This window comes from Crinia signifera, chromosome 2, assembly GCF_055691185.1.
Source record: "Crinia signifera chromosome 2, ASM5569118v1, whole genome shotgun sequence".
In the NCBI taxonomy this organism is placed as follows: Eukaryota; Metazoa; Chordata; class Amphibia; order Anura; family Myobatrachidae; genus Crinia; species Crinia signifera.
In genome coordinates, this window is record NC_139218.1 from 313,672,065 (window position 1) to 313,784,611 (window position 112,547).

Genomic DNA, 112,547 nt, shown 5'->3' on the forward strand with positions numbered 1-112,547 from the left:
CATAAAATATGGCCTAATATCTCAAAATCATGCTGGAGAAATTGTGGGGGAATAGGTACCATTTTTCATATATTCTGGGACTGCCCTGTACTGAAGCCACTATGGTCGTCAATATTCGGCTTGATTAGTAAAATAATTGGTGTACCAATTGAACCTAACCCCGAAACGGCTCTCCTTCACCTCTATGGAGGCCACCTAACCAAAGGCGAAACTTATATTCTGGGACACATTCTGATCGCTACAAAAGCAGCTATCGCTCAATTGTGGAGATCAGAGAGGATCCCTAGTGTTGACTCGATATGTGACAAAATCCAGAAACACTACAGTTTTGAGACAGCGGGAGCACAGTATTCCTCCTCCTCTAACTCTATACATCTGTGGTGGCTGGGGTGGTCTACGTTTAGAGAAGAGACGGGACATATAACTAAGGATACTACCCCTGTTGATACTAACCTTCTAAATTCCCCAGACTCTGAGTGTTAAGGAAGGGGACCGGCATGATTACTCTCAATATACTTCATATAGAAGACATAGGCAAAGTTAATATCTAGGATACTCCTCCTGCTACGCGCGCTACCACTATTTATACGTCTAAAACCAGTTGTTTGAGCAGCATCTAAGTACGCGCCTGGCTCTCTAAATGAGTAAATGAGTGACGAGTTAACGTTTACTTTATACTATTTACCATTTGTGATCCATGTATGTAACTACTATGTATAACGCCCCCCTTCCTTTTATTTTCTTTTCTGTAATCCCCCCCTGTTTGTTTGTTTGTTTGTTTGCTGATAAAACTCAATAAACAGATTGTTAAAAAAAAGAAGGCCTTAGAGGCATTAGCTTTTAAAGGAAAGCTGTTGTTTGGTTCAGAACTGGAAGAGATTATTAAGCAAGCCACGGGAGGCAAAAGTACCTTTCTGCCGGCTCCTGCAGCCAAGCAGACATCAAGGTTTTCTGCTTTTAGGCCGTCCTTTCGGCCCTCCCCTAGAGGAGGTGCGTCCTTTCGAGAACAGTCCTTTAGGGGAAAGTTTCAGTCCTCCAGGGGCAAGGCCCCAAAGTCTAAATTCGGTTCCTTTCATAAGAAACCAAACACCAAAGGAGAGGACAAACCCGCCGCATGACTACCAGGGGATTTGCCCGGCGGTGGTCAAGGTGGGGGGGCGTCTGTCACAGTTCAGGGACGCATGGGTATTGTTAGACCAGGATTCCTGGGTATTAGACATTATATCCCAGGGTTACAGAATTCCCTTCAAAGGTCTTCCTCCGAGAAGATTCATTCCCACACCACTACCAAAGGAGGCTCGGCTCCGTACAGCTCTCTTGGGAGCGGCTCACTCTCTTTTAGAGAAGGGTGTGGTGATCCCGGTCCCCAGAGCGGAGTGGAAAAAAGGCTTTTATTCCACTCTGTTTCTGGTGCCCAAACCAGACGGGTCTTTCAGAACGATTCTCAATTTAAAGTCATTAAATATCCATCTGTGGGTAGACCATTTCAAAATGGAGTCTCTTCGGTCAGTGCTGCTAAGCATGGACCAGGGAGAATTTTTGGCGTCCATGGATGTCCAGGACGCATACCTTCATGTTCCTATCCATCCAGAACATCAGACTCTATTGAAGTTTGCGATAGGAGACCTGCATTTGCAATTCCAGGCGTTACCCTTCGGTCTGGCTACAGCGCCAAGGGTATTCACCAAGATAATGTCAGTAATGGCGGCAGTGCTTCAACTGAGGGGAATCACTGTGATTCCATATTTGGACGACCTGCTGTTCAAAGCAGAAACAGCGGAAAAGTTAAAGAGTCACTTGGCAGAAGCCATCGGGTTTTTGCAGGCTCACGGTTGGCTTTTAAATTTACAAAAGTCTCAGTTGGTACCGTCACAGAGACTCCAGTTCCTGGGAGTTGTTCTGGATACCCATCTACATCGGGTATTCCTGCCAGAGGCAAAGGCCAGGGACCTGGCTGCTTTGGTCCAGGAGATCCTCGGGTCTCAGAGCACATCAGTTTGGAGGTGTCTCAAGCTTCTGGGGAAGATAGTGGCGTCTTTCGAGACGTTACAGTTCGCCAGGTTCCACTCTCGAGTGTTCCAGTGGAACATTCTGACAGCCTGGTCAGGGAATACTCAGACCATGAAGTCAGAACACATAGTGTTGTCTCCAGAAACTCGGTCTTCCCTGAAATGGTGGATGGAGGTGGATTCCCTTCAGTGGGGTCGGTCTCTGCAGTCCTGGAGCTGGCTGTTAGTCACTACCGACGCCAGTCTCAGGGGCTGGGGGGCAGTAGTCTTGGACCTGCGTCTGCAGGGCTTATGGACCTCGGAGGAGTCTGCCTTGCCGATCAACATCCTGGAACTGAGGGCTGTGTGGAAGGTGATTTTTCTGGCAGGAGAAAGATTACAGGGGCTCCCTTTAAGGATTCAGACCGACAACGCCACAGCTGTGGCGTATCTGAATCACCAGGGAGGCACACGCAGCAAGCTGGCTATGTGGGAGGTATCCCGGATCTTCTTGTGGGCGAAACAGAATGTTCCAGCATTGTCAGCGATATTCATCCCAGGGGTGGAGAATATAGAGGCCGACTTCCTGAGCAGGGAGGAGCTGCTGGAAGGAGAATGGAGTCTGAACCCACAAATACTTCTTCAGATTACACTGAAATGGGGAACTCCGGATGTGGACCTGATGGCATCAAGGTTCAACCATCAGGTGCCCAGGTTCTATGCCAGGACGAGAGATCCACTGGCAGAAGCAGTGGATGCTATGACCATCCCCTGGGAGGGGAATCTACTTTATGTCTTTCCGCCAGTTCCAATGCTGGCAAGAGTTTTGAAAAAGATCCAGGCCCAGGCAATTCCGGTGATTTTAGTGGCCCCAGATTGGCCAAGGAGGTCCTGGTACTCGAGGTTCAGAGATTGTCTGTGGACTCGTGGCGTCTACCTCTGAGGTCAGACCTTCTAAACCAAGGACCGTTCAACCATCTGGATTCAGCTCGGCTAAATTTGACGGCTTGGCTGTTGAAACCGCCATCTTGAAGAACAAAGGGTTCTCAGAGGCTGTGGTTAACACCATGATTAAAGCTAGAAAGTCAGTATCTTCTGCAAATTATTATAGGGTCTGGAAGACCTATATTAGGTGGTGTGAAAGGCAGAAGTCACACACATCGCGATTTAGATTGGCTAAATTGCTGGAGTTTTTGCAGGATGGCTTTTCATCTGGGTTAAGCCTTCAGTCACTCAAAGTGCAGATCTCGGCCTTGTCAATTTATTTCCAAAGAAGGATAGCATTGTTACCGGAAGTACAGACCTTCCTGCAGGGGGTTTCTCGATTGAAACCTCCCTACAAGCAACCAGTAGCGCCATGGGATTTATCTCTGGTTCTGGAGTGTCTTCAAAAGGTGCCTTTTGAGCCGTTAAGGTCGGCTGACCTTAAATTCCTTACATGGAAACTGGTATTTTTGTTGGCGGTGGCGTCAGCAAAAAGAGTATCGGAGTTGGGAGCATTGTCCTGCAAGTCTCCCTTCCTTATATTTCATGATGATAGGGCTGTCCTTCGGACAGTACCCCAATTTTTACCAAAAGTAGGGTGACATTCTATGGATTGAGATAAATGCGCATGTTTTTTGTGCGCACCACATCGCCGCAAATCGCACTTTTTCAAATCGCACTTTTCAGTCCAAATTTGCATATTTAATGTGATGTGCATTGGAGCCTGAAAAGTGCGAAGTGGTGCGATTTGCAGCGAATTGGTGCGCTGTCTTTAGTCCTGAAAATGTGCGATTTTCATGTCTGAAAATCGCACGTTTGCAGGAAAGCGCAAAGTTAAAAAAAAACAATGCGCGCGGGGTCCCCCGCCCGAGCATAACCAGCCCCGGACTCACTGAGCCAGTGCTGGTGACATAAAATCAGGGTCCCCGACAAATCGGGGTCCCCTTGATTTCATGAAACCAGCACCAGGCTCAAGGTCCGGCGCTGGTTCCCAAAATACGGGGGACAAAATGACTAGGGGTCCCCCGTATTTTAAGAACCAGCACCGGACACAACCAGCCAGCAGGGTAATGCCACAGCCGGGGGAAACTTATTATATAAGCTCCCGCGGCCAAAGCATTAACCCCCTGGCTGGTCAGCATGGGCAGGGGTCCTGGGGAAGTGGGGACCCCCCCAATGAAGGGGTCCCCCCCCTCCAGGACTTACCAGCCCATGCTGATAGTCCGGGGCTGTCCCCGATGCCCCTGGGCGGTGGGCATCGGGCTGATGGATTGTGTAAAAAAAATAATAAAAACTATTGTTTTTTACTGGCGAACTATGAGTCCCAACAAGCCTACCCCGCATGCTGGGACTTGGAGAACCACAAGTCCCAGCATGCGGGGCATTAAAGGGCCCGCTGGCACTTGTAGTTCAACAGTAGAAAAAAATAGTTAACAAAAACACACTGACACACTGTAAAATAAAAGTTTAATACACACATAACACACACACACACTGATACTTACCTACCTTGAGCCCGTAGGTCGGTCCCTGGATCCTGGGTCCGGGCTCCGGGGCTCCAGGGCAGAAGAGTCCTGTTCCGGGGCCTTGGTCCTGGTTCCGGGGCTGGTCCTGGGGTTCCGGGGCTCCTGTCCTGAAGAATCCGGGGTCCGGGATCCGAGGTAGTCCCCAGGGGTACCTAAGGAAGCAAATCCTACTCACCTGGTCCCCGGCGACGACCTCGGCATCCTCTCCGGTGACAGCGCTGCTCCCATCTGGTACCCGGCTCGCAGGACTTTGACAGGCGCAGAGATGTTTCCTCCTCGGCGTCTCTGGACAGAATGATTTCTGGCCAATCAGGAGCCGAGAAAGTCGGCTCCTGATTGGCCAGAAATCATTCTGAATACAGACGCCGAGGAAGGAACATCTCTGCGCATCTAGTGTATGTGTGTGTATATTGTGCATATACTATGTGCAGGCATTTGTACTGAGTTAATGTATTCCAGTGGCTTTGAAAGATTGAACTGAGGAGTCTGGGATGCAGAAGGGAGGAGCCTACCCTCCAAAAGTTTTAGGATAGGTGCCTGGCTCCTACGGACCCTCCTACATCCCAATGTTGAGCTGTGTCACCAGGACCATATCAGAGAAAGGGATTTGAACGGTAAGTTCTTACAAAAATACCTTTATTGCAGTGTAAAAATAATGCAGCCAGTATTTACCCTGCACAGAAACAAAATAACTCACCCAAATCTAACTCTCTGCACATGTTACATCAGCCCCACCTGCAATGCACATGGTTTTGTACATTAGAGAGTGATTGTGCCTTTCCGAGTGAATCAGAATAACCCCCAATGTGAATACATACAGATGGTCGCTGTCCGGATGCTGGTGGTCAGAGGACTGACAGTGAGTGGCATCCTGAAGGTCGGAACATCTACAGGAATCCAGTAAGTATACTTACCTTCTTCCTGCCCCCCCCCCCCTCGCTAACCCTCCATACCCTATGCCTAACCCCCTACACACAGTCTAACCCTCCCCATTAGTGACTATCCGTCCCTCACCGAAACTTAACCCTAACCACCCCTCCCCGGACAGCTTAACCTTCCCCCTACTGTCTTAAATCACACACCTCCCAGGCTAACCCACCACAGTATACTTATTATAGGGTTTTTCTGTGCCGTGTTCTATCCGTGAGTCGGAATTATAGCACTAGGATTTCCACTGATGGCACACTGACTGTCAGTATGTTACTTGAAATCCGGACAATGGATGTAAGCATGATGTAAGCATGATTCAACACACTGTAGTCAGTAAAGTAAAGTAACATAGCAGATAAGGATTGAGCAGTAAGTGTGTTTTGTTCACAATAAGTAGCACAGCGCAGCAGACAGACTGGCAACGAGCGGGCCAGACCAAAAAGACATGGATTAACACTAGTCAAGCAACAGAGTGCAGAGCCAGTTTCTTTACATCCAATAAGGAAATAAGGACATCACCAGCATAGAGCATAAGAACATAAGCAAACATAGGGCCTTATTTTGGTTCACTCTTTCTGACAAAATACTTCTTAGATGGACAAAACCATGTGCACTGCAGGGGGGCAGATGTAACATGTGCAGAGAGAATTAGATTTGGGTGAGTAATTTTGTTTCTGTGCAGGGAAAATACTGGCTGCTTTATTTTTACACTTCAATATAGATCTCACTTTGAAGTAAAACCCCACCCAAATCTAACTCTCTCTGCACATTTTGCATATGCTCCCCTGCAGTGCACATGGTTTTGTCCATCTAAGAAGGATTTTGTCAGAAAGAGTGAACCAAAATAAGGCCCATAGTCTGCTGTCTTGCTTTTGGGTAACAAGACTCTGTACGTGTCTTTTGTGACAACAAAACACATACATTCTAGTTGAATACTCTAAGGTAGAAGTAGAGTGAGAGAAGCATAATAGTGGCTATAGCATAATATAGAGAAGCATAATAGCAGTATAGGCAGGGCCAGTGTCACCACTAGGTAGTTTTAGGCAATTGCACTGCAGGCCGCCCACCCCTCTTTCCAGCAGCCCCGTCCCAATCACATCAGCCCACCTGCCCGCCTCTCTCTCCAGCTGCGGTGCCCGCCCGTCCCCCCCTTCTCCAACTGCAGTGATCGCCCATCCCCTCTCCAACAATGGTGCTGTAGAGACAGCAGCAGCAATGGGGAGCACTGCCTCCTCACCTGCAGAAGCAACCTAGCAATGTGGGCGGGCAGCGGCAGCATGACCAGGAGAAGGCAGCAGCTGCTGGAAGCAGTAACCCAACCAACCTGCACACACACAACTACCAGTGGTAAGTTGCGCTTGGTTGTTGTGGTGGTGCAACACTAGTGGTACATTAGTTGTCACAGTGGGCCCAATGGGTATGTATTATGGATGCAGTGTATAATTGTATGTATGTATGTATGTATGTATGTATGTATGTGTAGAGAGGCAGTGTATGTATGTATATATTTGTGTATGTATATTTGAGGGAGGCAGAGTATGTATATGTTCATACGAGGGGGTTGGGGGAGAATGCAAAAGTTTTGCCTAGGGTGCCAAGAAAGCTTGCACCAGCCCTGAGTATAGGGAGGCTATCATATTGACTGGGACCTTGAGTTCAATTACAGCCAGGAGTGGGGCATGTAGGTTCTCCTTGTGCTTTCTACCTGTGGCCTTGGTCCAATCCATAATACACATATAGGTCACCTTCCAACAATGGATTGTAATTCGGATTCATATTTGTGTGGCACAAAATTTAGACTGTAAGCTCCAGACAGAAGAGGACATTGGCCCTTATTCGGGTTCACTTGCATAGGCAAATTCCTTCTGAAATGGACAAAACCATGTGCACTGCAGGTGGGGCAGATGTAACTTGTGCACAGAGAGTTAGATTTGGGTGGGGTTTTACATCAAAGTGAGATCTATATTGCAGTGTAAAAATAAAACAGTCAGTATTTTCCCTGCACAGAAACAAAATAACTCACCCAAATCTAACTCTCTCTGCACCTTACATCTGCCCCCCCCCCCCTGCAGTGCACATGGTTTTGTCCATTTAAGAAGGAATTTGCCTTTGAGGGTGAACCAGAATAAGGGCCATAGTCACTGTACAGCATTGCGTAAAGCCCTGAACACACGGAGAGACTGCAGCCCCATGCGGTGCGAGGTGCTAAAGCATGGATAGCTCAGCACACATCGTTGCACCCAGGGTTTTTTCCTATGCAAAACCCTGCGATCTAAGCAGAATAGACAGTGTACATACCTCCCAACTGTCACGATTACAGCGGGACAGTCCCGATTTTCGGGTCCTGTCCCGCTGTCCCACCCGCGGCAGGCATTGTCCCGCTGCGGGGGGTGGCAGTTGGGAGACCCCCCAATCTAATAGAATAGACGCTGTGCACATGCGCACAGCGTCTATTCTCATATGAAAATGAGGTCGCGGCTAATTAGCATAAGCCGCACCCTCATTTGCATACGCCCGCCCCCTTTTCGGGCGCTTCGCCGCGCGACTGTCCCTATTTCCCCAACACAAAAGTTGGGAGGTATGAGTGTATGCTGGCGAAGGTGACACACTGGACCACGCATCGCTATTGCTGGAGCGATCCATGCTTTATTTCTAAGCAATCTAGTCAGATCTCTATGAGATTGGGGCTTATTTTGTCCCATGTGCATGATCCTTAACACAGTAGCGCTATGTAAATAAACAATAGCAAATAATGATATGCCATAATGTTCTATGCACTGTAACTCCGCTATTGATGCTTCAAGATACAGGACAGTTACTGAGAGAACAGTAGAAGAAAAAAAGTTTTTTTGGAATAGAAATAGAGGCGCTATTGGATAAGAGGTTAATACTCCCCTGAAGCTTCTGGAAACTCCCGATAAGGGTCCCCTTGATACGGTTTCGTAATGAAATATGAAATGAGAAAGAAAGAGAGAGCCAAGCTCCTCGTGTAATCCTGTCTGGTACTTGTTTACCATTACAAGAATCCAGAAATCATTTTATGGGATTAAGAAGAAATCTAGCCATAAGTGAAAGACCTTGATATATGCGCTGTGACATCTATTCTGTCGTGAGTACATAGCAGAGGGGGAAACCCCAATCTATATCATCTCCTGAATCAATACGGAATTCTTATATTGTGATATGCGATTTATACTACCACTTGTGTGAGTGAGATTGTAAGGGGGAGATACCCCAACAAATGAATCCACATTTAACGAACCTGATCACTGTTTATATTTAAGTGTGATTCTTATAACCAGACAGGATTACACGAGGAGCTTGGCTCTCTCTTTCTTTCTCATTTCATATTTCATTACGAAACCGTATCAAGGGGACCCTTATCGGGAGTTTCCAGAAGCTTCAGGGGAGTATTAACCTCTTATCCAATAGCGCCTCTATTTCTATTCCAAAAAAACTTTTTTTCTTCTACTGTCCTTTCTAAAGGAGACGAGGTGGTCTCTTTATTTTTTGGAATTATATTGGCAGCTTTAGAGCGCAGACTAAATTATTCCCTAAATAAACCTATTGCAGTTACTGAGAGAAATATAAAAGTCTTTGAAAATGTTACTTTACTCTAAGCAAACTGCTACTACCATATGGTGCAATATTTTATTATGCTGAATCCATTTCATAATGTTGCAAATCATTTTATTGCAGTAAGGTTTCGTGGACATGTGCAGAGGGTACAAACATTTCATGTACTGAGTTATGTTGCAGCACATTTAGAACACGTTTATTATTAATACGTTGGTATAGCCAGTAACACAAACTAAGTAATTGGCTTTGGAAAGTTTGGGTCAGCATTACAGGTTTTTAACAATGTGGGCAGATATAATTTTGATCCCAGTTAGAGCTTCGCTACATGTTGGCTTTATTAAGGTTGGAGGAAGTAAAAATCCATAGGTCCCTTTATCGCGAAGTTCAAAGGTGAAAGAATACTTGATGCCCAGGTCATACACCCAGTCGTCAGAACCTCCCGGAGCCAGGTCTGCAAAAGTGCGATGAAAAAGATTGGTTCTAGTTAACATTTACTTATATGACAAGTACAGTATAGTTCCAATGTAATAACTAAATAAATATAACTATATTATTTTACCAAACAAAGGCTACAGAGATGGCTGGTAGAACATACTTACAATTCCACTGAGATCCACAGGTGCCTAGTGCCATATGCAGGCTGAAATACTGTTATACCCCTTACACATCGCCACTAAATACCGGGTACAAGCAGGTTTCTTGCTGGCCCGACCTGGTAATTAGTGCAATGTGAAAGGGTTACCGTGTCCGGCAAACGGTAAAACCGGTATAAAAGCAGAGTTCTTACCGGTTCTTTGCCGTGTTGCTGTGTAGTGTGAACGGGTTAAATGAGTCGAGCGACCCGTTTCCCGCTCACACTATGGAGGAGCCAGCTCCTCCATAGTGGAGAGCTGCCTCCTCCCCCGCCGTGCCTCCCGGATGAAGTCAGCGAAACGGCAATAATGCCGGTTTGCTGAGGGGATGTGAACATCCCAAAATGCAGGGTCACGCCGGGACTGAACCGTTTCAAAGTCCCGGTGCGACCCTGCATTTTGCGATGTGAAAGCAGTTTAATGGGTCACATGTCAAGGCGTGAAAGTAGGTGAAAAACCATTTTCTTTATTATGAATCACTTACAAATTGTCTCAGCTCCTGTACCAGATATATATTTAATTCTCGATGTTGATCTGATTCCATCAGTTACTTTTTTTGCTAGCTGCAACTGAAAATAAAAAAAGAAACAGTTTATGTGGAACTGTATTAAAGTGGTGTTTTGTGCCTTAAATGGTAACTAGGGAGTTTATTTAAAGATGAGAGTTCAATTGAAGATGGGATGTTGCTATGGGCAACCAATCACATTCGATCTTTTATCTTCTAGAAGGTGCTAAATAAGACAGAATTTCTGATTGCCCATAGCAACTTCCCACCATTAATAGAACTTCCATCATAGTAAATAAACTCCTAAGAGTGACGCTGAGCTAGACACGTATGCATTCTAAGCATGAAGCTTTAAAAATGTGCAAAATAGTGTATTTATACCATATGGTAAAATGGATGTTAGATTGACAGTTATCATGTCGACATGCATCAGGTTGAAATGTGATATATATGGATGGTATGCTGACACGATGGAATATTGACCTAATGGCCTCTACTGCCTGGTACTCCCTCTACCCCTTTTCATCCCTGCTTGATGCTGCACTGTAATCCACAAAAAATTCCTAGTGTGCGCAAGCATACATGGCCAATAAAGTTGATTCTATTCTATTCTACTGATGGTTTCATCTGCCCCCAGCGTGCTTTTCTGGTCCAGGGGTCATGTGACCATAACTTCCAGCACTGGCCTCTGATGGAGCAGGTTTTTTTTTTTTTTAGCATCTTAACTGTAACCCCTCGTCCTAATCCTATCCTACCCCTTTCTCGATATTTGACTAATTATCTATAAAGTCCTGTTGATACGTGAGCATCTTAAGATACACCAGGTCTACTTATACCTAGTGTTCATTTTAGCACCGGCCATCTTTGAAAACCCATGACGTTCCTCTTCCCTGCCTGGGGTGTTGCTGTCTGCTGTAGTGCTTCTGGTCTGTATATCAGCACTGACCTGTGCTAGAAAAATCACAGCAGACAGCGACACCCCAGGCAGGGAACAGGAACTGCATGGGTTTTCAAAGATGGCTGGTACTAGAATGAACACTATATACCCAACTAGTCCTAAACACTAAAAAAAAAAGTTATGTATTGATATGGCTACTGACAGGTGTATCTGGTCCCATGCACATCTGTATCATTTTTCTATTACACAAATATGCCCTTACTTGGTCTGAGTTTGCATTGGTCAGCTCTACCAGTCCTGCCTCTCTAAGCAAAAGCAATGCAAGTTCCAAATATGCACACCTATTGATCAATATTTGTCTAAACCTGCCACCATTTCTGATCAGAGCATGCCCTTTCGTGCAACAGTATGTTCTTAGAATTTGTTTCATTAAGATAAAAAAACCTTTTATACTAAACCTATTAATTTTACTATCTGAATAGAAAATACAATTCAAAAAAAGTCTGTTTCTTACCAGTTCATCATGATCATTTGATTTCTCTTTAGTGTATGAATAGGGAAATAGCACCATCTGGGAGTAAGAGTGTATTGTTATATAGCCTTTTATAATATCTTTCTGCTTTCTGATAAAATCAGCAACTGCGGCCACCTCAGGTTCAGATTCTGGGAACTGTCCACAGTATGTTTCATAGCAAGGATTACTGGAAGCTCCAGGGCCTAGAAAATAATGTAACCATTTGCATTTTAGGCACAGTGGGCAAGGAACATCCATATCAAGATATATAATACCTATATTCTGGGGGGACCCCCCTTCCGCCCCCCGATCATGGCGTCTTCCCCCCAAGCTCGGCATTTAAATACCGCAATCCGCGGGTCTCAGAGGAGGGGTCAGAGCTAAAAGGTCACAATCGCATCATTTTAGGCACGCCCCCTCCATGGAGATCTGTGAATTATGTTATTTTACACAATGGGGGTGGGGTGTAATGATGTCACAATCAAGCCCCGCCCCTCAAATTGCTGCTGAAAGAGTCCTCTCTGGTCTTCTCCTAGAGAGGAGGCTGGAAAAGTCGGCAATCCTGATATATATACATATGTAAGGCTAAATCCTTTTCAACTTTTTGAAACTCCTCTCCGGGAGAAGCCCGGAGAGGAGTGAAAGGGGGGCGGGAAGAGGCTTCATTTTGGGGGATGGGTGCGGCTGATGTTACCAAGCCCCGCCCCCATGACAGGCTGCAGCATCAATTTGCGGGTCCGTGGATGGGGGTGGGGGCTAAAATTACGCAAAATGACGCAAATTGCGTCATTTAAGCCCCACCCCAATCCCGCGGACCCGCAAAATTCGTAGTTTTAGACCGTGGGGAGAGGAGGAGCAGGGGCTATGGCGAAAATGCGGGAGACTTGCCCACCTTCCCGGGGGGGCGGGAGGGGGACCCGATTTGTGGGACCCTCCCGGCCATTCAGGGAGGGTAGGCAAGTATGCTAAAGATGCATGATCAGAAATGGCAATGGACAAAGGTTCTGGTGATATTTGAGACCAGGTCAGCATTGATTGGCCAATGTCAAGTTAATATGGTATACTGCTAGGATGTCTTAATTATTATTATGACTTTAAGATTATTAATGTCTCATTTTGAAGGTGTTGGAGAAAAGACACAGACATAGGGCCAGATTCTCTAAGCTTCAAAAGTGATAAACAGCCAGCCAATCAGCTCCTGTCTGACATTTTTCAAACACTGTCTGTGACATGGCAGGTAGGAGCTAATTGGCTGGCTGTTTATCACACTCCATTTTATCACTTTTGAAGCTTAGAGAATCTGAACCCTAATGTTGCTATTTGAATGTTGCAAAGTTCACAGGTAGATACGGCAATACTAGGCACCAGCAGAATGATATTATAATAATTATATTACAGTAGGTAGGTACTGGTTGGCAGGGCACCAACAGCCTGGAATTTATTACAGCACTGCAGGACAGGTATTATGTATTAATTAAATATAATAGCCTAGGTAGTAGGTACTACTAGGTAGGTAGGCAGTAGCACTGTCAGTGGCACCAGTGGACTGAGTAGGTACTGGCAGCCTCTATTCAACACCAGTGGACTATATATATAATATTATATTATATACAGCACAGCACCAGAGGTAGGCCCCAGCACAGAGGAGACAGTAGTACTACAAGTACACAGTTAGTTACACACAGCAGAATCAGTTCACTGGTTTACTTTACACTGCAGTAGTTACACAGCTGACTGTCCTCCTTGCTAGGGTGATCCCAGCCTAAGCAGAGAGGACAGAGTACAGAGAAGCACTGAGGGAGCCCCAGCAGACAGCCCCAGCGACAACTTCAGTTAAAGTTCAAGCCCCAGCAGCAGCGCCACCAACACACCCTCTCCCAATGCTCTCCTTCACTGGAGTGAAGATGGCGGGCGTGGGAGCCGCTATTTAAAGCATCGCGAGAATCCAGCGCCGGGCGATGACGTTTTGCCCATGCTGCCGGATCCGAGTCAGACGGGAAGCTCAGAGCGCCGCTCGGATCTGGGCTCGGATTGATGACGTTCGTGCGGGCTCGGATCTCGGAAATCTGAGCCCGCACATCCCTAGTTTTTCAGAATATTTCTGTTTTTTTTTGTTTGTTTTTCTCCCGTCCCTTTTTTTTCATACTTACCTCGTTCCCCGATGACCACCATGGCCTCCGGGATCCTCTTCAACGACATCTCCGGTCCCAGGGGTGCATTGCACGGACGCGCTCACGCAATGCACCTCTGGGACCGGAGATGCCGCTGAAGAGGATCCTGAAGGACACCGCGGACGTCAGGGGACCACCAGGGGATGAGGTGAGTACATAAAAATATATATATTCCAAAATTCAAAAAAATCTCTCATTCAAAATGCTTGTGTTCCTGAGCATTTCGGATAAGGGATATTCAACCTGTAATACAGTTTTATTTCTGCAGATTTAAAATCCCTTACAATAGTAAATACATACCACACCAGCCAGCGTTGAAGTTCCTATTGAGGTCAGTACCATAGCAGTGGCTGTTGGGATGTTTAGAACGGTTCTTTCTCCACATTCGATTCTGTTGAAATAAAGGTAAATGTAGTGTATTACATAATCTATTTCCAGTTTTGTTAATATATATAAATATATACAGTGTGTGTGTGTGTGTGTGTTTGAAAACACTTGTTTTATTATAATTTTGTACTGTATTCTCTATGTGGTTTTCACTAAAGATCATCTATTTTTCTGATAAACTTGATCTCCGCACTGACTCAAGAGCAGGACTCTCCTAAAATAGCATATGCCGCACTCCATGTAAATACTGCACTTTTGCGCATACTGAGGTTAAGTGTTTCATGGAGAAGCAAATTATCTTTAATGATTGTCATTCTAGCTGTGCCCACTTTGCTGCAGCCCTGATGTTTCCATATTCATAGCATGATGCTATACCCACAGAGTGCGGGAGTGACAGGAACAGTTATTATGATGGAGAAATAACTACTGTGCACGGCAGCATCACGCCGGGCAGCTACATCAATTTCATTGCTAATGCTTTAAATGTACTTAATCCTGATTGATTGATTGATTGCTCGCCTGCTCATTGCACATCCAATAGCCATGGCTATACACCTAGAAATAGTATACTTACAGTAGTCCACGTATAGAGATATCCATCTGCATTCATCACCGGTAAGACATAGAAGTCAACGTATTTCAAAAGATTTGTCATGTACTCGTCCTGGTTATAGAAACCCACAGCCTAGACGGTGAACAACATAAGGACATTTATAACTGTTCGGCCACTTACCATGTTGCTTTAATGGGCAGCATAAAATATGCTCTAATGACCACTGAAGAACATGTTTAAATCATAAACAATCATCCACAGGAGCAACTTTTGCATATTGAAATGTTCTATTAATCACAGTTTTACTATTGATGAAAGATTTATTTAAAAAAAAAAATGAAATACAAATGAAAGTGCATCTTAGATCGGCTTTGGATATTTAGGGTCTGATTCTAGGTCACACGTTGCTGTGACCGGTGTAGCGTCTGTTGCCGTACTTGCAACTGTCACTTTGTGGTTATGCCAGTATTGGCCCAACACCTCGTGTACAAGTGCGAGCACTAGGCTCCTATTTGAATCTATAGATGCTGTAATAATGCACCATTTAAATTTGCACCAGGGGCCTTATTCTGGTCCATTCACCTGGACCAGAATATTCGCAGGGGCTCCAATGGTGGGCATATGCTCAGGGTCATTTCTGTTGGGTGCGTGCGGCCATATGTTTTCAGAGGGTGCCGGACGGGGTCCCGACAGTCGGAATCCCGACTGTCAAAACACTGACAGCCGGGTTCCCAACGGCCACCCGCTATTTTCCCTCGTGGGGGTCCACGACCCCCATAGAGGGAGAATAGAATAGGTGGCAAGCGTAGTGAGCCACCGTTCCCACTGCGTGGCGAGCACAGTGAGCCCGCAAGGGGCTTTTTTGCGCTCGCCATGCTGTCTGGGTCCGGCCAGCCAGGATCCCGACGTTGGGATAATGACTGTCGGGATCCCGACTGTCGGACCCCTATACCACACCCGTCTTCAGATCCACTGTGACTAATGCACTGATCCCTTTTACATCAGCCTCTGAATCAGGCCCACAGTCATGAGTATAACATGATTGGAAAGCATCACGTGTACACTAAAGTTGTAACGTGGACACAGTTACACTGCTTTAGGCAATATCACATCTGTGCCAACATATGACATCTGAATTTTCTGCCCTATTGAATGGTTTGTGGATAGCCTCGGACTGGCCTGTGGGGAACCAAGTAATTCACTGGTAGGCACTGGTGATTTTGACTGATCTGGCAGCTGCAAGATGCTTTTGTTATCATTGCCGAGTCTGTCAACAGCTGATGAATGCCCGGCGGTGATAACAAAAGTATCTTGCAGACTCCATATCAGTCATCTGCTAGTGACTGCCTGATGCAGGCTGGGAAAGAAATGGAGCCCTGGACGGGCAGGTTGATGTGATGACATCACACGCCAGACCCACCCTGCATCGTGACGTCATACGCCGGACCCACCCCGCATTTCACATCACATGACCCCTCCCAGTGAGCCCTTCCCCTCCCAGGCCGACACTGTTTGTGGACAAAGAGTACTTCCCCATCCAAAATAATGTTCTTGCTGTTGGACTGTTTCCTAACAGTGATATGCAATATACTGTACTGTATATGCTATTGGCAGGGCAGTAGAGAGTCGGGCCAGGCCCAAGTACTTTTCAGGGGGTGTGGTCATGCACCTTTAGAAAAATACAGAAACAAAATCACTTTGAGCAACTCTCTGGCCACACTAGTGTCTAGCAGCAGCATGTGCTGTGTTGAGAAGAGCTGCTGCAGCTGCCAGGTAATGGCGGCCCCACTGGGCCCTCTCCAATTGTCCTTGGTCTGAGTAATTAGTACCTCCTCCTCCCCTCTCTCAGCGCCACTGATTGTTGGATTACAGGCATCCAATATCAACATTTCCATTAGTGAAAAATACATATTATTACCATAGCAACAAGGTATTTCTGAAAATATTAGAGAAACTTAAAAATCAGTGGGTGTATTGTGGGTTACGGTACTTACATGTCCTACAAACCATAAGCAGAAGGCCGGAGAGACCCACTCCCTCGCATGTATGCCACAGTCAATCCATATAGCATTTCTTGCTGTCTTCATCTTCCCAGACAGCTGACAAATAATTACAAACCAATGTGAATAATGTGTATCAGTGTCACTGCCGTAGAATTACCTGAAATGCACTAAACGGAACCTGTCACCTGGTACAGAACAACAGGTAGTCAAAGATGCAAAGTTAAAAGAGAACAGCACAATTACTGAATCTTTAATGATACTTATTAAGTTACACAATGCTGATTCTGCCTGTTTGCTACACCAACTAGTCCAATGCCTTGCCCACTTACTTGTTATGACTGTGACAGTTTCCGCCTTGTCTTTTGGTGTCTTCTTCTACCATTACATTAGCCCTAGGTACCACCACTGGTCTGCAGCTAGGGATAACATGTAGCTGTGCTTTGTATTGTGTTGGCCTTACCTACAGGAGGTTTGGTTGCACCTATGTGAGTGCCTAGGGCAATTTACATTTCCAAACCCCTGGTGATAACAGAAAGCAGATTCCTAAATTGTTACAAAGATATCAGTGCTTCACATCTACTATACAAGAAGAAAACAACATCCATCCCCTGCACAAGTGGAGATACCTATATTGTGACAACAGATTTGTTATTAATTTAATTGTATATACAATTTAGAAATTGTGAACACACTTACATACCTTCAGTACATAGAGCGGTCTCTTTTCAAATGACTCTCCAATCTTAATCCTTTCTAGCATATCAGGATGTTTCTCTGCCATTTGTTCCATCCAGAAGTATATCTACCAGAGAATAACACATTTACCATCAAGTTTATGGACCAGATGTACTGATGTGTGAGTCCGGTGACTCTGCGGGATGCCACCCAAACTTAAAGAGGCAGTCATTTACATAGCATGGTTTTGCCTGGTAACTGACTGCCCCTTTAAAAAAAACTCAGGGTTCAGCCGGCATCCCGCATGGTCGCCAATCTCGCACTGCTTTACAACCTGCCGTATGTATGTTTTTGCCATCTTTATTTCTAAGTGGTTTCTAAAATGTTATATTTATTTTATTCTTTCTTCAACCCACACAGTATTTATTGCACCACAGCCAGTATCAAAGCATAACAGCCATTCTTGAGCCGAACCGATGCCAAGCTCCTTCATTCAAACAGGCTCCTGTTTTGCTCCAAATGTGTTGTTTGTTGTTGCGGCCAAATAGTGCAAGTTTTGTTTCATTATTCCAAAGCACTTTGTGGCTGGAAGCTTGCCGTGCAAATTACATTTATCCACGCAATGCTGTACTGTGAAACTATAAATCACCACTAAATCTTTCTACAGTGATATGCGTATTCCTGGCCATTTTATTATATCAGATTTTATATAGTTTCTTTATAGAATGCCAAATTCAATATTTTTAAATATGTAATGCTATGGATAGTGAGTATTTAGAATTCATAATTAGCAATTAAGTGTACAGTATATACTGTACAGGCACCCCTGATTGCATTCAGCATTCAGTGAAAGTGTTCTGTGCTACTCCATATCCAATCATTAATAATAAATAACATTGTGAATAAGACATACATCTTCCAGTGAATGGTACTGTTCATAGAAAGAGACAGAGCTGCGTTGACCGGTAGTGTCATTGTATGTTTGCTGATCAATTAGGTGCTGGGCATTTTCAACCAAAACACTAAATAAAAAAATAAATAAAAAAAGTCAAGTCCATTAATAACAATGCACAAGCATAGAGTACATTATTCACTTGGTTTGTCATACAGGTTGAGTATCCCGTATCCGAGTATCCATTATCCAAATTATTCCAAAAGCCATACATTCCAGAAAGTGGGGAAAATTTTTTTTTGATAAAAACTTACTGGGGACAACTGTAACAGCACTACTGGGGACATGATATGTAACTGCCACTAAATATGTGCAAGACAATGATTGCTTGGCATTCAAATTCAGTGCCTGAGATAGTACACAAATTTTGTTTCATGTTTTGAAACCTTGTTTTTTGAACAAATAAAATATATTTATGTGCATTTCATGTAGTTGATATGTTTATACAGCATAAATGCAAGATACTTCAAAATACATAATTGAAATATTAAAATATTCTGAAATACGGAATAATCCGTTATCCAAATTTCTGAGCATTTTGAATAAGGAATACTCAACCTGTATTTCCTAACATATTGGGGAAATTTAATAGGATGAGCGCTTCAGAAAGTGAGAGATTTGGTAGGAAATCTCCAGTTATTTTAAAGCACCAATCATTCACACTGCAAAACCAGTTTGATTTTGCAGTGTAAATGATTGCCACTTTAAAAAAAAACCTGGAGATTTCTTACCAAATCTCTCACTTTCTGAATCTTTCATCCTATTAAATTTCAACCAATGTCTCCTTTCTGCATATGATTTGCTTCTTTCATTCTTTTCATCTGATTCCATTCCCTATTTCTTTCGTGCTACACCTTGTGGAATGTACTTTCTCTCATATCAAGACTCATCTCACTCTGAAACCTTCAACCATTCTTGACAACATACCTCTTCAGACGAGCTAATGAAATTCATAAACCACAGTTAAACTTCATAGGATATTTTAAGTGTTTTTCATTTGTATATTATATTCTACCAGATTACCACACCTCTACACAGTTTACACAAAACTTAAGGTGCATACACACTGTACAATTTTTTTTGACCAATTTCGTAAAAAGACATTTCCCTTGAATCCAGTGTCCTGGATAAAAAATATGGTACTTGTGTATTATCACGGCGCCCCCGATATTGATCGTGCAATGTTTTTATCGCATCACATGCCATACACCCGATGGCATTTAGACCCCTATTCGATTAAAAATTGTATAAGCACCCTAATGGGTTCTTTTAAGCACCCTAATGGGTGCTTACAATGTTAAATGCACCCCCACGCCACCCCCCACTATAAACGTGAACCCGAAGCGTGGCGAGCGCAGCGAGCGTGCGAGGGGCGGCGGTACACGTCCTACGACCTTTTCATACCCCCACTATCCACGTCAGCGTGGAGTTGATTTTATAAAGTGTGCCGAGCGCAGCGAGCCCCGCGAGGGGACGTGTATACCTGTGAAGTTATGCGCGTCCCCTCGCGGTTCTCGCTGCGCTCGCCACGCTTCGGTGGCTTGCTGCGCTCGCCACACTTTATAAAATCAACTCCACGCCGACGTGGATAGTGGGGGTATGAAAAGGTCGTAGGACGCGTACCGCCGCCCCTCTCGCGGGCTCGCTGCGCTCACCACGCTTCGGGTTCGCGTTTATAGTGGAGGGTGGCGTGGGGGTGCATTTAACATTGTAAGCACCCATTAGGGTGCATTTAACATTGTAAGCACCCATTAGGGTGCTTATACAATTTTTAATCGCATCCCATCGCATTGTACGGCATTGTATGCCATATACAATGTCATACAATTTTAAAATTGTACGACATTTTACAACATCGCGCAATATCGCATCGCATTGCATACCATCGCATGGCTTATGGTATGCGATGCGATGGGCGCCGTGATAATACACAAGTACCAAAAATATTGATGACAGATGAAAGACAAAAGATCTAGCTACAGTTTATAGGCTCTTTTTGAAAGATATCCAAATTGAGCTGCATGCACAGTTGACGAACAACCTTGATGAACAACTGGCGGGTATGCGCATCATCATTCGTTGGTCGTCGCAAAAGATATTTTGACCGATTTCGTTCAGAATGGCCGAAATGAACGAAATTGGTCAAAAAAGTTGGTAAAAAAAATTGTACAGTGTGTATGCACCTTAACATGTGTTCTCTTTTTAAACTGAATATCCTCTGAACGCAACCAACATTGCAGTGATTATATCATATCACTTTAATCACATTTTACCCATGTAATCTTGCTGGCCCAGAATGTAGCATGGTGTAACCTCCTATATGAAACTTCTGTGAAATATATGAAGCTTGTGTGCAAGAAACTCATACTGCCAGGGCCGGCGCCACCACTAGACAGCTTTAGGTATTTGCCTAGGGCGCCGGCCACTGAAGGGCGGAAGTTGGAGCACACCCCCCTCCCCGCCTGGGGCGCACCGGAAGCCTCGCACCTTACTGCTTACTGCACCTACCTATTTGTCTGTTAATACCCATTACTATGTTTGTTATTAATTGTAAAGTGCTAACCAATATGTTGGAAGTTTATAAATACATTTAATAGGCTTAAAAATGACAAAATAAGTGCGGCACTAGAAGCTGTGTATAACTTACGTATATGGGATTGTAGAGTCCTTCAGTGTAGCCTTCACCTCGTCCAGCAATGATGCATTTACATAAAGATGAACTTCTTTGTTCTTTACTATATACTCAGGAGAGTCCGGTTTCCACAGGACAATCTAAATATTTTTTTGTAAAGAAAAACAAAACACCTGAAACCATGAAGATATACCTTAAATACTAGAATAAACAAGATCAGCAAAATGTATGGTCACATCCACTTCCACAAACATTTTTTATGTTGCCTCCCAGGCACAGCCTTAGGGGGGTATTCTGGTTGATTTACAAGGCTGCAAGTCCACTAAACCCCGCCTGGCAAAAAGTGGCTTGGCCGCCACCCATTGGCAGCGTGTATTCATACGAACTGGCTGCAAATGGATGTTTTACATAAACATCCATTCGCAGCCTGCGGGGTAACACCACATCATTTGATGGTCAGCAACCATGGAATGATGTGGAACGTGCACACATATGTAAGGTTGCTCAGAGAAGTGGGCGGGCAGCTGACATCCGGTGATGTCAGCTGCCCGCCCCTCGCACCCACGTCATCGGCCCATTAGCATGAGAACACCCATTAAACACTGGGCGTTTCCATATACTAATGTGCCACCACGCCCACCGGCCGAACAGTCTGTTCTCCGTGGCCGCACGCACCAATCACATGCACAGAAATGCGCAAACAACAAACATCATCTCCGTACGAACGAATGCGGCCCTGCGAATGGACCTGAATAAGGTCCTTAATCACTATACTGTAGGTTTGGGGCATGGTATGTTCAAGAGCTCTGCCATACTAGGTGTGCTTGCCCTGCTCTGTAAAGAAGCCATCGCTTTATATTATATAAAGAGATGATTGCTTTATTCTTCTTATCTTTCAAAAATACTCATTGGGATGGTACAATCCACCAGTTCTGCATTATCCTGCCTTAAATTGAAATTGAGAGAATTCCATGCTAGCTACCCTAAAGCCCCAGACACACTAAGCGACCCTAGCTGTGACCGATACAGTTTACAATATCGGCAGCTGGTGGCCAATATTAACTGTATACACTGAATAATATCGGTAAACAATATCGTTCAGTGATGTCACCGGGACCTACTGAACGTGCGGGTTGTTTGACTATATAGCCAAATTGACCTGCATGTTCCGCAGACGGAAGGGCTCTTTAGCGATGAACATTAGTATCAATCCCAGTTTACTTTGCCCAATATATTGTGATGCATTGCAAATAAAACTTGTTGGAAAATTGCCTTGATGGCTAAAAAAGCACAGTAACTAGTACAGTAACTGCTAGTAGAATATCATAGGTTATTTACAAAAGACAGTTCTTGGGCGATACTGTCCTGTCATGCTTGTGTTCTTAAACTGGATATGCACTATGTGATATTACGGACAATTTTTTGTTACAAGGCCTTTCGAAATGATACATCTTTCATATTATGTAACGTGTAAGCACTATCGGCCTGATTCAGAGTGGATTGCATATGTGAAGCTGCTCCATGCATTTGCTTCGAACTGCGATGTGATCACAGTTTAGAGGAACATCGTGACCATCGGTCATGGTGTCCCTCTGTGACTGCAGCCTCAGTTAATCTACTCTTACTCAGTGTCAGGACCCGGGGTGCCGTGGACGCACCCACTGGCAGTACTGTGGTGGTCACACGGACGCCCCAGACCTCCGCTACATACTGGAGTCATAGGACGCGTCAGGGGAACAGCCGCGCGGCAGAGACTTCCTCCGCAGCTTCCGGACGCCGGGCGTCGGGGGTTGCTAGGCAACCAGCCCGGCGCGCTGGTAACAGGTGATAGATTCCTGTTACTTGCGGGTCAGCTGTCTCTGTTACAGGCAGCCATCCCTGGTGTACGATCGGCTGTACCCACGCGGTCCAGACACCCACATCTCTTCCACCCCTGTTGGGTGCCGTGAGTTATCCTGGGCTACCGCCGAGTAGCATTATTTCTATGTTCTGTGCCCTGGTAGGAGGTGGGCCTTGTTCCTCCTTATTGGTTGTTTATGTACGATTAGTTGTGGGGTCACAACTCTCTTTAGTTACATTTTGGTCTCATAGGTATTTGTGGGACTAGGTTCACTTACGTTGCGCGACGGTGTCGCAGTATTACGTTACCTAGGTATTTATGCTATTTGTTTCTTTACTTGGTTATGTGAAAGATACCCCTAGGTATCCAGCCATTTTCCCCGGATTGCTTCATCATCCCGGGTTCCTGGGGACCACTGCCTTAGGGGTAGTTAGCTCATCCCCTTGTTCTCTCCTAACTTTGGTGGTCGCGTTGTCCCCTCTCAAGACCAGGTGGCATCGGGGTTGGAGCCTGACTAACGGGCTCCTTCGAACGCGGCTATTATTGGCGAAGCCTAGTACTAGCACGCGTCCACCAAAGGTATTCAGAAACAAAGGAGGTAGGGTGGCAGGAGAGGTCCCAGGAACCTAACACTCAGGCTGCCTTGCAGGGCGGCTTGTGAAGCCAAGGAAACGGAACCATTGGGCATAATGCGAGTTGGATCCAACCTCAATTAGCACAGTGAGTCAGTGATGGCATCCCCCGTTTTCCATACCTGCAGCTCAATCTGAATATAGTCAGCAACAGCATACTCCTGGACGCGACCACTGACAATATATCATTGGTCATTTGTAAAATTGCACAGTGTGTACACGAAATATCGTTTGACCTTGAGTTCAACGGAATTCGAAGATATCATATGGTTTGCATATCGTATAGTGTGTACCAAGCTCTAGTCTGCAGAGAAGAACAATTTAAGGCAGCGATGGAGTGGCAGAATTTAAAGCCTCCAAGAAGTGCAATAATTCTATATTCTCAATTCCCGATTTAAAACATATAAAAAATATATATCTGATAAAAGAATACATTTCTCATTACCTCGTCAGATGAGGAGGTTATATTCCTCAGAACCTCAGCCTGCCGATCGCTTCGTGGTAATATATATATTACTTGGTCATTGCTAACAAAACAAAGATAAATCAAATGTACTATGTATGCTTCAGCAATCATTTACAAAGTAATTCAAGATTCATTTGGGTATATACTGTATGTAAGAAAATGCTGGGCGTTGCCATGGGAATTCGGGCGGGAGGAGGTATGCTGTTGGCGGGTGGCTGACATCACATGGCATCAGCCGCCACCCTGTCTTCGGCAGAATTGCCGCAAATATAAGTCAGTCTCCACTGACTTATATTTGAGTGCCCTGAAGAAATCATTTGATGGTGCGACCATCGAATGATTTCTCTGCCAGCGTGACATGCGAGGGGATGTATCTTCATGACACATACCCTCGCATTGGTTGCGAGGGGATACGATTGCGAGGGGTGGTGCGGTGTGCCCTCGGGGACTTGGTAAGTTGTGAGAATTGCAGCTTACCGAGTCAACCAGAATCAGGGCGTGGATGTAGACATGGACATGGATGTAGACATGGAGAGGAGAGGAACTCAGCGTAAATGTAAAATCAATAGAATGAATGGTGGGGTGTGCCGACATACAGGAGTACAGAGGTATCTGGAGCAAATATGGTCTGGGAGAAGAGCGACGAACAAACTGCACAAATTAATTTTAAACATGTGACTTGCTGATAACGTCTGACAGAAATCACACAATCGTTTGGTTGAGCATTTTTACCCATCTGGTGTGAGCTCTAAAGTTACATAAAATCAGTTAGGCTACCAATAATAAAAAAATTGTATAGCCCCATACACACAAGGCAACCCTGGCTGCAGATGATATAGATAACAATATTGACTGTGGCAGTGTGAGTACTGAGTCAGGGGCAGAGAGTGGGTGTAGTCAGTGACGTAACTCCCAGGGATTTTGGAGGCACTGGCCTCTGGGCTCCAACGCCTCGAAACTGGGTGCCTGAACGATTACAGATCGCTCTACTCATTTCATAGAGATTTGAAGAGTCTCGAAATGCGAGATAACAGATCAAGTTGTATATATAGGCAAAACCACAATCTGAGGAAGCTGCTGATCCCGTAGAGGAGGCGGGGAAACGCGTCATCACTCAACCGTTTCTGGAATAAAAGGAGGCTCTCCCTGGTACCTACATTAAAGGCACTTTTTTTTTTTTTTTGAAAAACATTTTTATTTTGTTTTGCTAAAGAACAAAAGTGTCGTAAACAGCAGGATACATTTGTACAGATAATTGTTCTGTGTACATTCCACTGTACATCATGTTTACCACAATAAAGGCTTCTGTATATTCAATTACAACTTTGTGCTTACTTTTATGTTTCCCGCTTTTACTTTACACAATACTAATATAACACACCCCAACTCTGATCTAAACTGATTCCCCCCCTCCCCCTCCCCGCCCCCCTCAGGTCTCGGTTGCCAATTATGAAGTACTGAGCGATCTGGTTAGGTACCATGTGGTCCCTTCATATAGCGAATATATTTGTTGTTTTGTGCCTATATCCAATGAGTCAACATATATCCCCCATTTATGCATACATTTTTTGACTCCCTGTTCTACATGTGGGACTGTGGAGCGTCTATCTAGATGAAGCAAGTTTAACAAGGTTATCCTAACTTGGTGTAGGAACGGAGGGGATGACACCGTCCAGTTTCTCAGTATGATTTTCTTTGCCACTGTTACTACAATGGTGAGAAAAGGAGTCAGTGCATTTTTCCGGCCCTGAAGGTTCCAGTTAACAAAATTAGCACACAGCATAGCGAGAGGGTCTTTAGATAGTTTTAGTTGACATACAGTATTTATGAACCCCATGACCTTGTCCCAAAATTTCCTTATGCGTCCACAGTCCCACATGCTATGAAAGAAGTCGGCCCTTGGACCTCTACACTTTAAGCATCTTCCCGACTCCCCTGGTACAAAATATTTCCGTTGTGCTTGGGATATATATGCCCTATGTAGGGTTTTTATATGGACTTCTTGCATCTGGGCTGAGCGAAGTATTTTCAGTATTTTCTCCATAGGTTTAAGAAAGGTTTTAACCTCTAATGTGTCAGGTATGTCTTTGCTCCATTGTGTTATGGCCTCTGTCCAGATTTTTTCTGGTTGGGTCGGAAGAAGGTCCGTATAAATATATCTTAGTCTAAAAGGGCCTGTGGTGCTAAGTATGAATATTGATTTTAATATATCCGATGTTTCTGAGTCTTTCATAGGGGTAGGTAGTGATTGTACATAATGCCTCACTTGGAAGTACATAAACATGTCGCTATTGGGTATCTCATATTTGTCCTTAATAGCTTGAAATGACAACAAGTTCCCCCCTGGATCAAACACATCCTTTATTGACAGAATACCCTTGTCTCTCCATCCTTGATATCTTGATGAACCCAGACCAGCTGGGAAAGCCGGATTACCTATCAAGGGTATAAATCTGGTGACCGTGTGGTTTCTACCTAGTTTCTTATTTGCCTGTACCCATGCCCAAAATGTGTCTGCAAACATTATATTTTTGAGGATTTCTGTTGGGATTTCTTTTCTCTGTAAGTGTAACAGTGCGGCTAGTGAGTAAGGGGCTACCAATTCTCTCTCTAGTGCATTATGTGTGTATGAATGTCCATTATGCAGCCAGTCCAAGATATACCTAAAAAACACCGCCTGGGAGTATGCCATAATATTTGGAATACCCAACCCTCCCTCTGCCTTTTTTATGTATGTTTTGTGTCGGGCTATACGTGGTTTCTTCCCCTGCCATAGAAATTTAAAAAAGCTGGCATTGAGTTTGGTTATATCTTTCTTTGTTATTCTTTTTTTTTCCATCAATAGATTTTTATTGGTACAAATTTATATGAGGGGTACAGAAAAGAAAAAGGGAGGGGGGGGGGGACAATGGGGGGGGGGGGGGGGACTGCAATCGGGGAAAAACAGACAGTATAGGACAATAATAGTTTACATACAGAAAGCTATACATGACCATAGCATACATAATAGGACGCTACGCAGAGCAAACTGCAACAAACATACGAATACAAAATCGGTTTAAACTTGGTCTAGGGTGAAAGAGCCCAATAAAACCTAGGCCAGGGGTGAGGGAGGATTCGAATCTGGGTCAGGGGGTTCATTCAAGCTAAAGAGGGTGGTTTGTCTAGACAGAGTTGGGGCGAGGGGTCTTGTGCCCTCTCTCGCAGACATATATGTGAGCCAGGGTGCCCATTTAGAGTGAGGCGAGGAAGGCCTAGGGGAGTGGGGCTGGAAACCTGTTTCCATAAGGAAATGGTGGTTTATTTTTACTATGACCTGGAGAAAAGGAGGGGGGGCGTGCTGCTTCCAGTGTTGTGCTAGATTTGCTCTTGCTGCTATGAGAATGTGTCCAAGGACATAAGTTTTGCTACTCGGGAGTTCCTGAGGATACACATGGAATAAAGCTAGGAGGGGGTCTGGGACAAGGGTTAGTTGTATCACTTCCGATATGAGTTCAAAAACCTCACTCCAATATGTCTTGAGTTTGTGGCAGGACCAGAAAATGTGATAGATGGAACCTATACTTCCGCATTGACGCCAACACATATTGGAGCACGATGGCCAAAAGGTGTGTAGGCGATCTGGGGTTAGGTAAAGGCGGTTTAACAGTTTAATATGCATCTCCGTGTGATTAAGGCATCTAGACATTGTGTGGGAGGATAGGAATATCTTCCGCCACTGTTGGTCGGAGAGCTGAATGCCCAAATCAGATTCCCATTTTTTATGGGCAGGAGATTTAGTAAATTCTGTGGGGGTTATAAGTATGTTGTACCAGAAGGAAATGTCCCCTCTGGATAATGTCTGGGAGGGGCGGGACAAGATCATCTGGTGGCGGGGGTCTATAGTGGGACAGTTAGCGAAGTGGGAATTCCACCAGTGTGCCACTTGGAGATAGTGGAGGTACTCATGGGGGGGGAGGGAGTATACTTCCTGTAGGTAGGGAAACGGTCGGATTGAATTGGCGTCGACTATGTCTCCCAAAGCTGTAATCCCCCCTTGTTTCCAAAGGGTGAGGTTGAGGTTGGGGATTAGTTTCGCCACAGTCGTGATGGGGAGGGTATTGATAAGGGAGGTGGGGGCACGCATGGTAGACAGTAATAGATCCCATGCATACAGAGTAGCGGACGTTGTAGGGAGAAGGGATGGTGAAGGGGGCCTGATGTGTTTTGGGATTTTGAGAAGGTCACGGAGAGGGATGTCGGGGGAGTGGCGTTGTTCAATGTCTACCCACGCCCTATGAGTTGGGCTTTCAGAGTAGTGTTTGGAAGGGGCAAGAAGGCAGGCTAGTTGGTATTGGGACAGGTCCGGGAGGTCGAGACCCCCATAGGCTCTTGGGAGTGTCATTTTGGAACGGGCTAGAGTGGGGGGCTTGGAAGCCCAGATGTATTTTGTCAGGATGGATGTCGCTTGTTGGAGGAGCTTTTTAGGGAAAACATATGGTATAGTGCGAAATAAATACATTAGTTTGGGCAGGAGGGACATTTTAAATGCCGCCACCCTGCCCATCCAAGAGATCTCAAAAACTGACCAGGATCTGGATAATAATGTAATGGAAGCAAGGAGGGGGGTAAGGTTGACATCGAATACTGATGACATGCTGGGAGGGATGTGGATACCTAGGTACTTTATGGAGGTGGATTGCCAGTTATAGGTATAGGAGGTTTTCAGCTGGGGTAGCTGGTCTGTAAGGTTAATAGGCAATGCATCCGTCTTGGAGGTGTTGAGTTTATAATAGGAGGCGGCGCTGTATGCAGTAAGTGTTTCGTGGACGTGTGGAAGCGTGTGGATGGGGTCTGTCACAAATAATAGTACGTCGTCTGCAAAAAGGCTTAATTTGTGTTTGTTGGGGCCCACCTGGAGACCGGGAATATTGGGGTTATTACGGATGGCCGTGGCCAATGGTTCAATGGAAAGGACAAATATTAGGGGTGAAAGTGGACAACCCTGCCTTGTGCCATTGGTGATAGGGAAGGGGGAGGAGAGAAAACCATTGCTGAACACACGGGCAGAGGGGGAGCTATATAGTGACATAATTGACGATAATATACGGTCTCTGAAACCGAAGCGAGACAGGACTTCTTTCATATAACGCCAGTTAAGGCGGTCGAATGCCTTTTCGGCATCAAGTGAGACTAGGAGAAGGTCCTGGTTGGCTGACAGGGAGTCTATTAGGTTAAAGACTCTCCGGGTGTTGTCCGGGGCCTGGCGTCCCGGGACAAACCCCGTCTGGTCCGGGTGTATCAGCAAAGGTAGGTAGAGGTTGATTCTGGATGCCATTAGTTTGGCGAAGATCTTGATGTCAGTGTTCAGGAGGGCTATTGGGCGATAGTTTTGGCACAGGGCAGGGTTCTTACCGGGTTTTGGGATCGTAACAATTCTGGCTTCTAAGAGTTCAGGGGGGGCGCGTCCAAGCATGGAGAGTTCATTAAACAGATCAGTAAGGTAGGGGGAGAGCAAGTCACTAAAAGTTTTATAGAAATCTGTAATGAACCCGTCCGGTCCCGGGGCTTTATTGCACGGGAGAGTCTTTATAATTGACTGGACCTCTAGACGTGACCAGGGGGCATTTAACGCGTCTAATTGGGCCTGAGAGAGGGTGGGTAAATGTAGGCTCTCAAGAAAACTGTGAATAGATGCTGGGGTAGGCTGCGGCGTGGAAGGGTCTCTGGAAAGGTTGTAAAGGTTAGAATAGTAGTCTGCGAACTGATTGGCTATGTCTTTGGGGTTTAGTATTTTCTCTTTGTTGGGGGCTGTGATAAATTTAATACGGTTTCTGGCATGCTGGGCGCGCAACTTCCTAGCTAACATTCTTCCCGATCTGTTGCTGGCTAGGTAGAACCTGTGTCTTATTCTGTTTAGGGCCGATTGGGTACGGGTAAGGAGTAGTTTCTGTAGTTGGCTCCGTATTGAAGCCAGCTCTACTTTCAGGGAGTTAGATGGGGTGGCTTTGTTTTTGGCGTCCAGTTCCACTAATTTGTCTTCTAAGGCTTTTTGGGTTGCGGCAGCGTTTCTCTTCAGGGTTGCTCCAGCCTGGATAGCGGCCCCTCTTGTGACTGCTTTAAAAGCGCACCAATGGTTGATTACTGAGGTGTCTGATATTTTATTGTTGGACATATATATATCCATAGATTTTTGGATGATGCTTTTGGCTGCAGGATTAGACAGTAAGTGGGGGAACAGGCGCCAGGGTCTGGGGGGGATTCTAGCGGGGTGAAAGTTCCATTGCCACACCACCGGGGCGTGGTCAGACCACGTGATAGGGAGAATGTCAACTCCTGCAGAGTGCTGGAGGGACCACTTGTCACAGAGAATATAGTCGATTCTAGAGTAGGTATTGTGTACTTGGGAGTGGAAGGTATATTCACGTCCTGTGGGGTATGTTGTTCTCCATGTATCATACATGTCGAACTCTGAAAGGAGGTTACGGAAGGCTGTTGATTGATTGTCTGTATGAGATTGGTGGCTGGATGGAAGGTGTGATTTGTCTAGGCGGGGGTCTAATATTAAATTAAAGTCGCCCAATATTATTAAGGAGCCCTTAGTGGTTTTTTGTACCAGAGTGAAGAGTTTACAGAGGAAGGCCACTTGGTTCGTATTGGGTGCATAGATACATACTATTGTCAAAAGTCTATCATCCAGAGAGCCGGTTAAAATCAGGTATCTACCGTTCTTATCGGCAATCTGGGAGTTACAAATAAAGGGGGTATTTTTATTAAACAGAACAGCTACCCCATTACGCTTAAAGGGTCCATTGGCATAGAAGGCCATCGGGAAGTTGGAATCTCTAAATGTAGGAGGTCGGGTGGAGGCGAAGTGGGTCTCCTGGAGGGCCACAATGTCAGCTTTCTGTTTGTGGAAATATGACAGTGCCATTCTGCGCTTGTGAGGGGAGTTTAACCCCTTGACATTTAGTGACAGTAACTTAGGCATAGCAAGAAGTTAGGTAATGCGGAGAGGTAGCTTCTGCATCTGTACCGGGAGAGCGCAGAAGAGGGGGGGATAGGTGGGATTAGTGCAGTCCGGGGGAGGGGGGGGAGGGGCTTGAGAGGGATAGTATATTGACAGAGGGGGGGGGCAGGGATAGGTAAAAGACAAAAGGGTCCAACAACTAGGACCCGCACAACTACTGCAGGGGAAAAGAGAAACATTTTCATGCAGTAGTATATGGAGAGGTTGGGGGTAGCGGCCTGGCGGCTCTAATTATAAAGCGAAGAAAAAGATTGGCCACCCCTCCAGTAACGACATAGTTAACTAAACAAACATTTGATATATGCTTTAAGACTTAACATATAAGTATAACATATAAGTATAACAGTCCACCTGGAAAACTTCAGGGGGGGAAACATACTAAAACAGAAGCTGAGTCCCGTCAAGGCTACTTGAGATAGTGAGGTAGTGGGGCCCCAACCAGTGGGGCACTGTGAACTATTAGAGAAAAGCGAAGCCTTGAACAGGCAAACAAGCTAACAGAGAGCTGCTGTAAAACTATGAGCAACAAAATCCCAGTGCACACAAAAAAAAAAAAAAAAAAAAACCTGCACCTTTGGTAAATAATAAAAGGTAATACTTAGCAAAGTAGCCTCAACCCGCAGTGGGGAGGAGGTGTAGGACCATTGGCATGGGAAGTCCATCTTTAGAGAAAGAAAAATTAGACGGCAGCTGGCCCTCAAGTGTCGGCCCAATCCTGGCGGAGAGGTTGTGGGCGCTTCTGCCCCTGCTGGGCAGTTATGGAAATGTCCCATTCCAGTAGGAGTTTCACCCCCGCATCTAGGGATGATATTGTATAGGTGGTGTCTTCATGTGTGATGATTAGCTTCACCGGGAACCCCCACCTGTACCGGATCTCGTGGTTGCGAAGTGCCATGGTGATGGGAGCAAACGACCGTCTGCTGGCCAGGGTTGCAGGGGAGAGGTCTTGGAACACCTGGAGGCCCCCTAGCGTGTCTAAGAGCTTTGCGTCACGGGCCGCTTTGAGTAGACGTTCTTTAACTGTGTAGAAGTGCACTCGGAGCAGGGTGTCCTTGGGTAGGTCAGTGGAAATCGTTTTGGGTCTAGGCAGGCGGTGGATACGATCAATGAGGAGGTCCTTAGGGTCGGCTGAGGGGAGGAGCCTGCGGAACAGTGCTGTGGCATATCCTTCAAGTTCAGCGTTTGTCACCGATTCAGGGATGCCTCTGATTTTAATATTGTTCCTTCTAGATCTGTCCTCCAAATCCGCTAGCTTAGCTTTGTACTGGTCCATCTCAAGTTGCTGGCGATCATAGGATGATACCAGGGCGTTGTGGGAAGTAACCAGTTCCTCCATCTTCTTCTCCAGGTGATCCGTTCTGTCACCTATTGCCACCAGTTCGGTTTTAACCTCCCGGATGGCTAGTTTGAGATCTCTGGCCAGCTCGGTCTGGAATGCTGAGAAGACTTGGCATAGTGACTTCACCGTCACTGGTTCGTCTGATTCTGCGTCTATGCCAGCTAACCCAGAGGGGAGGCTGGGTTCTGATGGGGCACTTGGGTGGTTGTAAACTTGTTTCAGAGGGCTTGGTAGGTGTTGGGGGGTTTGTGGGGATTTTCTAGCAGGCATGTTGATCTTGGTGGGGGCTACTTCTCTAGGCCTCTTTGGAGGCATGGCGGAATCGGGCACTGCTTAAACGTATGGAGAGGGAGTAGAGATCAGGTACTGTGGGGATCCCTATGGCAGGTGCGTTTTCACATGGAAGTTGCCGGGCTGAAGTCGTCACGGAGGGGTCGCCATGAGGTTACAGTGATCACATTAAGCTCTGGTGGGTGGCTTTAGCAGAGGGGGGGGGGGGAATCTAAGGAGAGGGGATGGGAGCTAGCTGAGCTCTGTAGGGCCTGGTTACAGGAGAGATCCACTAGCCACCAGCTCCGATGGTCGGCTTTGGCAGGGGAGGGTTCGAAGTGGAGGGGTGGGTGCAGAATGGGCTGTATGGGGCCCAGATGGCTGTTGTCCCCAGGGGGGGGAGGAACCTGTCTCAGCACCCGGTGGGAGTAATACAAGGGGTCCAGGTGCCCCAGTGTCGTCAGGAGGTTGTATACTTCTGCACAGGGGAAGCAGGGTGCGATGTGGCACAGTGTGAAGAGAGCTGGTAAGGTTCCTGGGGTGGAAGAGTATTATGATCTGCAGCAAGTGCACTTTTACCAGCGTAGGTAGAGCTCAGGCGTTCTAATAGACCTTATGCGTCCATATATTAGGTTGCCCAGTGCTGGGTGTCTGTGTGGGTACTGGCCTGTGACTGTATCAGAGTGGGCTATAAGAGGGCTCAGTGAGGAGAAGGGTTAACGGTGGGTGCACCCTTAAAGAGCTTTGGCAGGGGGAATGGCTGCGTGCGGGGACTGGTTGCAGCAGGGAAGCTGCTTGACCTGCAGCTAAGATGGCCGCCGCTGGAAGATTCCTTCCTTCACCTCCCTCCAGCGCGACCAATGCGGCAATAGCGGGAGGCCGGGGATGGTGTGTCCGCAGGTGAGCCGGGAGGGGGGGGTGTTACTGTGGCGGTGTCCCCGTCGTGTAGTGCGGTGGTGTCCGGCTGTCAGCGCGCGGCCCTGCTCCGACCTCCTTGCGCCGGGCCGACTGGCCGTCTGATGCGTGGGATCTCCCCTCAACTCACCGGGTCCAGGTGCAGAAGTCGGCTGTTTGAGAGCGCTCCCGCCGGTGCTCCGGAGTTCGTCCCTCGTTCTCCTCAGCCGCTGCGGGGAGCGTGTGGATGCCGAAATTGAGGTCCCGGCTTCAGCCCGGCGAGGAGGCCGCAACCTGCAGGAGCACTTATAAGTGCTCCCCGGCTCCGCGGCAAGATCTCGCCGGCTTCCGGGTACAAGTGGGTGATGTTGGGATCAGGGTGGGCGACGGGTAGGAAGGGGAAAAGGGTATTTAGGATAGGTTTAGGCGTTTGAGCTAGGGAGCTGTCTGTATGTGCGTCCTATCTGCCCGGCTGCCAGGCCACGCCCCCCTTTCTTTGTTATTCTGATGGGTAGCATTTGTATATAATATGATAACTTGGGAAATATTATTGATTGTAAGGCTGCTGCCCTGCCCATTAGGGATAAGGGGAGATTTTTCCAGTTTTCTAGTAAGTTAATGACTTTATTAATTATTGGGGTATAGTTCTCACGGTATAAATTAGACAGATCTCCTGTTACATTAATTCCCAAGTATCTAATAGAATCTCTAGTGGTCTTAAAACTATCAATCACAGGAGATCTCCCCTGGGGTATCTCCTGGCCGTTTAACCTGAGGATCTCGGACTTGCTCACGTTAACTCTATATCCCGCGAATGACCCGAATGATGTTATTATATCTAGTATAGCTGGCATGGAGGTCTCTAGGTCTGAAACAAATAAAAGCATGTCATCAGCGAAAAGACATATTTTCATTGTTGTGTCTCCTATTTTAATCCCTTTGTATGCCTGACTGGCCCGTAGTGCCACCGCCAGCGGCTCCAGTGCCAGTGCAAATAACAAGGGGGACAGGGGGCAGCCCTGTCTAGTTCCCCTCTGTATCTCAAATGGGTTGGAGATATAACCATTGCAGGCTACCTGGGTCCGCGGGTGCCAATATAAATTTTTAAGCATATCAATAAATAGAGGGGGAAATCCATATCTGGACAAGCACTCAAATAAGTGATCCCAGGTGACCAGGTCAAATGCCTTCTCTGCATCTAATGATAAAATTGCCTGGTCCCCTGGGTCACCCTTGTTCCTCGCACTCTGGATCACCGCCAGGACTTTGCGGACGTTTACTACTGAGTGCCTGCCCCAGATAAATCCCGTCTGGTCTGGATCAATTACGTTTGGCAATATATATTTCATCCTTTCCGCTATGATTTTGGTTAGCAACTTATAATCTACGTTAAGTAGTGAGATAGGTCTATAGGCTCCTGGGTCTTCCTTGTCTTTTCCTGGTTTAGGTAGTACCCTCACCACTGCTGAGTTAAAATACAGTGGCACCCGCAAACCCTTCATAATAGCATTAAATACATTTTTCAATGTTTCTCCTAGTCTGGGGCCTAAGATTTTATAGAACTCCCCTGAAAAGCCATCTGGCCCTGGGGCCTTGAGGGGTTTTAGCATCCCTATGGCCTGTGTAATTTCCTCATCTGTGATCGGGGATATTATTCTTTCTTTTTGCAAGTCCGAGATCCCTGGCAGCTCAATTTTATCCCAAAAATCTTCTTTATTTGTCTGGTTAATTCCTTCCTGGCTATATAATTGTGTATAGAACTTATTAAATATGTCCAATATCTCCGCCCCTTTATGTTTCCTTTCCCCTGTTTGGGACTTAATTGCTGTGATTACTGCTGAGGTTCTTGATCCCCTTAGTAAGTTAGATAAGTAGCGACCTGTTTTATTGCCGTGTGTATAGAATTGAAAATTAGAATTTGACATGCTCCTCGCAGCCTCCACTGCTAATATGGAATCGAAGTGGGTCTTGGCTTGGACATATTGATGTTTGGATATCTCAGTGTTGTCTAGCTTATATTTGGCAAAAGTTGTGGTAAGTTCTTCCTGTGCTTTAAGTATAAGTGCTGCTCTCTCTTTACGGTGCTTGCCCACATATGACATTATCTCACCCCTTAAGACTGCTTTGGCTGTCTGCCATAAGTTCAAAGGGTCTATGTCTTGGTCGTTATTGTTATGTATAAAATCCCCCCATTTAGCCTCTAGCATATTGCGGAACCCAATGGATGTGGAAAGATATGCTGGGAATCGCCATTGACGATGGGACCCAGTATCCACCGAGGTGGCTAGATCACACCAAATTAGAGCATGATCTGAAATGCACATTGGTTCCATTCCTGCATCCAAAACGTCCGACAACATGGAGGAGGAGGTCAATAGGTAGTCAATACGTGACATTGTGCCATGGGCGGCCGAGAGGCATGTATAACTCTTTTCCGTAGGGTACAATAATCTCCAATGGTACTTATGTATTATCTGGACTCCCATGTTAAATGCACCCCATTTTTTCATACCCCTACTATCCAAATACGCATGGAGTTGATTTTATATAGTGTGGCGAGCGCAGCGAGCCACCGTGCCCGAAGCGTGGCGAGCGCAGCGAGCCCCGCGAGGGGACACGGTCTCATAAGAAAAACGGGAGCCCAGATATTACATAAGTACCTCTCCAATTATCTATCAAGTGTAATTGTTCTGTGATGAATTTAATGCTCATTGTTGGTGTCGAGGGGGATCTCCTTGGACACGAGGACCTATCTATCATGGGGTTGGACACCATATTAAAATCTCCTCCCAGTATTAAACGGGTGTCTGAATGTGTATATAATTTAGATAGTAACTTTCGAAAAAATTGTTTAGAAGAAGTGTTGGGGGCATAGATGTTACATATAACGTAGTGTTCTTTATGGACCTGTAATTTGAGAATAAGTACCCTGCCTTCAGGATCTATATATATGGGGGTTACTTGAGCGTTTAAGGATGTTTTTACTAAAATGGCTACTCCTCTGGCCTTAGAGCCATACGAGGCCGATGCGGCCACTGTGTATCCCATGGAACCAAGTTTCGCATGTTCTATGTCTGTGAGGTGAGTCTCCTGCAGCAGAGCAATGTCTGCTTTCTGTTTCTTAAGATAGAGCAATATCTTTTTGCGCTTTATAGGAGAGTTCACCCCACCTACATTCCATGAACAGACCCTCAGCACTGTCATTTCAACCTACTTCAAATACAATTTGTTGCATTGCCCCCGGACCTGTTCCCCTCCCTCCCCCTCCTCTCCCCTCCCTCCCAACTTCCCCTCCCCATAAGAAAAACAAAAAAAGAATAATAAAATACAAACTGTAAACCATAAACCATAGTTCTGGGCCAGTGGCCAAGAACCAAACAAAGACAGGAGCCAGGAGCTCGCCTGTCTCCTCAGCAGTGTTCTGCCTGTCTTCTGACTTCCGGGAACAATAGCCCTTGCTAGGGCGCATCTAGTCCTCTGTAGTTGTCCCGGAATGACGACAAGGGTCGGCACCCCATAACATAGTCTAATATAAATCAGCTTTGTCTTAAGTCTCTGCTTTAGAGGACCCAATTTTGAGAGATATAACCCATGTTAATTATTAACTCTCTGTCCTTCCCTGCGGGTTTTCGCACAACTGTAGTTACTGTGACTGTCCTGGCGAATCCCAGAGCCATATAATCACCCCGGCTTTCCTCCATAAAACATAAACAATACCTCCGGGTGTCATATCTCTTTCACTTTACCAATGTCTCTTGAAAAAGGACCAAATTTCGTCTCTCAGCTGAGGGTCACTATTAACTAGCATAGAACCATAACAACAAGTCAAAGCTGCACATTTTGTATCCCCCTTGGGGTTCCCCTTCAATTATTCCTTTTCAGGGCCCTGACCCTCTCCTTCTTCCAGATATGCCAGTGCATCTCCTGGGGTGGAAAATTCTTTAGGGCCTCCTTCTTCAAATAGGCGCAATCTGGCTGGGTATATAAGAGCAAATTTCCTATTCTCTTTTATTAGCTTTGAGCACACCACCGAAAACTCCCTTCTAGCTCGGGTTACTTCTGCCGAGTAATCTTGAAACAGGTGTAATTTATTTGTCTCCCACATTAAGCCTTTTATTTTGCGGGAGGCTGTCCATAGCAGCTCCTTGTGGAGGTAGTTCAATGTCCTAAATATAACCACTCTGGGTCTGTTTCCGGCCCCCTCCTTCTCTGGGCCTATGCGGTGGGCTCTCTCCACAACCATATCGGCACAATCTGTGGCTACTTCCAATAAATCAGGCAGGGTATTTCTTATGAAGTGCTGCAATGCTTGTCCCCTCACCGTCTCAGGCAACCCCACCAGCCTCAAATTGTTCCTTCTTGACCTATTTTCTAGGTCGTCTAGTTTATTAGACATCATGTGGCAGGTCTTTTGTAGTGTTGCATTATGTGTCTTTAACTCCTGCACCTCGTGAAACATAGCTCCTATTTCAGATTCATTATGTGTAACACGTTGGGTAAGCTGTGAGAGATGTCCTTTAAGATCATCTATGGAGACTTTGAATGTGGCAGCTTGCTCCTTGAACATAGGAGTTATAGTATCTTTTATCGCCCTCACCATGTCCTGGTATGAGTCTGGCGCCATGTGCTGGGTCCCCGCTTCATCCCTGTTCCTTTGTGGTGTCCCAGGGGTAGTGGGGGATGATGTGTGTGGGGCGGGGGTCTGGGAGTGTGCGGTGGGTGTCTGCAGGCTTACTGTCTCAGCGCGTCCAGTCTTGTGGGCTTTTGTGCTTGCGGCCGCCATCTTGGCTTTTTGCTGCGTCGTGCCCCGGGTCTGCTGGCGTCCTGGCATGGGCGACAGAAACCTCTCCATACAGCGGGGCTTGTTCAGGGGAGCGTGGGGTAGTCACCCCGCGTGGTGGACCGCTCGGCGGTGATCCTGGGGTGCCGTCCCGATCACCGTCCACGGAGCTGCTTCACCTCGCGGCTGCTCACATGCCCGCCGGAACCGGAACCATTAAAGGCACTTTAACCCCCCCCCCCCCAGCATACGAAGCAGAGTATTGCTGCTGGTACAAACTTAAACCTAAATCAATCTGGAGACGCCACATTGCAGGACCAGGAGAGGTACCCTATTTCTGGCTGGCCAGATATGATCAAGTAAGAGACTGCTTCTCATAGAATTTCAAGACTTAATTTAATATTTTTTCAAGTTTCCATACTAACATATAACCACCAATAACAGTGACTTTTTTACTAACTGGACATAAAGATGGATCCCTAACACCTACATAAGGGCATCTTAGAAAAGCTGCTGATTTAACCAATAATTGTGTCAAATTATGTTAGTCTGTCTGTTGTCTGTCTGTCTACTAAATGTTTGTCTGTGCATTGCTGTTATAATATTTTCACTAGCCAGTGATATATAATGAATTTGATTGCATAAAAACATTCAAGTTGTAATTAGGCTGTCCCCAGCGCAGTTTTTATGTGTTTGTTTGTTATGCTGTTGTTTTAATGGTTGAGCACTCCTTGCTGCAGGGGACCATTATATTGATAGTAAGGTGCCTATGAGCACAAGTTTATTGGTATCATTGTTTATATAGGGGCCCATTTAATATAGCTGACCGTACTGCGTCGCCGGTAGTGCAGTCCATAACCCATAGCCTACAATGGGCTACCACCATCTCAGTATGGCGTTAGCCCAGAGACCCACTGCAATGCTGCCCGATATTGATACATCGGGCAGCATCGCACCCCCCATAGAATCCTATGGGGGATTCGGCTACCTTCCCTCTTAATTTATTATTTCCATCACCTGTGTTAAAACACTTTTGTTATCAATTAAATAATTCAACACATGTGATGCCAATCATATAAAATGTGCACGCTATATAAATAACTGGTAATAAGTAAACTTTCCCTGCGCGCCAACAAATACCTGCAATAAAATATTATGCTCACTCTTTATTAAAGCTTACTTGCTACAGTTAAATAATAAATAAAATAATATTTACGGCTCAACGGGGACAGGGGTTGTTGGGTCCACTGATAATCTGAAATATTAAAGTTATGTTAGAGATCTTAACATTGATTAATCCTTAACAAGTGCTACATAGTTCTGCCATAACCTACCAAAATATATCACAAAACCTTTGTGCTAAAATATGTGAAAAATCAAAATGTCACATATTCTAGGTGTGATTGCATGAAAGGAACCTTATTAATGGATATAACGCAGTATATAATATACCTTGAGACAAAGCAAATATTTTAACAACACATATATATGATGTCTGCGCCTCATTTGCACCATGGGTACAGTATAGTGATTACGCTGTTTACTTGCCCATGAAAAACTTTGATAACTGAAATAATCTGTCATTCTGCCATATCCTTGAGGGTCTACCACACTTATATATTTGTCACATGAGAGCAGGGCTATTTTGGGGCTGGAATGCCATTCCTTGGCCCTCTCCTCTTCTCCCTCTACACCACCTCTCTGGGCACCCTCATCAGCTCCTATGGTTTTCATTACCACCTTTATGCTGATGATACCCTAATCTATCTCTCCTCCCCCGACTTATCCCCATCACTCCTGTCCAAGGTCTCCGAATGCCTCACGGCCATCTCAGCCTGGATGATCCAACGCTTCCTGAAACTAAACATGGCTAAAACTGAACTTCTAATCTTCCATCCCCCGAACATCCCCTCTTCTCCCACTATCTCCATCAGCATTGGTGAAACCGAGATCACGTCCACCGACCAAACGCGCTGCCTCGGTGTCATCATTGACTCCTCCCTCTCTTTCACCCCCCACATTCGTGCTCTCTCACAGTCTTGCCGCTTTCACCTACGCAACATCTCACGCATCAGACCATTCCTCTCCACTGACGCGACCAAAATTCTCATTCACTCTCTTGTCATCTCCCGCCTTGACTACTGCAACATCCTTCTCTCTGGGCTACCTCTCACCCGCCTCGCACCTCTCCAATCCATTCTTAACGCTGCTGCTAGGCTCATCTTCCTCTCCCGCCGCTCTACCTCCACCTCCCCCCTCTGTTTATCTCTTCACTGGCTCCCCATTCCTTTCCGAGTTCTCTTTAAACTCCTCACCACCACCTACAAGGCTCTCTCCTCCTCCACAGCTCCCTACCTCTCTTCACTGATCTCTATCCACACTCCCTCCCGTCCTCTTCGCTCCATCGCTGACCGCCGACTGACCTCTCACCTAATCACCTCCTCCCACTCCCGTGTCCAAGATTTCTCTCGCGCTGCCCCCCTGCACTGGAACAACCTCCCGCCACCCATCAGACTATCTGATTCCCTTACCTCCTTCAAGCGCTCCCTCAAAACCCACTTTTTTCGACTAGCCTATCCCTCCTCCTAACCTCTTTTGATCCTCCTATCCTGCCTCCGTTCCCCTCCGTTCCTACTTATCCTATTGTATTTCGTTCGTCCACCCACCTATTTTTAGTATGTTAACTCTTATGAGCAGGGCCCTCCTTCCTCACGTACTCACCCTACCTCATTACCTCACCTGTTCTCCTGTCCTGTTCTTCCCTTCCTCTACTTCATCTTCAGTCTCCTTGACAATTTTGACACCTACTTCTGAACTGATGCTGATTTTAGTTCTACCAGCTATACCCCTATTTATACTGTATCTTTCAACACACCCTGTACGTTACCTTGTAATTTGTTTTTTTTTGTTTGCTATGTACGGCGCTGCGGACACTTTGCGGCGCCTTATAAATAAACGTACTACTACTACTACTCTTTTGCAAAATGACGTCATCTGGAATGGCGTTCCGGGACCTCTGCGGCCTGCCCTGCTGTCTGTCTCCTCCGCCACCACTGACCCTGCCGCCGCTTTCCTTCTAGAGAGTGTAATACTTTTTAACAGTCCTTTTGAAAGAGTGAGTGAGCTGTTGTTCACTAAAAAGTGAACGGTAGTTCTTCTTGGAGGCCTATTGTGCTATGATATGTTCTTCTGTTTCGTTTTCATACAATGCATTTGCCAGAGCACAGCAGTGCCACACATGGTAGCTTTGAGGACAGACAGCAGGAGGACACCAGACTGGGGTGCGGGCAGGAGAGGCGTGTGCTGCGCTCCCCCCTCCCCCCCCAACAGCAGCAGTTGGTGGTGGTAGCAGCAGCAGCAACAACAACAATGGTGAGTTGCACTGCTGTTGGGAAATACTGGCACTGTGGGGGCATACTGTATGTGTTTCTGGCACTGTGACAGCATACCTGGTGGCACTGTGACGGCATACCTGGTGGCACTGTGGGGGCATACCTGACACTGTGGGGGCATATGTGTATCTGGCACTATTGGGGGCATATGTGTATCTGGCACTATTGGGGGCATATATGTATCTGGCACTATTGGGGGCATATGTGTATCTGACACTGCTCTATTGGGGGCATATGCCCCCATTTTCATTGGCTATACCCCATGTGGCCACACCAGTTTTTGGGGTGCACGCCTTTGGCGCGCGTACAAAGTACTACTAAGGTTTTTTTTAGACTTGCACCACTGACTGGGGGCATTGTTAATCTGGCACTGCTGGAGGGCATTGTGTATCTGGCATTACTGTAGTAATGTATATTAGAATCATCTGATAAACTGCCCACACCAGTGATGTAGTCACAGTAGACAGAGCATAACTGTAATACTTCAGTTTTGACTATAAAAATTATTAGAATTATACAAAAAGCTTGGAAAACCCTCTACTCATCTCGACATGGTCTACATGGCACACAATATGTAATAAAGCTAAACTACATACTCTATACTCATTACATCTCCCCTTTTTAGGCAATTATCATTTCCAACAGGGACAAGCAACACAACCATTCCAGTCATGGAGCTCCCAGGGTTTGCACTCTATTAAACAACTTGCAAACCAAGAAACAAAAAAAACACTCACTTACAGTATATACAGGCAAAATCACTTTATGATTTTCTACCACCATGTAATCTGGCTTTTCTCCAAGCCCAACACTACACCAATAAGGTGATATCATATCTAAGTACAGCGGATTGGGATAATCATCTTGATAAGGCTCTCTTGAACGTAGGTTACTCCAAAAGAGCTATAACTTACTTTTACCAAATATTGAGAGAACCTTGTCATACAGGCCAATTCCAAACAGGTATTACTAAATGGCAGTCACGCTTCCCCAACTTAAATGGAAAAAACTATCTTAAAAACTCTACTGTATTCCACTAAAACAATATCAGCCATGTCCTACAAAGATATATTTTTCAAAATATTTTACAGGGGTTATCTTTCTCCCCATCGCTGCACTTTAATGGGCCTAACCAACTCTTCGGTGTGTCCTAAATGCAATGGCTCTGATGCACATTTATACCATTGTTTATGGGAATGTACAGCTATTCCAAAAATTTGGATGACAGTCAGAAACTTTGCGGTAGACCATTTGGTAAATTATCTATTATTAACACCAGCATGGGCCATCTTGGGATACTTGCCAACCACCCGAAAAATTTCAGTTGGCTGCAGGAAATTGTTATTGTACCTTTCTGCGGTAGCAAGAAAATGCATACTACAACAATGGATATCCGCAACACCTCCCTCATTTCTTATGTTCAAAGAAAAATTGTTCCAGATATTTAAACTTGAATGGACTGAAACAACACTACATAAGGAAACTCAAACAAAACTTTTCTTTGAGATATGGGAGAGTTATATAGACACGTTACCAGTAGACACTAAACAACAAATCCATAAATGTTTCCGCACAACTCTCTGGTATGAGACCAGAATACTATTACAAGACCCACCAATAATCCAATCATAAAAAGGGGAAGGATGGCTTGGACACGCATGGCTCTTTGCCCCCCGCCCCCCCGCACTAAATTCCCCTTTCAATCTGTTCTTAGACTTACTCTACACTAATAATCTTTTATTCATCTGACTAATAATAACAAGATGAAAACATTAATAATCGACAAGACAATTCTTCTAACCCAAGAAAAAACAACCAGTTACGCCAGGAGCTCAATTATAAATCTAATTTACAGTATTGAAGTTTGTATTGAACAGAATGACATTTATATAGGAATTTACCAAAGGAAATTTGTAAAAAAATAGGTGTATTTGTATCCAGAAATACACAAATTTTTGATATTTACTATCCCAAAAATACGGCAATTCGTATTCGTATTGATGTACCATCAATACGAATACGAATTGCCGTATTTTCGTGATAGTAAATGTCAAAAATGAGTGTATTTCTGCATACAAATACACCTATTTTTTTTACAAATTTCCTTTAGTAAATTTCCCCCAATATATCTTGTTGAAATAAATCCTTTGTGTGTTCAAGTATTCTAATATATACAACCGACATTTATACATAATCTTTGTTGTTTGATTTACAAACCCATAGATGTATTCAATAACATTTATGATGAATAAGAAACAATTGAAAAATGTTTGCAATATATATCGTTGCTAATTACGTTTCATATTGTAATGTCTATCTTTTGCAATAAATACAATTTGGAAAAAAAAAGAATTATACAAAAAATACATTTCTAACTTTAAATCTCTGCATCATTCTAATTAGAAGCATATTTTACCTATAGTAAAATTTGCCATGTCGCACAGCCATTTGTATTGGCTTCATTGTGACTTCCTATTGGAAGCCAGTCACGAAAGACAGGCAATCCCATTGGCAGGTTTTTCTTCCACTGGAGCTCAGAGACTTGTGGCTGGCAAAGCTGCTTTGAAAACACTTGCCAACATCACACACAGCCACACAGCAGCAGCAAATGGTAAATGTGCACCAGCGGCAGAGGAGCCTGAGCCTTTGTCATCCATGTGATGTGATGTGTCCTGTTCACACCCGATATTGGTGGCAGGCCTGGCCGTGTCTGCAGGTTGCAGACAAAGAATGTCTGTAGCTCCGCAGCGGCCGGCAGTCAGGACAGTCCGTCTAGTGCCACTGACTGAATTAGCGTGACGTGCGCCGCCCGCTACAGCCAGTTACAAAGGCTCTCAGGCTGAGAGAGTCACTCTCAGCCGGATAACCTCCCCCCTTATGCCTGATGACCCACCGCCACAACGGGGAGCTTGCCCGCAGCAGCCAGCAGGCCAGGCAGCCGCAGTGGGAGGCTGTCCAGGCTTTTCCAGTCACCCGATTCTAGGAGAATCATGGAATCCAGGTGACTAGAAAAGCCACCTGGAGGGTTGCCAACAAATCTGGGAGAATAAGGGAAAGTGGCAACCCTAGCTTCTGCACACGTGCTGGCACACTTGTTCTCTCTGCCTTGGGTAGTGGAAGCTCCCCTCTTACAAGCTGGCAGGAGAAGCTTTTGATTCTAATCATTTATATAGTCAAAACTCAGCACCAAATCATGGATTTCTAATCAGAGATTTCACAAATCGAGCGATTATCAAACGGCTGTGCATGTGCAGCGTTCGCACCAAAAAGCAAAAATAATCTGTGCACATAGAAGTGGCAGAGAAGTGGCAGAGAAGTCGCAGTTTGATTGACAGGAAGCTGGCGTTTAGGGGTGGAACCATGGTGTTTTCTGGGTGTGTTTGTGCAAATGCAGGTGTATCCAGGTGTTTTTGGGGGTGGGTCTCTGATATCAGCGATGACCACTTCCAGCCTGATTCTTCAGCAGATTAGTGAATTCCCTAGACTGGTGCAGATGGAGAAAAAAAACATTTGATGGGTTGATTTTTGCAAATGGATCTGCGTCTGCATCGCTGTTTGTGATGGATTCGCAATTTTAGAAGGGATGTCTTTTCTTTCTGTCGGAAGGCGACTTTTTGGTCGTAGTTTACGGCAAATTCTCTGATTAGCGATCCATGCTGAATTAGACCTCATATACTGTGTGTGTGTGTGTGTGTGTGTGTGTGTGTGTGTGTGTGTGTGTGTGTGTGTGTGTAAATCTTGCTCTGATTCTAGTCAGTGCCTCCCCAGCCATTGATCTCTGGTCCACACAGGTCACAGTAGTTAAAAAATAATAAACATACTGTACAATATACAAAAGTCTAAAAACAATAAATCCCAACTGAGACACAGTATATATAAAAATAAAATACATGCAAAAAATATGATAAATACAATATAATAACGTAGGTGTGTGTGTGTGTGTGTCTAACTAGATCATCATGTGTGCTTGTGGCAGGAACTTTGAAATAATAAGTTTTACGAAAACATAACATGATTAATGCTACATAATATGTTTTATGCTACATAATATGTTGGCACTATAAATGAAGAATGCTAAAATACATGTTACCTGAAAGCAGACACGTAACTCTCCTGAAAGAAAAGGCCCAATATGATTACTAGTAAGTATGTCTTCATCTCCAGCAGCATGTGTGTAAGTTTTCGGTGTGGAAATGGAATGCTGGAAGATTCACCATCACCCAACAGATTCATTGCAGTGTTTACACTTTAGTTAAATTTTAAAGAGCAGTGTCAACATAGCTGCCCTATAACTCGTTTTGGAAAACTTGGCATTTTCATTGCAATTTAGTTTGTTATTCAAACATCACAAACTACATGTATACATTTACATATATTGGGTGATATAAAATAGAAATCAATGTTCTGACTTTTTTGCACGTTTTGTGTAATTCGCACATATAATAGTGTGTGAGTTGTGTTTTAAATTGCACATTTTGCGGTAAACTTACGAATTAAATTGCACATGTCAATTTGCATTCAGATGTTTTCCCATTATAAAGTATACAATTCGCAAATGTAATAGGGTGTGATTTTTGCTAAACATTAACAAAAATTGCAAAACAAATAAACCAGGTTTAGTCTGATGAATTTCACTGAACTATGCACAGACCAGTGAGATCTGAGCATGGTTCTGTCCATAAAACGTGTAAACATTTTTGTCCCCCAAGAATAACTAGACCAAGGCTCATTGAACCAATCCTGGTTTTAGAAATTCAGGGGACAAAAATCATAGGGGTTCACTGTAAATTTTAAAACCAGCACCAGGTTTAAGGGCTGGTCCTGGTTCACAAAATACAGGGGACAAAGGGCAAGATGTACTAAGCCTTGAAAGTGATAAAATGGGGATTGTAAACCACAAGCCAATCTGCTCCTACCTGTCATTTTTCAAACACAGCCTTTGACATGGCAGTTATGAGCTGATTGGCTGGCTGTTTATCACTCTCCATTTTATCACTTTTCAAGCTTAGTACATCTGGCCCAAAATGAGTAGGGGTCTGCGGTACACTTCTTTACTCTCAAGAGTGCACCTCTGCTATACATTTATTGTTCATAAGGATTCTCTTATTGCATTATCCATAATAGTGGATTTCTAATACTACATTATTATGTTCCAGGAATATTTACACCTGTGCACTGGTCTCCCTGTTCCGCTTTTCCCCTTGACTCTAAACATAGGGGATCATTCAGACATGATCAAACGGCTGCTAATTTGCAAACACCTGCTATGCCACCCGCAATAGTGAGATCCTGCCCCGTGCACACCTGATTTTTCCACTGTGATAGAAACAGACTGATCAGGACCAGAACTGATGTCCCACACCCTCCCTGAAAATGCTTGGACGCGCCTGTCTTTTCCCTGACACTCCCAGAAAACGTCCTGTTACCGCTGGCAAACACCACGTTTTTCTGTCAATCAACTTTCGTATGTCCAGCAATCAAAAAAGTAGCAGTATAAAATCTCTAGACTGCCTTGCACATTGGCGGAATCATCCATACACTTGCGCAGTCTATCAATTATTGCTTGCCCTGCGAATTTGCAGACTTGCGGTCAGGTCTGAATAACCCCCATAGCCACTTGCATTGACACTTCTATAAAAAACACCAATGAGATTGCGTTTTTTGCATTTTAAGCTCACCTCCCAGTCACCAGCAAGGAAGGCCCATGGTTTTGTCTTGTGGATCGTAATAATTGCACTCCATTATGTGACAGTGTGCTCAGTGTAACGCCTATGTCATATGGGATTTTCAGGATTCTTTGCACATGTGCAGTAGCAAATAATTGCTCAACTGCACAAACATCTGCAGCATTACCTCAGCAAGCCTACAACAGGTTTTGACTTTACTCTGCACAGACCAGCATGCTATGCCACAGTTTTGGTATTCAGCATTCAAGAGATAAAAAGACACAAAGAAACATTTACAGGCAAGACTTTTAGAGTGATGGTGGGTCCTATAGAGGCTGCCTTCGGCTACTATGGTTATGTCCTCTTTTGGGATTCTATATTACTGGTCCTGTAATATTCTGAAATATTTGTAGAATGTTCCAGTAGTGGAAGTAATAGAAACCAAATGATTGTTATAAAGAAATTAGGTAGTTTAATCCTCTAGGATGGGGGCTGACATGAAGGAACATCACATATGTGGCAGGTCATGTTCTGTGCTGGTCTACTGCAAGCTGGTTGGTAGTCGGGTTAGGAGGCGAGTTGATATCCCTGGTGATGTTATACTGCCTGCAATGCATGTTTTTGGTTGTAACTGTGCATTGTGGACTGCATTTTGGACTGTGCTGATTCTGGCAATCCTTTCTTAGCCACAATATTTCCCCTTAAGTATAAACTTAAATAAATAATAGCTAACAGTTTTTTCTGCCAAATCTATGTTTCTGTGTCTTTATCTATTAGATATTTGACACACCTCATCTGATAGAAGATTTATACCATTGGTCACTTCCACTTTTCAACAAAGGACAACAATGCCCAGTTCTCTACTCCTAATTATTGGCAAATTAGTAGATATCTTACTGTTTAAGTATTCATTTTGGATGTGTTCGCCCCAATTACAATACTTCTGTGCCTGATTCTGCTTTACTTTACACTAGGTTGCAAGTTCTAAAAAAAAAAATGCAATTTCAATTGATCTCAGATGTATATTTAAAGTGGCAATAATAAGTGAAAACTAACCTGGTCTTCATGGAATATTGTCGATTAATACATCTCACAACCGATCCCATATACACCAGAGTGCTGTCCAAAAGAAAAGCAGTATTCAATATTGTACAACAATTTTGGGGGAATTTACCAAGGACTCAAAAGCAATTTAGTCAACTTGTCAAATTGCATTGCATTAGTAAAAAAAAACAACCATGCAAATAGTTTCAAACTTTAATACTATAATACTATTGGGTACTTGTGTACTATCACGGCTCCCATCTCATCCCATCTCATTGCATACCGTAAGGCTTAAGATGGTATGCAATGAGATGAGATGTGCTGCGATGGGACCCGATCTTATACAATTTAAAATTGTATACCATTGTATATTGCATACGATGAGATGAGATTTTAAATTGTATAAGCACACTAATGGGTGCTTTCAAGGTCAATTGGCCCCCCTTTAAGATTTTTAATTGTATAAGCACCCTAATGGGTGCTTACAATGTTAAATGCACCCCCACTATCAACGCCAACCCGAAACGTGGCGAGCGCAGCGAGCCCGCGAGGGGCAGCGGTACGCGTCCTCTGACCTTTTCATACCCCAATATCCATGTCGGCATGGAGTTGATTTTATATAGTGTGGCGAGCGCAGCGTGCCACCGAGCCCGAAGCGTGGCGAGCGGACGCGTAATACATGTAAAGTATTACGCGTAGTAAAGTATTCCACCCTAACAAGGTACGAGGTGAGGCAGCCATCTTAGGCGCACTATTTAGGATTACCCTGGGTAGAATAGGTTACATCTAGAAGAAATTACATCAAAATGAAGTGATTGCTGGGTAGAGCTGAGTCCCAATAAGACAGTCTGGTCCATGTACAGTACTTTTCATCCCATCCACAAGTGTACCAGATCAGGCAGCCATGTTGGGCACACTACAAAGGTTACACTGTTAAAGGTGAGCCATATAAGGAATCAATGCAGAGATGGGAAAGCAGATGCTTGTGTAGTAGTATAATATACAGTATATGGAAAGGTCCATGTGAAGCCCATCCTGCCCACTGAGGAACCATCTGAGCCAACCAGCTGGGGTGCGCTGCGTAGGTCACTGCTGGCAGGGTGTGCAACCTGTGGAGGCACACATTACAGGAATAGCACATGGTGGGGTAGAAGTACACTGGTAGATGGAAAAAAAAGGACAAGATAAAAACACCTTTGCAGGGGATTACGTAAGGGTGATAATTTGGGAATCCTTATTCTGATAAAGTCATACATTTCCTGGTCTCATGGGAACATAATGTGTATGTAATTTTTAATCCATACATTTATACTAACCCCATCAAAACAATAACAGTACCTGGAAAAAAGAAATGTTTCACATTCATAATACAATTTGGTGTACGGAAAATGTGAGCGTGTTCTGTGTCTGGGAAATGATGTTCAGGCCCACGCTTAGGAAAGCTCCGGAAGGTCACATTAAGCAAACGTTTGGCAGAAAATTGATCTTTGCACTTCGCTTTCTCGTTGATTCTATACAAGCTTTTAAATAATGATCACAGTTGACAATTGTTCTGTCTTGCAGTAACTCCGGCCGGTGTGTACCAGCAATATGTGTGTGAATGACGTAGTTCATAGGGATATTGTGTTGGCTGTGCAGCAGATGCCTGATATAGCTAGAAATAGATTGCTGCCTCGTGCTGTGTACAGGTGATCAGTCGACTGCCCGTGGACTTGCTGCACGAGCCATGTTGATTGACAGTGCATGTAAATGCCCACCCAGTTGTAATGCCAGTGATGGCTGTTTGGGCAGCATGTATGCAAAACACTTTGCCCATGTACCTGCAGATCAGTTGTTTGAAGCTGGGTACACACTAGTAGCTATATCTGCAGATCAATTAATCTGCAAATAGATCTCTACAGACGGCTGTGTGCTCTCCATACACGATGCTCTTACCATTGGCATCACAAGTTGGTGAGTGTATTTGCATGCACCCGCCCATTGATCACCGACAGGAGCCATCAGAACGATGTAAACAGTCAACGTGATATATCTGTGAACGACGCTGAATTAGCCCCATTGTATAAGCAACTGCTATATTTAGAACAATATTGGTCCGTGATGTCAGCCGCTGATTCCCCCCCCCCCCCCCCCCCTCTCCCCGGCACTCTGTATTTGACTAGGTCGCTTCGAAATTAAGCATGGATCGCTCTGTGTGTCCCGCACTCTCTATCCAGCTTAGTTCGCCTATCAGCATATGCAAAACACTGCTCCGCAGATTGCTCAGCACACATCGCAGGTGCATCAGTGTGTGCTGAGCAATCTGTGCTAAGGCACCTGTTACCCCTTGTTTGCGGGATTTTAGAGAGAGAGAAAGTGATGGAGATAAAGTACCAGCAAATCAGCTCATAACTGTCATGTTACAGGCAGTGTTTACAGCAGTGGTTCCCAAACTGTGCGCCTAGGCTGGGGTGCCTCGGGACACTTGCAGGGATGCCTCTGGTTGGTCGTCCAGGACCAATTCAAATTATTTATGATCAATTATTTTTGGACAAAACCAGTGCTGGTGGCTGCCAATCATAAAAGGTTTACAATCAGAACCAAATCCTGCCCGTTACCACATAACTGAACCTAAGAAGCACATATAAACACAATCTACTTAATTTGATATATATTTTTTGGGGCCTAGGGGTGCCTTGGAAAAATTCTGATACTCTAGGGTGCCGTGATTACAAAAAGATTGGGAACCCCTGGTTTACAGAGTGCCAGTTAGGAGCAGGGTGGCTGGTCCTTATCTCCAGCCACTTTATCTCTTTCCAAGGCTTAGTAAATTGACCCCTCCATCGCTGAACAGCGATGACCTATTGAATTTCTAAATTGAGCTCACTCCTAACTGGGACATTTGTGTTAAATTTTAAATGTGAAGGTATTGATGCTGAACATATAACTAAGCTGAAGTAACATTACCTCTCCTTTGTGCTATGAGGATTATAGATGGAGTGTTGCACAACAATCTACATCTTCATTAATTATTAATGAGAACCGACTGTTCAACAGGAAGATATTTCAACACTATCTTTTTACCACAAGTAATATTGCTACAGAGACTGGTAAATATAGCGGTTGTTGATTCAATAGGTCTTTTTCAGTATCTGGAATTGAGTGATATATTGTGATTCATTTGCATCTTATGCAATTTTATGTATCTCCTATATTATAGGTTGTCTATACAGGTTGAGTATCCTCTATCCAAAAAAACTCCTGACCAGAGCATTTTGGATAAGGGATTTTTCCGGATGGGAATAATCTTTCTTACATACACACCTGGTCCTCCGGTCGTCCTCCGACATCCTCCGACTGTCCTCCGCACAAAAGATGTGAATCAAACTCACTGATAATTCCTTTTTCTTCCTAGAGATCCCATGGCAGCCATGACACTGGGATATTCCTCTTCCCTCCTAGATCAGACAGGATTTTTTTCTGGGACCACCCACCTCGGTTATAATAGGCCCCTCCTCCTTCTCCCCTGTGTCTATCTCCTGTCTCCATTTAGTCAGGACAAAGTAGGTTTTTTCCCTTATTTTTATCAGGGTTACCTCAATTCCAGCAGGAGCTGGCTAGGGTGGCTCCCCGGGGAGAAGTAAAGGCAATAGAAGTGGTGCCAGAAAGTCAACAGAAAAGGGGCTCTTATTCTAATCTGTTTCTGGTAGAGAAAGCCACTGGAGGGTTCAGAACCATCCTAGACTTAAGAGACTTGAACTCCTTCATAAGACTGATACGATTTTGGATGGAGAGTTTGAGTTCCATAGTAGCTGGAATAAAAAGAAAGGAATATCTAGCATAATATTAGATCTCAGAGATGCATATTGTCATGTGCCGATAAATCTGAAACACAGGAAATTCCTGAGGTTTACAGTGGGAAATCAACATTTCCAGTTTACGTGTCTGCTGTTTGGCCTAAAGACATCACCAAGAGGGTTTACAAAAGTGTTGATTGCCTTGATTGCAGAGCTAAGAAAGCAGAGTGCGCAGATCTGGCCATACATAGACGACTTGCTGACCTCTTCCACTGACTTGCAGGAAAGTCAGTGGAAGAGGTCAATCAGAGTATCAATCTTACGATAAAGGTCTTGCAGCAACACGGTTGGGTCATCAACAAAGAAAAAAGTTAATTACATCTGACCCAAAACATTCAATTGTTTGGGGGTACGGATAGACGCCAAGATATACTCCATTGCCCTTTCTCTAGAAAAAAAAAATCTGACAATTACTTTTACAAAGAAGATGTTTTCCTCTATTACTTGCCCTTCAAATGTTAGGTATGATGGCCTCCTGTAGCCACATAATACCCTGGGCTCAATGGAACATGAGGTCTCTCCAATGGCATCTTCTCCCACTTATACGAAACAGAGGCAGCAATCATCAGTTAATAATATTAAATCACAAAGTAAAGAAGTCACTAGAACGGTGGACAAGCAACCTAGATGTGTGAAAGTCCAGTCTGAAGAATCCGGTCTTCCTAGTGTTAACCACAGATGCCAGTCTGATAGAATGGGGTGCTCATATCGATGGTGCGTCAGTTCAAGGGACATGGTCCTGGGAAGAAGCTCTGAACTCATCAAATGTAAGAGAGCTACAAGCAGTGTGGGAAGCAATATGCCTTCTAGAGGAGAAGATTCTGATGTTCCATTTAAGGATCATATCGGACAACAGAACAATGATCTCCCACATAAATCATCAGGGTGGTACCCGGAGCAGGAAGTTAATGGCTCTGTCAGGGAAGATCATGACTTGGGCAGAGAAGAATCTGCTATCTATTTCAGTGGTGTATATACCAGGGAAGAAGAATGTGGTCGCAGACTTAAGTCGGAAGAAAGTCTCTCTAGGAGAATGGGAACTAAACGCGGATGTTTTCATAGAGATGGTGGATCGGTTTGGGATGCCGGAAGTAGACCTGATGGCTTGTTATTCCAAGAGAAGGGTGAACAACTTCTTCTCAAAATATTATCACCCTCAAGTGTTAACCCTGGACACGTTCTCGGTGCAATGGAGGTTCAACCTAGGCTACATTTTCCACCGATCCCTATGATAAACAAAGTTCTAAAGAAGGTCAGAGAAGATCAGTTGGAAGTGTTGGCAATACTACTGTTTTGGCCAAGAAGAGCCTGGTTCTCAAATGTTCTCAGAATGTTGACTCAGAAACCTTGGACGCTTCCAAACAGTCCAGATCTGCTGTGTCAAGGCCCTAGTCTACATAAAGACCGATCAATGTGGAGATTGAATGGCAGATTCTGAAGCGTCACAGTTTATCTCCTCAAGTATCGGATATGATGCCGAGAGCTAGAAAGAATGTTTCTTCATTAGTTCACACTACTACTTGGAGTAAGTTCATTTCTTGGGGTCAGTTTACAGAAGACATTTCTAATATTTCCACTGACAAGGTGCTGCAATTCCTGTTTGAAGGATTCGAGATGGGTCTTACCACAGCTACCATTAAAGCACAGATCTCAGCCCTCAGTGTTCTACTGGACAGACAATTGGCAGAAGAAAGGATTGTCAAGAGATTTGTAAAGGCTATGAAAAGAATCCAGCCACCGGTAAAATCTATAGCAGCACCATGGGACCTGAATTTGCTAATAACAGTTCTGTCAAAACGTCCCTTTGAGCCGCTAATAAACATTTAATAGTATTCCTTGTGGTGATCACTTCGGCCAGAAGGGTAAGCAAATTACAGGCCTTGTGGATAGAACAACCTCACTTAGTGGTCTTTCCAGACAGGATGGTACTAAGAATGCTCCCAGATCTCTTACCAAAAGTAGTGTCTGCCTTCCATCTCATTCAGGAAATTACCTTTCCCAACTTTTTTCCTGAACCAGAGACTGTGGAGCAAAAAGTGTGGCACTTGCTGGATCTTGTCAGAGCTATATCCATATATCTCGAAAGAACAAACACCTTTTAGGCTACAAAACACCTTTTTGTAATTCCAGAAGGACCAAGGAAACCATATCTCGCTGGATCAGAGATACTATTGTAAAGGCACATTACACTCAGGCAATTTCCACCTCCTGGGCTAATAAGGCGAAAGCTTCTGTGACAGAGATTTGCCGGGCGGTAACATGGTCCTCAGTCCATGCTTTTTCAAATCATTATGCTCTTGATGTTTCTTCTGCCCACTTTGGGAAGCATTTTCTACAATAGGCACTGTCAGGTTGACTATCCTCTCCGTAAATAAATTATTTTAGGTGCATTATTTGGTTCCCTCCCGTCTGTTTTGCTTGGGTATGTCCCAGTGTCATGGCTGCCATGGGGATCGTAGAAGAAAGATGCAAATTATGCTCACCGATAAATCCTTTTTATTCCTAGAGATCCCATGGAAGCCATTGTTTTCCCTCACTTGTGTACAATGTATTGTGCTTTTTCAGGACCATTGGTACGAAGACACTCGAAAGACACAGGGGAGAAGGAGGAGGGGCCTATTATACCCAAGGTGGGCGGTCCCATAAAAATATCCTATCTGATCTAGGAGGGAAGGGGAATATCCCAGTGTCATGGCTGCCATGGGACCTCTAGGAAGAAAAAGGAATTATCAGTGAGTTTAATTCGCATCTTTTGTGAGTCCCCCCAGGGTTGGGATTGGGCATCTAAGTGGCCGTGAACCTAATCTGAACCCAATCAATGCCCTCTACATTATGCAACTTTGCCATTTCTAGCTTACCTGACCCACTTTGTGGCCGGACCACTTTTTTGGGCCCCCAGGACCTTCACGGGGGTGCTAGGGGTGTCTTTACTTTCAGTATTTCTTCCCAGATTGTAAGTCATATGTGTACCAAGTCTGATGTACACTGCTCCAGAAATTCCAGAGGTATGCTGGAACACACACACACACATTTTTCTTTACATATTTAGTTCAACTGATTTCTCAGGTTTGCGTAATGGCACTAATTATCTTATTTGCCTTTAAATTAACAAAGCTTAATTACATATATAACAGATGTACCCACCTACAAGCTAACATGCATGTAAACTGGGATATCATCATTATGCTTCACTGAATCTATTCCAAATGGTTTTGGACTTAGACCAATATTTTCCCCAGAACCAACTTTTACTTGCACCTGCCTCATTTTATGTGCAGAATCTCTGTCAGGAATGGAAAAGATTGGACTTAGGGAAGTGGTTCCCAAACTGTGTGCCTAGGCACCCTGGGGTGCCTCAGGGCACTTGCAGGGGTGCCTTGGGTTGGTGTACCAGGATCAATGCATATTATTTATGGTCAATGTACCAGGCAAAACCAGTGCTTGTGGCTGCCAATAATAATATATGTGGACAAACAGAAGCAAATCCTGTCCCTCACCAGATAACTGTCACATATAAACACAATGCACTTAATTTAATATTTATTTTCAGAATTTCTCGATCAGAAGCATTTGGCCTAGGGCAGGCATGTCCAACAGATTGTTTGCAACTGCGCATATGTGACTATCACATAATGTCACACTGACCCACCCACATTCCCAGAGTCCTACTGTCTGCACTGTGCATCAAAGGGAAGGGTTCACCACCCTACCTCAGCACAGTATCAGCTGCCACTGCCAGCATCCAGTAGCGAGGCATGGAGGGACAGAGGCTGAGTCAGACTGACTGCCTGAGTAAGGAATAAGGTTCTGGGTGACAGTCGCAGACTCACAGTGCACCAGGCAGGGACTATGTAAACCACATACAATATATATTATTAAGTAATTTACTAAGTAATGATTGAATTCTGTAGGATTTTTTTTTTTATGGTACGTGGGTAATGGCCAGGACTGCCTTGACAAAATCTCGTGGAGGGAGGAAACACGTCGGCAGCCATGTGGATTGCGGTGCTCATTTTAACAAAGAGATGGAGCGCAGAAGCATAGGAGAGACTGTTTTCGCTTCCTAAACAGCCTATAACCATCTAGGACGCTATCAGGAAAAAAGCTGGGACAATATTAATTTCACCTTTCCGGCACATCATTTTAGAACAAAGTGCGTATGCCGGGGTGTCCCATACCAGTGGCAGAGACACCTGCACCAAGGAATAACATCTAAAGAGGACGCCGGGTAACAAACGCTGGGACACTGTCCCTGTTCTGGCTGGACATCGGCTTCTGACAGCGGCTGCAGGGAAACCAAGCCAACAAGCGCGAGTGCCACACTGGAGGCGGTTTCTACCTGTGGCAGGGGACAGAGTATACCAGTTAAGGTACTCGGATAAGCGGCTGAGTGGAGTACAATGTGGCTGTTTAGAGGGGAACCCCATATTGGTGGCAGAGTTTTGGAGGATCCCTTTTAAGCCTTGTAACATTAGTTCTCTCCTTAAAAAACCAGAGGCCTGTAATATAGGGTTAGGATAGCAGGAGGTCACCAGCGGTGATTCCCTGGTATTCGATCAGTCCATTTGAGGATATTCAGCTACATAACCCTGAAGGTCCGGTGAGCTCTGTCCATCTCCTTATGTATGTAAATATTTTTCTGGAATAGGGACTGTTTTTTAGACTGTGTTGATTAATTAATAAACAAACAAGCCTATATTTTTTGGATTGACTGAGAAGTGTGCACCCTTTGTGGATTATAATTAAGTATATATATTTGAAAGGAGTTCGGTATTAAGACTTTTTTATGATACATCTGTACAGTTCAGATTGGGATAATCATTCAATATTCTGGAATGTAAAGACTGCATTTATGATAATACAAGGGTTAATTAGATATCCTCATCTAAAGCCAGAAAGCATACGATACAGCGCTGTAGATTATATTCACTTATTTTTGGATATAATGGCCAGGACTGCGTTGTTTCATAGAATATAGTAATATTAGCATATCAATGCATGAACATCGTTCATTTGCCAATTTTTTTTTTTTTAATATTCGATACATGTGCTGTAGTATGAGACAGTCAGGCTCATGTACAGCCACTCGCTACCTCTGCACCCAAACAGAGCTACATTTGAATAGCTCTGTTGGGTGCCCTCCAGTGGCTGTTGGCGGGACAAACATTTCAATACGTCCCTTTGTGTCTACACCAGAGCCCGTGCTGCAGATGCAACCTCACAGTGACCTTCTAATTAACTTCTTTATAGCACTAAGAGGGAAAACTCAAGGTTAGGGATATGGTATTCGGATTGGTGTAACAAATTAAGTTAGGGTATTAGGGTTGGTGTAGGCCAGGTTTAGATTAAAGGCTATGGTTAGGGTGAGGTTTGGGGTCAGGTTGAATTAGGCTAGGGATGCTGTGTTCTTGAATTACCGGACTAAATATCTTTGTGTAGATTCAGGCCCAATCTATCAAATTTTCAACTGCAGTGTAAGGCCAAGTTGCATTCTCCTTTACACACTAGAACCTGTATACTCCAAGAAATACAAGGTTCTGACCCAGTAATCCTGAGAATGAAGTCTATTGACTTACTAGTGATCTATGTCAATGTTCTTAAGGATAAGAAATATTTGGACACAATTGGACACTAATGTGTGCAGTCAGTTTACTTTAAATGAGACCCAGGTATTAAGTCTACTTCCATAATAACTCGGGCCTTATTCAGATTGTACACAATGCCGAGATTCATGCAACCACGTATTTATCGGTAGATTGCACGCGCGTGCACACACACCATTATCTGCAAAACAGGAAAAATAATATAGTTCTATTTATTGTTTGGGGGGATGAAGTCCCAAACTAGCTCCTTGCCTAGGGCCCTATGAGGTCGAAATCTGGCGCTGCCTTATTACATCCAATCCATTGCTGAGGACATTAATCACCATTGCAACTCTGTGTGCGCACACTAAAGAACACATGCACAGTGTGATAAACACTAACCTGCAAACAGGACACGTACATGTGCAGTTATCAAGCACGCTTAACATATACATCAGTATTCATATTAATAATCAAATTCTTGTTCAAGCTTTATTATTCTCCTTACATTTATTATATACAATACATGCAACATTTTCTGTGGACAGGAAAAGATGCAAATGTGGATATCTGCTGGCAGTTTTTTCTGAAAATGTCAATCATTTGATGCCAGATTTCTAGCAAATAAGTAAAATTTTCAGTCATTTTACTGTATGACAGTCAAACATATTGGGAGATGTTGCTGCATCTCACTCACCAGAAATATTGTACAATATATACTGCTCTAGCTAGGTAACTGGAATCTTGTACTTATTTTGGTTTAACGTTCACATGTAACAAGTACATTGAGAAAACATAACATTTAAGGTGTTTCTATTGCATTGTAGGTGCTCTTAGAAACTGCCATTTGCACTTGTCTAATCCATGAATTAGAAGCAGCTCTATATCACATGATACCTCTCTCCGTAATTGTACAGTTGACATTTTGAGATCTCATGCCATGTGTCACTGACCGGTTATTAATTCCACACTCAAATAGATAAAAGACCTTAATGCCAGCATACCAATTCCTCCTAGTGTATCATGCAGGTATGCATATCAACATCACATGTCACAAAACAGCAATAGTTGGTTCTTGAAAAACCGTATTCTAGATATCTGCTCAAGATTCTTGCTAGAGGTTGGCCGGAGGAAGTACTGATATTATTCTGGGGATTACAGCTAAACATATAAACAGCACACCAATATTTACATATGTACAACTCTTACTGCTGAGTAAAAGTAATGTTCCGCCTTTGGCTTCATTTAAGAATGATGGATACAAAATAGGTTTTCTTTGTTGAATAGGGATTTCTTCATGATTAGGACTCTAAAGACAGTGCACAAAAGTGACAAATATTGTAGGTTATCGTGTTATCCTGAGATTAGTGATATCCATAACATTTGCTACTACTCTTAGTGTCCTGGACTTGAACAGCCCTGACCTAAAAGTTGCCATTTCTATAATCGGTGTACAATAAATATCAAAATAGAGTCACAAATCTAGATCAACTGCCTAATGCCCATTTGATCGTTGTACTTTATGCAGCAGTGTGGCGCCCACTTCCACCCTTCTCCATTGCAGGTTCTAACAGATCAGTGCTGTCAACACTCACTAGGGATGGAAGGCACAGAAGTGTAAATATTATGAATGCTGGCTGGTTCCCACATAAAAATTAGGGCCATATTCAATATTGGCCACGTTTTTCACCAGGTGAAAAAAACGGCAAAGATTTGCCTTTCAGTATTCAATTGCAAGCATTTTTGCCTGTTTGAGTACATTTTCACACTTTTCCCAAAACCAATTGAATTCGAGGCAATATCACCGATACACGCGGTTTTCGATGATGCTGGATTTTTCACCCAGGTGGAACAGCACTGGGATTGAATAGGCAAATCGAATTTGCCCCCTCAAAAAATGGCTGAAAACTGATGTTTTTTTCCCACTGGTGAAAATTTTGTCTGGGATTGAATACGGGCCTAATTTTTTTTTTTTTATTAATGTTAGTTGCAGGTTTAATGATTTGTGGTCAATAAAGCTTTAGGATTTACTTTCCCTGGAACACTGATCTAGACAACATATTGCATCACAGTACATGTATTCCCAGTGAGTATTCACAGCACAAACATAATGGGGTACATTTAGAAAAACTGGTGCAAAAGGAAAATAGTGGCGCTCGTAAGATTTAATTTCAGAAACTCAACTGGGAAACGGAGAGCATTTGCTTGGAAGGGCTCCACCAGTTTTATAATGCCTTCAGCCGTGACAGAATCACGATGCATACATTGAATGAGGTAATACAGAACCGTCTTTTCATACCTATAATATATACAGCGAAGTATGCCATATACAGACAGCTCCGCTTTCCTGAACATAAAACAGATTTTTAACTCAACACAGATCTGTAATTTACTCAGAACAATTCATCTGTAATTCCAAAAGTGGAAAAAAATAAATAAAATGCACGAGTATGGAATACAACATTCACAGATTAGGCAGAAACATAAAACCCCCTTCTTAGTTTTTGGCACAAATGAATCCAATCTGAGTCCCAAAGCTCTCGCCATCGCGTGTATTTGAGAAAAAAAGGTCTGGATTACAGGAGGTGCACAGCACTAGCTCATCCTGAATGTTTTTAGGCAGGATCCCGCCACGTTCCAAGAGGATCCTGTGAAAACAAAAACAGATTGTCGTAATGGCCATGTCTTTTTTTATTCATGCTTTAATTAATTATATGTATATTATCATTATTTATCAGCCATAAACACAGTACCTGTGTGTTTCTGGGCTGTGAGAGGATAGCAGATCGCCAGAGAAAACCCACAAGTGCCCTGCTCAGAAACTAATGGCCCAGTTACCATCGGAGGCGCTATAGGAGGGGCTGCAGCACAGTTCAAAATTCAAATAGGGGAGGCACAGCAACTGACACTCCAAACTGACAGTTGGTGTTTCTCCCCTATTTGAACTGTCCCGCCCACCTCTGGAGCCTCCACTGCCAGGTACCATTAATGGCAACGGACTGGTCCAGTTTTCAAATGATGTATGACTGGTGTCAATAACCTGACTTCCCCAGCATGCTGCAATCTGATATAGCTCCACATTAAGCTAGGGAGTAAGTGTCTTACTAGTTCCCACAGCTGAATATGTCTTATAGTGGAGACTCTCTCTCTCCTCTGCTAAATCTATACATCTCAGCTAGAAGATCCCATACTTGCACAATGTGCTTGTTCCAATCCTCTATCGCAGGAGCCAAAATTAACCCCCTGTGCCTAACCACCTCCCCCCACATCATAACTTTATCCATAACCCCTAACCCCCTCACAGCCTAATCATACCCCCTTAGTGCCCAACTCCCCACAGCCTAACCCTCCCCCCAGCAACCTAATCCCTCCTGGTCATACTTCTGATCGGGAAGCCAACAGTCAGCACTGGGAGCGATGTTGGGATTCCCACATCTTTATTCCAACTGTTGGCATCCTGACCACCAGTATGCTAACTTGATTCCCTTAAAGGAATTATCTGCTCTAATTAACTATATTGTACCAATTTATATTTATTGAACTTGCACCTAATTTTATAATTATTTGGTTTGGTTAAAATGTTTGCTTATATCCCTAACAAGAGAACACTTTGCATATAATATGGGTCACCTAAAACAAAGCTTGGAGAGATAAGAGGCAAAAAGATAAAGTACCATCCAATCAGCTCCTGACATTTTTCAAACAGCCTATCAAATTATAGAAGCTTTTTGGCTGGTGCTTTATTTCTCCCCATATTTGGACAAATCTCCCCTAAAAGGTCTCTTTATCAGTCCTCCTCTAGAAGATATATTTTGATTTGTGTCTTTAATGCTCAGTCTGAATATGTAAAAGTTTTATATAACTAAATATATTGCATGTAAAGAACATTACTGAAATGCTGTACGCCATATATCACAGGAAAACAGAAGCAGGTGTATTGATTTTCTACTAAAAACTGGAATGAATGACTTTGTACAGAGGCTGCTTACATGGAACCCAATGACAGAGGCTGCCAGGGTCATTGTTACAATCACAAATACAATAAAAGCCACAATACACTTTGCAACTTCCTTTCCTTAAATTATGAAATGCCTAAATAAAATAGGCAATAAAAATGCCACACTCACCGGGTGGCTTTTCTGATATCCACATATGGGTTTGGGGACTCAAGCTGCCGGACACACTGTGGGTCGATGTTATGGAAGGCTCGGGCTTCCTCTTGTGTTAGGGTAAAGCAGCACGGTCCCACGGATGGGCCCAGTACAACCAGAATGTCCTTCATATCACTCCCATACTCTGATGTCATAGCGTTTACTGTGGACATTGCGGCTCCTAGCAGTGTCCCTTTCCAGCCTAAGGGGAAACACAGTAAGAAGCATTTCAGAAAACAAAACGTAAAACTGTGGATACTTGTAAGTCACAGTAACTCCCTGAGATAGTGGTGATTTCCCTGCGGAGTCTAAGGGGGGTATTCAATCTTCGGGTCACGGCAGACGAGCTTGCTCGCCTGCCGTGACCCAGTCCCGTTCTCGGTCAGCTCGACCGAGAACATGCAGGCGGGATTCAATGTCCCGCCTGCAGCGGGACGAGAAGGGGGCGTGGCCGCGAGTTGCGGCCGGGAAGTGACGAGCTGCAGCCGGCAGCTCGTCACTTCCCGGCAGAACGAGCCCGACAGCTAGAGATGTCGGGCTCGTTCTGCCAGGAAACCCTGTTCAATGCTGTCGGGGAAGACAGCATTGAATAGGGCCCGTCGAGCATCTCCCCCACGGGAGATGCTCGACGGCGATTGAATATCCCCCTTATGTGCATCTGCACTGGGTCATTTTTTACACATAATCGCTCATTTTGGTCATTCTGAGCGATATAGATTAAAATATAGCCCAGTGTGACAAACAATGCGCATTTTCTTGGGCCATTAAACACACCCCCCCCTTAACCCCAGTTGTCTGGGCATGTCGCTCAATTTGGCATATGAAATGACTGCATGCTCAGCGGGGGTAACATCACTGAACAAAATTATTTACATCATTCCCCGACGATTTTGTTAACGCTATTCGCAGTAACAAAAATGTCTCCATGTGTACGCACCTTACCCGCATAAGCTATGTGCAGCCTTTTTAGTATTGCATCTACTTATGGCATGCAATACTTACATTTGTGTTCTAAATATTAGCCACTTATCAATTTTGTACCCCAGAACCATTATATAGCGGATCTATAACATGCTGCTTTCACAATCTCCCTGAGATAAAAGTAGATAAATATGTAAAACAGAAAGTATGCAAAGCAAATAGAAAAAAAGATTTTCAACTTAATATAGGGCCAGATGTAAGCTTCAAAATGTGATAAAGGGGAGTGATGAACCAGCAAATCAGCTCCAAGCTACAGGCTGTGTTGGCTGGTAGTTTATCACTTTTTGATGCTTAGTAATCTGGCCCAAAGTTTACAATGAACGCAGCATTCTGTATATATGAATTTAGGGTACTTGTTTCCTATCTGGGCGCCCACTAAGTTAATTGAGCACCATGCTATTCTCCGTAGTGAAATCTGATCGCATCGCATCGTACACATACACGATATTGAACGATGCGATGCGATGCGATTCGATTTCCCATAGGAAACAATGTTAAATGGCTCAATTTAGCCAAATTATCATAGGAACAATAGTAAATGGGCTAAAAACACCCCTGAACATTGAAATGTCCCCCCAAAAGTAGTTGACGCCACCCCGCCATCAACGTGAACCCGAAGCGTGGCGAGCGCAGCGAGCCCGCGAGGGGCGTCGGTACGCGTCCCCAGACCTTTTCATGCCCTACTATCCACTAGGGCGTGGAGTGAGAATAGAATAGTGTGGCGAGCGCAGCGAGCCACCGAGCCCGAAGCGTGGCGAGCGCAGCGAGCCCCGCGAGGGGACGCGGATACCTTCACAGGTAAACGCGTCCCTTTGCGGGCTTCCCAAGTGTCCGCGTCGCCATGGACACCTGGGAAGCCCGCGAGGGGACGCGTATAACTGTGAAGGTATCCGCGTCCCCTCGCGGGGCTCGCTGCGCTCGCCACGCTTCGGGCACGGTGGCTCGCTGCGCTCGCCACACTATTCTATTCTCACTCCACGCCCTAGTGGATAGTAGGGCATGAAAAGGTCGGAGGACGCGTACCGCCGCCCCTCGCGGGCTCGCTGCGCTCGCCACGCTTCGGGTTCACGTTGATGGCGGGGTGGCGTCAACTACTTTTGGGGGGACATTTCAATGTTCAGGGGTGTTTTTGGCCCATTTACTATTGTTCCTATGATAATTTGGCTAAATTGAGCCATTTAACATTGTTTGCTATGGAAAATCGGATCGCATCGCATCGCATCGCATCGTTCAATATCGTGTATGTGTACGATGCGATGCGATCCGATTTCAGTACGGTGCCGTACGTAGAAAACCTGGGCGCCCAGATAGGAAACAAGTACCGAATTTAGTATAACAGGCTGAAGGTCTTGATTATGGTTGTTATAAGAGGTAGAAACAACTGTATTCTGTCCATGAGCAATGTCTAGGCTTTCCCATGGATAACTTGGCAGAAATGTTAGTGTGTTTACTAGATTCTGTCACTTTCAATTACAGTTTAGAACAGGAGTAAGGAAATTGTAGCACTCCAGCTGCTGTGGAACTAAGCATGTGCTGGTACAGTTATAGCATACTGTAACAAGGCATTGCTGGGATGTGTAGTGCCACAGGTAGCCTACCCTTGGTTTAGAAAATAAAGTCATAAGTGACAGATTTCTACACACAGAATCAATTTCTGCACTTGAGGAACAAGTGACCAATCATATGTCCTACACTTAGAGGCATAACCAATTAGCTAAATGCTGTTTTACACTTAGTTAGACCCATATCCCCGCACATAGGTGTTGAGGGTACACTTTTCTTCATAGCCTCAGGAGCTGCAAGGAAAAGTCTGCATCAAAATGCACCCTCTTGGATTTGGTGAGCAGTGAAACCCATAAATTCCACAACTATGGGTTGCCACGTGTTGCGCTTGAGTTTACAGCACAGGAAAAGTGCAGATCGCAGATTAGCTCAGGAACTGTACCCAACACCTAAGTGGATATGCCCCAAAGTATTCAAGAAATACAGAAAGCTGAGGAAAACATACTGTAGTGGTTAAATACAGCATTCAGGCTTCCAAATGTTCAGTACCAAATCCGGCTGACAAGAGGAACACTAAACAGTTAGCTTAAGCAATCATTGGCCCTTCAGCTGCAGAAGAACAACACGTCCAAGCATGATTAATCAATTACAAAATGTTATTTAGCCATGCAAGCACTGCTAGCTTACGTGCAGCTAGATAGCCAGAAAGGACTAAGGGGTATTCAATCGGTCCAGTTTTTTTGTTTGGGATATTTAATTGTATTTCACACATTCTAAAGTCCTTTTTTCAGCAATGCAGTTTCATTTTATGGCAGGGGGGGGGGGGGGGGTTTGGCTGTGCAAAAACACATGGATCGGCAAGTAATTTGTCAATCCACACGTTTTCCGACTAGGCGAAAAATCGGCACCTAAAAAACCGAGCAGAACGATCCCGACTTCACAAGCAGTCATACTCGTTTCACCGCGAATGGCCAGGAATTCACAAGCTCCCGGCCGCATCTTGACGATTCCCGGACGCTTCTCGCGACCACGCCCCTTTCTTGACCCACAGCAGGCGGGACATTGAATCCCGCCTGCAAAATCTCACTCGAGCAGACCGAGAACGGGACAGGGTCACGGCTGTCGGGCCAGCCCAACAGTTGTGACCAACATTGAATACCCCCCTTAGTGAGAACCTGATAAAAGAAGGGTTAAACTTTCATGGTCTTTACCAGAGACCTGTGCAGGAATGGAGAAGGTTATGCAGATTTTCCTTTATAATGTAAGGACTCACTGACAGTCGGGATTCCGACAGTCATTACCCCGACGTCAGAATCCCGACTGCTCCCTCGTGGGGGTCCACAACCCCCATAGAGGGAGAATAAAATAGGTGGTGAGTGCAGCGAGCCACTGTGCCCGCAGCGTGGCGAGCCCGCAAGGGGCTTCGTTACACCCCCCCCGCTGTGCAGTCAGGATTCCGACATCGAGCTAATGACTGTCAGAATCCCGACTGTCGGTGTGCTATACCACACCCTTGTATTTGTACTGCCAACCGCCCTGAAACATCAACTGTGTCCTTCCCAGTAGAAAATATAATAATTAGTAGAAAAACTTCTATCAGCAGGGAACCATTAACCCTTTGAGTGCCAAGTGAATTTGTCAAAATAGGTGTGAAAATTGCCAAGCAAACTATTTTATTCATCATAATGACCTGTAATGTTACCTTATATAGGAAATAAAATCTTTTTTTAACGCAGCATTTTTTAATTTTAATGTATATAACAAATGTGAGCAATGTTGGCATTTTTAGCGGTTATGTTGGCACTCAAAAGGTGAATTACTAAAGAGGTAAATATACTTAGATGGGAGGTCTATTAAAAGATGGAATGTTGCTCATAGCAACCAATTATATCCTAGAATGTTCTTAAAAAAAAAAAAATACAAGTAGAAGCTGATTGGTTGCTATGGGCAACATCCCATCTTCAATTGAACTCCAACCTTAGGGAAGAGGTGGACTGCGGATACCAGCACCATGTACATAGCGACAGTGGGGCTATAGAGAACCATTATTAGTAAGAAGAAATTTCCCAGCCATTCAATACCATGGAGGTTATTCTAGTTCACTCTTTCTGACAAATTCCTTCTTAGATGGACAAAACCATGTGCACTGCAGGTGGGGCAGATGTAACTTGTGCAAAAAGAGTTAGATTTGGGTGGGGTTTTACTTCAAAGTCAGTATTTTCCCTGCACAGAAACAAAATAACTCACCCAAATCTAATTTTCTCTGCACATTTTACATCTGCCCCCCTGCAGTGCACATGGTTTCTAAAAAGGATTTTGTCAGAAAGAGTGAACTAGAATAAGGCCCCATGTGAGAAAATGGGTTCTCCTTTTCCTATTCTAGCAGTACTTGGTAGTGATGGGAGCTTGCTGTACACAGAGAAAATACTCTTACCAGTGTAGATATTCTGCCCCTATGCTAGCGATAATGCTCTTATTACCTTTGCAAACCAAACACATTCAGTCCAATAATAGAATGTATTTTTAGTTTTCAGTTTAATGGGGTGCTTTAGGTGAATTTGTTGTAGTTTTAGAATTGTTGAAAAGAAGTGAAAGAAAAGAAAAATCCAAATGCAGTGAACTACAACGATTGGTTAATCTCAGCACCCTTAATCATCACCAGATTATGTATGCTGGGATACTAAATGCACCATTACCTGAATGAGCAGCCCCAAACGCTTTTTTTACTGGATCGGAAAAAAGCAAAGGTATACAGTCTGCACCAGGAGCTGCTATTGTGACACCTCTCTGATTGGTTACTATTCCATCATAGCTGTCAGGTTCTTTCTTTCCCATGATCCAAACATCATTGGCATGAGCAGCCTAGCATTACAAGGTGACAAGAAGGACAGTAATAAGGGTCTAACAGCCAGCCAAACTACAAAGAAAATATGCAGCGCTCCCTAAACCGTACAATGTGGAACAATCTGCTAGATATGAAGGGGTAGATTTACTAAAATGCGGGCTTATACAAGTGGTGATGTTGCCAATAGCAACGAAACACCTTCACTTCTATAAACCAGCAGTAAATATCCCCCCAAAGCATCTCTCTAAACAGAAGAGATACATTTTAGTGTAGACAAAAGCAGGAAATGTACTTACTGGTGGCTTTTGCTTGCTGTCCTTCATTTCATTACAAGTTAGTATTAAATCTAGCTCCATAATTAGCAGACAAAAAGAACCAATTGAGATTACGATACATTGCCATAACACAAGTGCACATTTTAGGGGAGATTCTCTATATCCTGTAATAAATGTTTTAGGGCCAGATGTACTAAGCTTGAAAAGTAATACAATGGAGAGTGATAAACCACTAGCCAATCAGATCCTAACTACCATGTCACAGGTTGTGTTTGAAAAATGACAGATAGGACCTGATTGGTTGGTGGTTTATCATTCTCCATTTTGTCACTTTTCAAGGTTAAGTACATCTCACCCTTACTGAGGGAAACCTGCATGTTTCAGATAGGATTTGGGTCAATTTTACTATATTGGGAAAGGTTCTCTCCCTGGCGGATACATGCACAGCAGTGCGGATATGACTCAAGTTACCTATCACCAGCAATGAGCTTCTGTTCCCAAAATTATGATAGTAATAGTTTCCTCTGTTACACATTTGCAAATTCTGCACCCAATGAAATGTGTGGTTTGTTCTATACAAGAGGAAACATTAACACAAATTTATAGATCATAAAAGAAAAATGTTACACCAATCTTCTCCCTGTACATACCGCTACAGACTCATTCGGTCAGTGATCTAATGGAAACGAAACCTAGAATGTTACTGTATCATGTAACCCAGGCAAGTCCAAACTGTGGCCCTCCAGCTGTTGTGAAACTACACATCCCATCAGGCCTTGCCATAGTTTTAGCATTCCCTAATATCAAAACTGTGGCAAGGCATTATGGGACTTGTAGTTTCACAACAGGTGGAGGGCCATAGTTTGGACATGCCTGAAGTAACCCTTTGCGGAAGAAGAGGGGTAGAACAATTTGCCAGCTCCCCACAGCTACTGACCGGACATGGAAACACTGAATACCTTTTCTCCAGAGTAATGGGCCCCATACATCAGCAATCACAATTTATGGATTTCCAGATACAGGGATTTTTTGGCCAGATAAATGGATTTTACAATCTATCTGACTTTGCCCACACATTACAGATTTATTTCAGTGATCGGCAGATTTTTCCATCTAAAAATTGCGTCTTCATATCTGGAAATTGCCCCAATCGATTGTCATTTCAGCTGTTCATAATGTAAATAGATGAAGAAGACGAATTGGGAATGCCCACACATCTAAAAAAGATCTGCAGATAATACCAGATTATTAAACATGTTTTAAAACCTGATTAAGCAATCGATTGGCGATTTTGATTGGGATTGCCAAAAGGGGGAGCCCACACATCTAAAATTAATTGTGGCAATCATCTCCATATCTGAAAATTGTCACAATTAATTGCTGATGTATGGGGCCCTTTACATTTCAGTTGTACATTACAGCAATGATCGGTATTATATCCCAGTGCTACATTAGAAACTTACCTCTAGTACAGGTCCCAGTAGATGAAGGATAATAAGTTATAGAGTACAGTTTCCGGTACTCTTTACCTAGAAGGGCGCCCGCGATTGGAATCGCGGGCGTCGGGGGTAAAAAATCGCGGTCATCGCGGGTACATAAAAATCGGCTGCCCGCGATGACCGCGATTTTCCCATAGGGAACAATGTTAAAAGGGATGATTGACCGCGATTTTAATGTAAAATGCCTCAATGCCCGCGATTTTACCATAGGAATCAATGTTAAATGGGCTACAGAGCCCAAATAGGCACAATTAACCCTTAAATGTCCCCCCAAATTTGTAACGCCACCCTACGATCCACGCCAACCCGAAGCGTGGCGAGCGCAGCGAGCCTGCGAGGGGCGGCGGTACGCGTCCTCCGACCTTTTCATGCCCTACTATCCACGTCGGCGTGTAGTTGAGAATAGAATAGTGTGGCGAGCGCAGCGAGCCACCGAGCCCCGCGAGGGGACGCGGATACCTTCACAGGTAAACGCGTCCCTTCGCGGACTTCACAGGTGTCCGCGTCGCCACGGACACCTGTGAAGCCCGCGAGGGGACGCGTATAACTGAAGGTATCCGCGTCCCCTCGCGGGGCTCGCCACGCTTCGGGCTCGGTGGCTCGCTGCGCTCGCCACACTATTCTATTCTCAACTCCACGCCGACGTGGATAGTAGGGCATGAAAAGGTCGGAGGACGCGTACCGCCGCGCTCGCCACGCTTCGGGTTGGCGTGGATCGTGGGGTGGCGTTACAAATTTGGGGGGACATTTAAGGGTTAATTGTGCCTATTTGGGCTCTGTAGCCCATTTAACATTGATTCCTATGGCCAAATCGCGGCCATTGAAGCATTGAATGTAAAATCGCGGTCAGCACAAAATTTTACATTGAACCCTATGGGAAATCGCGGTGATCGCGGGCATCGCGTCGCGGCCGTTAATGTACTGCCCGCGATCACCACGATGGGCTCCCTTCTAGGTAAAGAGTACCCAGTTTCCTATGGGGGGGGGATGCATCAAGCATCACATTTTGCAGGCGATACATCCCGCAACTGATCTCAAGCATAGCTATATTTAGTAACAGAAAATCTTGAAAACGCAAAGTACATAAAGGAATTATGTGTTAAAGCAACAATGTAGTAAAAATCTAGTTTTTATAATTAACACATTCCAATGTACTAAGCAATGTCAGGGCTTTGACACCAGGGCTAATGGCAGGTTTTGCTCGCGTTACTCAATAGAAGCCTATGGGCTTTGTTCCGCAGTCCTAGCTGAGAGCGATCCATTTGGATCTCTCTCAGCATTTCACTTATCCTTTTGTACATGCACAGATTGACTCCTGGGTCAAAAACCCATAACTCCAGGGACTGCCACCGATCACAAGGTGCAGCTCGGCAGTATGTGTTTCCTTGTGATAACTGTACCGTCTCTCCCTATATTGTTACCTACCTGGCTGCTGCGGTGACCAGTGGAGCCGCTGATGGCTGCCTAGGCGCTAGGGATGGCCATCGACCATTTAAAATCATTGATGGTTTATGGCCGATGTTGAATACTTTTACCATCGATGGGGGAGAACCAGATGGTTTCCCTACATCGATGGCATAGTAGAAACAATGTTTATTTGTTTTTTTTTCTTCAAGGTGCTGGGACACTGAGCAAAGATCCGCCTCCGCATTTTGATTGGTCCCCCGGCCATTCAGTCAAAGGTGATGGATAAGCTAGAACTATCGATGGCCATCCCTACTGGGTGCTGTGCAGCTCCTGGGTATGTGTTCCCTGTGTGATAACTGTACTGTCTCTGCTTATAGTGTTACCTACCTGGCTGTGTGGCGACCAGTGGCGCTGCTGATGGCTGCCTAGGCGCTGTGAAGCTCGGCAGGTGTATGTTCCCGTGTCCCCCATGTACATGTCCATTAGCCTCCCCAGGGTACATGTAGTGTATTCCTGTATGTGTTATGTATATCTGTACTGTCACTGTTGAACTGTTAACTACCCGGCTGTTGCACAGCAATCCAAATCAAATTCCTAGTATATGCAAATATACATGGCCAATAAAGCTGATTCTGAATCTCTTATCAGGAGTGCTGCCCTTTGCAATACTAATCGCATATGTTTGTACAATGTATCGGCGAGTAGGAGAAATGCATCCAAACCTTTAGAAAAATAATTTTTCAAAGGCTTGACCATGGTTTTACGTTTAATGCATCCCGCCTCTAGATCTATAACATCGCATTTACAGTGAGATGTATCAAACCTTGAAAAGAAATAACTGAAGAATTTTCCAACATAATCTATACAATGACAAAAGCGGATTGGTTGCTTTGAGTCATTTCTTCACTTTATCGCTTTCTAAGATTTGACCTCCTGTGTAATCTCTAACATATTAGTACTGCTGCTATTTCAGTGCTCAAAACTGCTACCGTGATGAGTTTTAGATGCCAACACCATCAGAAATGCCTGCTCAATCCAACTGCACAGGGAAAGGAGCCATGTTTATTTTGGTAAAAATTATCTATTCAGGACAGATCATATACAGTATAGTTAAGCCGAGATTTAATAAAGCGGAAAGTCCTTGTGGGATATAAATGGAAAGGAAAATTGCTTATTTTGTTAGCGGATAAAATTACAGTAATAATGCACAGTGGGACTTTGTTTAATTGAATATCCACTGGCATACAGCCCCAATCAACATTAGAACCAGGAGTATACCAGCAATTAAATCCGTTCCCAAGCTATACATTTTCCAGATATACTGATGCATCCAGAAATGGACCAGTATAGAAGTGGCACATAGCAACCAATCAGCTCTGAGGTAACATTAAAGGATAGTTAGAAGCTGATTGGTGTAGTGAGAGAAGCTACCAATCAGCTCTGAGGTAACATTAAAGGATAGTTAGAAGCTGATTGGTGTAGTGAGAGAAGCTACCAACGGCAACCAGTTTTCAAAGCTTGATACAACCCAACACTAGCAAAGACTAGCTTAAAGCAGCATTGCAATATATATTTTTTCATATCTCAAGTAATGCATGTTATCAAATGCTTATCTGAGGTAATGGCTATGATCTTACTTCCTACATATCAATATCTCCATTGTAATGCCTATCTGAAGCGCAAACATAACAAAGGGCATTTGGGGGATTTATCTGGGGTCATACACCTGTCAAACAATAACACAGGTGTTCTAAGGCGAGCTCAGGGATGACCGAAACCTCCTGTCCAGCAAATTATGGCAGCCATACCTATATCATGTAATATAAGAGGGGGCAGATGGAGCAAGTGGATCACACAGTGAAAAAGCTGAGAATGGTATGACAAATTTTCTCTGCTCAATACATTATGTACTATGACTGTAACATCATTTTTCATGGGATTGCTACATTTTGCCATTTTGGACTTTTGCTGTAATATGGCACAACCCATAAAAATAAATATCTCTTTCATATTTTTGATATGCTCCTGGGCAAAAGCAAGAGGGTTTCAATATGCATTCCAATTTCCCTTTTAGGATTACAAATCTAGTAGAGCCCTGGGAAAGACTGCTGCATGGACCCCAGCCACACACTTCAGTAGATGGTAATGCAGTTTTTAGGAAAAGTATGCAGTGTAATAAGCATGCACCTACACTTTACGAAACACTTATCAAAACTTTGCTCTTAAGGTGGCCATACACCTACAGATTTATCTTCAGATCTGGCTGGTTGGAACAAACACCTGGTAATATCTGAATAACAGTTTGTCAATTTTCCAGCATTTCCAAGCAAATGGTCAACTGTCATTTGCTCTCATCCATTACCAAGTTTTTGTTCCAACCAGCCAGATCTGAAGATAAATCTGTAGAAGTATGGCCAGCTTTAATTAGGATAGTATAGATTATTTTTTTTTTAAACAAAACTTTACTGAAACCAACTCCCAAGCAGTGTGCTGCCTAAAACAGACTGTGAAGCTTTGTACCTGTGTTTTGAGACATGGCCCAAAGTGTAATTTAGCCATTAGCGTCAATAAACCCATGGATTTGGATTTTATTTGTGCAGCTACTTCATACACATTAGAAAACACAATCATTTCAGATCTGGTAGTAAAAGAGCATTAGGCTGTTAAGGCCCATACACACGGGGTGATTTTGAGCTGAAAGCAGCTCACTTTAACCTGCTACAGAAAGCCGTCCACCCCCGGGGAGAAAAAACAAGAAAAAGAAAAGAAAATTGCTCGGTGTGTATGCATTGAGGGGTTTTCAGCCCAGTGATTTCCCCATCTTTGCTGTGCATAAATGCCCAGTGTGTATGCACCTTTAGACACCCTTCTATCTCTAAATGCCTAATTCAGACTTTATCGCAAAGCAGATTTTTGCTCAAATGGACAAAACCATGCTGAATTGCAGGTGGGGTAGATTTAAGGTGTGTACACACTGACTGATATATCTATGCACCATCGCCCAGTGTGTACCATCAATATATCTGTGAATGCTGTCGTTCACAGATATATCATGCCGGCTGTGCAACACAGCTATATCTGTGCATCATGCTGTGTGCTTGTGATGTCAGTCCCGACAGATCAGGCAGGGTGTATGGTGAATATGCTACCCACCCCATCTGTCTGTAGATATATCTGCAGATCGACTGATATGCAAATATATCTATTTGTGTGTACCCAGCTTTAGATTTAGGTGGGGTGGGTTCAAACGGACATTAATTACAGTGATAAGCAGCCAGTATTTACCCTGTACAGCAAGGTACACAAATCAAAAGGGGCATACACACATTGAGATGTGTGCTAACCATTTGTGCTAAGCGATCTAGGGTAGGCAATTTCCCTGGAACTCCCTGGGTCTAGATCACCCTATACACACGTTGCAATGTGTGCTCAGCGATCTGTGCTAAGTAATGTTTTGTATGTGCTTACTAACTAGATTGAGCCGATGATGGTGATGCACAGGACCGTGCATCACCATCATTATGGGGTGTAAACAGAGCGATTGGTGTTTAACTTGTCTAGATCAATTAGAAAATAGCCAAAACATGCCCCAGTGTGTATAGCCCTTTACATCTGCCTCTCTGCACACGATACATCTGCCCCGCCTGCAGTGCAACATGGTTTTGTCCATCGGAGAAAGATTTTGCAAGTCCAAATTAGGCATTTTGACACATTGTGGGAAATTTACTAAGATGTGTATTCTACTTCACATGTGGTGTCGCTATAGGCAACCAATCAGATCCTGTCTACTATCTTCTAGAGGGTGCTAAATAAATAATAAGTAGCTTCTGATTGGTTGTCCATGGCAACATCACATGTGAAGTAGAATACACATCTTAGTAAATTTCCCCCATTATTCCTACACAGCCTAATGCTAATGCCCATACTAAGCACACCCTCAGCTCTCTCCTCCTCATGCTTCACTCTATAGGGTTAACCCGTGCACCACTGATTAGCAACTGTCCACACAATACTACACTAGAATCATCCATGCTTTATAGAAGGTTCAGCTTGCTCCTTCAATTTATTTTCTTTGTAAGTTTGTGGCTTTAATGTATGTTGCTGAACCCATGTTTCAATAACTACAAAATCAGCAACAAACTATTATTCCTATCACCACTAGCGTCTACTTAGCCGTTCTTAGAAATATCACATAGGTCTGATCAATTCAACATCCCCACAATGAATTATGTGTAAGGATACTGAAACAAAGATCGCAAGTACTGTAAAGTAAGGTAGAACGTATTACAGATTCTGAACAGGCCAACCATCCACAGATGTCAATAGCTTACCTTCACAAGGTAAAAGTTCTTGGCATTAAACCCCACAGCCTCAGACAGACGGCGTAGGTTCTCCGCAACCACAGCAGGGGGATCTTTTCTATTGCTGCTAGAATAAAGGTTCAAGGAAGCGAGCTCTGGAATGTATGATACACCACCACAGCGTGTGGTAAATCCGTGCTTAAACACGTTTTCTGTGTAAAAGGAAACAAAAGTAACACCTGTAAAATTCTGCCTTTCGTCAACCCAGATGCCAAACTCTAATCAATGCATCATTACTCCTGTAACCGTCCCCTCACTGACTGACCTCTAGGTCACAATTCCATCAATCTATCCTTAGCGCTGCTCACCTCTTTTCCTCTCTTTTACATGGCATCTGCTTCCTCTCTGCCACCTCCTACACTGGCCACCTAACCTACAGTGTTACCACATCTAACTAACACTTTCCAATTATATAAAGGCCTGTAATTGCTCTTACTCGCCTACAAGATACATATTCGATCAAGGCGGTGGAGATGTTGGCGGTAAAATACAGACAAAAGGCATCACAATAAGGAGGATCCAGACAGGGGCTCCGTAAGTGCCATAACCCACTCCCCCTACCCTTCACGGCAGCCTAACCCTCCCAGCTAGTGCCTAATCCTCTACCCCGGCGCCTAGACTCCACCCCCATCCTACAGCCTAACCCTAAATTCCCTTCTGAGTGCCTACCCTAAATCACCTCGCCACAGCCTAACCCTAATCTCCCCCCACCCTGCAGCCTAATTCACACTCCCACCCTTCCAGGTCCTCCTCCTGCATCCCCTCTTCTACGATTCCTCTTGTATTACCATCTTTCTCTTCTAGATATTTAGTACAATTCATGTAATTACATATGATATGGGCAAAGAGGGAATGCAAATGTGATGTAATCATCCTGTGGTTGTAACTTAATACTATTAATGAATATCAATGATCCCTAAAAACAGTGGTTCCCATACTCTATCCTCAAGGTACCCTGACGGGCATCAGTAAACAAGATGATTTAGTGGCTCACCTGGAATTAAAGATGATTTCAGGATGGTGAGTTCTCCTCTGCCAAGTAGACTTCCCAGGAATATATTAATATCGCTCTCAACTAGTTCAAGCTGGCTGTATGTCAGAGTTTGATCCAAGCTTGGAGGCTCTACAGTCTTCTCAATCTCATTGCCTACAAAACTTAATTCCAACAACTCAAACTCAAATGTGTAGACTTGGGTGAAGAGACGTTCTATGAATGCCTTCATCAGACAAGCCCGTCGCTGAGGCAGGATTATTTTAACTTTGTTTAGATTCTTTTCATCCAGTTTTTGCTTAATATTATACAAGGTAGCAGCAACGCTAGCAGTTCCGATGAACTCAATGCGCTTCTTCAGGGCCTGAAAAGATCTGATTGCACGTAAAAAAATTTCCCGCGCATCATTACTGTCACATCCAAATGTTTGGCAGTACATTATGTAGATAGCGGGATCGTTATTTTTCCCAACAATATCCATTGCTTTACTCAAAATCTGGTTAATGCAGTAATAATGGGAACTAAATTCCACACTAAACATATCAATTAGGACGGCTTCTGTCATCTTTGCTGATTCTGCGGGGAAAAAAAAACAACAAATACGTAAAATGTTGATATATCTTTACATTTTTTAATTCAATTCATACATTTTAACACTGATATATGATCCAAATTTGTATCCACTTCTGGAAATCTGTGTCCATAATCGGTTCCACCCATACAGCGTTTAGAGACTATGGGCCCAATTCCTGTTTTTACACAAATATAATTGCTATTTTCTAGGCTAAGGAACTACTAAAGTCAGCAAGTAAAGCAGCCACCATGAGATGATCAATGGAGTCATTGCAAATTCCCAAATTACGTACACATTTGTCACCCATGGGCCTGAAATGGGAGCGTAAAAATTCAGAAATCGCTATTTGGCTATTTTGGCGCATGCGCCAGAGTACAAATGTGCAAGTCATAAAACTATGATCCCAGGTGATCATAGTTTCAGAGGTGGCGGCGGGAGCGGTCCGATTACGCAGCTCTGCTGGGGCGCCCGGTAATGTGCAAGCTGTGTATAGAAGTGTCCGCAAAATTTTGCGGACACATCGCGGGGTGGGACCTGAATCAGGCACTATATTAAAAATTAAGAGGTTAAGTAGCCTTATTGCAGACTGGACACCACAGTAGCGATGCAGGCACCATGTTTTTTCATGTACGAGCCCGTACCTGATGGCATATACCTGCGTTTTCCCAACCACTACCCTTAAAACACTTCCAAACAGTAACTTCCTGTCAGTCACTTCTCCATGAAGTTCTCATTTGCACCTTGGCGTATACACCTGCCATTTTGTACAAACAAGAATTAGGTCCTAATGATGTGGTATCCAGGTCACATAAGTACTATGTGCATGCAAAACACTAGCATCCAAATAGGGATCTGATCTCTCTCAGCACACAGCGCTGCAGTGCCATGTGTGCTCAGTGAGGTGTTAGGGTCAGTGTTCTCCGTTGAGAACACTGGCCCCGACCGATTAATAGCCTGCGTACAGGTTATTCATTTCCATTGGATTCAGACCAACGGGGCCGCACATTTAAATCGCTGTGTGGTCTACGCACACAGAGCAATTTACAAATGCATATTCAGGCATTTTCTAAATCGCTCCAAACATGCCTGAATGGCGGCCTGTGTGTAGGGCCCATAACCTAGACGCTGGAGCAGTCCATCTTGTATGCTGCAAAACATAAAAAAGTAGCCTATAAATTCACTAGGATGAATAGTAACCCTCATTGTTGCGTCCTTGGAACCGTTGTAAATTGTTACATTTCATATTGGTTCAACCCAAACACAGTGCTATGTTGTGCTGTGACATGTCCACTTAAACAAACATACTGGGACCCCCACGAAGGAAAATAGCCGACGGCTGTCGGGAACCCGGCCGTCAGTGTTTTAACTGGCGGGACCCCGTCCGGCAGCCTATTGCATATCCTGCCATTTGGAATAATCAAAGAGAATTCAATTGTTATTTCTTGTAACGGTCGCTAGATGGCATCCAACGGGGCCATTTAATTGTTGTCCCGTTCAAAGCATTAATTGCTGCGTGGGGACACATCTCAGCTTACTACTGCCTCCTGAGATGGCAAGCATAAATGTGCAAAATGCCCCATTTGGTCCCCAAAACTGCACATTCGTAGAGTGACCGGGACTTTAGTCAGGTTTAGCCACTTCGCACGGTCAGATAAAGAACTTTTGTGCGCATCAGAATTAATGGGCCCCAGATCGGATCAACAACTGAATCACTCCGACTGCAGCCTGAAAAAAATTGAATCGCCCCATTGTGTTAATTTCTTCAGATCTCCTTAATGGGACTGAGAGGGTGGGAACAATACAGCATGTAGCACACTAGATCCAGACAGCCCAATCTGAGCGTTGCAGAAGCATTTTTTGTGCCATTTATCAGCTAATGATGCATAGCAATTACCAGCTGATCAGTCCAATAATTGGACAGTGTGTACCCATCTTAAAAGGTATTATAAATACGCATATTATTTCTAAATAATAAATATTCCTCAAAACTAGGTTTTTGATGTGACACATTACAGAACTGCATCTTAATGTGGAAAGAAACCAGTAGAATCATGAATTATAGGGGCAGATATATTTATGGCTATAAGGGAGATGTATTAAACTTCCTAAAGTGTGTTTAAGTAGAAAAGTTGCCCAGGGCAACCTATAAGCTTCTGCCTCTCATTTTAGCAAATGTGCAGAAAATGCTAGCTAGAAGCTGATTGATTGCAATGGACAACTTCTCCACTTATTAAAAAGTTTGATTCCTTTTATTTCCCCTTTAGTGTAGCCATAAACCATGTGATTTGTTACAAGGAACATTGCTAGTTTACCTGTGTACTGCAAGAAAAATCTAGTGATATTGCTGACTGGAATAGAAAGACCCAGTATACTAGTCTATGGGTGGGATGCATGACGGATTAGATTGTGAATTTCATGCACTCTGCCATTCAATGCGTGCATATCGGTGTATACTTGAAAGGTGCACACACACTAGAACAATTTTTTGACCAATATCGTACAGAAAGTCCCTTCTGAACAATACTGGTCAAAATATCAACCAGTGTGTTTGCTGCAAACAACCATGAGAGTCCCTGCCACTCATTCATCAAGGTTGTTTGTTGACTGTGCAGGCAGGTCAATTTCGGCTAGCTTTCAAAAAAAGCTATAGAGTCTGGCTAGATTGTTCATGCGCACATACACACTGGGCGACTACGAGCTGAAAGCAGCTCAGTTTTGTCATTTAAGTGGCTTTCAGCTCAAAAGCCGCCCAGTGTGTACGGGGCAGTCATGAGTGGTTAGCACTGAAATGGTGTGGACGGCTTTGAATAGTGTCCTGCTATGGAAAGTCATCCACCCCTGGGAAAATCGCTTAGTGTGTATGCACTGAGCGTTTTTCAGCCCAACGATTTTCCCCATCATCGTTGCCCATACACGCTGGGCAAAAATCACCAAGTGTTTAACACAGTTGGCAAGATGCATCAAAGAAAAAAATGCGGGCAAAGGTCCAAAAATGCCATTTTCGGAGGTTTGGCAGCAGCTCCCATATGCACCAAGCCCGGATTCCGGTGCTTGGATGAAGTGGGCAATAGGATTTAAAGTCAGCATTGCCCATAGAAGCCTTTGGACTTTTTTCAGTTTTCCGCTGTGAGGAATCCAACCAGATTCCTCCCAGCATCCCCTGCGAGACACACGTCTAGGGTGGCCAATCCCGGGATTTGGCCTAAAAAAGTCTGGGATTTCAATCCCGGGATTGGATTATCCAATCCCGGGATTTTCGGGATTAGACTGCGCATGCGCAGTCTAATGCCGGGCAGCGTCTGAGCACTAGCTCAGACGCTGCCCGGCTCCCGAATCCTGACCCCTGCGTGCGGCGATGCGTATCGTGACAGAGGTCACGCTGCGCAGCTTTCTGCTGTGCACGCCCCCTTCCAGTCTCCTCCGCCTGCCTCTGCCCGCATCCTTTCCGGCCTGCGGCCTGGCTGCTAAGAAGGAGGTGCACGAGCCTGGAGGCACCGTGCACCTCCGAACCCACTCCCGGCCGGCCGCCCGCTAATGTAAGTAAATGTGCGGGTCGGCCGGTGTGGGGGTGGGTATGTGTGGAGCAGAACTGTATTAGGGATGCCAATCCCGGGATTGAGCATTTTTCAATCCCGGGATTGAAAAAATGCCCCGGGATTGGCATCCCTACACACGTCACTGAAAGCATGCACAGATACAACTCCAGGTGCAGAACCCAGAAGCCCTACCATTACCATGTATGGCACTTTCCACAAGAGGAGTTCTTTGCAAAACTCTTCATGCATACAGCGTTAGCAAACCGGCATGCATTCGGAGGCTGGAGGCAAGCATCGCAAGATTCTTGCGGCGCTTACTGCATCTCTCCCAGTATGTGGGAAATGGGAATGGCTTTCATTAAGGATGTGGTCCCCCACCTGTGCATGCACAAACAACAGGGTGCACGCATCATTCATCAATATAATGAACAAAATTGAGTAGAAGTGGAAACATGAGCACTATCGACCAATGTGTATGGGGCTTTAGGCCCAGCACAATCACGAGGGATACATAGTATTTGTAAACCAAAATTTCACAGGATCAATTTTCTCTAAAAAGCAGCTTAACAATATAGAAATGGCTTTTATAGCCATCCACTGAATCACTCGCAGTCTGGGCCTGAGTCCATCACACAAATACATCCATACTAATCAGGGATACGGCGTCCTGTGCACATTCCCGGCCCTCTGCAATCACGCGGGTGCGGTACATGCAGCGGCGTGCGGGGTGTATCACTGGGGCACCTCCCGGGCACACACGCACACTGTCCTCACCTGCAGAGCTCGCAGTCGGACGCCGGGATCGGAGGATACAGGTCTCAGGGCAGAACAATGAGAGCAGTGGCGTCGCACAGGGAGCGGTGACTGTACAGGAACAGGAACAGGAGGAGACACCGGGCCGTGATGCTGCGGGGAGGGGGCGAGGGGAGCCGGGATCCAATCCGCGCTGTGACTTGGGCTTATCACTCTCAGGGAAATCAGTACAGTAGTACATAGATACAGCCGCAAAAAGATCGTGTACATAAGGAGGGAGAACTAGGTTGCGACTTTATCAGCGCCCTGCTCTGTTCAACCAATAACTAATGCTGTCCATACACTTGTGAGATACTGTATGCAATCGTTCGATTTAGACCACATCTGGCCAATAAATCAAATGATTGTATGCATTTTTAAGGAGCCATTCGACGGCGTGCCCGCGCATCGCGTCGAATGGTTCCTTAAACCCTTGAATGTTGAGTTTTGCTAAGGCAGGACAAACCTACCAGAGCAGTCGATAGATCTTATGTGCTGCACATAATATCTCGAATTGCAGGAGTGATCGCAATTCGCATGTGATTGGTGGGGGTCGGAGGGAACGCTTTCAGCAGTGTGGGGTTTGGGGAGAGGGGGCCGGAGGGACCACTGGTGGTGTGGGAGAGGGCGGCAGAGCAGCATAGCACTAGAAGTTGCGCTAGCGGGGGTCAGCGGTGGCAGCCAATCAGAGTACTGCCCTGTGTTTTAAACAATAATGCCGCTAGTTTTACTTCTAGTGCTATGCTACAAAGCCATCCTTACCCCGCCCTCTTCCAGCACCTGATGTGCCATTTCAAGATGACATCAGGTGCTGAAAGGGGGCACTTTTTTGCACCACAAGATGCGATCAGATTCGATGGCCATCGCACTTCGATGTTGCATGGAATCCTCATAAGTAGGGATGGCCATCGTTGCCAAACTATGCAATGGCTGACCATCGATATTTTTACATATCGATGGTCATCCATTGTGTTTGATTGATTGGCATGTGGGCCAATCAAAACAGGGGGGCGGGGCTTCATGGGTGTCGGGGGCGGAGCTATGCCATCGATGGCCATCCCTACTCATAAGTGTATGGGTAGCATAAGACAAGACAACAAGGTTAATGGGCAATTTAAATAGGTCACAGCTTTCTTGAATTCTAATCTGGTGCTTTATAATCTGGTGGGACTGCCATGCTATGGAATTGTATACCTCCTATTATCCATGTATAGACTGTAAGCTTGCGAGCAGGGCCCTCCTACCTCTGTGTCGGTTTGTTTCTACTCAGTTTATTTAATCACTGTTGTTTCCAATTGTAAAGCGCAATGGAATATGCTGCGCTATATAAGAAACTAAATAAATAAGTAAAATATTGACATAAATCCATGATCATATCCAAACAACCACATGGTAAGGAAGTGGTGCATAAGGCTCACGCAACGTTGTGCCACCCTGGCGTGCCCGTCATCCCCATGTGGTTAATGGGACCGTGCCCCCTACAATTTTGGACCAGCTACCATCTGCACAGCACCCTACCTGACGCACAACCCGTAGGGCCCATGCCGTATTAATGCTGAAACCAGGTGTGCGGCCACCTATTGGTGAATGTGCGAGACAAACTGAAAATCCCCTACTTTCTTGCCTTGTGCGCCACTCCAAATCCATCGACAATATACTGTGACAATACAATACTACTCATCACTCTATACCCAACATGATCACATGAAATTTAAAACCACACAAAAGAAAAATTCTTATTTTTATTAATTTCTTTCTTTTTTTTTATATTGACATGCAAAAGCCAAACAACATTATGGGTGACATTCTATGGACTGCGATTTGCGTTTTTTGGCGTTAATTAGACCACAAAATGGCGATATCGCATTTTTCCTTCAAATCGCCAATTTAATGGGATGCGCTAAGGGACTGAAATCGCATATTATGTGCGTTAAGGTATGCGGACCAAAAGTGCGAGATTAATTCGCATTTTTATCGCATCCAGATGTTTTCGAATAGAAAAGTATACAAATCGCTTATTTAATGCAATGCGCATTCGCAAATCGCACTTTTTAGGTGTCCAATTATCGCACTTATTTCAGACCAGGTTCTGTTTGGCGATTTGGGCCAGAACTCATTTTGGTCAAGTGCACACATGGTTAATTTCACCACAGGTGCCCTCATTTTCACTCACAAACACCCCATACATAAACCCCAACATCAGTAAGGACACCTGTGAGGGTTTAAATCATGGAGATTTTGCAGACTATTTTCAAGTTGCTTATCTGTGATGTGGCCCATTTGGAGGAGCTGCGCAGGAGGGAGGAAGCTGCGCAACAGATCCTGGTAGCCCCCCGACTACTGCGTACCCCACGTATGTATCGTGCTCGCCTGTACCTGGACTCCCTCTCGGATCAACAGGTTGTGGGGATGGTTACGCTGAACCGCATTAACCTGTTGGACTTATATGAGCATGTGAGAGATGATTTGGACCCTTTTATGGGAGGCAACTATGCAGTGTCTGGCCAGCACAAATTAATGTGTGCCCTCTACTATTTGGCCACAGCCTCCACTCAGTCTGTGACCTCATGGGCCTTGGGGGTATCACAGGCCACTTTCTCTAAGCATTTTACTCAAGTGTTACTTGCTATAAAGAAGTTGTTGCGGACATACATCAGCAGCCGTTACTTTTCTGGTAAGCACATGTGGCCTGTACTCCAAAATGTACCTGTGTTGTAAGTGTACTCATAAACAAATTATTGACCAATACCATCTGTTTCCACCCACATTTAACCTAATACACAGTGCCCAACGGATGCACATGGTGGTGCTGACCTATCCCTTGCTGCTACACACACATACAGTATGACCCGCACCAAATAATGTTTTGGGAATATATCCCTGTGGATAGATTTTTTCAAAAAAGAAGAAACTTTTTATAAATATTGTTTCTCTTGGTTTTAGGGTGCTCTCAACTGATTTAGCGTTTGACTTGTTCAGAAAAAGAAGGAAAGAAATCAGTTTTTACTGGGATGCACTCCTCATCCACATTGTCCCATGGGACATAAAAATTAGTACATGTTCTTTATTGGTATGCAATTAAAGGTAAAAGGCCATCATTTATTATTCCATTTGGTCAATTTTATTAATTGTCTGGTGACCTGGTATAACGAGTCCCTGTGGCAGGGATATTGATAGCGAAGTATTAAAATAAAGTAATGAATATAGATAAGAAAAGAAAAATAAGAAGATTAAAATCTGTAAACTGTTGTTTTAATCAGGTTTGCTCTGATAGTTTGGTGATAACTATCAGTGGTATTGTACCAGTGAGTACTAGTGTGGTCAGGGGTATATATTCACTGAATGTGTGGGTTTATATGTATTCGCAACTATTGTTGTTGCTAAAGGACACTGTTGCCTTCAGAAGTAATTATTCTACACTTGTAACAGTAGCTACTATGAAATTCATGAGAACACTGCTATTTATTTCCCCGTCAAGAATATTGCGGCTACAGAAACGGGCTACAGTACATGTGTGCCTGCTGAGTCTGTATGAATATATAATTACCGCTATGACGGTTTAATACTATAGTTTCCGCTACTGATGTGGAGATAGCGTTGCCAATGTGCATGCAGGGTATCTGTATCAGACCATAAGGTGTGCTTTCATATATATGTGACTTTAAAACCTTGATTGTGCTGGTATAGCTGGTTTTAAATATTGCGCTATTATGGCTTAGGTCCACCTATATTATTGCACCTTATAGCAAGCACTGTTTAGTGGTTATGCTTTGATGCATATATCGACAATGTGGGATGCCTGATTATGCACATTCACAGTATGTCATCTATTATATATGCATCTGCAGGCTAGCTGATAAGACAGATAAAGTAGTAAGTATAATCCAATAATCCCACCGTTTGGGAGTGTTCCCGCAGTGTTAATTGCGTGTATCTGCATATACGCTCTGCATATCACTCAAATACAGTATTTAATCATGGTAATGTTGTCTCCTATTCCATCCGAGATATTGCGGCCACAGAAGCAAGCTTAGTTAGTTAGTGCTGGCTTTCTCTGTGCGTTAAATTACCGCTATGACGGGTGGAGTAATTTACTGTAGTGTGCAGAGGGATTCCCGTTTATTCATACTGCAGGCGGTTTGATATACTACTCATGCATTTTTATAGATATTAGGCCACTCAAAAACACGCAGCTTCCAAACACTGATTTGTACTGATATAGCCAGTTCTGGGTGTCTGCAATTGAGTGGCTTAAGATAGCATATGCTCTGGTATCATGAAGCAGGCACTGTTATTTAGTTATGGCAGTAGTATACACGTGGATATTTAGGGTGCGTCCGTGTGTATCTTCATACCCAATTCTCAGTTATATATATACACCTAGGGCAAGTTAAATATGTGGGTAAGGTGGCGGGCTTGAGTACAGAAGTCTCTGTCAGGGATTGTTCCCTTTGTACTCGCCGCGCGTGTCAGCATGTGTGCTCAGTTAGCAGCCGGAGATCTGTGGTGATTCTCCATTGCAATACTGTGCCTTCACAATCAGGGGGTATATTCCCACTAGTACACTGCGTGTGCTAGTGTGTTTATTCACGCTGCCTGCAGCTAGTACTCGCTCTCTTATCCCGCTACCTCTAACCACAATACATTGAGTATATATTTTTTTTTTTTTTTTTTTACAGTTAATAAAGCAAACACTGGTACAAACAAACAAACAGTTTACAGCGATCTGCCAATGCGCATTTCGCTCTCTATAAGCTTTGTCAAGGCTTAGTATCTATACTTATATATCTAATACTAAGCCTTGACAAAGCTTATAGAGAGCGAAATGCGCATTGGCAGATCGCTGTAAACTGTTTGTTTGTTTGTACCAGTGTTTGCTTTATTAACTGTAAAAAAAATAAAAAAATAAAAATAAAAATATACTCAATGTATTGTGGTTAGAGGTAGCGGGATAAGAGAGCGAGTACTAGCTGCAGGCAGCGTGAATAAACACACTAGCACACGCAGTGTACTAGTGGGAATATACCCCCTGATTGTGAAGGCACAGTATTGCAATGGAGAATCACCACAGATCTCCGGCTGCTAACTGAGCACACACGCTGACACGCGCGGCGAGTACAAAGGGAACAATCCCTGACAGAGACTTCTGTACTCAAGCCCGCCACCTTACCCGCATATTTAACTTGCCCTAGGTGTATATATATAACTGAGAATTGGGTATGAAGATACACACGGACGCACCCTAAATATCCACGTGTATACTACTGCCATAACTAAATAACAGTGCCTGCTTCATGATACCAGAGCATATGCTATCTTAAGCCACTCAATTGCAGACACCCAGAACTGGCTATATCAGTACAAATCAGTGTTTGGAAGCTGCGTGTTTTTGAGTGGCCTAATATCTATAAAAATGCATGAGTAGTATATCAAACCGCCTGCAGTATGAATAAACGGGAATCCCTCTGCACACTACAGTAAATTACTCCACCCGTCATAGCGGTAATTTAACGCACAGAGAAAGCCAGCACTAACTAACTAAGCTTGCTTCTGTGGCCGCAATATCTCGGATGGAATAGGAGACAACATTACCATGATTAAATACTGTATTTGAGTGATATGCAGAGCGTATACGCAGATACACGCAATTAACACTGCGGGAACACTCCCAAACGGTGGGATTATTGGATTATACTTACTACTTTATCTGTTTTATCAGCTAGCCTGCAGATGCATATATAATAGATGACATACTGTGAATGTGCATAATCAGGCATCCCACATTGTCGATATATGCATCAAAGCATAACCACTAAACAGTGCTTGCTATAAGGTGCAATAATATAGGTGGACCTAAGCCATAATAGCGCAATATTTAAAACCAGCTATACCAGCACAATCAAGGTTTTAAAGTCACATATATATGAAAGCACACCTTATGGTCTGATACAGATACCCTGCATGCACATTGGCAACGCTATCTCCACATCAGTAGCGGAAACTATAGTATTAAACCGTCATAGCGGTAATTATATATTCATACAGACTCAGCAGGCACACATGTACTGTAGCCCGTTTCTGTAGCCGCAATATTCTTGACGGGGAAATAAATAGCAGTGTTCTCATGAATTTCATAGTAGCTACTGTTACAAGTGTAGAATAATTACTTCTGAAGGCAACAGTGTCCTTTAGCATCAACAATAGTTGCGAATACATATAAACCCACACATTCAGTGAATATATACCCCTGACCACACTAGTACTCACTGGTACAATACCACTGATAGTTATCACCAAACTATCAGAGCAAACCTGATTAAAACAACAGTTTACAGATTTTAATCTTCTTATTTTTCTTTTCTTATCTATATTCATTACTTTATTTTAATACTTGGCTATCAATATCCCTGCCACAGGGACTCGTTATACCAGGTCACCAGACAATTAATAAAATTGACCAAATGGAATAATAAATGATGGCCTTTTACCTTTAATTGCATACCAATAAAGAACATGTACTAATTTTTATGTCCCATGGGACAATGTGGATGAGGAGTGCATCCCAGTGAAAACTGATTTCTTTCCTTCTTTTTCTGAACTATCCCTTGCTGCTATCTAGCTTGTAAGTACATTTGATACATGTATGAATGAAGTTTGCAGTCAAACAAGGCGCACTGGTGTTGTGGAACTACACGTGCCAGCATGCCCTGACACACTACAACCATTACAGTCCAAACCATGAGTGTCACAGCCTGCTGGAATATGTAGATCCACAACCTTTGCCAGCCAAGGAGTTACCCCACACTACTTTAGTGCAATCCCATTGTCATATACCATTACAATATGTTACAATTCACACATTAATTTGTATTTAGAAAAAGACACAAACACAATTGTATGCGGTTAGCAATTTTTACTTCTGTCTTCTTTTTTAGAAGCATTCTGCATTTTGCCATGTGAAAAATAACAACTGTGGGGGCATGTTACAAGATGTTTGGCATTTGACAAACTGGACAAACATATATAGCAGCTACCTTCTCCCAGCATCAGGCAGCCCTACACCACTTCTAGACCCTGCACCAAGCCCACCACGGGTCCTAACACTCCTACGGGGTGGGGAAGTGGGGGAGCCACTTATTGGGGTGCTGGATACACTGCTGAGGGTTGATGCTGCGCCACCTCCCACATTGGCTTCCTGCTGCTGGATTTGGGCCTGCATAGCTAGTAAGGCATTGGTCTGCGCTGTGCATGATTGGGTTAGTGCTGTGATACTTTGCGCCAGGCTGCCAATATGCCTATTCTGTTCCCTTATTGCAGCAGTTTGTTCTGCAAAACGGGTGTCAATGCTGTTAGCAATGCGCACATGAGTGCCTACACCTACCCGTACACTACGTGCAATTTTGCGTAACTGAAGGAAGGTGTCACGCATGTACCCCTGGATATTACCTATTTAGAGGCTTTGGGAGGCCATGAATTCTAACTGTTTGTCCTTGAAATTAACCAAGGAGTTAGCTACTTGGGAAGCAGAAGCTGCTGTATGGGGTGTGTGGGTGGGTGGGGGTGGGTTGGGAGACACCCCACTTGGGGGAAGATCACTCTGTGACGAGGTCTGTATTTCTTCCTGTGCCGCAAAGGTGTCGACCGGATCAAGAATGATGTCCATTTCGTCTAAGACCAGTATTGAAGATTCTGTTTGGTTTGTCCCTAGTTGTATAGCACCTGTGGATACAGATGAAGAGGTAAGTACTGATGCATATATAGGCCACACTGTCGTCTATACTGTTTTACATTGGGCTAGAGATGCTGGACGCACATACCTAGGGGTGTTATGTACTTACACATGTACCCCGATACAGCATGTAACATTGACATTAATAATATGTCACATGCCTAGCTCAGATGACATTCATTTCCGTTGCAATGTAGCTGCTGGAGATGAATGTAGTGTGAGATATTGTTGATGTGACATGGGTGTGTGTACTGTATGTGTAATGGCGTTTTTTTGGATCATTTACCTGCTTCCGCAGATTCTGCAGCAACGGGCCATCTGGTCTTGGATGCGTGAGCACTTCGGGATGGATAATCTGTGCAAGGAAAGATGGGTAGGCATTATGGACCTTGCTATGGCTAAGCATTTTCTGAAAACATGCATTGAATTGACAATAATGGACAATACCCTATGGATAAGGACTGCATTATTTCTTCCACACCTTTTTTTTGGTTTAAAGGCAAAGAATTTTTTAAAAGATTATTATTAAACTAGTGTACACATGACAACTATTGGATAATCTGTGGTATGTAGGCATGGCAGCTAAACCACCAGTACACCTCTGGGTTTTTGTCCACATACATGTTGTTAGGCTGCTAGAAAGAATGTTACAGTGTTAATCAATATGAGCAGTTGTGGAACTACAGGGCCCAGCATTATCAGCAATTTAAAAGTAGGAGCAGCCAATTTCTTGTGCATGACCTTGCTGGGCTATGTAGTTCCACAGCAGCACTTTACTTAGCATAACAATACAAGTGAACATTATAGTTATAAAACATTGGCATGTATGTTTAAGATTGCATGGGGTCACACTTACCAGCTCTGGATGGCGTTTGCGGCCTATCGGAATCCGCCACGTGCATGCCAGGCAGGACCTCAGGGGGTATGATGCGCTTCAGCTTCACCTCATATGCATTGTAGCACACAGTGGTGGGGCTTCCTCCTCCAGTCTTGGTGGCCTCCTCCAACTCCATGGCCATTTTATTTTTTAACTGCCTTTTGATGTCGTTAAATCTTTTTTTCACATTGCGGACCAGGCGCTTGTGCTGACTGACAGCGTTCACCGCCTGGGTGATGTCCTTCCACATAGCCCTTTTGCGCTGTGCAGTGGTCTTGTAGTTAGATTTGCCAAGCAAACGCTCAAACACTGGCAGGATAGCCCGGACAAGTGCTGCATTTTCTTCATATGAAAATCTGACCTTCCGGCCACTTTTTGTGCGGCCAGCTTCCACCTCCTCCTCCTCCTCCTCATTTTCAACACCAGCCATGTACCCCTCCTCCTCCATGCCAGTGTCTTCCTCCTCCTCACCAGCATCTTCCTCCACCTCTGACATGTGGCCCTCCTGCAGCTGGTGTGGGGTATGGTCTAGGTCTTGGCTGTAGGATGGGGAAGCCAGCGGATCCTCAACCTCCTCCTGCTGGGGCTGGACGCCCAGGGTCTGGCCTGGGGCTGGCCTTGCTGTGGCCATGCTGCCAGCCACACTGCTGGCTCTCACACTTGTCTGGCTGCTGCCACTGGTCCCTCTGCCACTGCTCCCTCTGCCACTGCTCCCTCTGCCACTCCTCACTCTGCCACTGCTCCCTCTGCCACTCCTCACTCTGCCACCAACACCTCTTCCTCTACTCACACTGCCACTGCTCCTCTCCATGCTCCTTACTTCCTATCAGAGAGTGAAATGGCGCCAATGCCCCTTTATATAGGGGGTGTGATGCATAATGGAGGGGACACAGGTGGGCCAATAGGTTGGGGGGTTCTTAGCCATGCGGAGACAGTTTTGTAAATCGCACTCCGGTTGGTCCAAAACTCGCACATGACCGGCGGAAGAACTCGCACTTTTTTGTTACTTAAAATCGCACCACTTTGCCGCAAATCGCACCTCTTCGCACTTTTCAGGCTCCAATGCGCATCACATTAAATATGCGAATTTTGACAGAAAAGTGCGATTTGAAAAAGTGCGATTTGCGGCGATGTGGTGCGCACAAAAAACATGCGCATTTATCTCAATCCATAGAATGTCACCCTATATATTTGTACACACCTTTAAGTAACTCCCGCCTACACCCCTCTACCTTTACCTCCCAGGCTGGATGGCCTTATCCTTGCTGGGGGTGAATGCACTCTGCCCCCCCCCAGCTCCCAGCCTTTTAGCCTGTTGCTGTCCCCCTGCAATTAACCCTACTGGCTCTCACTGGCCAGCCAGGTATTAGTAAGGGGCCAGCCTGGCTGCTGCCTCACCCCCGACCCGGGGTACCTGCCTAGAACCCCGCCCCCGTATATTGCTCTAGCCCTTTATATGGCTATTACAAGTAACCATGGTACATAATCATTGTCTATGAAATATACATTGTTTCAAAAGTTTTATTACAAAATGTCATTAAACACAGTCTGTATGTCGCCCCAAATGGTCGACAGCATGAAAGGTTCAACAGGTAAAAGTTTGACATTGCGTATTATCATCTTTTTTTTAACCATCCACATGAATTACATTTGGCGATAGTAACCTGTACCAAGCAGAGCGAGGCACCTTGCCCAAAGCGCGGCAAGAGAAGCTCAGATAGGGTGACATGCACAAAATTACAAAAAAATAAATAAAAACCTTGTCAACCATTTTAGCCCTAATTTAGATTCCAGTTTTAACACACCCCACCCAAATGTAACTCCCTCTGCACATGTTACATCTGCCCCACCTGCAGTGCACATGGTTTTGTCTATTTGCTAACAAAATGTGCCATGCGATCATGTCTACATTGGGGGCCTTATTCTGGTTGGAGCGTCCGGGCCGTACGCGTACGTCCCGGGGTTTTTCACGATCTGCGCATGTGCAGATACGCTAATGCGCCGGCGCGAACACCCCACAACGCTTACGGCCGGTGTCTCAACGTGCGAAAAAACCTGTACGCGAGTGTACGGGTAATGGGGCGGCATAGGGGCGTGTTGATGGGAGCGGCCGAAATAATGAGGGAAAATGGGCGTAAATATGGGCGTACACGGGGGTGTGCACCAAAAATGAGCGGTGCTACTACCGCACGATCGACTAAGGCACCGTTCATTTCGGACACCAAACAGGCGGCCGCCACCCGCCAGCTCAAACCACCCCTACAGATACCGCATGCCAGCGTGCGCCTGAGTTGGCTAATTAACGCTGATTACTACTCAAACACATACACCTGAATGTAATAAGCAATGCTGCAGTCTATTAACTCCAAACCATGATTTCACTGCCTGCAAGCCACACATACAGCACGCAAACACATTGGAAGCTTATGTTTCTATACTTCTCCACATTTAAAGGTTTGTTTAATTTAAGGTAAGAATCTTTTTATACGCTAAGGTAGGTATTTGATAAACAGACACATTCACTACGTGCTTTCATAGACTTTACGCAGTAGCACACTCAATCTACACAAGTCGACATGTGTCAACGTGTCCACTCTAATACTAACATAGGTTTTGTATTTAGGATACAATAACATAAACCACATCTAACACCTACAAAGGATGTTTCAGCAATGTTTGAAGCCCATGACCACTATTTTCCACACAATCTTTGTATAGTACCCAAAATAATGACCTGTACCACTATCTCATCTGCTATGATTTGGATTTGACTACACTCTGGATGTAAGATGCCACCAATCACATTATTGCACTCTCATCTCTCTAACAAAGGATTCCTACATCTGCTTATGACACTGTCAAATCATATATATTTAAAAAGTTATGCATGTTTGTTCACAAGCTAATTTATCATGTTTGGCCCATTCACACATCTTTTTTTAGGGAGGACACATATGCATTCCTACACAAATGTACCTTTTCACCCTTGTTTGTCTGCCTCACCCACTCCATGAGGAAAGCATTGTTCTGGACAAGAGGTTGCATATCTCCAAACATGTGTTACCCTGCAAATGCAATGGTGAAAGAAATGGGGACACCAGAATACGTACTGCAACAACCAGGGTGAATACTAAGCAAGATACACACCACCAAAAAAAAAAATCCTGCATTTGTAGAGGTCAAAATACGAACTTTCATGCCCATGGCACGCAAATGGATCGATGGGCAACTCAGGAAGCGGATGTCCAGTGCAATTTAAACCTTTGGGCTCCAACCACAGAGGAAGTGAACCAGGTCTCATTTGGGCCCTTTTTTGCCCCTTTTAGATGGGGCCTTGGGGACAGGGGCCTTTGGCTCAGCTGGCTTTCGGCGTCTTCCCCTAGTCGACACAGGAGGGTCAGCCGAGGTGGAAGGTTGGGGAGCAGCTTGGGGTGGGGCAGCAGATGGGGAATTGTCCCTTAGGGACCTGGCGGTGGACAGCTGCTCCGCAAGAAGTTCATTCTGGCGGCTGAGGTGTTGGCCAATGCTTAGCATGCCAGCCGCCAGAGTTTCATTAATGCGGTTCAACGCCTCAACCTGCAGCTGGTTTGTGGCCTTCCACTCCGCCAGAAAATCCGCCACCTGCTGCTGACGGATCGCAGCATCCACCCCTTGCTGCTCGATCCTGTCCAGCGTCACCAACAGGCTCTCACTCCATGTCTCCTGTGGCTGGGGCTGGGGGCGACGTCTTGGTGGAGGCTGGACCACCTGCTCCACCTGTGGCTCTGCAGAGGAAGATGCTGCCGGTACATCCTGACTTTCTGCTTCTGCTAGGATAAGAATTGAAAACAATGTCACTATCACATACGCAATAAAAAATATCTTTCTAAATACAATGCATTACTGTGACTTACCATCAAAAGCAGCAGCAAAGACCTCCGCCGGGAGCTCACTGTCCATATTGGAGATCCCCCTGATCTCCCCCACATCGATCACGTCACAGGAGTCCAGCTCCAGGGGGGTATACTCCAAATGGTCAGGCATAGGACCGCTCCCGGTGGACATGCTGTGGTTGTACCGGTCAGTCATCTTCCTCTTCAGTGCACTTTTGAAGTCAGTCCACCTACAAGTTTAAAAATACAAATATCACCATGAGATATGTGCACCACTGTGCTACGTGTAGGGTTACCACCTAGTCCCTTTAATTCCGGACACATGTTACTTACACAGGTTCTGTGGCAGTTTAAAATTAGGTGAAGTGGAGTCTTGAAGTCAGCCAGCCACAGAACCTGTGTAATTAATATGTGTCCGGAATTAAAGGGACTATGTGGTACCCCTAGCTACGTGACATTTCCTAGTGTGGGTGATCTTATGTTTTTTGGCCATATGTGTCCCACACACACATTCATGTCTCAATTAGGAGGCATTTCAGTGTCTCATCTCATTCATTAGGCCACTAAATGCACATACATACATCACTATGCAGAAATGACATCATCCATGGCCAAATTAGGCACCTCCACCTGGTGTGAAACTACACATTCCACCATAGCTTCACAATGTGGTTATTATGGAGTAATTTAACTATGGAATGGCATACTGGGATGTGTAGTTTCTCACCAGCTACATGTGCACAGTTTGCTCATTCTTGTTTCATTAGCATCATATGGAACATGTTACAACAACTCTTTCAAAAACACACTTTCTCTTGTCCCATCACATACTTCACATGAGCAGAACTGTGCCCATAACCTCACATCACACCAATGGTGCATGTTTCATATATCAATGTGGGTTATTAGACATGGTTGTGTTCACATGTGACATTGAAGTGTAGCACTATCTACAAACACACCTTTCTATTAGTCTCAAAACATACATGTAACATATGTACACACATATGACATTATCAGGGGGACAAAGACCAGGGCAATTTTTCAGCAGTCTCCAGCAGGAACTGAGGCCCTTATTCTAGTTCACTCTTTCTGCCCAAATATTTCTTTGATGGACAAAACCATGTGCACTGCAGGTGAGGCAGGTGTAAAACCCCACCCAAATCTGATTATCTCTGCACAAGTAACACCTGCCTCACCTGCAGTGCACATGGTTTTGTCCAGTTCACTCTTTCTGCCCAAATATTTCTTTGATGGACAAAACCATGTGCACTGCAGGTGAGGCAGGTGTAAAACCCCACCCAAATCTGATTATCTCTGCACAAGTAACACCTGCCTCACCTGCAGTGCACATGGTTTTGTCCATCTAAGAAATATTTGGCCAGAAAGAGTGAACTAGAATAAGGGCCTCAGTTCCTGCTGGAGACTGCTGAAAAATTGCCCTGACAAACACACTAACCTTTTCTTCACCGCGTCCCAAGTTCTGACCACTGGTGCCACCTGGTTCACTTCCTCTGTGATCTTCTCCCAAAGGTTTCTCCTTGCACTGGCACCCGGCTTCCTGGTTGCCAATTCAATCCATTCGCGTGCCCTGGGCACTAGAATTCGCATTTCGGCCTCTACAAATGCAGGGTTTCTCCTTTTGGAGGTGGTATCCTGCTCAGTCCTCACCCTAGATGTTGCAGCTCGTTTTCTGGTGGCCCCAGTTCTCTCACCATGCACCTGCTGGGTCACACCTGTTTGGAGAGATGCAACCTCTTGTTCTGGCTGGTTGCTTGGCCCTTGTGGAGCTGGTGGAGGTTCACCAGGGCCTGTTACTGAGAAGCCCGCTTGATCTTGCAGGCTACTCCTCTCTTGGGCCCTCCTTCTCCGCTCCTGTTCCCTCTTGTTGAGTGCATCAAGCAGGGATTCTGCTGTAGCTCTCTGCAGAGCGTCCTCAGCTGCGGAATCGTCTGAGTCAGACATGTTTGCAGCAATTGTGGGCTGCATCTGACTGAATATTTATATGTTAATCTCCCGCCACGAACAAGGGGGCGTATATTTTTCCCCGCAAGGTAGATGCAAATTTACGCCGATATTTCCCGCCGATAATTGCCGCTTAAATTACGCAGGTCTCAATGCACCTGATCAATCACCCGTATATGTATATACACAGGTTGTGGAGCATTGTGGGCTACATCGTGAAATGTGTGCACCTGTCATTCCAATGATGAGTGTTGTCAGCTGGTATCTGTTGGAGTTCGTGTATGCCTTGTGAGTCACATTTCAAAACATCACGTTACAATGCTTTCCTTACATATGTAATGTGTATGAAATTGTCATACAGCAACATGTCGCATTGTGGCCCTTTAAGCAGCGTAGTTATAAGTAGAGGGTTGCGTGTATTATTTTGCGCCTACTGTATATACAGTACTCCTCTCCATGCATATCGGTGCATCGTGCCCCCTTTAAGCAGCGTAGTTATAAGTAGAGGGTTGCGTGTATTATTTTGCGCCTACTGTATATACAGTACTCCTCTCCATGCATATCGGTGCATCGTGCCCCCTTTAAGCAGCGTAGTTATAAGTAGAGGGTTGCGTGTATTATTTTCCGCACACTGTAAATACAGTACTTCTCTCTTCATTGAATTTATGCTGTTGGTTGTGGTGTGTGTATATATCGGAACGGTCCGCGTAAGTTTCTATTCGCATCCAGTTTGTTACTGTAAGAGGGATTAATAAAGTTAATACCAAACAAACAATTTTTTACACCAATCAGCAAGCACCAAAAGTGATATATGTACCTGCAATTAATAACTGCGCCATTGCCAATATGACTTCCAACAGAGCTAGGCCCTTTTCCACTTCAGAGCTTTTGGCCCTGGTAGAAGTTATGGACCGTCACCTGGGGCCCAGGGGCCCATATGTTTGCAATGCCGACAAGCGGCGGGCGTATACTGCTGCCCGCCCCCTGATCTTCTCTACGACCGGCGTCCGCAGAAGCCTGGGGCAGGTTGAGCGGCGCTGGTCAGACCTGCGCCGGCGGCAGCCGGTTCTTCTCAGCAGCCTTCGCCGCCATATTGCCCGATGTAAGTTTTGATTACTAGTATTTCAGCGTTTTTTAGCAATGTTTTGTGTACTTTTTATAAATATGTTCCTGAGTATGGGGGTGTATATGGGGGTGTATATGGGGGGTATATGGGGTGTATATGGGGGTGTATATGGGTGTATATGGGGGGTATATGGGGTGTATATGGGGGGGTATATGGGGTGTATATGGGGGTGTATATGGGTGTATATGGGGGGTATATGGGGGGTATATGGGGGGGTATATGGGGTGTATATGGGGGTGTATATGGGTGTATATGGGGGGTATATGGGTGTATATGGGTGTATATGGGTGTATAGGGGGTGTATAGGGGGGGTTTAAGTAGTTGATCAGTTTTTGGGTGTAGGATATCAAATAGTTTGCATGATAAATGTCTGAAATATCACAGCAATGATAATTTTGAAGCTTATGAGCATGACTAATGTGAATTTTTCTTTCCCCCTTTTTTATGAAACCCAATCTTCGATTTCTATGCCATCAACATGAACATTTCAGCACGGGCAAGGGCACGTATGGAAGCCCGGGAGCAGGCAGCCCGGGACCAGGCAGCCCGGGACCAGGCAGCCCTGGAGGAGGAAGAGGAGGAGGAGGAAGAAGAGGAGGAGGAAGAGGAGGAGGAGGAAGAAGAGGAGGAGGAAGAGGAGGAGGAGGAGAAGAAAGAGGAGGAGGAAGAGGAGGAGGAGGAAGAAGAGGAGGAGGAAGAAGAGGAGACACTGGGTGCAGTTTGGACCCACACCATTTCCCCATCCCCTTCCCCCTCCACAACCCCCACCCCCTCCACAACCCCCACCCCCTCCACAACCCCCACCCCCTCCCCAACCCCCTCCCCAACCCACACCCCCTCCCCAACACTGGAGACAATGGGTGCACATTTGGACCCACACCATTTCCCCATCCCCTTCCCCCTCCACAACCCCGACCCCCTCCGCAACCCCCCCCTCCACAACCCCCACCCCCTCCACAACCCCCACCCCCTCCACAACCCCCACCCCCCCCCTCCCCACCCCATTTCCTACCCCCCCTACACCTCTCCACCACCCACCCCCAAACCTCTCCACTCCCCAGTCACACCCACTACCTCGGTCCAAACACCAGGACCATCCTCCTTGCTCCTGCCCCCCCCAACCACTGCACAGCCAACCAGCGGCGCCCAGGATGGCTCAAGTAGCCGTAAGTAAATAATGTGTCTAATGTTGACCTACACATTTCTACACATAAACAATCACAACAACCACATATGTGTATCCAACATCAACATTAGTTGCAACATATCACTGCAGGCCGACCATGAGGTGTGTCCTGTCCTTCTCCAGGAACAAGGCTCCCCTTGGTGTTTTTTTTGAGTGTGGCCATGCCTCACCCCTTGAATAATTGACATAACAGTACATCCAATGAGATATCCGACATTAGTGGTGTGGTAGTTATGTGGCTCCAGGTGTTGGGTAACTCCAGTTCCCAGCATGATGTGCAACACAGGGCCAGATTATAATGGAGGCGCAAGGGGTCAGTGCCCCTGGGACCCCCTCTAGCTAGGGGCCCCCTGTGGTTGTCATTTTTTTTTTTTAAAAGAAAATGTTTAAGTTATGTTTTTTTTTTTTAGCTAAATGTTTTGTGCATGGGTGGGGTAGTGCTGCAGCTTCACCTATCTGCCAATGTGACAATGATTTATGGTGCTGAGCATCGGGAGGCAAGGCACACTGATTGCACAAGTGTGCAGTGCATTTCTGGGAGTTGACTAAGTCCCATGACACTTTGCACCAGAGGACAGAGGCTGAGAAGTTTGTGCTGAGCTCTGATTGGTGGAGCTCATTACATGCTTCTCAGGTCCATGGAGAACAGCAGCAGCAGCTTAGTCATAGGAGGGTTTTTAATCAGAGGCAGCACTAGGACTGTGAGGTCTCCTCCAGAGTAAGGGGCAGAGGGACAAACACAGGCTTTTCATGTGGTGTGTGTATATATATATATATATATATGGTGTCTATTATTATTCCGAGTGCCGCCAACCCCCTGTCTGTCTATATATATATATATATATATATATATATATATCTAAAATATAGAAGCAGAAGAGGAGCGCTCCATGGTGCGTGTAAAAGATTTTATTGGATATACCACACAATTTTAAAAACAGGTAAAGGCAAGTGCTCGTACCAGTAGTATAAACACTGTGGGCTGGTTACCACAAGATTTTGTTAAATACCAGGGGCATACCGCTCCGATGCACTGTCCACAGGCTCCAGACCGAGAAGGACCATAGACGCTGGGTTGCGCTGTCTGACCTCAGGATCCACGAGCAGGACGGACACACGTCGGGCAGGGCGCCAGGTAGCAGAGGCACGGGTATCACAGGCCACGCCCTAACGCGTTTCGTCAGAGACTTCGTCAGAGGGCGTGGCTCTGTGAATACCCGATCAGACTATATAGCAGATGTCAACCAATAAGGAGGCAAGGGGGCGGATGACATCACCAGACCTCTCTTAATACACAAACATATGTATGTCTATTGACGGTGCACATAGCGTCTCGTCAACTAACCGTCAATGTGAAAACTTACAGGAATTATGCTTTGCACAATAGAAATACATAATACACATAGTGCGAGCACTTATTAAAAAGCATACATATTAGAACGATGTGCCTTAAAAAGTGCACAACGATTAAATATATCCATATAACAGATAGTTATAAAAGCACAAATATGCGAAAAATATCAAATACATAGAAAATACATATATATACACAAAAAAGAGAAAATTCATATATATATAAAAAATAGATATAAAAAATATATCACTATACCAATGCAATCATTCACCATGGAACAATAAAATAAATAAATAAATGAGAACGGGGGGATACGGGAAGAGATATACTCCTAATGATAGTAATTTCTTTTAATTCATAAAAGGGGTTATCTCATAACCTTCGTTTAATCCTAGCGGTGCTATAGTGTTTAGAGTGAGAATCCAATGGGTTTCTCGCCGCAATAGGAGTTTGTCCCTATCTCCTCCTCTCTTGGGGGGGGGTACATGTTCAATTGCTCTTATTAATAATCCACTGGGGTCTTTATTGTGGAAGTTCTTAAAATGCCTCGGGACACTGTGGTTGGTGATACCGTTTTTAATGTTCCTCAGGTGTTCGAGGGCTCTGATTTTTAATGCACGCTTCGTTTTACCTACATAATGTAAGTCACATGTGCATGAAAGCACATACACCACGTATGTAGAATTACAATTAAGGAACTGATGCATGTTAACTTTGGAGAGTTTAGGATTAAGCAATTCGGCACCTTTGGTGATGTGCTTACACACTTTGCAGCTATTGCAAGAAAAACATCCTTTAATGTCTAAAAAGGTAGAGGATGGAGGTTTAGACACAATCTCTTGTAGTTGGCTCTTGGAGACCATATTCTTTAGTGTAGGAGCCCTTTTGAACACAGTGATTGGTCTAGGGGGGAGTGAATCCCGCAAAACTGGATCAAGTTTTAGTAAATGCCAGTTTCTCTCTAAAATGGACTTAATCTCATTTTCTCTACTGTTAAATTGTGTGATGAACGGGCAATCATTTTTTCTTTGGGCAACAGTAACGGGAGAAGGTTGTTTGTACTCCAAAAGATTGTCTCGTTCAAGTGCTCTAGCCCTGTTACAAGCACGGGTCACAATGCTAGGAGGATATCCTCTCTCAAGAAACCTATTTGTATATGTGGAGGATTGGGAATCAAACGACTGAATGTCAGAACAATTCCTCCGTAGGCGTACAAATTGAGAAAAAGGGATGTTCTCTTTCCATGATTTTAAATGGCAGCTTTCAAACTGCAAGTAACTGTTACAGTCTACAGGCTTAAAAAATGTACAACTTTCAATGGTATCAATTTCTGGAAAATTGTGAGTTTTTAGGAGAAGGTCTAGAAACTCAATCTGGTTCTTATTATACTTAGAAGTAAATGTCAGATTATAGGAATTATTATTTAAACAATCCACAAACAAATTAAAAGATGACTCATCACCTCTCCATATTATGATGATGTCATCTATATATCTCTTAAATAAAATGACATTTTCAAGAACATCAGGTTTGAGGGTGTTCTTCTCCCAATCAGCCATGTAGAGGTTCGCCAGACTTGGGGCACAGATGGTCCCCATCGCCGTGCCCCAAGTCTGGAGGTACCAGGTACCCAAAAACTCAAAGTAATTGTGCTTGAGCACATAATATAGACAATCACAAATGAACTCAATTTTCAAATCTGTAAAAACACTGTTATCTTTGAGCACCTTTTTGATAGTATCAACACCTTTATCATGTGGAATAGTTGTGTATAATGATGATACATCAATGGTACCAAAGCTAAAGTCTGTATGCCAACGTATATCTCGCAAAATCTGCAGCATGTGGGTAGAATCCTTCACGTAAGTATCTATCATTGGTACAAATGGCTTTATGTACGCATCCACAAACTCAGATATGCGGGAAGTCAGAGACCCGATACCTGCCACGATCGGGCGCCCAGGTGGGCGATCCCGATTCTTATGAAGTTTAGGCAAATGATAAAACGTGGCAAGATTAGGCGTCACATTATGTCTTTGATGAGCCACGAGGTTTTGTGCACAATAATCGCTTTGAGCGTTTACGCTCAAATAATGAACACCATAATCAACAGAACCATCATTTTTTAGAGCGAGGTCAGATACAAAGCGCTCATGTCCAAACTCCCCCAAGAACCCCCATAAGGTTAAAAAGAAGGCTAGGGGAAGCAGGGGATCTGGAATTTCCAGGAAGGGAACCAAAAATCCGTGCACTATAGAACCCCCTACCAATGTTGACCTAGAAAATACTGGTATATACAATTTATCTAGAAAAGTACTTACCCCTAGTGAAAAAACATTGTTGATGAAAGGTCTTTCTTTTGCACCGTCGACATTGCCAAAAAAAGTCGACTTGCAGGTAGATCTCAACCTTTTTATTAGAAAAATGACCTTAAAACGCCATTTTCTTAAAAAGGATAGTGATAATCCTCCTGCTCCGGTAATACCAGTCGACAGTAATAACTCAGGACTTAAACTTAAGTCGACATATTATCCTGTCGAATCTAGAGGTCCTTATTTGGAGATGTTCTCTGAAGTTGTCAAAAAAGACTTTGATAAAATCACTAACACTTCTAAAAATGTTTCAAATTTGACCTTTAAAGAGAGAAACGCTTTAAAGAATTTAATGACTGATTCTTCAGTCGTTATTAAAAAGGCTGATAAGGGTGGAGCAATAGCTATAATGGACCGTGAATACTATATTCAAGAAGCCCATAATCTTTTGTTTGATGAGGTCTCGTATAAAAAGCTTGATAAAGACCCCACACAAGCATTTATTATTGAACTTGAGACTTTACTTAATCGTGGTTTATTAGAGAAATCTATTACACTAGACGAATATAGATATTTACATAATGTGACGCCTAATCTTGCCACGTTTTATCATTTGCCTAAACTTCATAAGAATCGGGATCGCCCACCTGGGCGCCCGATCGTGGCAGGTATCGGGTCTCTGACTTCCCGCATATCTGAGTTTGTGGATGCGTACATAAAGCCATTTGTACCAATGATAGATACTTACGTGAAGGATTCTACCCACATGCTGCAGATTTTGCGAGATATACGTTGGCATACAGACTTTAGCTTTGGTACCATTGATGTATCATCATTATACACAACTATTCCACATGATAAAGGTGTTGATACTATCAAAAAGGTGCTCAAAGATAACAGTGTTTTTACAGATTTGAAAATTGAGTTCATTTGTGATTGTCTATATTATGTGCTCAAGCACAATTACTTTGAGTTTTTGGGTACCTGGTACCTCCAGACTTGGGGCACGGCGATGGGGACCATCTGTGCCCCAAGTCTGGCGAACCTCTACATGGCTGATTGGGAGAAGAACACCCTCAAACCTGATGTTCTTGAAAATGTCATTTTATTTAAGAGATATATAGATGACATCATCATAATATGGAGAGGTGATGAGTCATCTTTTAATTTGTTTGTGGATTGTTTAAATAATAATTCCTATAATCTGACATTTACTTCTAAGTATAATAAGAACCAGATTGAGTTTCTAGACCTTCTCCTAAAAACTCACAATTTTCCAGAAATTGATACCATTGAAAGTTGTACATTTTTTAAGCCTGTAGACTGTAACAGTTACTTGCAGTTTGAAAGCTGCCATTTAAAATCATGGAAAGAGAACATCCCTTTTTCTCAATTTGTACGCCTACGGAGGAATTGTTCTGACATTCAGTCGTTTGATTCCCAATCCTCCACATATACAAATAGGTTTCTTGAGAGAGGATATCCTCCTAGCATTGTGACCCGTGCTTGTAACAGGGCTAGAGCACTTGAACGAGACAATCTTTTGGAGTACAAACAACCTTCTCCCGTTACTGTTGCCCAAAGAAAAAATGATTGCCCGTTCATCACACAATTTAACAGTAGAGAAAATGAGATTAAGTCCATTTTAGAGAGAAACTGGCATTTACTAAAACTTGATCCAGTTTTGCGGGATTCACTCCCCCCTAGACCAATCACTGTGTTCAAAAGGGCTCCTACACTAAAGAATATGGTCTCCAAGAGCCAACTACAAGAGATTGTGTCTAAACCTCCATCCTCTACCTTTTTAGACATTAAAGGATGTTTTTCTTGCAATAGCTGCAAAGTGTGTAAGCACATCACCAAAGGTGCCGAATTGCTTAATCCTAAACTCTCCAAAGTTAACATGCATCAGTTCCTTAATTGTAATTCTACATACGTGGTGTATGTGCTTTCATGCACATGTGACTTACATTATGTAGGTAAAACGAAGCGTGCATTAAAAATCAGAGCCCTCGAACACCTGAGGAACATTAAAAACGGTATCACCAACCACAGTGTCCCGAGGCATTTTAAGAACTTCCACAATAAAGACCCCAGTGGATTATTAATAAGAGCAATTGAACATGTACCCCCCCCCAAGAGAGGAGGAGATAGGGACAAACTCCTATTGCGGCGAGAAACCCATTGGATTCTCACTCTAAACACTATAGCACCGCTAGGATTAAACGAAGGTTATGAGATAACCCCTTTTATGAATTAAAAGAAATTACTATCATTAGGAGTATATCTCTTCCCGTATCCCCCCGTTCTCATTTATTTATTTATTTTATTGTTCCATGGTGAATGATTGCATTGGTATAGTGATATATTTTTTATATCTATTTTTTATATATATATGAATTTTCTCTTTTTTGTGTATATATATGTATTTTCTATGTATTTGATATTTTTCGCATATTTGTGCTTTTATAACTATCTGTTATATGGATATATTTAATCGTTGTGCACTTTTTAAGGCACATCGTTCTAATATGTATGCTTTTTAATAAGTGCTCGCACTATGTGTATTATGTATTTCTATTGTGCAAAGCATAATTCCTGTAAGTTTTCACATTGACGGTTAGTTGACGAGACGCTATGTGCACCGTCAATAGACATACATATGTTTGTGTATTAAGAGAGGTCTGGTGATGTCATCCGCCCCCTTGCCTCCTTATTGGTTGACATCTGCTATATAGTCTGATCGGGTATTCACAGAGCCACGCCCTCTGACGAAGTCTCTGACGAAACGCGTTAGGGCGTGGCCTGTGATACCCGTGCCTCTGCTACCTGGCGCCCTGCCCGACGTGTGTCCGTCCTGCTCGTGGATCCTGAGGTCAGACAGCGCAACCCAGCGTCTATGGTCCTTCTCGGTCTGGAGCCTGTGGACAGTGCATCGGAGCGGTATGCCCCTGGTATTTAACAAAATCTTGTGGTAACCAGCCCACAGTGTTTATACTACTGGTACGAGCACTTGCCTTTACCTGTTTTTAAAATTGTGTGGTATATCCAATAAAATCTTTTACACGCACCATGGAGCGCTCCTCTTCTGCTTCTATATTTTAGATTTGTTGTTCATCCTGACCCTGGATGCTGTGCGTTATTGAAAGAGGAAGCTGCAGTCTATAAGTGGACTTTTGGTGAACTTTATTATCCCTATTCCAAGGGTACTTTGCTGGACTCAAAAGTGACATTCTATTCCATTTGAGCGCTGCTCACACACATATTTTTTCAATATATATATATATATATATATATATAGCTCTGTGTAGACCGGCACTCCTGGAACGATGTAATTCAAACGCCGGGTGCCTTCATGCGGGGTATGATACAAGGGTAGAAGTTGCGGCACTCTCGGACTTAGATCAATAAACACACTTACTCAGTGTTTAGTCCAACGTTTCGGTCTTTATTATATCAGACCTTCATCAGGAATAATTTTATCAAGTACAAACACCACTTATATACCTTCACAAACTAACAAAAAGAAATCACCAATAATGTTTTGTATACTGGTCCGCATATTCCATTTTTTATGTCACTATTAGAGTTGGCACTTGATAGAAATTACTTTCTATTTGACAGTATGTTCTTTAAACAGCAACAAGGCTGTGCAATGGGCAGTTGTGTGGCGCCGGCCTATGCTAACTCTTTTATGTTTGAGGTGGAAAAAATCATGTTTTTTGATACACCAGAATATGCTAGCAAGATACATTACTATACACGCTTTATAGATGATGTCTTCATCATTTGGTTGGGGAGTAAGGTGGAATTTGACCAAATGATGCATGAGATTAATCTGTTGGACTCCAGTATAAAATTTACATACGAAGTACAAGCAGAAATGGTGCATTTTTTAGATGTGTCAATCATCAAAAAAGGTAGCAAAGTCAGCACCTCATTATACACGAAGCCGACAGATTGCAACAATTTGTTGGCAGCGTCCAGTTTTCACCCTACGGCCCTAATAAAAAGTTTGCCCTATTCTCAATTTTTAAGGGTCCGCAGAATCTGCAGTGAACAAACAGATGAACAACAGCAGATGGACACAATGAGGAAAAAATTCCTCAGCAGAGGTTACAAAAATAGAGCTTTAAAGGCGTCCATAGAGAAAGCATGTGAACAGCCTAAACGACCCTCTCCCTCAGACAGCACCAATAAGAACTCTAAAACTGACAGTTCTGTCATTTTCGTTAATACCTACAATACAGCCAGCAATGCTTTAATTAAAACAGCCAAACAACTCTGGCCCATTATACAAAGTGATCAGCACCTAACGTCTCTCAAAAATAAATCTTTTATGCCATGTTTCCGTAGAGGCAGAAACATCAGGGACCAAATCGTACACACCGATATTTCTGGTTTTGGGAATAGAAAAACAGAGACAGGCTTTCTGACACGTGGACCAGGGGTATATAAATGCTTAGGCTGTGCGACTTGCACACACATGGAAACGGGTGATCACTTTTTCCATCCCCATAGTGGCAAAAAAATTAGCATTAAACATGTACTTACCTGTAGCTCCCAATATGTTGTCTATTATATCAAGTGCCCTTGCTCCAAAATGTATATAGGCAAAACTAGCTGCCACTTCAAAGAGAGGATGGGGCAACACAGAAGCGCCATCAGACTCATACTCTCTGGGAAGCAAATAGAACAACCGGTAGCAAAGCATTTTAAAAATATGGGACACAGTTTAGCGCAGTTGAAATACAAAATAATTGACCACGTACCCCCTAATAGCAGAGGTGGGGATAGGGATCAGCAGTTACTTCGACTGGAAACAAAATGGATTTCTGAATTGAATACAGTGCAGCCGCACGGACTTAACGAGTACATTTCTTTCACCAGTTTTCTCTGAGATTAGCAGTATGTATTGTGACTTGATGTGAGAGTTATTGATGTTGTAATTTGCAACAATGTACTCCCTCAGCAAGTTAGTGGAGATTTCAATGTGACTAGGGTTACAATGTGTCTTTTCCCTATTAGCTGAGCTATTTTTCATTACGGTGGTTTATCCACTGAATGTATATACCATAAATGTATAAAAGCTTTTATTGGAACGCATAATGATCGTTTTACATGTTATATTTTGCACCCTGTAGAAATTACATTGCAAAAAACTCTTTTTTTCCTTTTTGATATTACAGCTGCAGCTGTCCGCACTTGTGCTTGTTAACCAAGGTTACCATGGTGACGGTCACCGCACTCCCCTCAATTGGTGTTTTGTTTTGATTTGAATTTCTCTTCTGTTTTTTTATGTGTGTCAGTCTCACTCCGGATTGCGTGCGTCAGCAAGAGGGCGGTTCTGGTTCAGAACACGTCATGGCAGCACCGGAAGTGTGAGATTGCAGCTGATAGGTAGGATTTCTTTTTGTTAGTTTGTGAAGGTATATAAGTGGTGTTTGTACTTGATAAAATTATTCCTGATGAAGGTCTGATATAATAAAGACCGAAACGTTGGACTAAACACTGAGTAAGTGTGTTTATTGATCTAAGTCCGAGAGTGCCGCAACTTCTACCCTTGTATATATATATATATATCCCCTGCAGGTAACCATTGACCAAGTTTATTCTGCCTTTACTCTATGTTTTGACAGTATAATATTCGCCCATGCAGTGTGCGGCCAGTAATGACAAGTGCAAGGGGGCCCCCCGCTCTAAAGTACCCCGGGCCCCCCAAAGGCTTAATCTGCCACTGGTGCAACTTAAATGTAGAGATTGTTTTGGTAATAGTGTGTGAGGCCATGCGGATGCATGCTTTACAAACATAGCTGTAGGCCTATAATTTGTACAGCAATGTCCTAAATTTAAAATAGTAAGGAGTGCTTAAGCCACAACAATGTCATAACCCTTAAATAGCACAGGCTAATTGTGAGGTTAGAGGAGAGTCCCCCAAAACCAAAGTACCAATTGGGATACAGCATACATTCATTGATGAAGGAGTAATTGAATTAATGTTATTTACTATGTACAGTATGTGTGTGTTAACATATTTATTTTTAGTACTGTGTTTACAGCAGACCCATCTTCAATGTAGTTTCTAAATGTATGGGGCCTTCACACATAACTCTGAACTTTTTATTATGTACAAATACAACAAACATTTGTGTATGTTATATATTAATTTTTTTGTTTTATCCCTTCATTACAGACACTGAACAGCAGCAGGAGGAGGTGGCAGCAATAATGCGGGAAATAATGCTGACCCTTGTCTACCTCCAGCTCCTTTTTGGGCTTCTGGAGGCCCGCCTTTAATTTTTTATTTATCCCCCCCCCCCTTTTTTTTTTTGGTATAAAATAAAAGTTGGATTACAGTTCGAAATTGCCTGTGTTTTTAATAATAAATATGTTAGAGGGCATGTAAGGGTAGGTACATACAGATGTGTACTGTAAGTTATACTTGTAATTTGAGGTGAGGGGTAATGATTGATGTGTGAATGTGTGTGTTTTTGAGTAAAATAACACATAGTGAAAATGCATGAATGTTTAATGTTGTTCGATTAAAACATCACACATAACATCAGGGTAGGTATACATGTTACACATTTTGGACAAAGTAATTACGTACATAATTTAGTACATATACAGAAACACCAACATAACTTGATTTAAAAGTAACAGCAATATGGGGACACATAGATAGTGATTAAAATGCCACATTAGAACATAACAAATATACATGTAATGAGGGTTCAAATGTAGTTTTATTAGGTCTTTATTAAGGTAGACAATTGAGTTAATAGAAAACAATAAGTGAATAACAAATAGATTAATTAATCAATTGTCAGATTAGTAGTTGAGAGGCAAGATTTGCAGGTCCATATATGTGAAGGGTATGCCAGCGTGCACGGACGTACGCTCACTCTCACGAGCGGTGACATAAGCTGAGTTTTCCATTGAAAACAATAGGGACCCGTCCGTGCAAACTGGCGTACGCTCAGATCTCCGCAAGAAGTCGGTGGGGAGACGGAGGAAAGACGGCCGTAGACGGCGCCGTACGCTCAGTTGTACGCCTGTTGTCGGAGTGCAAGGGCTGGCCCGTCCGCGTACGTTGCCGTACGCTCATTTGTACGCCACTCCCCTTCTACGTTACTTCTGCCCGTACGTAAGCGGCTGATTTGTGGGTGGACTTAACCCTAACGGCCGCGTACGGCTAGCGTGCGGTAATGGCGAACGTACGCACGTTTGGCCGCTCCGACCAGAATAACCTCCTAGGCCCTTTGCAGTGGCAAACGCAGGATTTTCAGAAGGGGGTTTCCAGAGGGGTGGAGCAAAGCATGGAGATGGACACTTAGGTGACCCAGTATATGCCGGGTCAGTTAAAGTATTATAGATAGACCAAATGTATATAAATAATAATATATATATATATATATATATATATATATATATATATATATATATATACATACATATACATACATACAGGGGCATCAACAGCAGTGTAGACCCCTTGGCATAGCAATGTATTGGGGCCCCTACTGATCCTCCAGCGGTAGGGGTGGGGGAAGCTTTGATGTCCTGCGGGTGGTAGGGGGTATTATATCAACCGCTCAGCATGTAGGGCCTGGATCAGTAATTTCCACTAATTACCCATTTACTGCACAGATGGTGGGAGATGGAGTGGGAGAAGTGGGCATTGGGCTGAATGAAGGGGCCCTGATACATAACTTCCAGGGTGGTAGAGGATGTTTAATATGCACAGGAGGGGTGTATAGTGGAGTGGGCTCATTATTCATAATTTTCTGGTGGGAGGACAGCTTGCTTGACTGCAGATACTGTATCTCCAGTTCCCGGAAATAGATTTCTTAGATTATAATGGAATTAAAAACTAAAGAATCCCACCTACCAAATGGTATTGGGGACTAGGCATAGGCGAATCTAGGGGGTGGTCCGGGGGTGCTTAAGGGACGCTACAAGTGGCGGTATGTGGGGGCATTACGCATAATGTGTAAGGGCCATTACGGTGTGCAGCATCATGTGTAAGCGGCATTATGTGTGCAGCATCATGTGTAAGGGACATTATGTGTGCAGCATCATGTGTAATGGGTACTATGGTGTGCAGCATTATGTGTAATGGGTACTATGGTGTGCGGCATCATGTGTAATGGGTACTATGGTGTGCGGCATCATGTGTAATGGGTACTATGGTGTGCGGCATCATGTGTAATGGGTACTATGGTGCCATCAAGCAAGCACCAACTAGCAATGAGCACTGAGGTAAGCAGCACTTATGTGGCAAATATGTAATGGGCATTACGGTTTGTTATATAGTATGTAATGGGCATCATGATGTGTGGCACAATGTGTAATGGGCATTATGGTGTGTGGCCTTATGTGTAATTGGCATTACGGCGTGTGGCTTTATGTGTAATGGGTATTACGGAGTTTGCTAAAATGTGTAATGGGCATTACTGTGTATGGTCTAACGTGTAATACCACACCCCTTTTTGTGATACCACGCCTCCTTCCCATGAGGCCACACCCCCTTTTTCCCGCGCAGCTGCGCCGCGCAAAGGTCCGCCTTCTATTGTGTCTGGATCTGGGACCACCCATTACCATAATTCTAGATTCGCCTATGAAACTAGGGGATCAGAGTTCAGGAGGCAGAGCAATCTGCCAACGAGAATATAAAACTACATACCAGGTGTGTGGAGCTGGAACAGTAACCAGCTGCTGGAAGGCTGATAACTCTGGTTCTGGGAAGAGTAGAGACAAGATTCTAGTGTCAATCAAAGCGGGAGAGTCTCAGCTTTTGGAATATACCCTCAGAAAAACTCTAAGTCAGACAAAACCTGAAATATCTGACTGGGAAGAGCAATTAACAGGCTTGGATGGGGACCACTGCTTTGAAGTCAGATATCTCCGGTTCTCATGGGCCGATTTTTACAATTCTTGTACCCATGGAAAGAGGGGACCCTCAGCTTTCAGCATAGGACCCTAAGACTCCTGGGGGGTTCTGGGTACCCAGAACCCCCCCCTGCGTGCGCTACTGCTTTGTGTCGACCTTTTGTAACTGTTACAACCTTGACCTCAACCCCCTCAAAACGGTGGAGATGGTGGTGGACTTCAGAAGGAAACCAAATGCCATGCACCCACTCATAATATCTGATAGAGTAGTGTCGAGGGTCGACTCCTTCAAATTCCTAGGAACAAAGATTTCCTGCGACCTCAAATGGGGTCCCAACATCATTACAAATGTCAAGAAGGCTCAGCAGCGGTTGTTCTTCCTGAGGCAACTCACGAAATTCAACATCCCGAAGGAGCTGCTGCTCATCTTCTACACTGCCATAGTAGAGTCTGTCCTTTGCTCCTCAATCACAATCTGGTTCGGAGGAGCAAACGAGAATGACAGATGAAGGTTGCAAAGAGTGGTGAGGATGGCAGAAAAGATCATTGGGGCGGAGCTCCCCACTGTCCAAGAACTATACCTAGCCAGGGTCAATAAGCGTGCAGGAAACATCTTGGCGGACAAGCTACACCCTGGTCACAACCTGTTTGAACCCCTTCCGTCAGGCAGATGTTTTAGGTCCATCCCAGCAAAGACGACAAGAACTACAAAAGGCTTCTTCCCAATAGATGTCCACCAACTAAACAGTATTGAACGTACCAAATACTAGCTCAAACTGTTCTAGATATATGTGAAATGTATGTGATGTATGTTTAGGCCTCTCTTCCCACCCCCTTGTGTTCCCTGCTTGATGCTGCATTGTTACCACAAAAAATTCCAAGCATACGCAAGTATACCTGGCCAATAAAGCTGATTCTGATTCTGAAAGAGGAGACTCTACTCTTTTAAACAGGGGTACCTTGGTCCTGATTCAAGTTGGTTTGTTGCAAAGCACATTTGGTTTTCTAATGGGAAAAACTATGTGCAATGCAAGTGGGGTTGATGTAACATGTGCAAAGAGAGTTCAATTTGGGTGGGGCGTGTACTTCAAACTGAAATACAGAAACAAAATAACTCACACAAATCTAACTCTCTCTGCACATGTTACATCAGTCCCAGCTGCAGTGCACATGGTTTTGTCCATTAGCAAACCAAATGTTCTCAGCTTTTAAAAAGGTCTGCAATGATTATCCTGGAAGGAGCAGCATTAAACACATCATCGTAAATGCAATGTGGTGTCACTAAGCCCAGCATCCTAGGTATGAACAAGAGCAACTGTAATGGGTGGACTTTAAGGTAAGCATCTCTCTGATGAATTCATTTGCAGTGCTTAGGAAAAGTCCTGCATGTCCTTAGGTGATACATACAGATGACCGGCAGTCAAGATGCTGGTGCTCAGAATACAGATGCCGGTATCCTGCAAAGGAGTGGGAGGTTGGACAAGCTGCACATCGGACACAGAGTGGCTGGCGGGGGATGCCACGAGGGGGCGCAGAGAGGCGGGCTGGGGGAGCTGGGTGGCAGGCAAATTTAAAAAAAAAACATACAAATGAATGAGCAGCCACTGATTGGATGAGAGAGCTCGTCTCCTGATCCCCCCTGCCCAGCTATCTGCGAACCCCCCCACCCGGCTCCCTCCACCTGCAGCTACCCGGGAGTTGCATGTGACAATCGCATGCGATTTATCACATGCACAATTTGGCACATCAAGTGCCAAATTGTATTTGTATTAAAACAGGTCCTTTGGACAAGTCAGCCTAATGTATTTGGGCCTTAACCCTAACCACATCACCCCCCCCCCCCCCCCCCCGGCCGCAGCCTAACCCTCCCCACTAGTGCCTAACCCTTGTACCCTGCCACTTTAACCTAATCCCGACCACCCGCACCCTAACCCTAACTTGTAAAAGATAAAGTGGAAGGTGATGCACAAGCCGATCAGCTCCTCATGGTCATTTCTTTGAAAACTCAGCCTGACAGGAAGGAGCTGATTGGTGCGTTATCACCTTCTACTTTAGAATTTCCCCAGGCTTAATAAAGCTGCCCCCTTGTGTGCCTTAGAATCATAGGCAAATCTAGGGGGTGGTCAGGGGGTACACTGGACCACCCATTAGACCGCCGCCCGAACAAAATTCAAATCAATGACAGCCGGGCAGAGAGAGCTGTATGCTGCCCGGCTGTATATGTTGAATATGTGCGCTCTGCACGCACCTGTCTCCCGGAGGCTGGGCAGTAGCAGCTTCAGCAACAGCCCGCAGGCTGCTTTGTTTGTCCCCCTGCACCTCCCGTCCCCTGTGTAGGCGGTCCCTGTTCTCCCCTGCGCCCAGTTTGTCCGGCCCACCCGCCCAGCCACCTATATTAGTGATTAATCGCTCGTCCTCCTGCCCAGATAATGGGGATGGCTGCTGCCCGCCTGCCCAGATAACGCCCAGCAGCTGCTCATCATAGGTTATGATGAGCAGCTGCTGCAGTTCTGGCTCTGCCTCTTGCATGGTTAAACTCTCCCGAGCAGCTTGGGGTAAACCCACCCGCATGTGTAACATGCCCCGCCCCTCCCGGGCTTCCTGGTCCGCCTCTCCCGCCAGCAGTGAGTGACACAATGG

The 112,547-nt window shown here is 44.3% G+C and overlaps 2 protein-coding genes across 2 annotated transcripts; both read right to left on the reverse strand.

Moving 5' to 3' along the window:
- Positions 1-9,065: 9,065 nt before the first annotated feature.
- On the reverse strand, positions 9,066-45,783 carry CPB2 (carboxypeptidase B2). The gene is made up of 12 exons (XM_083168973.1): positions 45,642-45,783; positions 39,376-39,414; positions 23,847-23,928; positions 20,945-21,069; positions 18,259-18,367; positions 17,371-17,472; positions 16,662-16,766; positions 14,689-14,799; positions 14,028-14,118; positions 11,557-11,759; positions 10,124-10,208; positions 9,066-9,458 (listed from the first exon to the last, which is right to left on the reverse strand). Exons 1-12 carry the CDS (start codon positions 45,719-45,721, stop codon positions 9,274-9,276), a joined length of 1,317 nt encoding a protein of 438 aa, XP_083025099.1. The 5' UTR covers positions 45,722-45,783; the 3' UTR covers positions 9,066-9,273.
- Positions 45,784-58,145: 12,362 nt separating this feature from the next.
- Positions 58,146-80,777, reverse strand: LOC146057580 (purine nucleoside phosphorylase LACC1-like). The gene is made up of 6 exons (XM_083168974.1): positions 80,577-80,777; positions 75,696-76,268; positions 74,672-74,853; positions 67,011-67,176; positions 61,807-62,032; positions 58,146-60,327 (listed from the first exon to the last, which is right to left on the reverse strand). The coding sequence occupies exons 2-6, from the start codon at positions 76,255-76,257 to the stop codon at positions 60,177-60,179; spliced, it is 1,287 nt and encodes a 428-aa protein (XP_083025100.1). The 5' UTR covers positions 76,258-76,268; positions 80,577-80,777; the 3' UTR covers positions 58,146-60,176.
- Positions 80,778-112,547: the final 31,770 nt, after the last annotated feature.

Excerpts from the sequence above, each read along its gene's own strand:
- LOC146057580 (XM_083168974.1), bottom strand. The coding sequence starts at position 76,257 with ATGACAGAAGCCGTCCTAATTGATATGTTTAGTGTGGAATTTAGTTCC. Across the intron at positions 67,177-74,671 it reads AGAACTTTTACCTTGTGAAG|GCTGCTCATGCCAATGATGT; the intron begins GTAAGCTATTGA and ends TTGTAATGCTAG. Across the intron at positions 60,328-61,806 it reads GATATCAGAAAAGCCACCCG|GATCCTCTTGGAACGTGGCG; the intron begins GTGAGTGTGGCA and ends TTGTTTTCACAG.
- CPB2 (XM_083168973.1), bottom strand. The coding sequence starts at position 45,721 with ATGCTGCTGGAGATGAAGACATACTTACTAGTAATCATATTGGGCCTT. Across the intron at positions 17,473-18,258 it reads AGTACCATTCACTGGAAGAT|ATATACTTCTGGATGGAACA; the intron begins GTATGTCTTATT and ends ATTCTCTGGTAG. Across the intron at positions 16,767-17,370 it reads GACCGCTCTATGTACTGAAG|CTGTCTGGGAAGATGAAGAC; the intron begins GTATGTAAGTGT and ends ATTATTTGTCAG.